We start from the raw sequence: 105,148 nt of genomic DNA on the forward strand, positions 1-105,148 counted from the left end.
GGGCGCATACATGTGTGGGGAGAGAGAAGAATAGATGGATCTACCCTGACTAAGAAAGTACATAGCGTAAACTCTCATAAGAGTTTATTGGTGCCTGGCAATTTTGTGGGTTTTAGCACTGGTTCCAAGCACAGCAAGATGTTTCTAGCACTTGCTATGAAATAAACATTCATTTCAAGTACACTTTTTAAATATAGTGGAAAAATGGAAACAGGAACCTAGAAATTGTGCCAGGAATAGGAAAGCAGGAACCAGGAATGGAAACCCAGGGACTTTATGGTGTAGGAGGCTGTGCTGGGTCTGGCTGGGATGGAATTAATTTTTTATAGCAGCCCATATGGTGGTGTATTTTAAATTTGTGACTTAGAACAGTGCTCATAACACACCAATATTTTGGCTATCGCTAAACAGCATCAAGGCCTTCTCTGTTTCTCACTCTGTCCCCTCTCCGGTGAACATGCTCGTATGGGGGTGGGGAGAGATTGGGAGGGGACACAGCCAGGACAGCTGGCCCCAGCTCACCAAAGGGACCTATGGGATATTCCATACCACAAGACGTTGCGGGCACCAATATAACTGGGGGTAGTCTTTCTAGAGTAGCCATAGCTTGGAGACTGACTAGCCTACTTGTGAGAGCTGTAGAGTGAATGTCTTTGCATCACTTGGTGAGTTTTTACCCCTCTTTCCTTCAATTATTAAGCTGTCTTTATCCCAACCCACACTTTTTTTCTCTCCTTTGCTCTTCTGATGCTCCCTTCCATCCCACTGGGGAGGGGGAGTGAGTGCCTGGTGGGGGCTTCATTGCTGTCTGGGGTCAATCCACCACAGAGACTTCAATCCTGCAAATAACTAACAGAAATATATATATATATATATATTTTAATTTCAGTGGTTTCCAGTTGGAAAGGAACCAACAGAGAGTTCAGTCCACGTGCAGAACTTTCCCTTTGCTAAAAATACTGGTGGCCAAGCTACACTGATACCTCTCTCAGTCCACGACTCTAAACCATGACAGTTGTCACAGCAAAGACAACAAGAAGGTACAGTCACAGTTGTGACAACTCCTTTGCCGATTTAGATTACTACATTTGAAGAAACTATTTCAGCTACATGGCAAGTGATCTTGGTCTAACACAAGCTATGCCTCCACGAGTTACGTCAGCCACCGTAGCCTGACCTATGCATTGACAGGATTAGCCATAAAGTTTATTCTCCATAACCTTTGGGTTATTCTTGAAATACAGTGTAAGCATCCTTAAAATCACAGAATCATAGAATGGTTTAGGTTGGAATGGACCTTAAGGATCGTCTAGTTCCAAACCCCCTGCCATGGGCAGGGACACCTTCCACGCGAAGGTGGAACGCACTTAAGCTGTAAGGCTCAAGAGCTCACAGCTGGAAGGGGCTCTGAAAAGTTGTGCTGAAAGCTCAGCAAGTCAGAAGAATGACTGTAAAGGTCTGCATTTCACAGCTGCTGTGTGGGCTGGTAGCTCGCAGCATTTTCACATCTGACCTAAGTCTCTGAAGGCACAGAGAAAGGGCAAAGGGAATGGACAAATCTTATTTGCCATTTTCTTACTGAGATCAGCATGTTTGGCTATACAGTGAATAGAGGCCATTAACAAAGAAAAAGGTTTCTTGACCCATCTTTCCAAGTTCTAGTGCAACTTATTACGGTTAGCAAAGGCTGAAAGGACACACATCCCTCAGCATTTATGACAGATTTGGGGTTTGCTCAGTTAACCAGGAGAAGATATGATGGCTCTGACTATGCGGTTCTTTCGAAACTTAGTGGTTTTTCTTGGATCATTTCTAACTCTACAGCTCCTCCATGTGGAGATCATTAACAAACAAGAAATTAATAATCCTAAAGACTAGGTAATAGTACTTTTTTTTATGGGTTTACAGAGGACTAGCAGTATTCTAAATATTTAGGATCTTTTTAAAGGTATTCAACCCTGCACACCCAGAAACCCATTTTCTGAAAACGGGTGAAAAGCAGTGCAGTTATTCCGTATATCGGAATGCCGCTGCTAATGCTGCAGCGTTACAATTCCAATTCTAGTTTAAATTGCCCTCTTTCTTCTGTTATCACATGAATTACACAAACTATCTTTTTACCCATGTTTAATTCTATTTGTTCCTGTGTGCCTGTATAGGAATCTCGCATCTATGTCCTACTTCATGCTATCAGGGAATCTGGGGATTTTCTCCTGTTTGTTGGTAAAGAGGACCTAAATCCTGGTTAACTAACCTGCTGGTTGGGACCAGGGCTGAAGGCTATATCTGGTAAAGAACAGCCTTCCCATAACCACTTCCCACACTGCCTGTCCACAGCCTTCAGAAGCTGAGTCCTAGATTATTTAATGCAATCTTTAAAACATTTAATAGATAGTATTATCCACGTGTTGATGATGGACACAGTCCAAATGACTTCATTAAACACTAATAAACACCAGGCTTGGGGTAAACTGAAAAGATAAGAAAAGAGAACGGCCCGATACTCCGCAGGAATTTTGGAGAGTAGGCGCTGGCACTCACCATCCCCTCACACCCCTCCAGGAGGAACAACGGCGGTGCGAAGAGAGACGGGATCTCCCCTGCCCCTTCTCACAGCTGAACTGGAAACGGCCAGTGTTCTCAACGGTTGTTCAGATAGCTTTCAGTCATCGCAAGGGTATCCGATGCATGCCTGTAACTTACAAAAAGTTATCTTTCAACACTTTTGATTGGAGGTTTGAGGTTGAATAGGAAAAGGAAGAAAATACAGAAAGAAGAGAAGACTGCAGGTGCTGCTAGATTTGGCCTGCAAACCACACTTTTGATAAAAGTCCAATGGTCTGAACTCACATTTGCTATTAATTAGTACAAGAGTGCATCTCACACATGGTAAAGCGGTCTTTCCTCATGCTTTTATAAAGTGTTTCCTTAAGCCAGGCCTCAGAATAGGTAGGGACGGTTGTGGGATTCTTTCTGTTAGCTCCGGTCAGGTTTTCACCTCAGATCTTAAAATAAATGGAGCTGGCCCATTCCTTTTGAGAAGAGCATTTTATAGCTTTTTGAAAGACAGTTGAGCTCAGCAAAGGAACCTTAGTCCTTCCTCATTTCAGCACCACTAAAAGCCCAAAGCTGCTCTGAACTAGGATAAGCTGCTGCCTGAAGTGTTCTGTGTAACTACGGTCTACGAAAAAGGCTCGACGGCTGCCCCACCATGATGGTAGGGGGTGAGACGGGGTGCACCAGCCAGGCTTCTTTCTCTCCAGCATTAGATTGAAATCAAGAAGAAAAATAACAACACTTGGACAGTTCCTGCTCTGAAAGAACAAAACAATATTTTTGAAGACGAAAAAAATTTGTGAAATGGTCTCACAAAATCATTTCAAAGCCTTAATTTATTTTAAGGATGGCATAAGACAGAATGACTACAAAGGGCAAAAGTAATGTTTTTTCATTGCCGGGTATACATTTGTAAATTTTAGTTTTGGAATAATCAGTGAAAACTTGGCATTCTTAAGGGCCCTTTCCTGTTAACCCATCAACATGTAGTCTGTTCCTCCAGCTACCCCAGACCAGGTGCTTACTATTTGTACGAAGGTTTGGGTTTTTTATATAAAAAACACAGAGTAGGTTTTAAATATTATTTTTGTTCCTCTCCTTATCAGCTCTTCCTCCCTTCTCTGAATCATTATATTTAAGGTAATGAACAGAAAGTACCAAAGAGTAATGATTTTAATTAAAGTATAAAGATAACAAGACCAGAAAACACTGTTGCATTCAGGTGGAAGATGTACATTAAATTGCATGCTGGCACGCATAGGCAGGTCTGTATTCACCAGACACACTATATATATTAATCTGCATTTTGCAGCGTGACAGATTTATGGTTGGAAGAATTAATATGATGCAGACAAACAGATATGCAAGCAGATGAAATTGTAAGCAGCAAGACCCGAGAAAGAGAGAGAATTTGCCGGGCAGAATTTCATTATTGTATCTATATGCATAGCAAACTGATGACAGCCAAAGTAAAGCCGTGTAACGGCCTGAGTCTGTCTGAGAGCCCTCACTGCATGTTCAGGGTCCAAAGCTGGGCTGTGTGAGGAACAGACATTGTTCTCACGTGTGTATTCATCTAGTAGGATTACAAAAACGCACGTTAAATTTTTGTTTCTGCTTAAATACACACCTAATACCGTGTAACATACTAGCTCCTGTCCAAACATCTGCTGTCAGAGGCCTCCTTACAAGTCTCTGTTTCCTAACCTTTTAAAGGTGGATAATGATATTTGTCTACGTCAGAGGGATGCAAGAAAGTAACCTTTCTATTTCTTTTTTTTTTTTTTTTAAAATATCCTGCAATGCACAAATAGAAGGCAATGTGGAAATAAAATTTATTACAATTTTAAACTATTTCTACGATTGAGGAACCAACTTCAAGCCGAGTTCAGTATTCTGTTATATTCAGTTTTCCTTTCCAGGTCTACAGGCTGAAAAGTGATGCACTTACACAAAGGTGTTGTAGAAAGCACACTAGCAATTCAATAGTTATAAGTCTCTGTAAATAGCAACAATTGTTTTTGTTTTGAATAGCTTTTAGATAACACAGGAGAAAACACAGACACGATGATGACACGGAAAATTAATTACCTGAGGATTTCCTTTTCAGATGAATTTCTTCCTCTCAGGTAGTTACAATGTGTCTTTCTTCTCACAGATGCTGAAGGCAGTCAGTTTTCTACACTGCTTTCTAATCCTCAACAGTATATTTTCTTGGCTCATGTAAATTATGCTGAAGCTGCAAAGTAGTCATATATTGCTCTTTGCTATTCAAGTTCAACTAATATGTAGATGTTTAAAAAGAGCCATGATATACTCTGGTAGTAAGGATTTAAGGTAATGTTTAATTTTGAATCCTTGGTTCTTTCCGAGTCAGAAACACCTATGACACAATCCTCCACAAAAAAAAACCCTGATTAATAGTGAGTAAGAAAAAAAAATAAATTTGCCCATTCCATCAAATCACTATGCTTCATCTATTGTACTGCAAATGGAGTGCGTTCCTGCCAAAGGACACTGCTTCTGCTGAGGTGAAATATATAGGCTTTATAAAAAAATCTTACAGTTTCCTAAACTGAAGGAAAGCAGGGTTTCTGATTTCTTTCAGTTGTTGACTCACCCTGAGCCAAGAAGACGTCCAGGCGCCATACGATCAGTATGAAGCAAAACCAAAGGAATTGAATTGATTCCAACTATGTAAAAGATTTCATGCTCAAGAAAGCAGGGGAAGCAGATGGCTACAGATGATGTTCCTTGTTGGTGCTACTCAATGGCTCTTACCTTTTCTTGTTTGCTATATTGTGAAAAATATCTCCTGTCATCCTGGCATAGCTTACCTTCATGGCAGATGCAACACGGATTTCTATAAACAGGTTTTAACAACAGGTCTTGGAATGTCTTTCTGACAAGAGAAGATGGCGCATGATGGGTGATGGGTGACAGTAGTATCTGAAGCAAGTCTTAGGGAAAGGCAGAGATCTTGTCCTGAAGAACCACGTCTCCACAACTTGCTCCGGCATCCGCCCTTGGGGCAAACCCACCACCCCATGGCCCAAGTTCATCATTGTGACTTGAAAGACATTGGTGTCTCTCCCGCTGTAGCCTCCAGCCCCTGGCAAGGGTCCTGCCAGCCACACCTCCCCTGAGCACTGCTGCTCCCAGCCGGACCCTGCAGAACAGCCAAAAGGCTGACATCTGCCAGCAAACGACCCTCCTCAGCACCCCTCAGGGCTCCAGAGCCACAACCCAACCCCAACATGGCCCCGCAACACAACAGCATCTAGTGCCCCAGGGCCTGCACAACCTGTTCACACCTGGGCCATGGGCACCTCACTCAGGAGAAAACTCTCATGGAGGCCATGCGACTTTTTCCCCCATGCAAAAACCATTGCTGCTCAAACACTTGAGCTTCAGCTTCTTTTGGGCCATCTGCCACCATTTTGGCACTATTAAGGCCCCATCTTGAATACTGTGTTCAGTTTTGGGCCCCTCACTACAAGAAAGACACTGAGGTGCTGGAGTGTGTCCACAGAATGGCAATGAAGCTGGTGAGGGGTCTGGAGCACGTCTTATGAAGAGACGCTGAGGGAACTGGGGTTGTTTAGCCTGGAGAAAAGGAGGCTGAGGGAAGATCTTCTTGCTCTCCACAACTACGTCAGAGGTTGTAGAGAGGTGAGGGTAGATCTTTTCTCCCAAGTAACAAGTGATAGGACAAGATGAAATGGCTTCAAGTTACACCAGGGTAGGTTTAAATTGGATAGTAGGAAAAATTTCTTCACAGAAAGGGTTGTCAAGTACTGCAATGGGCTGCCCAGGGAAGTGGTGGAATCGCTATCTCTGGAGGTATTTAAAAGACAGGCAGACGTGGTGCTTAGGGACATGGTTTAGTGGTGGGTTTGGCAGTGTTAGATTGATGGTTGGACTCAATGATCTTAAAGGTCCCTTCTATCTGAGGCACCAAAGAACCATGATGGTCTCTCCAGTAATGTTTTCTGCACACGGATATGGAAATCCTACTCCACTTTTCGCTCCTGCCACCTTCCCACACTTACCAGCTCTGCCGTGCTATGGCGAAGGCGTCAGATAACCTTCCCCAGCTGCAAACACAAATCTGTGGATTCCCACACTAAATTCGTGGAACATAGAAAAGGGGGGAGCACCTCAGTACATTGGTGACAGCACCCACATGGCCTGCGCCTGCCTTGAAGGGGGAAGGAGAAGTTGGAAGGGTGGGCAGCACTCCTGCCTGCCCGTGGGGCTGTGTGGATAGAGGAAGCAGCGATGCCCCTCTGTCAGAGTCCAGAGCCTGAGTTTTTGCTCACCGTTTCCTTCGGCGGGAAGTTTCCAGCCCTCCTCTTAATTTTATTACCGCCACGTTTGTGGGGAGGGCTCCCCCTCACACACCACGTTACCCTGGCAAGGCAATTAAAGGGGCAACCAATTTCACCATTTGCATGTTAGTTTTTATGGGTGGCTGCGACAGAGTAATGCATTTTTTTTTTTTTTTTTTTTTTTTTTTTTTTTTTTTTTTTTTTTTTTTTTTTTTTTTTAACTCTGCAGCCACCTCTGTTTTCCCTCCTGACTGCAGTCATTGTATGGCCGGAGGCGGTGGGAGCGCACCGTGGGCCAGATGCCTACGGCGAGCAGCTGGTTACGCAAACAGGTTTATAACCGGCTGCGGAGAGGGAGGCCAGGGGGGAAACATGAACTTCCACTCCGAGTCAGACATCGGCTTCATTTTTTTTCTTGCTCTGTACATACTGTAATATAGGTACTCTGGAAATTCAGCACCTGGCTTCATGCCCTTAACTTTGTATACAAGACGTGAAAGTGAAATAAATTGATTCTCGGTAGGTCTGAGATGATGAGCCCACGAGATAACACCAATGTCTTGTCAGTGTACCGACTGCATCTCTTCCGCTTTGTTTTCTTATCCCTGTTTTTGTATACGTATCACATACTTTTTGTCATCGTAGAATGATCTGTGAAGTCTGATGCGAGCGATTCTCTTGTTTGTAAGGGGAAAAGCAGAGAGACAAAAGAAATCTCCTGTGCTGCATGTGACTCCTCTTTACAGACGAAAGCAGAGATGGGGAAAAGTAACAGCAAGAGAGACAGAAAAAAAGAAATTGACAATCATAAAGCTCCTAAAGAAGCAGGAATGGTGACGGGCAACTTTGGGAAATTTTAGTTTTTTCCTTGTCTTCATATTTTTATGGAAGATCCCTGTCTCTAAAACCCATGCCATATCAGCTATGACACCTACTGAAGAAGTTGAAGAAGCAAGAATGTAAGCCATAAGGCTGCAAACCATGCCAGAATGACCAGAAAACATACCTAAACTATTCTCTCAGAAAACACCAGAGCGCACTACTGCATAGTTGAGATGATTTCCAGACAAAACACCATTATTACTGAGGCGTGGATTTGGTCTACTTTAGCACAAATAACCTACACACTGCAAATGACAATTTTTTTTTTAATTTTGGCTACTTGATTTTAAGGTAAATAGACCTGATGTTCGGTGCTCCTTAACACCTGAATTTCTTGTTGATTTTCTCTGCTGTCAAAATCAGGCTAAATAAAAATATGTGCCTTCAGACAGAGGCACTGAACATGAAGTTATCCAAGACAATGCATTTGACTTAATGACGGTATCTGTCATCAGAACATACTTAAGAAAATCATCTCTCTTGTTCAGTTCGATATAGTTAGAATGATGGATCCAAAAGCATTTTTTACACTTTAAGGAGACATGAATGCTAACAGAGGTGTTTATTATTAAATAACCAGAACCTTTAAACTTTCTTCTGTATTTCTATTGTAAATCATAGAATCATTCAGGCCAGAAGTTTGCAGTCCAACCTGCTGCTCAAAGCAGGGGTGCAATGAATTCAGACCACGCTGCTTAAGCTTTGTCCAGTTGGTCTTGAGAAGCTCCACAGATGGAGATCCCAGAGCCACTCTGGGGACCCACACCTGTGTTTATCCTCCTTACAGTGAATGTTCTTCCTTACACCAAGTCAGAACCTCACCTGTATCAATTTGTGACCATGATCTCTTTTTCTCCTGTCACACAAGTCAGTGAAGAGCCTAGCTCCATACTCGCTACAGCCTCCTCCTATGTATTGGGGGGCAGCTATCAGGTCCCCCCTAAAGCCTTCCTCAGGCTGAACAAGACCCATTCCCTTGGTCTTTCCTCACAGGAGCGTGCTCCAGTCCCAACCATCTTGGTGGCTCTCCGTTAGACTTGCTCCAGTCTTTCTTGAATCTTAACTATGTGTGTTAAATACACATCCTTTTATACACAGGTTCTCTAAATGCATCATTTTGCTTTTCTTGGAGGCTTACCTTGTCAAAGGAGCAAATACTTACGATGCTTCTGTGAGAATCTAAATGTGAGGATCTTGAGGCAGATGGACTACCTCACATCGCACCAAAGTAGCGTCAGAAGCAGCAGGCCTGGATGTCAGGGGTCTCCCCGGCTGCAGGAATCCAGACATTTTTGCTTGCTGTTCCTCTGTCAAGAAAATAAAGACTAATTCCGTCTCTACTTGAGCGGATTTCCTGAGGTACTTACGTATATGGGGACTAACAGGTTAACCTCGAATGAAACAGCAGGTTTCATTCATTCACGAGGTACTTGAGGACTGCATTAAACTCACCATAAACACTTCTGAATTCATCCTTTCATTAATGAATAGCACCTTCATACCAAAAAGGTAACTGAAATGTCACGACTGTACATTTCTAATGCTAAACACAATTAAAGAGTAATGTAGCTGATACAATCATGGCACTGTTACACTAAGGTGGAGTATCCAAACCATGCATCACCTTGGTACCAAAATCTTCACCTTTTTGTAAAATTTAGTGCTTTTACAAAAAGCGTTTCATGAAAGAGGGGCCTTTGGTGCACGACTATTTGATTTCTAGTTTCCACTTGAACAATGCAGTGCCAAGCCCAGAGCCCTCTGCCCAGAGAGGTTGTGGAGTCTCCCACTCTGGAGACATTCAAAACCCACCTGGACACCATCCCGTGCAACCTGCTGTAGGTGACCCTGCCCCAGCAGGGGGGTTGGACTCCAGAGGTCCCTTCCAGCCCCGACCATTCTGTGATTCTGTAACAGAGCTCTGCTCTACTTAAATGAGATACGAAATCCCCAGGAACTAGTCCACTAGCAAGTACTTGTGATATTTGTCCCCTAATAAGCAGGATCAGTGATGGCCATGTATTTTAGACTGTATCATCAGGAGTTCTACAAAGTGTCACACAACTTTACTGCCTCCTGTGTTCAGTGTGTATATGTAGAAGAGGGCATAAAGGGGAAAATTTTCTTTTGGTGAACTGACGAAACCTTCTCTTTTCTCCTGCTACCAGTATGGCGGGTGACTGATTCCCCCAGACTTCTCTCAATGCAAGACATTGTCTCATTTTTGAGGTCATTACTGTTGTAGTGGATACTACTGCAAAATATTCACTCTGCAGTGTGGATTTTGCATCACACAAGAGGAGTTTTAAAACATTTAAAAAAAAAAAACCAAAACCACACCTCAAGAAAACCCTCAGCCTCCCCTTAACATTTCCAAATAGTTCCCAAATATCACCTTGATGCATTTTACATGTTTGCAAATCAAACAATTATATTCATTTCTATGACAGAAATAAGTGAATACGTGTACTACTACATTTTTTTTTTTACTCGCAGCACAAGAGCCTGGCAAGGGTAATTGAAGTTACAAATGAAGATTAACCACATTACATTTATGGCTGACAAAACTACAGACTTGCTTGAGCTTGCATTTTATCAGCATTCAAGCTATATTTCTGCCTTGTACATACAACCTTCTGCACGGATCCCGTGTTCATTACTTGTTGTTCTTTCCCATATATTTCAAGAGGTTTGGGGACAGAAAACTAATCCTAGGTTTTGTTGTTTTTTTTTTTTTTTTTTTTTTTTCCATACAAGGCACAAAATATAGTGACTGGACAGTCACAATCTGGAATTATGAAGTGAGAATTACAAACCTGTGAGTAAAGCTGGAGAAGCACAACACCACCTTGCAGAAACTGGTTAACAGCAAATATAGAGCGCTACTCATTTCTGCGGTACAAAGTTTTTGGAAGTATATCCCTGCTGCAAAGCTCACTTGGGAACCAAAGGGATCATTGTTATAAAATAATCTGAATATAAATGTGTTGTGATCTCTGACAACAGACTACCAGGTTTTGCTTTGTGTTTTGAGGAGATTTATGCAAGTGCCCAAGTGCATGGATATGAGTTACCTTTCAGAATATTTACCGAACCCAAACATTAATATTACCCCCAACAGATCCTAATAACACTGAACTCCGCAGACGCATCACAGATGAACACTTCTAATCTGCTACGTTTAGAAAAGTATTCTTATATTACTCTTATTTCTCCAATCTTTTTTCCCCTGCTGGCTGAAACTTATCATTATAAATGTAATAACAATGAAAATATTAATATTAAAACATGTTCATAGGGGGAAAGTAACGACTCAGACCTGTAACTGCTCTTACACATTCTACCAACAATCTCTTAAGAAACAAGTATCAAATACCATGACTTTATACAAGTAGCACCATTTAGAATTTTAAGAAAGCACACCAAATATGTTTTCAGAAACCTTATTTTTATTGTTTGCACTAACTGTAGCATCATTTACAGCTTTCATCTCTAGCAAATCAAAGCGAATCAGCACGCACAAAAACCTATTCAAGGGCAGCACTCTTAAAGTGGAACCTTGGTTACATAAATGTAGTGTGCCGTGGTGTGTAACAGACCTACAAACAGTTCACCCTAACACTTTAAGTACAGTCACTCCGGTTCCATGCGTTTTTCAGGGCTATTAAAAAGTTTCACTTCAGGGGAGCAAAGAGAAAACAGCTACAAGGTTTATAGAGATGACTCATTTTTAAACTACAATTCTTATGTCTAAATTATTGAACTACAGCAAGGACCCTTCTTCAGCTGTAAAAATTTTGCTCTGCAAAACAAAAAAGGAAAAAAAATTAGTCACTTTGCCATCTTAAGCACAAGTAAGATCATTAGCAGCCTAAACACTTGTGGCTCATGCTGTATACATTCCCATTTCTACCAAAAGTTTGCCAGGTTTAGTCACCAACTCCGGGCTTTCTCTCTGAGCCAAAATGGAAGTGGGTATAAAACCGATCACTCCTGCAATGGCTTCGTCTTTTCAAATCCTGGTCAAAAAGCACCTGCACGTGATCCCCTATCACCTCTACAGAAACTGACCCACAAACCAAGACAGTCTGGTTTTCCTCATTTCTGCGAGTTGTTCTTGAACTAGTTTTTAAAATTAAAATGGTTAACCATTAACTGGCAGTTCTGATGAACAAGCTTTATCCTATCAATTTCTGAATGTAGTTTTAAATTGTTCCAGCTGATGCATTTGTTATTGGAACTGATGCATTTGTTATTGATCTTACTTCACTGGCTTAAATCCAAGTCAGCACAAGAAGGAAGGAATGACAGAAGGCAGAAAACAAGCCCAATTCAAACAGAACTGAAATACCATAGGATTGATAATGGATAGGACAAACATCTTTAGCACATGCTAAAGACCTCACAGGAGGCTGTCAGGGGGTCCTGAACTAGCAGCTATCACTAGGAGTTTAAGCTGTCCAGCCCCTCAGAAGACGTAGTACAGGCTTTGCCACATTAGATTTTAGTAAGCGAGCCTAGAACCTGCCTGTCCACACCCCTGAGACACCCCCCAAGATCAAACTAAAACAAAACTACAACAGCATTACTCTTCGGTATATTCTGCTGTGCTTCAAGATGGGCATTTTACCTTAAGCAAATCCTTAACCTCTAAAGATGCCAATGATGTAGGAGCAGAAACCATGCAGGGATTCCCAGCAATGTTCCCGTGCCAGTTTCATTGCTTCTGTTTCATTTTCAGACCCTTGACCATGTTGGGTTGGTTTTATAAGAGGCAGTATTGGAAGTTTCCCTATTTTCTTAACAGAGCTTTTCCCTTCTCCCCTCATAGAAGTGGAAGTTTTCTGGACTGATTTGTCCTGGTTTGCTAGATCTTCTGGCTCCATACCAGCAGCTATTTGCTTCATGAGAGCCTCTGTGGGAGCCTTTTGGCACATGGTGATCTTTAACACTTCTGTGGATTCGCAAGCGTGCGGGAGCTTTCTAAGTCCACCGGCGATCTGATTCCAGTAAATCTTTGGATTGTTTCTGAAAGCACGACAGACTGACGGCTTGCCAGTGAATTCACACCAGTAGGACATGCCTTGGCTTTTGCATTCAATTCTAAGTTTCATCTCCTCATCCCCACTCACACTCATTGTGCAAACATCTTTGGTTTTAGTCCGAAAATTGATTTCTTCACCATTGCTTCTTTTCTTTGGCTTCAGCTTCTGTCCCAATCCTCCCACACCACAGATCACTACTAGGAAAAGAAGAGCAAAACTCTTCATGGTAAGAGGAGTTAACCGAGATCCTTGAGCAACACGATCCAAAAAAGTGAAAGCAGTAAGTAAGTGGCTGCTCACAATTTAAAGGCTTGGTGCACAAAGAAGCCTCTTTCAAGCGAAATGTGGGGCATAAGTTGTTTTTTTTTTTTTTTTTTAAATAAAAATAATAGATCACACTTCAGTAGGCATGTGCACATAATTTATAGCCCAAGGGAGTGTCGAATAACCTGTGAACTCCTAAGAAGGTAACAAGACAAATCTTGTAAATGAAGTTAAGTACAGAACGATAGTTGTATAACCAAGAAGTACATTCCTATCTGGGATGAACATGTCATATTTGATTTTTAACAGATACTTTCCATTCTCCAGCTGCTATATAGCTATCTTCATGCCAGAGCTTGTAAGACCATACTGAAGTCAAAATAGTGCCAAAGCAATCTATGCAGCTACATCTGGATGATTATAAATGTGTCCTACTAATAAAGGCTGATTTGTGGAACGGGTTTTCTGTGGATTTGCACAGTAAGAATGCAGCTTTAGTACTTCATTTTGTCAGCACACAACATGCAGTGGGGACTCATGGAAGAATCAACTGCACATTCTTTGAGCCATGGAAGATTTTTGGACTTGCGATATTTAACAAGATAAACAATAAAGCTTTAGCAAAATAAGGTATTACAGGCCTAAACATAAACCAAACATCTGGAAGTCTAATCATCGTTGTCACACCATGGGTTATTATCAGCCAGCAGAGCAAGACAACAGAACTAGCTTATCATAGGTCTCAGCAGCAGGGAATAGACCCCAGAGCATGTCAGACAGATATTTGCGCTTCATCACCTTTCATTTTTCTTTTTTTTTTAATAGACATTATTCTGTTCATAATAAATGAGCTGTAAAAATACCATAAAACAAAGGCAAGAGAATAGAAATATTTTAGTGCAGAATCCTGTACTAGCAGTTTCTGCTGCAGTAACTAAAAGCAGAGGTAAGGAAAATCATAGTTACTCCCTTGGCATTCAGGTCATGAGGAAAAATCCCTCCCACGCCGTTGCCCACAGTACTTTTCTGGCTAGCTTAAGACCCCACTAGGCACTTCTTTTGAAGACACATGTGCTACACCCAGCCTGACCCAAACAGCTTCTGGAAGGGGTATCGTATTATTTAGGTATGCTTGAATAGCTGTGGTGTGCTAGAAACCCTGGGCTTAAGAATGGCCATACATAATGGAACAGAATACCATTTTATATATCTAGCCACTCAATGGATATCACTAAAGAAAATACCAAGGCAAAAACATTAATTTAACACACACAGTGAGGCAGAACAACAACAACAACAAGAAAATCAAATCACAGAAAAATGCTTCTCATACTTGACTCCCTAGGTGCTGCGGCAGCCCAGCTAGTCTGAGAGCTACCTGGAACGGCCACTCTGGATAGCCTGAACTTGTTCTTCCAGTGAACGTGTCATCACATTGACAATGACTAAATACCATTTGACAGAGAGACAGTGTTTTCTCTTCACTGCCTCTCTTAGGCTATTTTAATAACGTTCTTAGTAGAGGTCTTATTTCTAGCTTCTTGCCAGTTGTTCCTCCTGACCGTCTCTTTCAAAGCACAGTGGTGTGGCTCTCCAATCAAGTCTTAGGAGAAACTGCAATGGCACAACTCTACTTGAGATTTACAGTTCACTCTTCTGTTGTCTTCTGGACAGTTTTCTCACTCATCATCCAGCCAGCCAGAAGAATCTTGCTGTCCACCTCACTCTTCATTTCAAGGATTTCAAATCCCTACTGCAAGCACTCACAGACCTCCTAATATTTGACAAACAAATGTATTATTTACACTTTGTTATGCACAACAGCACTGGCAGTTCCTAGGTTAGAAACTGAAGGCATTTGTCTCTCCTGTTCTAATAATGGCTGAAGAGTCTGAAACTACTTAAAAGTTACTTTATACCCGTTTCAGATCTCTTGTTCTGAAAGTTTTTAAAGTGTAATCATGAAAACAAATCAGACTACAAGGACACAGACAAATACTGAAGCTTGGACTCAAGAGCTCTGGTATATTTATGTATTACAGTTAATATGTTACTGCCAAGTGTTTGTCTCACTCCCATCTGACATTTGTGTCCTCTGTGCTTCAGATGAAACAGCTCATGGTCTGTTATATCAGTGGAAAACAATTGTCCTTTTACAAAGTAAGCGAGGATGCCAGCAGTGAACGATGGGAACTGAAAACTGGCACATGTTTAATTCTGCTGTCAGTGCTACAGAAACAACAGAGGCAAGCGGTAATACCTTGAGCACTTGCAGGGTATGTGGATATCCTCCACAACTCACTAGCTCAAATCCTACCATCTTTGCATAAATCACATCCTTTGCGGAAGCTGGAAGCTCCCTCATCCAGAGTTAATGTTCTTTCAGTCCTTTCTGCTCCAATTCTTGGTCTCTTACCTTGTTTAAGCTGAAGTCATCAATAAAAGTCAAATAAAGAACACATTTTTAATCAGGGTAAAAAAAATTCATTTTCTTAAGATTTTTAATGCAATGCAACTTTTTTGAGACAGGTCTACACAACAGAATGATTGAGAATCAAACATCAGGTAGTTAAGCAACTTTTTTATTTAAATGAACTGGGAACATTTTCTCAAATTAAAAATAGAAACTTTTAAAAATCTGCAGTTCTGAACATTACATATACACATATGCTACATACTGTCAATTAGAAATGTTTCCATTTATAGACCTAAAAATGAAGGTTATTCCCGATTAAAGACTGGTATCACTTTTCAGCATTTCTTTAAAATTATTTGAATTATTTACAGGATTATCCCTACTGCAAGCAAGTGAACCTCATTGGAAACAAAGTTAACAATACTGATATATGAAGAGACACTATTTTAGATCAACATACCCAATTATTTATTTCACTTGTTGAAATGTTTTACACTAGGAACATAGATACTTTTGGCCTTGTTGATGAATTCTGCCATTAACTAATTCAGCAATGCAACTGTATGCCTAAGTTCAAGGCAATAACTCTAGTAGTACAAATGTTAACTCCAATTGCTAAACACATTTGAATTTCAATATTGGAAGTCTTATTATGAAATTATTTAGCTAAAATAGTATCACTGCCCCCTGAAAGAGCCAGAGCTTAACAGCGACACTAGTAAGGACATTACAGAAGTGAGCGTGAATGAAGAAAAGGGAGACAAAGAAAGTAAAGCATTCTAAAAGTAACCAACATGACATGTTTCATGCTCTTTTTGAGTACTACTGAACTCTAGAAAGCTTAGCTTTTTTGCTATATTACGCATCACGCACACTCCCAACCCTCCCACCCACAGAGTTTCAAAACAAACTTCTCCAACAAGTTCCTTTTAGGTCTCTACTGCAAAGATCACTAAATATTAAATAATTTTTTAAAAAGCGGGAGAAAGCAAAACTGCAACAGAACTTCTCAGAGACATAAGGAGACATCGTTGATCTCATTACACTTCAAATTTAGTCTAAAGTGGTCATTCAAGAGCACCAAATAGCAACACTGATCATGCTGGTAAAACTCATTTGTGAAGAGTATTATACAATATTAAAATCGTAACTAAACACAAGTTTTAAGAAAAATGTATATACAAAAGTTTCTGTATACAAAATGTATTTTTATGTAAACGTGTATGTACTGTATTTAACACGAATCAACAATTTAAGATAAGAACTTGACCAATTGTCAGAGGATTGCTAGGCAAAGGCTATTAATCTAATTAATTTATATACTGTGATGTAAGGTAGAAAGCCCAGTGTAAAAAAGTAAAAAACAAAAAGCATTTTAATTCAAGCCTTGAACAGTGGTATTTGAGAGGCAATGCCCTGATCGCAAAATATTCTGTACAGTAGTTTATGGCATAACATTCAATAGTACATTTGGGATTTACAGTACAGGTGACATAAAACAGGTGGCTCAGGATTTGGAAGATGAATGCAAATGTCAATACACTTGGAAGAATAATGATATTTTCCCATAGAAGAATCTTGAGCCTCATTTATATAGCCTGGAAATAATCACAAAAACAATTCAGGAAAATTGAATGAAGACAGAATTATAATGTAATTTAAGCAGAATGAAGCCATAGATTTTCATATGAGCATCAATATGGTGCAAAATTCTTTTTATTTTTAAACCTTACAGCATTCATGTTACACAAAGAATTGACTTTAAAAGCTTATTACTTACCCCTTAACGTTTCCAGTATGTGTTACCACTGTTCCACAGAGCTATATAAAAAAAAAAAAAAGAAGAAAAACACACACAAACCAAGCCATCATTTTTTTTTTGCCCACAAATGGAACAGAAATACTGTGTCTAACTAAAGTAAGACAAGCTCAGCTGGCACAAACCATTCTCAAACTTTTACCCAATTAATTAAGAATTTTTCAAACAAGAGGAAATAGATTCATGGTTTTCTCCACCAGCTTCTCTGGTTATCTTTGTTTCATGACAGGAAGAAATGCTTGGATTACCTATTCAACACCACTCCTTTGAAAACTTAATCCAGTCTCCAATTTTGCTCTCACAAAAATGGTGGCTGCATTTGAGGTTATTTGTATCTTCCACATGTATAAAAACACCTGTGTGAGGTATCTATACAAATATTCCTCATGTAGATCTCATACTTGTATTTAATTATCTTATAAAGAAAGATATTTTCTTCTCCTTCCAGCAAAAGAATGCAGCTGATTTTGAAGAAAAACTTATGGGATTCTTTACACCTGCAAAAGTACAGGTATACAGAATTCTATTCAAAGTAATACCTCTCAAAGTATCTCTCAAAATAATTTGTAGGAAATGAGAAAAAGCAAGGATAGCATAGAAGAGAAGAGTTTGCTAAAACAAAAATAAAAAACAAGACTCTCTTGCTATGGGAATCCCAGACTGAGAAATTCAAAGCATGACTCTCATATAATTAGCAGTTTTTCAAATTACCTCAGTCAGTACATCAGAAGGCAGCATTGCTTCAAATCGAATCCTTACATTTTATTATGGAAGCCCATTTTGAGTAACTTAAAATTAGGAAAAGGAAGTCAGGATTGAACTAGTGGGCCTTTGTTTAAAAGTCTATTTTATGTTAGTAATTTTTAGCTTATTCAGGAACACTGTATTAAACTATTCATCAATCACTGAAATATCACAGAAAACATGCGTTGAACCTCAAGAGTATTAACATTCATATTAAAGATTCAAAGATGAGAAAGGGACTTCTAAGGCCTGAGAAATTATTAGTTTCCTCTGATGTAAAATACTGAAAGTCCTTAAAACAGAGTCCTTAGATATGCCAGTGGAGAGCACTTTTGAATTAGCTTTGTATGTTAATTTAGGGAGTGCCCTTAAGTTACAGAACAGACCAAGACAATTGTAATCATAAATATCACTAAAAAATTGTTATATATAAATATTTCATTCAGAAGGAAATTTGGAATCAAGATTTGGTCACTGAATTATTGTAAAATACAGTTCTAATAAATAATAATAATATACAACTGATACAGCCATAAAACCTGGCAAGACTTCCAAACTTTGAGCTCTCTTGGTATTTACCCATTATTGAAAGAATGGTGACATCTTACTTCTCTGCCAATACTCAATCTATACTTTCAGTCATGAAGGTGCAAGGTAAGGCACAGTGAGCTACAGATTTCAATCATAAATCAGATTCTTCCTTAAGGAACTTAGATATTTTGGAAACCCAAATACCGAAGTTGTGAGACATCCTATGTTATCCCTATAGAAACTGAAAGTCTCACAACTAGCTAAGGCTTTACAGCACAAAAGTTGTAGAGACAGAAAAGAACACAAATCTCCTTTTTAAACATAAATGGAACTTCTTGTTTTGTGATGATACACTAGTTCTACCCATGCAGAAACACCTGTTTTCTCTGTTTATGTTTTCTGCATATCCTGGATCACCTGCCTTTTGCACAGGAAAAGCTCTTCTCACTATCTAAAAACTAAAACAACTTAAGAGTAAGAATGCATCCCATCCTATCAATTTCAACTGCTATCAGAGTATTTTAATATGTTTATTAATTTAGGACCACCCACTGCGCTAGATAAATACCTAATTAACTGGATTTTAAGATCAGATTTAGGCAATTGCTTTAAGTTGCTGGAAATTACTACACTACCTGCTGTTATGTAAAGAATATTTGAGAAATTTAAATCATACAGCGTTTGCTATAGTAAGTCATGCAAAAAACAGAATTAAGTGATTCACTATAAAACATGCAGAAAATTGGATAGGTGATTAATATAGTAGATTAACTAAGGACACATGAAGGCATGCAGTTTCAGACTTGGTTTACCTTGTAAAAACAGGATTGTGTATACCATATAAATGCTCTTTATGATAACCATTATTACCATTTTCTGTACTGTAATAAAATAAATACACCAAGAAAGACCATGTTAACTATAAGATGCGCTATGTACAGTATGGCTTCTAAGACATGTACATGGATGATTGTATTATATGCAAAGATAAACTTTGTCTGTACAATAGAAGACAACTTTTCCTTTGTAACATTCAAGAGTTATGGCATAATTATGATTTTATATTTTTAATATTTTTCTGTTCTCCAAAAATTAATTAATTATTTTACTATTCTTGTTGAGTTGGATACTCTAATATAAACTATAAATTCTGTTGAAACAGAACATGTTACCTCTTTTGAAGTAACAAGTTACATTAAAAATATAAACCCTCCCACCTGAATAAAATAATTTTAACAAATACCAGAAAATATGTCTTACGTTTTCATGGGTATAGTTTCGAAACTATAAAACACAGAAAAGGAGGAGTAATTAAATAGACACCAATAAGTGAGTAATTTTAGCTGTACATGCCTGTTTCTGCTCTCCTGACTTGTGAATGTGTAATGAAAAATGACCAGTGTGAAATTTGAGAAATGCAGTGCACAGGCTAGCTGAACAATGAGCAAAACAGAGTAGAAAAGAAAACAGCAAAACCAAAACTGATGGGAAAATATGTAAGAACAGTTATCATAAAGTAAAATGCCAAGTCCCTGAGACAGAGGAACTGCAATTGAAAAAGGAAAGACTGGTTAGGAATAACTAAGACAGTAAGAAAGCAAATAATTAATTCAAGGAGATTACAAAGCAGGCATAATTCACCTTAACAGGTTACTTATCAAAGCTAATCACTTGCACATTTGGAAGATATTTATATAAGTGCTATACACAAAGCTCTGAAGACCTCATTCTGAAATAAGTTTCTCAAAGTCAGAGCTGGCAATATCTGTACAGAGTCAAGGCAACAAAACCCCACCTACACGAAGCACTTTGCAGGCACCAACCCAAACCCACGGTATTTCACAACAATATGCAGTTCTAATCTGACAGCACAGAAGGTTTAAGGATTACAGGGCCTTCACGTGAGACACTAGCAAAACCATTTCAATCCATTTGCCATTTAGCTTACTTAGGAGTATATACTTACTCATCATATACATCCTCTGTATCCATTCTACGGTAGTATTTGGAGAGTTTTACAGCAAAAATTATGGCAGGAATTAAAAATATTGAAGAGCCTCCCAAACCAAACCAGAAGGCATTCTGAAACAAAGCAAAATCCAGGGGAAAAAAGATCACAGAGAAAATTTATCAGAGAACTACTGAATCCTTGATTGATATTCTAAGCACTGTTACCGGAAGAACTCAGTAGAAATTAGTGGCACTGGCCTTACAGACTACCTGAGGCTCCGTATACTAGTGTGGAACAGGGCATGTTAAGCATTCTCCACTGTCAATGTGAACTAAAGTAAGAACACCATCATCTTACAAATGTAACCAAGCGGGAATATGTCCAAAGTTGCTCAAAGGTACATAGCCACAGTGCCCTAAGAAGTTATTTCAACATAGTGAGCCTTGGGCTAGAAAGAAATTTTGTGTCTCAGCATTAATATACTAGCCACATTATTTCTTTTTCCCTTCTTGACGTTTTAAAGCAGTTGTCTTATGGTTCTTGTCAAAATCTGTCAAAATTTCCAGCACTTTCTCGAGGTAATTTTTAACTTGCTAACTGCAGCCTGTTTGTGTAACTAATTTCATTATCATACAGTTGAACTGAGTTATCACCAGATGTTAAAATGATGGTTTTTCAAATTTGATTTGTATTGGCTGGAGGCATTTTGACTTATAAGTGACTCGGCTAAGTTCTATCATCAGGAAAACCATGGTCTATCTACCACCAGATGGTTAGTGGCTACACAAAAGAGAAGAGAAGCTCTGTTACTTATGAGATAGTCAATGAGCATAACATGATTCTGGCAGCTTAGGAGATTTCATGGTTAAGCATTATCAAGGTTAGAGTGCTTTGGCTTTGATTAATTGCATGCATTTACTGTTGGTATGAGTAGGACCTGGCTAAAAGTGCCACAAAGCTAAACAATAGCTAGGAGATGGTTTAGGTGGTTTCCAGGCATATGTTTTTTTATTCTATTTTTAATACATGCTGTCCTCTTTCCATGCTCTTTTGCAAGATGAAAAAGCCAATATTACCCTCATATACTGCTACCAGTCAGGCTCAAATTCCCCAGTGTACAGGAATGAATCAAGATCTGTCTGCTACAGGCCAAGCGGCAAAAGGTCCCTTTACCTCATTGAGGTTTTCTGGATTCCAGGAAAGATACTTGATAAAGTTTTCCCTTGTTATTTCTCACTCACTTCCTGCCCCCAGCCTATCCCCTTAAATTAAAAATAATTACAGTTGAAACTTCAGATCTTTATGATTTTCCATTTCAAGGTGATTCAGAATCAAGCAACCAAACTGAAATCCACCTTTTCCAGAATTTTAATTCCAAACCAGTATTACTTTGCAAGTCAAGTTGGAAGAAATTTAGTAAGAACAGCTAATTTTACAGAATTCTTGCTAATAGAAGCCTAAGTTTAATGGGAACCTAAACCAAGTCCAGCATTGGTTTGGCTTTGGACTTGATCCAGATTGGAACATTTTTTCCTTCTATAACTTTTGATGTGATACTTCATTATCATACTTCAGAACAGTCTAGCCAGAATAATTAAATGCAGATTTATGTTCAAAGAATTTCCCACTTGATGCCCCAATTTTGAGTAACAGAAAATATTTCTTACCACAGAATCAGTTATATAGCTGCATAAAAAAATATCTACTGCTGTATCTATCACATTGGCAATAGGCTTGCATGCTGCTACCTCCATGGCAATCTGAAAGAGAAATGAAAAAACACAGTTTGAAGTATCTAACAGAACAAAATAAGAATCTCAAAACTTTCTTACAATTACAGACAGATACTGTTTACTAAATTGTTCTCTCTCACCCTATCCAAATTCAAAGTAAATTCCAGTGGGATATGCTATCAACTGAACATACACATCTTTAAAACATCAGCTTACTTTCTCAAAGGCTGCAGCTGAAGAAAGAAAAATAAAACAAGATGCTAACGACATTAATTTGAACTAAGCAAGGTCATGCTCAGTGCAATATTAGCACAAATGGTAGATTTCAGGCTAGCCCTGGAAAAATGATACTATGTTAAATTTGCATTTGATTCTAATCAACATAACCCATCATTTCTATTTGACTTCAAACACAACAAAACCATTTATAGAAGACAAGTTTTCCCCTTCATAAGTACATACATCTTAAATTAGAAGACATACTAACAACATAACATTATTATTATTTAGCTGCTTTACTTTTTTAAAAAAATGCAGTTTCTCTCACTGAAGTAAATGCATCTTACCGACTCCTTGACCCACTCAATGTATTGCTCAAAGTAGCCAACTATGGTATCCATGTACTTTTTTGTCTCCTAGGAACAGACAAAAGTAAGTGAGCCTCTACCTCCACGACATCATAAATTAATGTACTTTAATCAAATAAAGCTTACCTGGACAATAACTAGAGAAGCGTTGTTATTTATGAGAAGCTGGGCAGCATTAACAGCGCCAATGACATTTTTCACCTTAACCTGGAGAGGAAGAGACAGCGTTTAGTGTAAATAAATCCTTTTCAGGCTGTTACAATGGCTCTGCAGCCATTGTCAGTAACCTATTGTCTTGATAAACCAGCATCACTGTCCTGTCAAAACTTGACAAAACGTGAAATTCCAGGCAGAATACAAGCCTACCTAAGGATTCATGATCATCCAACAAATTTCTCTCACTATTGAAAAAGGAAGGTATCAGTGGTTACAAACAGTATCTTTTCCTGGAACCCATGTAAGTGATTTATATACTAGATCAGCTTTCTCTTCCATTCTCTTTGCTTTCCTTAAGTGTAGAGACACTTTCATCAATGTATGTATATATACTACAGACACATACAGTGCACAGGAAGAAAACAGTGGGCCATATACTATCACAACTCTTGATTACCAGCTTGAATATGCTGGTAATTAATATCTAAAAGGATTGAGACACTTCTTCAATACATGTACAACCCCATAAATTCTCTCAAAGAACACACACAAGGAATAATGCACACACAGCCTGAAACTGTAGAGATGTTTCTTAAATATACTTGAGGGTCAGACATCACGCTTTTTTTAATCAACACCTCATTTCTTGGCTTCTTAACAGAAGCCACGAACATCCAGGTTCAAACAACAGATTCTAAAAGAAATCTAGCTGGTCTGCTGCTGTGGACAGGTGAAAAGCTTAATGGGAAGTACTGAGGTAAATATGGCCCAATAAGCTTTTGTGATTATGACTCTTAAGTGCCAGCTAGTGTGGCTGGATCCTTGCTACCAGAGTCACGGCAGGCTGGTGGTGACCAAAAGCTTTGCTGCCAGAAAAGTAACCACCCTGTTGTTTATTCTCCTGATTCTGGCAGAGCGTGAAGGCAGCTGGTCTTATTGTGGTGCAGGCACTAGCTGCTACTTAAGAGGGGAAACGTGAGCTGCCCTGGGGAAACCTCTATCCAGACCCCACAGTGGGGCTGACGCTGCAGAAGCAGGAAGGTAACGAGTACAATGCTAAAGATACAGGCCCCAGTGGGAAATGAACATTGGACAAGAGGTGGTTAACGATGCGAATTGCAAAGTTCTCTTTTCTCAGTTGTATTTTTACATTTTGTTTCTTGGTTGTCCTCCCCAGGTTTTGCATTCAATCATTCTAGAAAAAACAACTACATTTTTAGGAACATGAATAACACAATATACGGAAATGTACTGAAGTCTATTTTATTATGTGAAAATTATGTTTACAATTCATACTTCAAAAATATCCCAAACATTCTTTGGGTTTTTTTTTTTTCTTTTTTTTTTTCCTCCTCTATAAGGAAGGAAATGCCAGGTAGAAAAAGCTGTGCAGAAAAGATATTTAAATCCCCGTTACTACCTCAGTGCATTACAAACTCTTCCAATAACAGAACAGCTAGAAATAGAAAAAAGTGTACTGAAAATATATGCCCTGCATATACAGTGGATGGATTTAAAACATAAAAATATTCCTGTTGCCAGAAAGAAAAGCTTACTGTAAGTTCAGATGATGTCCTCTTCAGTAACCTAATGCTCTGATTTAAAGTGCTCTATTAGAAAGGAGGGGGGAAAAAAAAAAAAGATTAAAGTCATTACTACAGGTAAGAGCCCACTTATTTTAACACTGTATGCATGCTTTAAACTTCTATAGATTATTTTATTTCTAATACAACATAACACACTATATATAGTAACAACAGTTGTATTAAAATATTGTGGTTTTAACTGTTGAATCAGTATTTCACTGACAGCACTAAGTAGTTATGAATTCTATACTGGAAGACTTCAGATTTACCTAAAGTTAGTAGCAATAAACTGAGTAAAATTTATTTTCAGGGAAGAGAGAATAGTTAAAATCAGAACCAAATGTTTAGAGAATTCTATAATTGTGTGATTTCAGAAGGGAAAAAGCACTTACCCTAGCTTTAACATATTTCTTGACAGTCAGTTTTGTAAAAGGAAAAAGAGATGAGAATAATTAGGAGTTAATTAGGAAAGAACAGCATAGAATCAGAGTGAAACAGAAGACCTAATGCTTTTCTACAAGAGGGCTTTGATAGGGGCAGAAATACTGTATCTGATGCTAGGATAAACTAAAAGTGTTCACATTACGTAGAGGAAAAAAGCAACACCTAGCATGTATGAGATTCACAGCCTGATACTATACAAATCAGTGCCTGGCAAAATCAGGCAGAAGAAGCCCTTTCACATCTTTTACAGCATCAATAAAAGAGACTTTTCTTTGCCTCTAAATACCACTGTCAGGAGTTTCCAACTCCAATACTGTTAGGAGATTGCTAACTACAAGAAATAAAGTGTGAAAGTGATAACTGCTTTTATTACTGAAGACAAATGGTAACGAAAAAAGAAAATGAGTGATGTAGGGTTAGAATTTTGTAAAGTTCTCTCCTGCTCCCTCTTGCATTCGTGTATAATCACAAATAGATACAGAAAAAAATGGGGAAGAAAAAGGTCATGATTTTAGTACTAAGAAGTAGTAGTACTACAAGTAGGAAAACTATTTATTAAACACATAATTAATCAGATTACTCTTCAGTGACACAATGCAAATGCCATCTGTGCTTATATAGTAGCAAAAATTCCAGGTTTCTAAACTGTATTTAAGAGATTTAGAGATTCATATTTTCTACAAATACGTTTTAATATTACTTTAATATTTTACCATAGCTTGCTCTAGTGGAACGACTTGCTGGTTATGAATCATTCGAATGTTGTTTGCATGTCCTTTTAAGGCATTTTCCAGTGCTCCTTTTGGCTGCAAAAAATGCAATTATGCAGTATTGTTCAGTAGGCTCAAAGCTTTATAACAAAGCAAAAAACAATGAAAGTTGCAAATTATACTCATCCACCGCAGAACAGCTGATGCTAACAACGGGATATGGCAAATTGAATTCGTCAACACAAGGAGGGGAAAAAAATCACCATATTAATAATTTAAGCCTCAGCAACCAAAACAGACATATCACACCGATTTTCTGGCTATAACATTATCAGCACAGATTTAATGGAAGAGAATTTTCACATGGTGCACTAAGTCATTTTAAATACAGAAGAGTGAGCACACAAGCCAGACTTCATCACAAGAACCCTGCAGCATAGTGCCCCGACTGGGAAAAGCATTTCCCAGTCATGGGAAATTCTGGATTCTCAAGTCCAGATGCCTGCCTAGAGTTCCCACCTGTGAAATACTGTAAAATCTCATTTTACTCTCAGAAATACATTTCCATTTCCTTTTGGAGGCAAAATCACTTGGCTCCCTGCATACACACTGCTAGCTCCCTTTTGGAAGTGTAATAATGGCAGACTTCAATGCTCAGAGATGTGTTTGCTTCCTGTGAAGTGTTCACATAAGCGGTCAGCTGCTGTCACTGAGCAGCCTCAGGATACTTCCTCTGCTGTACTGACAAGCTGAATCCACTTAGCTAATAACACCCGGGGGTGGTAACACTCCCTCATTCATACCCTGATCCCTTGGTTTGATGCAAGTTTTATTCCATTTGCTCCTTCCAGTGTAAAAACATACGTTCAATTTTGTGTAAGGTGCCAGAAAATGCAAGCTATACACCCAAAGTTAATTAATTCCAAAAGTTTTTAGTTTATTTAATTGATTGTTCTTGTAAACTTTAAGAGCTATCACTAATAACTAAGTTGGATTATAAAATACCCTTGGAAACCAGTATCAATTTTGAAACAATCTAACTTTTGTGATATGTTGTATAGTTGTGGGGGTTTTTTGTTTGTTTTGGGTTTTTTTTGTTGTTGGGTTTTTTTTAGACATTTAAGAGATTACACTAAATAGCATCACAAGGAAGAAAAAAAATAGTACAGTGACAGTGAATACATTTAATACTGTATTTTTCTTTGTCTTTTATATGAAGAAAATACTCTGCCTGATCTATTCTCAATTGTAATGATTCCTTTAGATTCTAATACAAAAATAATGAAAAAACAATCTACCAGCACAATATATTTTCCTTTATGGAGCTAGATAGAATATACCTTTAAAGAGACGCCTCAGAGGCAATTCTATGTAAGATATAATATGTTTGAAGAACCTCAACTTTCACTTAGAAGACAGCCCCAAAACAATAGCAGAAACTCCCTGTCTGTATAACCTTTAGAATAGCAGAGTAAAAATTGAAAATGGAAGTGAAGTATGGTCAAAGCTACCAGTACCTGCCCAAGTTAGCAGGCAACCTACATAAGTAAAGAGACATCGTGGAGCTGGCTCAGAGTGCTTGGAGAGGATGCTAATTACAATACAAAAAAAAAACAGGAACAGCCTAACCTTGACATGACTCTGTGCAGCAGAAAAATATAATAATGCAACAGCTGTGATAAGTTACACAAAAAGCTGGAATAAACACACCGGGAACCTTTACTAGTGCCCTCCCCTCCCTGGAGTAGGTATGGATATTTGATAAATTCCAAACAATACAGTCTCACACTGCTGTCTGTGTCCCTTGGTGATCCAAGACTGTATGCAGCATAAAACTCTCCTGAATTGCAATGTGGGAATCTGTCTTGGGCCAGTGTCCAATCTGGTGTCCAAACTATGACTCTCATTTTGAAAAGTAAACAGAAAGTAACCTTGACATGCATACAAATGTACCAATTGAATATTCACTACCTGTTAACACAGCCGTATCATTCTGCAGATTCAGTTACAGGCAATGTTGTAGCTATACCCTCTGACCACTGTCTGTGTGCCTGCCTTCAAAAAGCCCTTCAGAGCAGACAGAATGTCTTTTCTGCATTCTCCCTCCACAATGGAGCCTCAGTTTTCATTAGAGCCTTTACAAGCTGCCAGAGTATTAATTTTATTACTAATTGCAAAAATCTTCTGCTCACTAACTGAAAGAAAATTAATTCAAATCATCTTCTGCATCATGATTTAACCAATTTTAATTCCAAATGGGACCCTAAAACATATACAGCATCACAGCAAATACTCAGAGTATTCCCCTCATTTCTCAGGCAAACAGTGGAATTTAAGAAATTACTCTTCCAAAGCAGAAATTGTACAAGCAAGCATATAAAAATCAATAATCAGCAATATTTAAATACAGCTCACATGCAACATTGTTCTTGAAAGTTTTTCCTTATGTATACATGATGCATCGTCACAAGTCTCTGAAGGACAAGAATTCTCCCACAGGAAGTCTAAATATTTGGCTACGTTTTTATACTTATGTAAATAGTACATTTTATATATTATTGTATTAGCGAATTAAACTTACCAGCTGGTCTGCTCTTGCTTCTAAGTCATTAGCAAATGACAGAAGATCAACCTTGGTAACACTTTTATTGATCTGAAACAAGATGTAAACAGTAGGGAAAATACGTTGTTATTGCATATACAGACTGCTTGCGCTTAACCACACCTACTTTGTCTACCCTTTATTTCTTTAAATGTTTATTGACCTTAACTTCTAAAGTGCTTTTGCTCCAATTTTCACGGTTTTTCAAAGCACACCCTCTCACACAAAAGCAGATTTTTCTGTTTTGTCCATTGTTAAAGAAACATTTCATTTTATGCTTTGTCCCAGTCATGTCTCTAGTTTACTAGTCTCACCTCTGTCAAATATGCTGCAAAGTTTATCCCTTCTATTCCTGAAGAGCTGAAATTCAGAAGATTCTCCTTCCCGATTTCATCCAGCAGAATGATTTTGCTGAGGTTTATCTGAATATGTTCAATTTTAAGTGCTACGTCTTCTGTATACTGAAGGAAACAAAATAAAGCACAAAAGTAGTTTGCACCCAGTCCATATTCCTGTATAGCCACCCCCTACCTAAAAACCATCTTGCTTTTGCTGACTCATCACTCCCATGAAGAAGCACACATTGATTTTTACTTACACCAGTTTAATTCAATTAGCTTTGATAGAATCCACCAGGTAACATTCTTCCCTTATCTGCATTATCCACACAGTCTAGCCATGCCACGTTCTAACCTACCTATGCATCTTTCATACCAATGAATTACCTGCCTTCCATTACATTTTAAACAGGCTTCTCTGAATAGATGTTAGATCCTTCTAAGAGGAGATGGAGACAGATTCTGTTTACAGACTCCTTTTTCCCCTCCAGGAAATGTTATCTTTAAAAAAAATTAAGTTATAACCCTGTCCCTAATGAAGGAAACCCAGAGAATTCAGTATCTCACCTGTGGCCAGGACAGACGCTGTCTGCTGTATTAGCCAGAGGACTGGATGAGACTCCTCTAAATAAGTTTAATGATGACTACAGATGACTTGCTTATTGTTACCTGAAGTCTTCTTGCATTACACTCAAATCTAAAACATTACCTGTCCTGCACAGGCAGCAGAGCAATAGATGAGGAATCTGGAAACCTGACTTCTCTCCCAGCCTCCACCATTAGTCTGTTGTGGAAACTAAAAATAATTTTCCCTCTTAGTGAATCTTCCCTGTTCCTTTTAATTGTATATTATTTGGGGCAAGGACTGTATCTATTAAGTGTGGGTACAGTGCCTGGCAGAATGGAACACAGATCCCCTAGGGGTGGCTGTAGTGAAGATCAGTATTACAGACAACCCCAAAATTAGCAGAGTCACATAATGACAGTGTAGTCACGTATTATTAAAGTTTAACTGAAAAGTTTTTATTTTATCTCAACCCCTTTCCCACTGAAATTGGAGCCATTCTTAGGAGCACAGCTTATCGCATCCTGGACCAACATAAATCTGACTAGAATCAGAAAAGAATACACCAAGAAAGGCATTTATATAAAGAACAAAACTCTCATTAAACACTGTAAGCAGCCTTTGGAAAATGCTAGACTTGAACCTGCTATGGAAGTTTCAAAATTAAAAACATTATTATCAGCAGCCATAGAAAAAACACATCAGAAAACCTTCCACAGCCCACTGAGACTGGTAAAAATATATCTTATTTGTAAATAGATTTCTTTTTTTCAAATTAGTTGGACAGTTCTTGCCTCCTTGTAGGATGTATTGTATATAAAACCAAAATCCCATAAAACCTAGACATGCTATACTGTGTTTAAGAGCAAACACCTCTCCAGCCTTCAAAAATAATCATGAACTCACTCATATTTTCTTTACTTACCATACTAACATTTAGAAATTCATTGATATTGAACAGGTGTTCTAGGTGAAGAGAAGTATAAATTCCTTTGTTTTCCTTGCAATCACTATAAAAATAAAAGTACATACATCAGCCTAAAAGCCACCTTGAGCATCATGCGTTAATAGAATGATCAACAATGTTTTCATATTCTAAGAAAATCAGTCCTTTACAAAAAAAGTTCTGGCTATATTTTTTTGAAGCTCAGTCTATAAGAAGCAAGTCATTAACCACTTCTGCTGCTCTCAAATATGCAATATGTTTCTTCTAAGAGCTCAACTAGTATCATCATACAATATTACTCTAAGACTACCTCTAATAACCCACATATAGGAGAAAATTGCTTTTGTTAGTGATTCACTAGAAAATCAGGACGTCTTCAGGAACATGTGCGATTTCTGCATGTGCTTGAAATATGAAGCATGGAAGAAAGCACAAAACCAATATGTATAAATTGAATTAAATCTTAAGCGTAACTAATACCTGTACACTTTCTCAAAAGTCAAGTTAATATTCGGATTTTTAAACAGGAGGCCAGAAAGATAGTTTTTCCAGTGTTGATTTAGTAAGTAAGGAGTATCCAAAACCTACAAGAAAAAAAAAATAATCAGTAATGTTACTATAATTTTGAATTTTCAATTAATTAATTTATTCATATATGATCTTTTGACACATACCCACATCTAAGCTTATCACCCAATAATGGAAATACAAGCAAAACAGCAAATTCAACGTCTCTCGTGCAGAAAGTGAATATTAAAGCTCCATGTCACCAAGGAGTGCTGAATCACAGAAAGAATTATTTTCAAAGGAATCCAGGCATGTAGGATTTACTCCGCAAAGCAAATTAAACTAAGAAAGGATTGATGTCTCTATTCGATGCGTAAGGGGAAAGCAAAACTAGATGCAAACTTATTTGAAGTGTCCTGTAAAAAATATGCTATACATAACTGACAAGACCATTGGGACTCATGGGGATTCTATTCATTGTTTAATAACTTGAATAACTTCACCTTGAATAAAGTTTTATCTTCAAAGGGCTCACAGACCAGTTTTTCTACATTTCCACCTGTGACAAAAGTGAGCACCACTACAATCATCAGCACCCAGGAGAAAAGAAAACTGAATCCAACACCACTGAAAAAGAAATAAGCTGAGTAAGTTTTTGCTTTTTAAGAACAAAATAAATACACTTCAGGCAACAGCAAAGCCAACAGTTAGCAGCTATAACAGAGATAAAAATTGGTAGATGGTTGCAATACCTGCTTTCCAAATATGTTCTTGCCCTCTAAAATATCTTACACATTTCAGCCCTGTAAAGTCTTCAGCTAAAGTGGATCTAAAATGCTCACACTTGCATTAGGCATGCAAACTCTTTCAAGAGTTAAGTTTAAGAGCCACAAAAGCATGTAATTTTCTTTTTTTAAATTCAATTCTCTAGACTTGTACTATCAAAAGAGTTTTAGGCAGATTTCAGATGTTTTACACCCAACAGAAACGACATTAAGCCACTACAGGGAACTTCCAAGAACAACCTCAAACCACCTAAAGTTCTCTGAGAAAGTAAAATGCTTCTTGTCTCCTTGTGTGGCTTTTTATGCTTTTGAGCAAGTGGTCAAGTGTACTAAAAAAATAAAAGTTTCCTTTATATTTTCAACTATCTCTTTCCAGTTTCTGCAATTTCCAAATGGGCTTACACAGAAATTCATCAGCTACAGCACTCACCTTAAAACAGGAGATTCAGAGGTTTTATCCTACAGCTATGATCCTCAATGAAAGAGCAACCCAAAATCCCAAAGTCCCTCAATGGTAGTACATGACATTAATATTTATTTTTGCTCTATTTTTTTCAGCACATATACACAGGTAACGAAACATTCCTTTCATACATATGTACTTCAAAATGATTAAAACCAACCTTCTACGGGTATCTTTATTTTATTTTTCAGCAAAAAGTGAAACTTACGCCATAAGAAAATTTCCTCCTGTGTTGGAGATGCAGCCTCTGGTTGTTGGAGAAGAATGTTTATCATAACCACAGGTGCCACATAGCAGGCCAAGATAGAAAAAGACCAGAATCAGGACCACCATGCAGCACAGAATGAGACAACCAAGCCACCTACAGAATAAAAGCCAAAGTGCTTGGTTATTAGCATGCAAAGAACACACTGGAGACCTGCAGAATACTGTATTCCCACTGGCCCGTTCTTGGTTCTGTTTGAGCAAATGTTAGCAATAAAAAAAAAAAAATGCTTTTCCTACATTAACATGCATTTTGGGCCAGAAGATAATTGCTGTTGGATTATAGACAGCTGCTACTGAAGGGTTGAAGAACAAACATCACAGGAACAAGGTGTTCCCAACCCCAGTTACTGCAGGTGGACTGTACTGAAGTGTCAAAGTACTCCAAGTGGAGCAAACAGTGACTCAGAGGAGGCAGATGCTCAAACAGTAATTTATTCAAGCGGCAAAGAAGAAATTTATGTATGTGGACTGGCCATTGGTCATGAAGTACGTAACTGCTCTTACTGTAAGGCTTACTACTTTTTGCACACAGTATGTTAGGCTTGTAATTGTAAATAACTGTATTTAAGGCTATTAAAACCTAGGCTTTGTGTGTCTGTGCTGGAACGCTTTCAATGTATGGAGCAGCTAATGGAATTCGATCAGGAGAAAGATCTCGTATAGGAATTGAACTTTCATTTTTATTAATTAAATTGCATAACAGTTATATCTGTCTACATATTTGGAGCACATCCATTTATTCACACGTTCTATATCTCATTCTAGCCTTTCACCCTCTCCCAATTCCCTCTGCTCTTCCTTTTCCTTTTTGTCACTTCTCCCATCTTATATTTCTCAAGTTCCCTTTTCTCTTCCCTGTAGCTTTGCAGAGAGAAAGCAAGAACCAGAAAAATCAGAGAAAGGAACATCAATAATGAATATGCACAGCCAATAAAGAGCAAGAAAAACATTAATAAGTATTCTTTTATGAATGTGCCTGTCAGCATCAAGAACCACAAATAATGCATATGTAATTAATAAAGGGATGGAGAGAAAATAATTTGGACAACTACAGGCTTGTTGGTTTTATTTGTACTTCAAGTACGATGTTAGATTTGATGAGAACAGGTATTGAAGTGCCATGTAGATGAGCTGTATTTCTCCACTTTTTTGAATCTAAATACAAGAGTAACAAAGGCATACTGTAGCAGAATGAAGCAATATACTTATTTGGTCAAATGCAATCTAAGCTTCAAAGAAAATATTGATAAATTTGTCAAATTAAGGCTCACCACAAAAACTGCCAGGTAAAGAATAGGCTAAAGGTAAGGTTATAAGTAAGGTTCTTAAAGTTCAGTCTTACGCACACTTTTATTTAACATTGCATTAAAGCCAGTAGCACACTAATTCTGTAACAGTGAAACTGATTATGATACAATCATAGAAGCAATTATCTATATAGGATCGACCAAGTGTCAAACTGTAGGAAGAACTTGATGAGCTTGAAGACTGAAATGACTAAAACTGGACAAAGCTAAATGGTATGAAATGAAAAGCTTTAAGCTTCAAAATATGAGATTATTACTCAAATATGGGAGTCACGCGAGTCCCAAATAGGAAGAATATGTTTTTCTCTATGTGAAATCAACCCATGCATTCACAAGGACAAGTACTACATCAGTAGAAACAAGCATGGGCAAGCCAAGATTTACAAGGTGTGAAGCAGAATCTGTGCTACTCCTCCTCTGTGGTGGAAAGGGTGCAATAAAAAGGGATTGGCTTCAAGGCCTCTCGGTACTATGCTCTCGCAACTTACCTGCAGCTCAACAAAAACAAGCCCTAAATAAGAAGTCGCCCTGGCATTGTGAAACAATCCATTCCTTTATGCATTACATCTTTGTCATCTACCTACATCTGTCCTTCCTGAAAAAAGCCTGAAGGCAGACAGAGTAGAAACTACCCCTTGCTCTGTAGTGGAACAGCACCCAGTTGTTGATCAGCTGCAGCTTTGGCTTTTACAAAAATGCCAGTAACAAACAATTGACTTCTAGCATCTTCGTTTCACCGTGTTCACCATTAATAGTTCAATTGCCTTTACAGAACATCAAAATATTACAACGTATTAACAAGAGGTAGCACTTCACTCCTACCTTATTTCCTGTACATACCTGTAGAAATCATACTGCTCCACTACTGGAAAATAATCTTGAACATATGCTTCACTCTGTGTAAGATATATCGTCAAATCTGCTAAAATCTTCTGAACAGGGAGTGTTTTTGTGAAGGTAGTGATATTTGAACCAATGGATTCCAGCACATTTTTGATATCTAAAAGAATAAACATATTGCACCATTACAGATTCATAGAAGAAACTTACATTCCATATATGCATTATAAAATGCTATTAAGCCATTTGCCACATGTAACAAGCAAGCCATGAAGACAAGCATGAGGAAGAGATAAGCAGGCAACAAAAACATTGAACTTTAAAGTAACACAATGGCATTTTAAAATGCACATTTTATTTTTAGCATTCAGTTTAATGATAAAAGATGTAGATGTCGAGCCAGAGTTCTCTCTTTCCTTTTGTTACAATGGATGTGTCGCTTTTTATTTAGCCAGCTTAAATCTTGCTTTTCATGCAATATTGCAAATGGTAACACCGAGCAAGACAATTAGCCACTAAGTTTATGAAGGAGAAGATCAAAATCTATTTAAACTCCATCCCTTGGGAATACAACACTGTGAAAGAAATTAGACTGCTTATATTGAGAATCTATACTAGTTATTTTCAATCTTTTTTAATAAGATTACTTAAATAAATTCATTCCAATTAGTTAGCAACACTCTTGAGATAATGATCAGTTAAGACTTTTTTCCCCCTCAAATTATGAACATGCTACCCTATATGTGCAGTTTAGATACTATTTAGATAGACAAAGACGTGATTAATTCACTTATTATACATATTGTCTATTTGTAAAATGCAGTTTCTGTTTACTCTTCCCTGTCTTTCAACCTGGAACATACTTGAAATAGCAAGTATATAGGATGTATAGTATAGGTTGCTATTTGCTAGTAGCCAATACCTTCCCTCCTTCTCAAACAACAAATGGACAGGTTTTTGGCTGTTTGTCTTGATGTTTACTCTGCTGAATTCAACCAGATATCAAACTAGTAAAACTATTTTTTTATTTGATTTGTAACCCAAACTCAGTTTTTATAAAAACAAAACCCCAACAATTTATAAATAGATAAATTAAGACAGCCTGTGTTTATACATATCAGCAGATAACAAAAATGAGCAAATCTGCACTAGATTTCCTAATGAAAACCATAATATCAGTTTTTAGAAAACTGGCTCATTTTAGGCAAGTTCACACAGTATACTATGCTTACTATGCTTGTATACATACTGTGTTTCATTTGCCCAGAGGAAAAAAAAAAAAAAAAAGAAAAACTTACAAGGAACAGCTGTTTATATATGCAGAACAGGTCCACAATGCAAGAACAAAAATTAAAACAGATTAGTATACATACACTATTACTACATTTTATTCAAACGTCAAGTGTCCAGGTACTGTCAAAAAGTAACAGTTTAAAGCCCAAGTAACAAAACAATTAAGACAGACATTTAAATTATCCTTAAGGCATATTTTTACCTCCCCTTCACCATCCACTACATTTTAATACAGCAGAGGGCTGGTTTAGGGTTTTTTTTATCATCACACTCCTAAATGCATCATAGACACATCAGTCAAGGAAAATTACCTTTTCAACCAAATAAAGACAAAACATCGGTATACAGTTAGGATCCTAGGATTTCTCATTACTCGAGCAGCAAAAAGTCTAACAAATAAAACTCCTCCATAAAATACCATATGGTCTATTTTTAGATTTAGTTTTGGTTCCTTGTTAAGACATAGTTGTTTTCTATGGGTTTTTTTTTGTGGCACCGAATTTAAAAAAAAAAAAAATAAAAAAATTAAGTTTTACATTTCCATTTTTAATGATCTTCAGCCCAGAAAATATATTATCAATAAAAGAAAACAAAAACGTCGGTAAGTGACATAAAAACATCAACATTAAACAAAGTGAAAAGATAGTTTATCCTCACCTGATAAAATGTTCCTGGTTTGATTCACCACTAAGTCTGGAGTATCATTAAATGCTGCATAACCCTAAGAATAAAAGTTGGAAAAACTATAATAAGTTTCACATTGCCAAAAGTCTTGCAATTTTCTTCTGTTTATACAAGGATTAGAGGTATACACATGCTAAAATGTACATGGTAATACTATGAAAAATACATTTTTATCACTGCACATTAGAAAAGGTCAAAGCAAAACAGGAAGTCAAATATATTTCAGATTGTTTGCTCTCCAGGATATTCCTTGAAAAAAAAAAAAATCTACATGCAAGCACCAGTCACAATCATCTCAAACTTTATAGCATTGTTGCCCGTTAGATCTATCTCATACAAAACAGAAAACGCACATACAAAGACTCATTAAGTGAAAGGAGTTACTACGTACCAGTCAAATACCTCTTCTTTGCCTTCTTAACATGAAACACGTGTTACAAACAATGAAATCCAACTGCCTCTAAAGACACTGCAATGCTTTCTTTAGTGAGAAGGGGAAAGGGTCTAAACCGTGGCAAGCAAACTCAAGTAGCTCATCTGGACAGAAAGGAGAAGCCACTGCAGTGGATCCTGAAGTCTCTCACCTCCTGCAGGCCTGATCACTTCAGAAGCAGGCAGGGGTTTCAGAAAATGCCTTCTATTCCTCGCAAACATTTCCAGATTGCTAGATTTTTAAACTGCTCAAACTAAGCCATTTTTCCTATCGTGAAAATCATGGTGTTTTGTGGATAGTCTTGCAAAAATACTAACAATAACTACATTAGGTCCATTGCACCAGATTCAAATTCAAATGTGCACATAAAAGAATTTGAAAGATGTATTTAAAAATAGCTGGAATACAATACAACTAATTAGGAGAGTGTGGATTTTTTTTTTCTTTAGTTTCAATCAAAAAATATAGACCATGGGAGTAAATCCATGTTTCTGCCTTTTTGTTTTTTAAGGATTGTTCTTTCAGGCAGACAATTAGCAATACATTTTTGATCTCTAGTATCCTGGGGCTATAAAGCACCACATTCATACTTTCAAACATTACATCTTGGCCAAACAATGGAATAATAAGGAGAGATACCCACCGTGAGGCAGGATAAGGAGGGAACAAGACAACTATGCTTGAGAAATCCAAGGGAAAACAAGTGATACACAAGTATCCCAGTTTACTAATTAACAATTTACAAGCCTGTCAAGAAACATACCTTTTGAACCAGACTAGAAAGGTCTATTTTAAGGACATCATTGACCTTGGCAAGCTGTGAGCTCACTCCCGGCAACTAGGAAGCAAAAAGCATTCTTGAGTCACATCAAAGTAGTAGTCTTGCTAATTTACTAAATATTTCAAAGACAGGAGAGGGGTAAAGAAACTAGAAAGATGATTTGTAGTAAAATCTTTCTAGCACACTCCTGAAACCTTTGCTGTACAAAAGTAAAGCTTAACCTCAGTATTTTTGGGAGGGTGGACTATTTCACTGCCCAGAGCAGCACTTTAATGTAGCTGCTTGACACACACTTTATCCTCTTCTATACAGAAGATGAAAACAGTGACTGGAATTACCCAGAAATACAGAATAAGGGAAGGTCACTTATCTCACAAGTGACAGCACACACCGAGCCATTTAGTTGCAGAGATCCTACTATTCAAGGCAATAACACTGTAAGAGTCTGAAAAATATTCTCTTACCCCACTAAAATTGGCGTTGATGTTCAGTTGATTTAATGAATTCCTGATGATATTGCAAGTTGAGGCAGCCTGAGCCACAGAGCATGCAGAATCATTGAGCGTATTGCTTAGATGCATTTTAACATTTGTCAAGTTTGCATGAAGCCTCTCTGTTCCCTCCTGCAAAACCTCTACAGAGACACTCACATTTTCCAATGCTTCCTTTGTTTCTCTGATGGCTGCAACGATGTAAAGTTTTTTTAAAAAAAACTTTAGTGAGAAACCGGTCTATAGATACAGATATGGAGAGAAAGTACACATTTATAAATGCTGTGATATTCTTAGCAATTCTGATTTAAACAACCCTGCCTCCCTCCCCTCCAAAAAAACCCTAACACAGAATATGTATTTATTGCACATAAAAATACATCACTTACCTTTTCTTACAAACGAATGAGTGTGCCCAGGTTACTTTTATTGAGATTCTGTCCACTTCCCAGATGACACTTTTCCACCCTTTCCCTGCCTCTCCTTACCCAGTGATTTCAGTAAAAAACTTGAATGCTTGGCCATTACAAATTAAAAGAAAGCCCATATTCACAAAATAGTATTTTCAGTATTTTGGTTATAATCTAACTCACAAACTACGTAGCTGCAACATTAAAGGGAAAAAGATAATGTCGCATTGACAAGCATTAATGAGTATTCAACACTGTCTGGCTTTAGATTTCACCCCAACCACACCAAACCAAAAAACCAACCACTGAACAGGTATTTAGTAGACAAAAAACCACACAGATACAACTAAAAATACACATGTTACAAAAATAAAGTGCACTTCACACAACACAAGGTTTTATTGTATTTTTTACCTTTGATAGCCCTTTCCACTTTGACTTCAAGACAAATAAGAGAAATAAAGCAAAAAAGGAGAATGATGACGAGTGAATAAGAAATAATTCATGGGTAAAAAAAACCAAAGTGACTAAAGTTCATGGATGCCTTTCCCTTTGCTCTATAAGATGTACCTGATTCCTGGAAAAAAACCTTAAATAGAAAAAATAATAGAAGACTATTTTCTTTAAAGGGAGACAGACCTAAGCATGAGCAAAGACACGATGAAGAAATGATGGTTAGCACTCTCACAATAGGCTTGGCAGTGTACAGGACGGGGCCATTCTACGTTCATTCCCTGACCTGTTGAAGACTAACCTGCAAAGGCCTAAGGACAGCTCTTAAAGCAAAGTTTTCCTAGTCTCCCTAATATTCAATGAAAAGTGACAGCAACCTGCAGCAGGGAATTGGGATTTCATCTCTCTTCAATGACTGCTGAAACTAGGTATTGACAATGACACATAAATCTTGATTCGGTTTTTAAATATATTTATAAACATCAAAGTATCTGAAATCCTCAGTTTAAAAGAAACATCAAGGCACGTAGAAAAATGGTAAGTTAAATCATGGTACTGCATAAAGCCATCCCATGCTGTGCACTAGAAAGGTGATGCCTGTCTTACCTTGGCAACAAAACATTAATACAACAATATGCACATCTTTACCTCCTGCCATTGTCAGAGCCGCATCAAGTGCGGGACGCACTTCTTTTCCCAGCTGTTCTTGAACTCTACTTCCAAGCAATGGTCCAACATCTGTAGTACAGAGACAAAAAACCCATTACACATCAGTTCTATTTAAACTACCTCTTAGCACAGGTGGTGTCAGATTCTTAGGTAACAAAGTATACATATATTATTAAAATTTCTCTAAGGCCTGACAGAACTTAGTGACAGAGAGTAACACAGGAACACAGTTCCCCTTTAGCTAGCTACAGGCCTATAAATGAAAAAAGTAAATCAAAATATGGCAGAGAACATTCACTAGCACTTGACCATATAGGTTAAGACACATAACATTTCAACAAACTCCAAAACATGTATTTCATTGTATTTCCCACTTCTTTGGAATCACATATTTATTTTTCACACAATCTATCTTAAGGAGGTCCAACACCTGGACATGAAATTTGTGGCATACTCTTTCACTACATGCTACATTTTCATAGTGCAAGAGAAAAAAGAAAATGAATTCTTTTCTTTTCTCCTGTTCCTTATGTATCCAGCAATGTCAAGGTCACCCGCAACCCAGACCTGCCAGCCATCTCTGCTGAAATCCCTTAAGCGTGTTAAGCACATGTCTGCCAGTCCCTCCCCCTCTCACAATGCGTTCAGCACTGATGCTCTTAGCACTGATGCTCACAGCGCTGGCTTCATGCTCACCCACTGCTATTCCCTCCTCTAAACCCTCCTGCCTCACTGCCCACAAGCAGAAATGAAGCTTAGTTCAGCAAGATGACAGACAAACGCCAAGCAGACTTTGGTGAAGCATCTTGATGTACCACATCCTTTAAGTAGTTGCTGGGTCCTCTCCATTTTCAGATCACAGTGAACAGCTTTAAGGGTTTTTGTGCTCTTGACAAGACAGGAATACCACATGGTACAGAAGCATCCATTACTGTCAGCACTGTCATGTCTGGCTTGGGATGAAAATTTTTATCAAGCAAAAAACACTTTTCAGCATCTCCTTAGGGTGGGCAAACTGAACTCATCTACATTTCTCTTGAGGTTTATGCTACTGTTGATTCCCTTAGAATTAAATCCTTTTGTCCCCAGGTGTCACACACTTAATTCTGGTATTTCAAGAAAATAAAAGATATCTTTATTTATTGATGAGCACTCTCATCCAGCTAGGTTCCTGTTAATTAACATATTAAACTGGCATTGAGAACAAACAAATATTTAATCTGAAATTTCATTTGGAGTGCCTGGGAAGTGACAAGCTAGTACCTGTACTGCAAATGTCAATTTATTATTATCATAGACTTAAAGATGCCACAAATTTTTCTAGACCAGAGTGTTCCTGCCTAGAATTACTTAAGACGACTACTACTACTACTACTTCTTTTGCAACCACGTTCAATATGTCTATATAAGGCTACTAAAACAAGACACATTGACCTCAGGGTATGCCAAGCTGGTTGCATTGAAAACTACCTTTAAATATATTTTAAACCTAGACAGAAGCACTGATTCTGAGCATGATAAGCCAATTCATGGTAAGTGGCATGCTGCCACAGTTGCATAGTCTGATCCCAGCAACAATCCTGTTTAAAAATCAGTTTTGGTATTTCTGTATTTCACTTCAGTCTCAAATGCAGACCTGTACACATTTATTAACACCTGCTAACAGCGCATCTTGAATTCTAATCTGCACTCAATACGGTCAGCCCTTTCTATTATTATGAGTTTTGGAAAGTGATGCTTAAATTAAAAAAAAAAAAACAAAAACAAAAACCCACAAACAAAATCCCAAAACACATCAGTGATTTGGTTCTTTCTGTTTACTGAAAGCTTTAACAGGTGATGCCTTGTATTGTAACTGTGCTGAAGGGGAAAGTCCAGCAGTTGTATTTCAAGTTTTATCTCCTGCTCTTCAGCTGCTCGTTCTGAAATGGCAAATACATTAAGCAGCTTTAGAAAGAAGATAAGCTTATACCTCAACTTCTAGCTGAGTAGAGGACAAGGGTATCACAACAAAAATAAACAAATACAGATATCTCTCGCTCACTGGAACCATCAAAACAGCTAGTAGCTCTGTTCCTTGACATTTGGCTCCACCGATAAAAAAAAAAGAGGAATAATATTCTAAAAAAGCATGAAGCATTAGTGGTTGCTGAACTATAAAAATAATATAAAATATTAGCCTGACTTATTGTATAAGCAATTTAATAAAAGATTTTTATTTCAGGAAATAATTACACGTGCTCTGAGACATTTTACATGAAGAGAATTTTAGGTTTTAGTCTCATTTACCACTAAGAACAGCACTTCTGCTTGAAAACCATATTCTTATAAATAAAATTTCACTTTGCATTATGATCTAATTATATCATCTTACTGAAGTCTTTAAATACACATTGCTGACTCCTTTTAAATCAAAGTACTTACTATTTAGGTCAGAGAGTGCTTTATCCTTAGTTGTGTTGTACTGGCTCACCAAGTAGTCTATTTGCTGAAAAGAAGATGATAAAAAAAACTATTAAAATAATTGGGAAAATGTAATGCTTTTAAATAATGAGTCAAACTGCCACTTTGAAACAATCAAATACTTGCGCAAATCCCCCAAATCCTGTTGCTCTACTGTTTTCAGTTAACTCAGTATTTTAAAACCTTGTTTGTCAGAACTGTACATATAACTATATATATAACTGGATATACAACAGTATGTATACATAACAGTATATATATTATGTTCTGTTATATATACAGTTATATGTGTTTAATTGCGAAATCTACTTAATTGGAACATCTCCGGGGTAAACGATTCAGCTTAAAAGTGTTAAGTAGCAGGAACTGTGGCCTTATGAAGGCCTCAAGTCAGTGAGGCCAATAACATTTTGCATGTTTTCATCTCTGTTATTTGATTTTCTAGTGGCATTACCTCTTCCTTCATGGAGAGACAATTGGCAAGTTGATGGGATGGTAATTTTGAAGCAATTCTCCAACCAGACTGGCTTGTATCGGGGCTGCCCCTTAGAGCTCCTCTTGCGGAAAGGAGCTGGCTGCTCATTACTAATGCAAATAGATTTCCTTACTGCCCTGGTGGATTTGGCCCAGTCACAACTTGGGCTCTACCAAGTCACCACAACAATGAGAAACAGCAACTTAGTTATCATCAGATGCTGGGTTTGGACAAAATGCTGTCAAGGAAGCATCCCCAGCAGAAATCTTGTTATACCAATTTTGAAAAGATGTTAACCTTCACTGATTTCTGCATGTTTAAAATAATGCATTACAAATCCTACTCCAATTGAGTTACAGTAATGTAAAGGTTAATACACTTGACAAATGGGGTTCCAATTTTAAACGTGACCCAAATGTGTACCAAAGCGTATATAACTTATAGTCTCAAACTTTCTGTGGAGTAAAGAAAAAAACAACTGACAAAAAAACCCACCCTCAAACCAACCTATCAATCATACAGCAGTGGATGTAATTAAATGACAAAGTATAAAGCAGAACTCCTTCTTCTAAAAAAGGAAAAAAAAAAAAAGTGAGTTTCTTACCAAGAAGGCCGTAGGTATATTTTTGTTTGTTTGTTTGTTTTGTCTTCCCAGGCTAACCTGAGGACTAAAAGTTGCAAGGCTACAGGTTTTGCATTGTGTCCAGCAATGTCACATACAAAAGGTGATTCTGTACAACTAATAGTGTTATCACTCAATACTCATAGTCTGCAAATCTTTTATGACATGAACTCTTAACGTGACTTCTTTTTACAAATCCTCTTACATGTTGTACACGTCATACTGATGAGTCAAGGACATCGGTTTGGATTTCAGAGCTTTATAGCCAATTAGTTGGGTTCTACAGCTTTATCGAGAAGCTGAAGTCCTTATCCTAGCCTTAAAAAATTCTTACAAATGGGTGTATATGTGAAACCCATGTATCTTGTCTGTCAAAATGACTTAGAAGATACATCTGAGGACTGCATCATTAAAGTATCATTAAGTCTAAAAAAGAAAAATTAATAATCCTGCAGAGAAACTAAAATCCTACTACCTAACCAAGACTTTGAAGAATCAATCCCTGGCACAAATGTTCAAGTCCTGACAATAATTCAGGTATTTTTATTAACTATTTGGCTAGTGTCTATTTTTTTTTTTCCTCTATTAAGATAGTTACTTCTACGTAACAGATTTTTTACTCTGTCATTTCCAGTTGTTGGCACTCAGCGTGCTGTGAAGGGGAGTCTAGTTTCTGGTGCAACTGGATTACATCCTTCTGTGCCCCGAGTCAGCTGCAGGCTGACAAAAGGCACTCTGTTTCAAGAGAGATTGTTGGCCTGCCTTCCACTTCCTGCCATATACCTCCATCACTGGACTGTCACAACACCATGCACAAACAAATAAATGTATAGGGAACAACTCTAGATACAGAAACGTTTAATGGCATTCCCCAGATGTCTCCTATTCTCACACTGTTCTGTCGGCAGAAAAACAGTTCATGGGTTAGGGGAGCCCAGAGTAACTGTGACTGGGATGCTACCACGCTCGTGGATCCCACGTAATTGTGTGAATTCCACCTATTTCTAATTTATCAGTCACATGCAAGTAAAACAGATTAAACTTAATTAAAATTAATGAAAGCCAAAATAACAGGACTGTTGGACATTTTTTCCTCCTAATCCATAAAGAACTGAAATTTGTACGTGGGAAATTTTATAAGTCTTCCCTACTAGCATTTCTTTTTTTCTTTCAATGCAAAAAAGATACAGAGGACTGCTTTTGGTACTTTAAGGAAAGTTTGAAAGTAGAAAGAAAAAACTGAACTTTCCTGTTCAGTATGGCACAGTATGACACTGGTTTAAAGAAAAAAAAGTGAAAAATACTTCTGGAAAATAAGTTATGGTAGCTCACTCCCAGAGCACATACAACTTAAGTTCAAAATACAAGAAAACAGGATAGAGCAACATGGAATCCAAGTATTCTTTTTTTTCTAGGTATATATTTCTTTTTTTTTTAATATGTATTCCTTTTAAAACCACATTTTTTTTTCAAAATGATTCATCTTCTGCTAGTGTTCTACACCATTTTAGTAGCAGGAAAAGGGCCTACAAGCATCGTCGCAGCATAGTTCAGAGTACAACTCAAAGGTCGCTCAAAGAATGCTGATCCATCAGGATAACCCCTAAACATGTACTGCTATATGAAAAATATCTTACCTTGCATCTTTAATTCTACTTCATGAGACTGACACAGAAAGAGTAAACAAAATACTGCAGGTGTGATTTATACCAAATAGAAAAACAATTATTTTCTGCAATACTTCTTACTTACACCTCATCCCTCCCACCCCCATTCCCCATAAACAAACAAACAAAAAAATCTTTACCGCTGGAGTGTCGTTAAGGAAAGTTTTCATATCTTTAAAATTACTGTTAACCAGTTTCTTTGCTCCTCGGACTTGGTTAGTTAAATGCTGGTTGGCAGCATATGCACAGAGGACTCCAACACTACAAAAAATACAGATAATAGATAGTTCTTTATTACTGTAAATGCCCATTCTGACATAAAACAGAACCAAAAAGTTACAGAAAAAAAAGTCAACATTATCAAAATGAAGGTCTCCATAAATTTAGCCACTCTCTTTCTTACTACAAGTTCTCACATGCACCACGAGGCGGAGTAGAGGAATTAGCCAAAAGGGCAGATATTGTACTACTACCTCAAAAAAGGGAAAAAGAATGTTAACCTGAAGTCTCCAGAAGTTAACATACAGCTACCTATCCATCTGCATTGATACTGTCAGAAAATGCATATAGCCTAGGTAAATTGTACAAGACTTAGAAATGTTAGGGTCCTTGACACAGCTACAAGTAAATGTTCGTAATGTTGTTGTGTGTAATTCTTGACACAGCTACAAGTAAATGTTCGTATCTTTAAAAAGAAACATTTGACATTTGAAAACTTCAGCAACATGCACTCACAATGGCCCAATTTATTTACAAAATTCCATAGGTCTTTTAAAAGCACGGAATAGTCCCTATTAATGCGAAAATAATATATAAGCATTTCCTGACAGTAAAACAAAAGGTGGAAAGTGAGCTAGGCTTCCAGTCATCACTGTTGCTGATTATTTTCTAGTTTATCATTCCCCACTGTAAAATTCTAATTACAGCATGGCAGATCTGCACAAACGGTAAGTAAAAAGGCAATTAAAAGTCCCTTGAAAGGCTTCAAAAGCTCCCTCATGATCCTTGGTTTAGTTTGGTGTAAAATAGACTTAAACAGAAGGAAGACTTTTTGTTCTTAAACATCTCACGTTCACAACAGCTAACCTTTCAGACAAACACCATAAAACTCAAGAGTAACCACCGGAGTGGCAATAGCCTCAAAACCAGGCTGACTACAAACCCACTTGATGGGTTAACTTTACACAGATTTAACCAGTAGACAGTACAGATCCACTCAACACAGGCACGAGATGTCTCCAAAGGACAAACACTGCCTAGGGGCTGCAGTCAAGTCCATTACAGGGAATTCCTGGATGGCACATTTGTTCAGTCTCTTACTTTGCATTGTAGTACTCCAACAGCTCAATACTAGAGAGGCAGCACCCTGAAAGGCCATTACAACATCCAACTGAGAGGAGAAGGGAGTCACTAACACAAATGATACTGTACTACTCCCAGACTGTCAAACTTCCTGAGTTGGGGTGTCAAGACGACCTAAACACTACTATTTTTAAATAAGACTTAGGGAAAACCCATACTAGGCTCCCCACTGGGTAAAAGTATTTATGGTAAGTATAATTCTTGCTCCAAAGAATGTATGTTCCATGGAAGCCATAACACAGCCACATAAATGAGAAATTAGATGGTGGAGAGCAAACGGATACCCAGAATAACATGATTTGCATATCCTAGCAAGACAGGAGCAAACACTACGATGATGCTCATCTCCTATCAACGATTCAATAGCAAACCTTCATCTTTATTTTGATTTTCCTGTTTTGACTTTCCCAAACAAAGTAAATGTTTGTTCTTCTGGCAAAACTAGTCTCAAGTACAGGAATTTTTGCTGCTCTGACAAATACTCTCAGTAGGAAAATTCTGATTTCTGAGCATGATGCAGGGAGAGATGGCAAAACAGGTGCTCGTTTATTAGGATTGCTTCAATAACATTTTTCTCAATATCCAAAAAAATTCAGAACAGGATGACAGATTTGACACAAAGAGGTTGCCTCTCTATCCATAATTTCAAAACTGGCTATTAACTACCTTCCCAGAAGTCACTAATGAACAAAGAGACATCAGCATTTCTTACTACTTACTTAACTAACACCAAATGCCAGAATTTTATTTCCACTATGACCAACACTTGATCAGCCATTACCATCAGCTACCACTCACGGAATAAGAACTCAGAATGCATAAAATGCCAAGAAACTGAGTACTTCTGCTTATGTTGAAAGTTAAAGAAGTAAGCAGTTTCATTTTGGACGTGCAATATATTATTTCTTTTCCCTCTACAGTGATGGCAATTTTTTTTGTTGTTTGTTTTGGTTTTGTTGTTTGGGGTTTTTTTGGTTTTGGGTTTGTTGTTGGTTTTTTTTTTTTGTTTGTTTTTTTTTTTTTTTTAAATCAGAATGCAAACTATCTATCAAGCTATCAGGAAAAGTAAACACTTGTGTATCACTCTGAGGTTTAGAGTTTATAACAACATCCTTGTTCTTTGGACAGCCAGCAGTTTTATGTCTTTTCCATGTTATGCTCACAGAGTGGAAAGGTCAATTGGAAGCTAACAAAACAGTACTTTGTAAGACTTGAGCACGATCATTTTCCTCTTCAGTCTCCTAAATGGAAGGAGTGGGAGGAAACAAGATAGCAGAGATGCTTTAAGCAGACAAGGCACATGGAACAATTGCAACTACATTCTGAATGTAACTAAACAAATACACAACAAGAGTAAGGAAGAAATCTGTTTATTACGTAACTAAGCTTTGAGTCAACATTCAATAAGCAGCTACAAGGAGAGAGGGATAAAGCTGGAATAAAAAGGACAAGCCTTTTCTCTAACAGATTAGACAACTGTCTCTTTGGGAGTCAGATATTCCACACTCAATTTCTTGTCTGGTTTCACAGACTGATATAAATGCTAATAATCAAGTTGCGGGGGAGGGGGATACCCAAGCTTTTCCTTCAGCTGTGCTTGCAAGAAACTTCAAGTCACAGAACAGAAACCCTGAACAGATTTACATACAGGGGAAATGACACCTTCCTCACTACTAGCTAATGAATTTAAGAAAATAATGGACCAGAGATTTCTGTATCAACTTTTTCACCAATTCTTTCAGATAATGTTGAATCCCAGGTTCTGAACAACATGCATTACCAATCTCGCCAAGCCAAGAGGCCTTCTACAAAGGCTGCATGAGGTACCCGCCAAGATACCAAGTATCATTCCCTTCCTTCAGACTTGGCTTTCCCTAGCTTCATACATAACACTAAGTTCTTCCTTGAAGTTGTGGATAACACAAGCTCTCTTGGAAGGACAGAAAACCAACTATGTGTTTTCCTATCTAATAGCCAGAACACTTTCTACTACCAGTATTACATCTAGAATTGCAATGTACGCTTTCTTAAATATCCAGTGTCCCTTCCTTGTCTTTACAATGTAAAGGAATTAATGAAATTACGTTTCTCTCACAGAGAAAATGTGTTTGCCTAAGCTTACAGAGGACTAGGAAATAAAATGAAATAGCAGCTCTCTGTCCCTAAACTCTCAGTTAACCTTTGAAGAAAAGCACCTCATTGTTTAATGATAAATTTGGAATGTCAAACCTGCTCAGCTACTTATTTGACAAACTATTTCTACACCCTGTGGTGTCTTTAGCAATAGAATCCTAGACTCCTATTTTGTATGACAACATTTTTGTATAAAACCTGTGAATTAGCAAAATACTACATGTATTTCTGATTCAATCTACCAAAAGAAATATACCAAACACAGAATGCATCTACTGGAAATGCCACACTTAAGGCCTATTCCTTTTAAGATAACAATTGTGTATGTAGTCACAAGACTTCTGACTTGCTTCTTATACCTCTCCTGGAGGAAAGCATACTTCCCATGTATGCCTCACCTTCAGAAAGCACATCTAGGTACAACTTTTTTTTTAATAAAAAAAGAGTCATATTTGTGTTTCCTTTACATATTATTCCAGTAAACTTAGTATTAAAACTTCACCCTAATTACCAGAGCACTGTATGAGTGGAAAAGTGAGAAGAAATAATGTTCCTCATGAGTAAAATCTACTAGCTGAAATCTTCCGAAATCTACATTACCAGCATACATATGTCAGTGTGAACTTGCAGGCTGACACACAGAAAAGTCGTCCCCATGTTACTAGAGTTTTCAAGAATTGTTGCCTATATACACACATTCTACTGCAAGCTCTATGTTCAGTGTCTTTCCCCTACTAATACTCTACCATGCATGTGACCTGTCTTTCCCAGCCAAGGAAAGATAGATTGGACCTGTCTTTCCATACCAAAGACTAAAAATATTAAAAATAAAAATAAATTAAAAAAGAAAGAGAGGCTCATGTTTCCTGCTCTTCAAAGTTCTGGTCCATTTACTAAGAGAATCCCAGAGCAGCTGGCACCGCAAAAGAGATGGAGAAAAGATGCAGAATATACACTTAGATGGTAACTCCGTCCACCCCCTAGAAATCCTTCCTGTTCCCTCCAGCAGCTGTCCACACATACATTCTGCTGGAGGGCCTTTAAAGCAAAGCTCCACAGGCAGAGATGTGGGTTCGGGGTACTCTGATGGATGTGTGCCTTGATAAATGCATCTTCTGAAGCAGCACAGGACCTGCTGAAGGAGTCTATGGTGTTCCAGTCACCTGGTAGGGGGTTTGAGACATATACTCCCAAGGGCGGCCCTCAGTGCTGCATTAACTTTAAACTATATGCAAACAATGAGAGGACCTACCTTAGTGATTTCATGGCACATCTTGATGTAACCCTGTATTAGCAGGGATCATTCAAGTTTTTGTTCTTTTGGCTCTGTCTGCAAGTAGCCATAAGCATTTTACTTGCACAGGAATAAATTCTGTTGATTATTGTTGCAGCTTACATTTGCAGCTGTGGCACAGTCCTTGAGATGTGTGGGTTTGGGAAGAACAACTACAGGTAAATGGTACACCTGAGATGAAACTGTATGGTAACTTGGGGGGAAAGCAGAGAATAAATCCACAAGGAGACTTAGTCTGAGTACAGTATAAGAAACAGATCAACAGTTGTAAGTCTTAGGCTTTCTCCAGTTTTTGTGTTGAGGCAATGGCTACCAACAAGAGTGTCCTTTTGTGTTTCAGCGCAGCAGTAAACAAACTGACATGGGCTTATATAGATCCAGCATGGCATCTTGTCTTCCCTTGTGAAAGACAATCCAGGAAGGGCAGCAGAATCCTGCTTCGTACGGAGGCGTACTGGAGACCTGAGCACTGAGTCAGGCAGAGGTCAGTAATATTAGCCCTGTAAAGTCCTATCTTGCCTTGCACAGCACCCACAGCATTAGAGACTTAGCTGGGGAGTCATATGAGATTATCTCCACCTGTGGAAACCTGCAGACAGCTCAGGCCAACTCCTTCCTTAGGGTAAGCATCTGATATTCCTCATGTTTTATACAAAAGGAAAAAAAATGTTAAGTTAAAGAGGCAGTTTCCCTAGTCCTGGAAAGCATGTTACTAGGGTCCACTGATCTCCCAGTCATGACCTGGGAAGAAGCATTTTCCAATGCTGGGTATGCTTAATACCACAAGAACAGCCGGCAAAAAAAGGACAAGTTAAAGAGACCAACAAGGGGGACAATCTCTTAACTTCTCTGCTGACAGGCAACATTCCTCAGCCATTATAACCAGAACATAGCGTCCTGCAATACAGCATCCTGCAACATGGTGCAAAGATAGCTGGCAAGATCTGTGAGCAACCTTCAGTTTTGGCATGCTGAGCGGTAATTTAGTAACTTACTTTCTTTGAGGCACCATTGTACTATAAAGAACCTCTGTCCTGTCATCGTGGCAGTGATGCACCTATTACCTACAATACCATTCAGCTTTCTGGTCTCCAAAATAGTTAAGTGTCATGTTTGTTCATGATGCGTGGGAGAGTAGAGCATGTTCCCATACCTGGTATTAACATGGTGTACATTTGAGAATAGACAAGGTCTTAATTTGTCATGACAAACAGTAGTAAAAAGAAAAAAAATCTAGATTACAATGAAGTGACAAAGTAAGTTCCCCCTAACTGAACAGTCACACATTATAGTCTGATGTGTTTTTTTTAAATATAATCACAAAATAAGGATAGCAGGCAGGTGAAAATATGAAGAAGTTGAAGGAAAATAAAAATCCTGAAAGCAAATGTCTTTTGAAAGCACCTTCAGGGAAAAGAAAAGTCTGGATTGTAGTCCCTCATCACCTGTTACACACCTAGCACAGAACAGGAGTTTGGAGACGTTTTTGAGCCATTAGTGTTAGGAGCAAACTCCAGGATTGTACTGTGAGTGCATGCATGGTTTAAACAACTCAGTGCCTAAAAGAAAACCCGTTATTTTGAACTAGTAAGACAATCTGGAAGACAGAAAACACTGAAGGAGGTCACACAATTGCTTTTCTCACCATTACTACACTATCAAGAGCAAAGCAGTATGTTGTACCTCAACTTCTGTATAGCATGGTAATTGAACATAGGACACAGTATCTTACATTCATAAGTTTAACGTAACATTCTGCATTTACCACTTTGAGACTAGCAAAAACTTCAGTTTCCAAATTCAAGTTTAATTTTTTTTGTTTCACACCTACATTATTCTCAAATGAGTACATAATGACCTGTGGATAGCAATGGTAGCAGCATTTTTATAATGCAGTCACATTTTCTTTAATAAGCAATAATATTACTTAGTCTAATAAAATAATTTCTGCACCTGTAGGCTAATACAGTAACATTATTTGTCTTATGACACTCCAAAATTAGTGCTATACCAAGCTTCATATTGTTCTCTTTATTACACTTGCCTTATTATTAAAGAAGCAACAAAAAGAAATGTTGCAAAACAGCTCCTCTGACAGTCAGCATTTTTCTTCTGTCTTTGATGCATTTCCCCACCACAGTTGTCACAGCAACGACACATACAGAAGCAAAGTCCCACAAGAGGCAGTAACAAAATAAATAGCAATCCCAAGGCTGCGGAGACTATAAAACCGATTTCATAGTAGATGGCCTGTAATTCAGACAAAAATAGTGGTAATAGCAGATATCACACAGTAACTGCAATCAATATAGAGCAAATAATTAAAAATCAGACTACAGACTAAACCATCTACTAAGTTACTGAGGTTACGGACTTGGTGCATTTTGTCATAATTGACAACTTTTCTAACAACAAGATACATAACATTGTAGATGCTGATAGCTAATAATTTAGCTAGAATATTAGCTAGGTAAACTACAGGAGTGAGTGCTAAGAGAGAAATATGCTCACAAGAAACAAATGTGAATCGATGCCATTGAAATAGGTTAAAAATGAACATGTTTGATTTCCCGGACCACAAATTTACTGTTCCTCACATCTGTTTCCAAAAAGGCTCCACAAATGTCAGCAAGGCTGACTAGATCAACGCTTCATCTAGGAGGGGGGAGGGAGGCTTAGCTTGTTCTCCTTTTTAATCAGTAATGAGCATAAAGATTCATATAAACCGCAAAGGGAAGTACTTTACTGGATGATCGATTGCAATGGCAGAGGTTTCTCCAAACTGCTGAAGTAAAAACTGCTTAGGGACTAAAAAAAGACTAAGGAGTAGATTTTAAGCTCTCTCAGGTAAAGACATTTATTCTGCTGCCAAACAGCAGAGCAGCAGCAACTAAAAGGACGCTTTCAAAAGCTGGAAGGAGTGAAAGGGAACAATGCAACGGAATACCCTAACTAGCTTGTACGCTAGAAGTGCTGCAAGTGCCCCAGGACCGAGAAGCTGGGACAGGCAGCCTTGGCACAGCCCCACGCAAGGCAACGTGGCTTCCAGGGGACAAGCTGCGAGCTGGCCATGCTGTTTCCCTCTGCTGCAAACACAAGCCAAAACATCCAGAACTGGATCGGGCAGGTGTCTGAACACAGAGGTGGACAGCACTGTGTGGCATGTCCCAGTGGTCTTTCTTCCCTGATAAATCTCCTCTCCCCTTTCCCTTCCCAATTTTAGGAGAACTAATTCTCACACTAGTACTTTGAGTCTTCTTCTGTTTCACTAATCCGCCAGCACACAGGCAACTTGGCAGTAAAAGGATGAAATTGAGGCTGTGTATTGTCCTGCAAAATAACTTAGAATTTCTCACAAGCTATCAATCATGCTCCAGTTCCAGCTTCCCTGATGCCCTTCCTCACAATCCCTAATTACCAACTGATCCAAATACAGCAACCATCACCATTAGCAGAGTTGCAAATTTCTGACCTAATTACCAATTCTAGGATGAAACCTATTTTATTATTATTATTGTTATTAACTGCTGGTTACAAGCTGTTATCCCTTCTGAAGAATACAAACTAGATGCTTGGAAGAAGCCCTTAGCTAGATTTTGCAAAAGAATTACCATTTTCCAATTAGCTGAACACTTCAGAAATGGTCTGATAACATACATTTTGAAATAGGTTAGATGGCAAAAACACATTTTAAATAACATTAAAAATACTTATGGATGTTTTAATAGAAAGAGTGCATACAGACATGGTTAGTTGCTTCTCAAAGCTGTACTTCTACCATAAGACATTACCTGAAGAGTCAGGACAACATTTTCTGGCTGTGGAAGTCAAAACAAATGGAGAATGTGTATGATGCACAGGCAGCATGCACAAAAACAAATCACGTGAACAATGAATAATTAACCATGACCAAAACAATTAACACAGAAACAATAATAAAAAGCCACTAAAGTAAAATAATGCATAGAAGCAACATTGAATAATTATGGAAAATTATTTACAGTAAAATACATAGCAGATAATTTCCAGTTTCCTTGGTAAGTGAAAGGAATCTAGGATTTGTCCAAAAAATATTTCCATTTTAAATCAACAACAGACCAGTTATTTCTACACTGAGCATCTGTTTCATGTAATTCCCAACACATCTCACAGAAAAGAAGGCCAGGGATTGCACTACTTTGTGGTTTAGCAAATTATTCACGGATTCCACCTGTCATAACTGACCTATGATGTTCCTGGCTAACTTTTTCTTTTTCAACGCTTATTCTACTTTGGCATAAAAGCAGCAGTTTTGGGACCTTAACACATTACACATAAAATTCACTCTCACTTCTAAGTAATTATGTAGAGGTTTGTTTTAAATTATTCAAAAGTAAAAGAGAAAAGGCATTCAAGAAAGACTGAAAGTCTATTTATCAGGTTCTTAACTGATTTCTTATCTGTAATTTCAGAAAAAACACTAAATATTCAATGACAGGAATTTCAGAAGAACTCAATTTGCCCTTTGTTTCCGCAGTGGAAATAGAATTTCTTGGTTCATCTCTGTATGATAAGTTCATAGCTGATAACGTTTTCCCCTCTCTCATAAGCAGAAAAGGGAAGCAGACAAGCTAAAGGCAGCAAGACCCCTCAACCCAAAGTCTGACGTGCGAGAATCAGAAATGTTCAAGTTTTAGGAGTTTTTTTTCCAGCATCACATACCTCTTTATGAAACTTCTACTGTATGATATGCTTAAAACGTTCCAAACCATATTTGGAACAGGAGGAAAACAAATGCTTACCCTCCCTTAAAAATCTGGTACCAGGTATGATTTTGAACATATTATGCTAGCACATCTCCCCGCAAAGGTAAATTAATGGCAGCAGCAGCAAGCTGGCTCCCCCTGAGCAGACACGGCAGCTGTCCTCAGCTGCTGGGCTGCATCCTGGCAGATTGCTGTCCCCGACACGGAACGGGGAGACGTCAATAGTAAGAGTCCAACTGGGAACACAAGGACACACAGCACAGAAGTGGGAAGGGCCTCCTGGGTCACTAAAACATTCTACAAATAGGTTAAAAACAAAAAAAGATACAGAGGAGCAACAGTAGAAATTTAACAGGATAAATATCAGAACCAGATTTCCTGTTCTCGCTACTGAAGGACTGTTCCCAAAGCTCAGTGAACTAGTAAGCCTTACAAGGATGTACATGTGGCCCATTTCTGCCCCTTTGCTTCTGTGATAGCACCATCTTTTTCCCAAATAGCAGTTTTTTCTTCCTGGTGTTTCCTCTCCATATACATTTATAAGGAGTAATCAATTATCAATCATTTTGCTAAGCTAAGCAAACTCTTCCAGTCTCCTCTGAAGACCTGTGTGTTTCCCAGATCATCCTATTCCAAGTTCATTCTCCCTGAATTTGAGTGATCAAAACCACAGGCAACATTTTTAACTATTTACCTGCACCCTTCAGTGACATTCACACTGCCCTGTCCCCACTGGAAATCCCTCAAGAGGCACACCTATAGCCATGCTGGCCTCTTCACAGCTACCCCTCATTGATGCTTCTGTCTTCTGAGGGACTCATCTTGACAGACTTTCCTTTTCCAAATTTGTTTTCAAGTTCTGCATTGCATTCAGGTCAAAATTAGGACCCCTAAATGGCCTATATTTGTTTTACTTCCTAAGCACACCTAATGTTGCATTTGCCACCCTATAACCAAACAGTATTTTAACAAGTGTCTCCACTATGCAGGATTATAGCTCTTATTAATCTCAAATTTCTCATGCCTTACATAGCAGTTACTAAATACTATACTCACACTCATGTATACCACCTATAGTCTACTGGTTTTGTTCCAAAGACTCTGCCAAGCAAGTCCACCCTACGTTCCTCCGTAGGTGTGCACCATGTTCACACAGCCCCACCGAACAAGCACATGGGATCAGCAAGTATCACTCAATGCACCACAATGGCAATAATCACGCACTCGAACATCATGTAGAGGTTACCAAGCTACTGCAACACATGAAAGCACAAGGCTTTCCCCCTTCAAATCCCAAGATCTTTCATGTCATCCTGATTCAAGGCAATAGCCCGGTGCCTGTATGCCAAGTTCCATACTCATCTTCCTCACAGGTACACCATTCGGCAAGGACTACAAGCAAGTAGCTCACACAAAGTAACATATCCATTACGTGGCCCTGGTTAAGGCTCCTATTACAGGCACTTAACTTGTGACATTACTACAAAGATGGGGTACTGTGCTTGAGAACAGCCTAAAATCAGATCCATGCTACATTCTATCTTCTCTTGCTACCAAGTACCCTACAAATTTCAACTGGTACAGGATAATCACAAACCTAAAGACAGAATGGAAAATGTCCTTGATGTATTTTAGTTTATGTATTGTGCTAATCACACTTTATAAGTAGGCTATGGAAACTTTGCTTTACAAAGGCACCAGACCAAGCATATAGGTTTAGCTATTGTCCTCAAAAAGCTGAATCTAACATGAGAGCTGAGCAGTAATGGTTCTCTCTAATACTGCTTTTATTTAAAAACACTTTTTCAATAAAAAGAAAGTTTTTGGTCCCAAATTTTGTATGAAACCATCATACACATCATTCACAAATTTAATTCTTGCACCCTGTTGTTATAGCTTTAAAAAACTACTTCTTATTTTAGAAACAAAACTGAATTTCAAAGTCATTGTTTTCAATATTTTAGGCAGATACACATAGACAATTTTACCTTCTGATAATCGCTCTGTGTATTTCCAAACTTCTGCTGTGCTAGTTTTCTGATGAGATCTGAAAATAAGCAAGAATATTCCAGAGTTTAAAACAAAGAATAAAAACGGGGGGGAAAGAGGATGGTATGAATTCTACTGCTAGGTAGGCAAGACAAAATTAAGGATAGACATCAACAGGACAGGCAAGCACATTGTTTCCATAAACCTGCCTAGTAACAACATTTTTACCCAACTACGTATTTTATGAGCCCACAGGAAGATAACCAGCTTATCTAACAATTTCTGCTGAAATACAGCGAAGGTTTTTCCAAGGTCATCCTCTGTACCATAGCATCATTATTAAAAGTGAATCCCAAACTTACCGATTACTTGGACAAAGCTCAGGTATCAGCTTTGCTTCATGTTTATGACAAGTACATACATGCATGCATATATATGCACACATATACATAATAGGTAGATAATGTGCAAAACAAGCATGTTAACGATGACTTCTTGACTGAATGGTACAAGGAAGTAGGCCCTTATTCTTGCCAACATTATACCAATCTTTTTTTTCATCCCTGGACTAACAGACTTTGCATGAGTATGCAACACCGCCAAAACAAATCAGAAAGCCTAACACATGCCAACTTACAAAGCATGCAGCTCCATCTAACACGCTCATTTCTAACTTATTCACAAGATAGCCAAATATGGCAACCACCCAAAAAACAAAGTAGGAATTTAACACAAATCATGCCACTTAACGTTATAAATATAATTTCACCACACTGGTTTCTTTCAGTAAAGACGAGCAGCTGCAATGAATGGATCCCCTCTTTGGGACATCACCAGTCTACCACCCTTATCGAGGTTTTGCCAACCCTATGGGAACTATGCTGAGAACCGTTGCTCTTGGCTACTTCTGTGACACTGTGTGCACTTGAAGAGGGGCACCCCTAGCTCTGCAGACCCTCTGCCTCAGAGACAGCTCTGGATATGCTCCATGTTAAGTCATGTAAAAGCAGCAGCGTTTGCATGTTTGGGAGAAATGACTGACTGAACTCTTGGTCTCCTCAGACGAAGAGGAAAGATATTAGGAAGGCTACAGCTCAAGGAGGAGCACTCTGCCCCACCTGTTCATACAGAGCTGCACTTCATGGTACTATTGCCCCATCATTAGTCTCCCCATGTGCAACCGAATATACTTGAGAAAAACCTCCAGCAAGTTACCTATCCTGAGGATCAATAAAAGACCTGTAGGTTCAAAACTGACCATTCACCTCCCAAAAATCCAAACCCTCTCAGAATTAATTGTAGCACTTGTGAAATATGTTCACAGGGGCTGTGATCTCACTCCCCTCTAATCCTGCACGTGGTGCGGGAAAACAGACCCCTAAGCTAACAGCGCCCATAGTCCTCCATCCCCAGCACCCTGCAGAGAAAGCATGAACCCGACTGATTTGCCAGCTGAAGAGATCCTGAAGAGTTCCTTGCACAAAATTGTGCCCAAGGAAAGAAAACACACAACAGCGAGGCAACAACTGCTGGTTCAAGGAAGGTACTCCCTGCAAGGAAGCTGCAGCGAGCAAGACTGCCAAGTAAAAAATAAAAAAAACCCAACATATCACAAGAGTGTCAAGCTGCAAATCATCCACAGACAATAAGTATATTCTAAAACACAGAAAGAGTGCTAGCAGTAGATGATCAAGGACTCTCTGCAGTAAGGCAACCTCATTTTGGAAAGACCATACATAGATAAGGCTGAATCCCATAGTAACAGAATTAAACCCAAAACATGCGTAGAATAAGCACCCAGGAAGAATAAGAGAGTTACGATCTCTGCAAATCCTTTCAAAGCTCTGCACCCTGAGAGCCAGGAGGCTGCTGAGAAAGGGCACACACCACCGCATGGGCAACACACAACTGATCCACTGCTGCAGCTCTGAGACATCTTGCCCACTGGGACCAGCAGAGGAGTCCTCCCTGTACTGAGCCCATCCCCAGGCAGCATCCGTGTTTCTTGTGGAGTTTCAGAGGCAAGGAGGTATACAGCCAAGTGAGGCAAAACTGCACAAACCCCAAAAATGTAATTCATACTGGCTGTTAGACTTTTTTTTCTTCTTCATCAGAGGCAACGTTTCTTTCTTTTCTATCTATATACCTAGAAAGTAAGTAAATGTAAGAAACAGTGGTGCATAAAATACATAATGCAATGAATTTTCTCTACAGATAAATGCCTTTTAGCAAGCAGGAGAAGAAAAGGGCTAAAATAACCCTCTTGTTTATGTATTTCTTCAACCATTTAGCATTGTGTGACAACACATAGCAGAACTGACACTAAAGAGAAATTCCTAACAAGCTCAATCAGAATGGAATGAGAAGGAAGAAAAAAGAATAGCTTCTGTGGTCCTCAGTGGCATGAAGCGGTACAGACCATCTGTGCGCAGGCAAACGCAGGAGCCAACTGAGTATGACCCTATGGCATTGCCCTCCTTGCTGCCACTCCAAAGCCGAGCAGGAGAGCCCCCAGCAACCTGCCCTCGCTTCCAGGCCACTCCTAAACTCAGAGATTTATCTTGCTTTGGAAAAGGATTGGACCCAATGACCTCTGGAGGTCCCTTCTGATCTAAATTATTCCAAAGTTATCCTAAAATCATACCGACTTTTTATTATAAATTATTTAATGGAGGAGTGAAAGCACTGCCAGGAAGCACGTAAGAAAACTAAATTTTATTATTGACAAAAGCTTCCTTTGATACATTTCCTACTGTTGGGAATCAGTACAAAACAAAATTTTAAAAGCGTTAGCCTTTCCTGTTAAATAGAAGTTGAAAATTTTTACCCATTCTTCCAGTTGAGTGTCTGTCCCCATTATAAATTAAAATGAAAATTAAACAAAAAACATTTTACATCAAGTTTTACATACATCTATACACACATATATATTTATGGACATCTGTATGCATGTGTATACATATGTAAAACTACTCAAGAGAAACAGAGGACAGCTGAGGCTGAAAGGAACCCCCCTCCCCCCCCCGAGATCATCCAGTCTGACATCTCAACTCAGCGCAGAGTCACCCACCGCAGGTTACTCAGGGCTATGTCCAGTCAGTTTTGGAGTACGTCCAAGGACAACATCCAATACTTCAAGAAAGCAAAACAAACAAACAAAAAATCCAAACTGCTCCGATTACTTGCTCAGTATGTTCCCAATTCACAGTTTTTATTTATACTGTTCCCATAATTTATAGCCTGCCAGTCAAAAAAATGACACAAATCAACCTGAATACACTATGACAAACCGATGCAGAAAACAGCATTTTCGATGTGGTTTTGAAATTTAGAGGCTCTAAAGCCTGTTCATCAGAAACTAAAACACCTTTATGTTTATAAAACCAAGAAAGCCTGAAAACAGATACAAGAAGTTCCCATATGGACTGAATAAGTTAAACAGTAAGAATAACACAGGTTTCATGCATAGCACATTAGTCGGTATTACACAGCCCGTTTTTCCCCTTAGTTTTCCAGAACATGAGATTTCCCTGCTGAATAAAGGTTTACTACTTATATTACTTTCCAATGATTTTTTTAGAAGCAATGTGAAGCTTCAGGGTGTTTTTCTCACCAGGCATCACACAGTGATTGACCAGTCTTTGCCATGAATTTACTATTTCAACAGCCTTTAGAATCAACTGGATGAGACATATTCCCAGTTAATTCATTTCAAATGAAATGTGGAAGTCATATATATTCCCATGAAAAAAAATTCAGCTGTAACTGAATGCAAGATTACCTGCAGTTACTCACCCACATACCTGTAAGCACAAATTTGCCTTAGTGGTTTTGCAGAATCAAGAATCTCCCTGTTAGGTTTTATGCATATTGATAGTAATCACGGTTACTACTGCAGCACTTAAGGGTTAGGCAGGGGGACATCCTGCGCCAGGTACTGTGTAAACACAAGCATCATCTTTTCAGGTATGGCTACACTGCTCACTGTAGCACAGTGAAGAGACACTTCAGCTCACATTTAATTCAGCCTGTGATTTTGGTTTGCTTTTCTGAAGCACCTTTCCTCCCTAGCTAGAGCATCTCATCTCTAGCATTCAAATAAGTTTTCATTTAAAACTGAACTAAGGTAACTTGACATGACTCCCTCCCGCATTATTGGTAGAGTACCACCTTGAGGCTGTTTCAAAAATAGAAGTACTAGGAAAGTGTGATAAAAAGCAGCATCTTCTATTTTCAAATTAATGGGATTACTTCTGAAATCTCAGCTTGACCAGCTGCACACATTGTTTCACAGGACCAGTAATCCAAGGCTTTAGCACAGAACACATTTTATCACTGAGGTTAAAGAGATTAACTTGTGAGGCTCATCTACACAGCTAATTACATTACTACTTTGCTCTGTCTCCTTCCTGCTCTCATCACACATGTGAAATACCATCTGCCCTGGTATATCTAACTAGCCAGATGAACTGTTAATTTACCAATGCAATTTGTGATGAAATATTACACACCTCTAAGGAGCCCCAGTTAAGAAAACATAATCACCAACTTCTGCATTGCATGTGTATTGTGTACATACGCTCAGTATCTCATTACCCAAACAAGAAAACAAGGTTAGCACTAGGCTTGCTTCTTAAAACTGCTCTACAGAAAGGGAGAGCAAAAAAAACCCAACAAATAGATTTAAAAATAAGCCGTCTGGCTATTAAGTACCAACATAAATTAGTTACAAATTCTTCTGCCAAGGAAGCTTTTCAAATCTAGGTGACAGGAAAACAGTTGGAGTAAAACCTTTGGGAATGCTATGCTTCATCTTCACTCAAACAATTCCATTGAGCCCATTCAGTTATACTGCAACTCCAGCATTAATCAAATTATGCCAGAAATTAATTTCTCTTTTTATGCATAATATGACCTATTAGGCTTCTATTCTGCAAAGGACTTCAAGCGAACCAATAAGAACCATGACTGAAGCATTCATGTCACGCTGAATGGAGATTTTTCAGAACAGGGGAGAATTGCATAGATAATATACATGATAAATTAATAACTGCTTTAATGCTACCTCATTCTAATGCATATCATAGTATTTCATCCCATTCCCTTCATCTATAATAGACTCAACAGACTACTCACACACTGAACAGTTCAGCATCTCTCTGAATATGAGTCAGTTTGACCACATTTAGTGTCATAAATAAGTAGCAATAATTAGTCTGAAATTAATGAATTAAAATGACTTCAAGCTTGGTTTTTTTCCACTCTAATTATGACTCAGACTAATGAATAACTCTTACAAGTCCAAGAAAAGCAGGAAAACTGTATTAGCCTTTCAGACTTAGAGACAAATATCTTCTAGGTATCTTATAGCAAGTTTTACTGCAAGTTCACTTTATAGACAATACCTGCTTTGACTTGAGTGGGGCTTTGGTTGCTTCCCCGAAGTTAGAAAGCCTCTAGCCATTAGCCTTTACTATGGTCAGATTAAACTCCCATTGAAAAGGTCTCCTTTGGCAGGTAACCCAGTCTCCTCCCCTTTACTGCCACATAACAACCCAACAGCTCTGCTCACTCTTAATGTCCCTAATTGCACTGCGAACATAGAATGGTTTAGGTTGGAAGGGACCTTACAGATCATCTAGTTCCAACCCCCCTGCCACGGGCAGGGACACCTCCCACTAGACCAGGTTGCTCAAAGCCCCATCCAGCCTGGCCTTAAACACTTCCAGGGATGGGGCATCCACAACTTCCCTGGGCAACCTGTTCCAGTGCCTCACCACCCTCAGAGTGAAAAATTTCTTCCTAATATCTATTTTAAATCTACCTTCTTCCAGTTTGAAGCCATTACCCCTCGTCCTATCACTACATGCCCTTGTAAATTTTCCCTCTCCACAGCCTTCTTGTAGGCACCTTTCAGATATTGGAAACCTGCTATAAGGTCTCCCCGGAGTCTTTTCTTCTCCAGGTTGGACAACCCCAACTCTCTCAGCCTGTCTTCACAGGAGAGGTGCTCCAGCCTTCTGATCATCTTCATGGCCCTCCTCTGGATCTGCTCCAACAGGTCCATGTCCTTCTTATGTTTAGGGCTCCACAGCTGGATGCAATTTCCAGGTGGGGTCAATTGGCTCTGGTTCTACTGCAGAGCGAGGTGGGAGCTCAGTAACATTGATGGACAAAGAATCCACCATGTATGTTGATGCAGAGAGGGTCCTGCTACACTGCTCACTGTGTGCAGTCTGTCCTCTTTCCATAGAGCAAAAAGAAAACTCACTCTGTAGGCCAACTGGGAAGTCTCAGAGCTGAGGAGATCTTCCCACTTCCCACACAGTAAGAGACCACTTTAGTCCACAGATGAGGGGTCTAATCCGTGCATTCACTCAGATAGTCTAGACTGTTCCTTTCCAACTCCAGATTCAGAAGGTTCACTCCCCTCCCTCTTCACAACACCTCCTTCAGACAGACTTGGCCCTTGTCCCCAAACTAAGAAAAAAAACCAGCCTTGTCAGATAAATTCGCCCCACAACTTTTAGGCAAGCTATCTTTATACAATTCCTAGGTTTTTTTTACATTGAGTTACTGGGAACATCAGGCTGGTTCAGCTTCCACCCTCCTGCTCTTCGCAAGAGGCCATTCTGGCCTTCTTCCCTTCGACCACAACTCCAGAGTGACACCTACCTTCCATTGCTTTTGAAGCCCCCATACAAAACCACCTACAGAGATGGTGAAAGGAAATTCTTTGTTCAATCACCTGTTTATTCACCTGCATTATAGAAATAATGTGCAAAAACTATCACCGTAAACCACCAGCCATGCCTTTGGACGAGAAAAAAAGGCAAGTAAGAAAAGAACCTTGCATGTCAGTGGTGAGGTATAGCAGCAAAATGATGCCCTAGAACCTGTTATTCTACAGTGGCTGGAAGAACTTGTTTGAATAGAGGTAAAAAAAAAAAACCACAACAACAAATACATACTAAATTGCTTAAGTATTTTAATTCTCATCTCATCTGCTAATACAGTCTGCCTTTTTACCCTTTTCTGCCTCCAGTACGCTGTTTCCTCTCATCAACATGATCTTCATCCGTTCCCATTCTCTGACTCTGCATTCTTTAATTACATGTTGATGAAAAGCAAGAGCAATACACTTATCCTACAGTACTCTGGCTCGGTCTCAAAATCCAGCAAAGACATATTAAATGCATTTTTAAGGTCTTGGCAAACTTGTAAAGCACATGCTGCTTTATTCATGGTTGAAAGGACAAGCTACTAGACCACCTAGAGATGAGTCTTAGCTTATATGTGATGCAGTGAGGGACAATGCAAGAGGGGGTAGAGCTGCAATATGAAAAGATGAACAACTTCGAGCAGGATTGAAACTGGAGGAGTGGTCTAAATAGGGTGAGCTTTAACCAGAGCACAAGCAGGACTAAGCACTGTGCAATTGCTGAAGAGGAACTGCAAAGCAGCAACAGCTACTGAATGAGCAAGCTGCAGCAACCAGAACATGAAATTAAGGAGACCCCCTTTCCAACTTTCCTGACAGAAGATACCATTGATCAACTGAAGAAATTATACAGCAGTGGATCGGATAATAGTAACAGTCAATTAACTTAATTCATGCACACAAAAAGTTCCTCAATTCCCCAAAAATATGGATGAAACAATGGAAGTTTTATAAATTTAGTTTCCTCAAGGTTGTTATTAGTCAGGAAGACCAAACGGGTAATTTAAGTCTTGCACAGAAAATCCTCACACCTTACAGCTTATTCCTTCACTGCAGTCCCATTTTCTGTTTAGGCACATTCTGCTTTTTATCAACGTGCACAGGCAACATTAAAGAGCCTGATCAGGAAAAGGCTTAAAGAAAAAAAGAAATTGCCACAATATTTACTGTTACAGGACACCTAGAATGAAAGAATTCTCCTTTGAAAGTAACCTTTGCAGGGACTTTCTAGTTGTTCTTTGCTACAAAGAAAGTTCTGTTCTTGCTGAAGTTTTGGAAAAAGAACAAAAGGAGAGTAGCCTTTAGAAAAATCTGCTTAGGAGGCTGCAATAAATTTGCATATATCACGCAGACACAAAGTCAAGTAGAAAGCTTTGAAGAAGTATTCCACATAGAAACCATTCTCTCACTTTCTGAAGGCAACAAAACTTCTGTAGCACATCGTTTGTGCCATGGCAGCTATTTTTTGCCACTTACTTTGTTTGCAGAGCTACCTAAAGTTCTCTCTAGGCCACCATCTGGTAAGGATTTACAACAGATTACGAACAAAGATTCAGCTCGGTGCACTGTATATGCTTGTCTGTTTTAGCACACTGCAGAGACTGAACAACTTCTTGATAGTGTGGGTTGTGTAGACATATTGGACTCGTAACTTTGATCAAAGTAGTAAATATTTAGACTGTATGAACAACAGGATTTTTCCTACTCCTTTCTCTCCTCAGAAGTTGCTGTAAACTGAGGAAAGCACAGAAAATGCTCTCTCATATTGCATAACTTGGATTATTGGAAATATGAACACAGATAATTGGGAATGACACACTGGAGCCCTGCTGGTACTAGCTTTTAATTATCTCAGTGACTGGTGTTCTGGCACCCTCACTGAGATTCCTCAGAATTCCCTCTCCATTTTCCCATTTCTGCAAGGGACACAGTTTTCCACATATGTTTGATAACTGCAGCATGCACATTAGTTCAAAGTACTACAGAGATCACTATTTTACTCAAAAAAAAAAAAAAAAATCAAAGCAAAAGTAAAGGTTGCTACTCTGAGGGAAGTTAATTAGGCTTCAAGTTTGTATTTGTTCTGTACAGGTACACCCAGGCATTTTTCAGCTGAATTAAACAGCCAAGGCAATACTTTACTAAGTAATATTCACATTCACAACTGTAATCACTGTTTAATGTTTACAAAAATAAAATAATTTTTATATTTTCAGAGAAAAGAAAGATCTTGCCTATGTTACAATGCAATACAGGTCAGAATTTAATCACAGAACTGTTTTTAGATGAGAAGAAATCTATCTGCATATTGCAAAAAAGTGTCAAAGCAGGTTTGTGGTTTGGTTTTTTTTTTGTAACTGATAGCCTTACACTAAGATGTATATATTGATAGATTAGTCAGCTTAAACTACAATAGCTGACATTCACGGCAGCTGTTTTCCCTTCTAACAAGATAATTTGCTCGTGGAAAAGGAAGAAGTATACTCAACAGCTTTAATACCAGTCTGGAAAGATTTAATACTGTTAAAAGGATGACAAACCGTACTAAAACTACTAAAACTAATACTTATACATTTTTTTTTTTCTCCAGCAACTTTTGAATAGTGCATATTAACTTAAAAAAAAAAATAAGCATCACCTTTAAGATCTGAAAGTTACACAAAGCATCTTCAGAAGCAAAAAAGACATTGAGAAAAAGGCAGAGGAAAAAAACATCTAATTCTTGTAATTTTCAATGTAATTAAACAGTGAATATAAGGACTGTGGAAAGAAGACTTGTTGCAAAGATCTATCAAATTCTTATTACGTTGGCTGACATCATTCAAGAAAAAGCCATCGTTGAACAAGACCTAGGAGTTTTTTGCTCCATAAACAACCAAAGCACATTGTCAGACAAAAAAAAAAAAAAAAAAAAAAAGAGTACTAAGCTAATATGATCTAATTTTTATGATGGCCTATAACAAAGAAAAGAGAAAGTCAAATGGCTGCTTTACCAAAACCAGTCAGTATCTGTACAGTATCTCACATGATTAACTCAAAATGCTTCATAACGGCCAAGATGATGAAGGTCCCTTAGAGGCTTATGAAATTATACCAGTAAGTTCAGTGACAATTCCCCCTCTCTCTCCCCAGCAGTTCTATGAACTACAGTTTAGAAAAGAGAATGGTGTTCAACACTATGTGGATAAATAAACTTGTAAAAATTAAATGGATGGGGAGGATAGACAGCAGAGTAGTTGCCATTGTTAAGTTAGGAAAATCATGGAGCCTCAGCAGAGTGGCCTGAAAACCCATAAGAATTCTGCAGTGAGATAATTTTCTGAGGGTCACACGCGATACACATTACCAGAGAATGTGGCTCAGCCAAAACCTATTCCATCCCACTTCTCACCATGCAAGATGTTACGGGTATGCTCTGGAAGTCTCAAATAAGCTTTCATCCTTTTAGAGGTTTAGATTTCCTGTTAACAGCAGGAGGGACACAAAGAATTGCCTTCTTCACATGGTGTACTCTGACTGTGAATATGCCCTGGCACCTCAAAGGCAAAACTTAAGCTTTGACCAAGTTGACGCCCAAGTTGCTTATCACTTTGCTATGAGACACTAAATGGGATGGCCTATCTTTTAGAGACGTTAAAAAAAATGAATGCACACAGAGCTTAATTCAGTGTTTTGCTGTAATTGCTAGTACACAGAGATGATGCTACAGTCAATGTACCTAACATTACCACCCCCATCACCAATACGTACACCACACAATAGTACTAATTATCTAGATACATGCATTTCTAGGACACAGTACCTTTGCTTTTTTCTTTAAAAACATACAAACCCTATCAATGGAGCTTCTTTAACCTAGAAAGATAAAAAAATGACAAGGCCATCTTCTGTCACAATGCCATCCTATACCTTTCACCCTTCCATTCCTTGTAGTCAGCACCCCTGGATTTAGCTGCACTCCAAACTAATCCCCTGTGCAGAGAGGCAGGGAACACTGCTGATCAGCTCTTTGGTTATACCTTGTGTCTCCCATTAATGTCCACAGACAAAGAGAACAGGCTTGGGACAGGTTCAAGTACTCGCCCGGCATTGCCCATGCTGTAACTGTTAGCAGGTTTCCTGAGCCAACTCAGTACCTTGCCCAGAAAATGCCCAACCCACTTGCCAGGAAACCTCCCCAACAGACAGAAAGGACATAGCTGTCTAATTTGGAAAGGGCAGAAGGCAGTTTAGGTTTGGGAAATATAAGCTGAGTCTCAATACCACACAACTGTAGGCCCATTTTATTTATTATTATAATCTAGCCTCCACGAGGTGCTACAGCTTGAGGTGCCCTCCAGCCTGTTACCCCAGCCATCTGTGGTAATGCCACCTCTGAACACCCTCCCCACAGAAAGCAACCCAGCTCCCTCAAACTCTGCTTGAGGTTTATTTTCACTAGTTTCTCCCTTCTGTCCTAATAGTGTCGGAATTGTGAAGCTGCATTGTCATTTTCCAATTGCTGTAAGGGCATGTTTTTTCTCCCAGGCACAGCTGGCAGGCAGTATTAAACCAGATCAGGCCAAGCACTGAGGATACTGTAGAGAAAGGATACCAGATGTGTGTACAGTGCAAGATTTTCAGATGATCAGCTATGCTACACTGATTAAAAAATAAGTTGTATATTTTCCACATTAAGACCTGCCTGCAAAAGAAATCCCTTGTTGACGTAATCCAAAAGAAGTGGGCAGGAAGACATCAGAGAATTGTTAAAGTCTGCAACTGTAGTTTTCTGTGGTAGCCTCTAGTAGATAATCTGTATAAGCAGCCTCTCCCTAAAACCTCTGTCTCCTCCCTGTCCACAAAAAGTCCTTTTGACAAGCAATCTGTTAGACAGTCTGCCATTTGGAATAGTTCAGGGGAAAAGGAGTTACTCTTCTGACACCTAAGAAAATAAAAAAGCAGGCCTTAAATCTGCTTCAGAAACATTCTCAGTGTTCCTTGTTTACACGGGTGTGTCATCAAGTAGAGCATCTCTTCACTTCCCAACATGAAATGAGCAATGATTTTTTAAATACTATTTCCTTAAATGTATACGAGTAGGCAGAGAAAAGAAGAGGCTAATTTATCTTGTATATTCCTGCTGCTTCATCTTCCCCAACATATTGCCAACATCAGACACGGGACATTTCTCTCAAAGTATACACCATATTACCAAATAAGGAGCACTATAAGTCCCCCTTCTTATCCCAGTTCTACCCAAAAGACACCACCACTGCTTGCTATATATAACCCTCTGTCATTGAAACTTGCATTTTTGATATACACACCTGAGCTACTACTCTAAATTCACATCACAGCTCTAGCCACAGTGCTGGAAAAACAGTTACAGCGATGCAGTGAAGGCAATGACTCTACAGCTTACTGAAATTGTCATTTCACAATACAGCTTAGCCAATCTAACAGCTAACTTAAAGAGCAGGTCTTGCTCTTCTTCCCTTCCTCTCAGTTCCTGCACCAGCAATTGCATCTGTGCTCCCAACCCAGCTCCAGGACATAAGCTTCAAGAAAACCAACCCATATGCACAGGGGCTGTCAAACACTAGCTCAAAAAAAAGCAGTCTATCACATCAGTGCAGTTTCACACACAAACTAAAACTGAGACTCCACACAACTGGAAAAAGGATATTGTCATTTAAGTTTTTAAAAAAGGGCATAATTGCTTGGGGTACCTGAGCAGTATCTTATGCTGCAGAACTGTAGCATCTTCATGTAAGTCAGGGCCCAAGTGAGAGCCAGAGTGCAGCCCGTTCACCACATGCTGGTGTGGACATGGCCAGCATTCCTGGGAAAGTCTCAGGTTTAAAAACAAGGAACCATTACCAGCTACACGTAGCTGAGTTTAGCTCCAATGCTACAACATCCAGACACATGCATTCTTTTTGTAGGGCAGCTGTGGAAGATTTATTACTAACAGGAAGCAAAACTAAAGCAGAAACGGACAACCAAGAACTAAACAATTACAAAAGGCAACGAAGTTAGTTTTACACAAAAAAAAAATTATTCTGACTTCATGAGTTTTTAACAGAGGGAGTGATAAAGTGTTTTGATTATTTTCTTTGGAACCTCACATCCAACACAGCTAATGTATTAAAAAAAAAAATAAAAAAATCGATATCCCAGGAGCTCAAACCTACCTACAATAACAGGGGTTTGCATATGCATATTCTATTACAGCTAAACTAGCTGTTTATTTTCACATCAAGTTATGTGGGTTTGTTGGGTTTTTTTTGTGTGTGTGTGTTTTTTTTTTTAATGTTAAAATGTTTTAATTGCTGAATACACTCATGTGGGAGATGAATTGCAGAGATAGGGAAGAGAAGCCTAACTTGCTGAACTCCACAAGTTGCAGCTGCTTTAAAGGCTGACCAGGTGAGGAAAAAGGAAGACCAGAAGGGGTCAGAGGCAGGACTTCACGTTAAAATAGTCGAGTTCTTATCGCCAGTCTTATGTGCAAACTGCTCAACAAGCGAGACTCCACAAACAGAAAGAATTGAGAGGTGTAGTCCAGGTCTAAAAACCAGTTTGTTCTTGTTCCCACCAGGCAAACAGTACGTTTAACTCTTCATACTATGTTTTGCCCAGGAAATACCTGCATTCAACAGTGGATTTTGATGCTAAAGTTTTATTCCTGCTTCAGCAGAATGAGGGTGATCCAGAATAAAAAGCAGAACCTGGAACAAAGCAGTTGTAATTTAATCTAAGTGGCACAGTTGTCCTGCAATATGTTCAGGTAAAGTGACGTAAGAAGCCTGTAAGTTTTTGTCTTATTTCACGTAAAAATAGGAGCAGGAGATTTACTCCCAGCTTGGTTCCTTGGTGAACTCTTCACATTTTCGTTACAAGACACAAGCTGTGAAGCCTAAGATTTGTTGTGCACATCCTGCTGGCAAGTGGAATCTCAGATTAACATTGTCTTACCGCAACTAACAACTGGTTTCCATGGGAACAAAGACAAAGCCATGATAAGATATTCATAGCAGCCAAAGGATCATACTGACCATGCCCTGTCTACACCAAGTTCACATCTGAAGGTCTCCAGCGCAACAGGTGACATGCACCATGTCACAACCATGAACTGACTTAACTTGATTAATAAATTAACACTTTGGTTTATGACAAATTCTAAGAGAAAAACTGGCAATTTGTTTTGTTAGATGTCCTCTTAGCTGAGTGATAGAAGCAACTTGTAATTTTCCTATTATCTATTTATTGTAAATGGTGCTGTTAACAGGAAAGAATAACAATGCTCTATCCTACAGTCTCCATTTTACAAATGGAGAAATCAAGGCACAGTAAGATTAAAGAGACCTACTAAGCTCCAAGTAGCAAACCAGTGACCAAACAGTCTCTTCCACTCCAGTGTATCATTAACCCAAAGTGGAGGCTGCTTCCCTGCATAACAGTTTATGCTTGGGAGTAAATTCACTCCCATTTGCACCAGCACATCATCTAGTGAGAACAAAAGTATTTGACTGGTGGACCTGAAAGCAGAATCTATTTACACTTACTGAAGCATTGCAATCAGATATCATAGTTCAGTTTTTTAAACTGGTTTGCTGCCATATCCAAAGAGCACAGTGCTGATCTTAAAGATTCCACAATTTAAAAAAGCTTAAGGAGTTACAGTTCCCTTCCCTGGTTCTGTTACTGTGCTTTACATAAGCACTATATTTAATCCCATTAATAACTTACCTATTAAATCTAAACTTAGATGAAGTTGTACGTCCACAAACCGGATGGCACGAACAAATCTAGAAGCGAGTAAGTAATTACTCACTTAGATTTAACTAAAAAAAGGAAACCTTAGAAAATATTTCTTGACCAGTATTTTTTCTTTGAATGAAGTGATCCCTTTCAAGTAACATATAAGAACATTTAAATAAATGTTAAGTCTTAGCAGCATGCAAATACTTTAAGAATGTTTCCAAAAGACTCTGATGTACTTCCTATTTTGTTTTATCATACTAACTTTCCTCCTGTCCTGGTTTCATAGAATGGTTTAGGTTGGAAGGGACCTTGAAGATCATCAAGTTCCAAACCCCCTGCCATAGGCAGGGACACCTCCCACTAGACCAGGTTTTAGCTGGGATAGAGTTAATTTTATTTCTAGTAGCTGTTGTGTTTTGGATTTAGTATGATAATAATGTTGAGAAAGCAGATTGGTTTAGCTGTTGCTAAGTGATGTTTATATTAAGCTGAGGACTTTTTCAGCTTCCTACAGAAGGGAGCACAGGCAGGACAAGCTGGCCAAAGGAATATTCCACACCATAGACATCTCATGCTCAATATATAAATGGGGGTTGGCCCAGGGAGGGGGGGATAGGACAAGATGGGGAAATCCACCATCGCTGCTCAGGACAGGCTGGGCAATCGATCATTGGGTAGTGAGAGAAATTCTACTGCATCACTTATTTTTTATATTCTTTTACCATTGTTATTATTTTCTCTTCCATTGTTTTTTCATTAAACTGTCTTTATCCAGGGATTGGTGCTGGGGCCCGTTCTCTTTAATATCTTTATCAACGATCTGGATGAGGGGATCGAATGCACCCTCAGTAAGTTCGCAGACGACACTAAACTAGGGGGGCGTGTTGATCTGCTTGAGGGTAGACTGGCTCTGCAGAGGGATCTGGACAGGCTGGACAGATGGGCTGAGGCCAATGGTATGAGGTTCAACAAGGCCAAGTGTCAGGTCCTGCACTTGGGTCACAACAACCCCATGCAGCGCTACAGACTGGGGGCGGAGTGGCTCGAAAGCTGCCTGGCAGAAAAGGACCTGGGGGTGTTGGTGGACAGCCGGCTGAATATGAGCCGGCAGTGTGCCCAGGCAGCCAAGAAGGCCAACACCATCCTGGCCTGCATCAGGAATAGTGTGGTGAGCCGGACTAGGGAAGTAATCATCCCCCTGTACTCGGCACTGGTGAGGCCTCACCTCGAGTACTGTGTTCAGTTTTGGGCCCCTCACTACAAGAAGGACATTGAGGTGTTGGAGCGTGTCCAGAGAAGGGCTACAAAGCTGGTGAAGGGTCTGGAGGACAAACCTTATGAGGAACGACTGAGGGATCTGGGGTTGTTTAGCCTGGAGAAGAGGAGGCTGAGGGGAGACCTTATCACCCTCTACAACTACCTGAAAGGAGGTTTTAGAGAGATGGGAGCTGACCTCTTCTCCCTGGCGACAAGTGATAGGACAAGAGGAAATGGGTTCAAGTTATGTCAGGGCAGGTTTAGATTGGATATTAGGAAGCATTTTTTCACTGAAAGGGTTATTAAACATTGGAATAAGCTGCCCAGAGAGGTGGTGGATTCACCATCCCTGGAGGTGTTTAAGAAAAGGGTAGATGAGGTGCTTAGGGACATGGTTTAGGAGTGGTGGTGTTTTTATCAGGGTAGGTTAATGGTTGGACTTGATGATCTTAAAGGTCCCTTCCAACCTCACTGATTCTATCTCAACCCATGAGGTTTCCTTCCCCCCCTCCCCCTGATTCTCCTCCCCTACCCCACTGGGAGGGGAACGGCTGCATGGTCCTGGTTGCTGGTTAGGGTTAATCATAAGGCATACTTGGGACTGAAGGAGTATGAATGCTAATACTGTAACATTCAGCTCCATCCGAGCACTACTGCAAGCACAAAAATGATTTGCAAAGGCAGGAATATCCACATGCAATTAGACAATCCTGTCACTTTTTTCCCCTGCCAGCTAAGAGTACTAACAGTAGACTAGAAAACCAAACATCAAGTACTTCCAAGCATTAGGGGGGGAAAAAAAAAAAAAAATAAAACTACTAAGGTCAAAGGTCTAAGTGACTGACGCCAAGTCCTGCATACGAATCACACTTCTCTATGTTATGGTTATATGCAATACCTGGCACTAACTCTTCTGAAGCACCAGCCCAATCAGAATGATTAAGTTTTGAGCTAGAAACATCAAAAGGCTTGCCTTCTGTGCCCATTAGTGATTATGTTTATTTTCATCTCGGAATCAGAATTAATTCTATTTCAAGTTTGAAGTTTTAAAAATAAATAAATAAAGCATTTCAAATATGTAACTACACCATTAATACACTGAATGTGAAAATAGAACAGCATATGGCAAAAAAGATTATAGGGATTAACCAATTAAACGGTATGACTCAAACCAACATGATCCATCAAATCTGTATTTTACAGTGAGGTATGTGGGGGCATGGGAAAAGGGCTTCACCTAATGCAAATAACAAACGCCCAACTTCTAAAAATGACTGATTTGGCAAAAAGTATCTGCAAGGAAGGAGGAAGAGGTATGAGACGTTCAAAGCTTACATGCTAAGAACAAGTGATTAACTTCTTGAAGTCTCCTTTCTCTTTAATGCTGGATTTCATAACACCTACTTGATGCAAAACTTACTACAAGCAGTCCCACAGGACTATAATCTTGATCATAAATGCTATACTCAATTATTTATATGCTTAGGACACTTAATATTAAATTTGACATATAAGGTTACACACCAAATTCCTGTTAACGTAAAGACACAGCAAACATCTCCCTGAAATCAAGCTTCCTCAATTTTAAGAGAATCAAATATTCAAGCAGGGCTTTAGGCAGAAGGAAGCCCTGTTTCTAAGAGTTGAATGCAGATGACAATCCTAACATATCAGGTCTCACAGAGAGGCAAACAGCTGATCTGCAAATTTAATAGAAGGAAAGAGGTCACAAAAGCAGAGATGTCTGGAAACACTTCCTCCAAAAGGTGACATTACTCTCAGCTTCATGCAATTGCCCTCATTACACCTTGTGTAAGACCTGCTCAGAAGACAGATACTGCAAGGAACATACCAGGTTTTTGCTGTACAGGTTAACACCTGGGACTCCAGGCACTGGTCTAAATAGAATTCATTGATTCAAGTTCATTTGAGTTCATTCTTTTACAGCTATTGAAGAGATGTCAAAAATACAAGCAAATAATAGTTTACAGGTATTGTACAGATACATGATCAAAGAATCAAATATTTAAGACTTTAAATTACTAAAGGTTTTTATACATAAATTGAAAGATGTACTACAAAATAATATAAATGTTTTTTATATACAGTTACAGCTAAACCACCAACAGGAATCAATAACTAACCAAAGCCATTCTTAGATTTTATTAAAGCTTCACCTCAATATAATTTTAAATGTGAACCTTAAAAGAAAATACTAATGTGTTTGTATAAGAGCTAAATGAAACAAAAAGCATGTCGGAAAGTTAAGTTGATACAACTGCCACTACTACACACAGCGTTCCCAAGAACACCTTTTAATCAATGCAACCTCAATAAGGTATCAGAGAAGTGTGTGCTTAACTTTTCCTTTAGAAGAAGGGACAACTTAGTAGGAAAGGAATGGAAAAAAAAATGCCTCAGAAAAACAAATGCAGTCTCAAATCTTAACTTCAGCTTACAACGGAACGAGAAGTTACATGTGGCTGTGTAATGCAACTGCCCTTACATAAAACTTGACTGTGGATACACAAATGTGGAAATGAATGAAATTTGTTTCAAGTTGTTACATTTCCATTTCCTAGGCTAAATCTTATACTATTATAATCATCTGATTGTTTATCATAATATGCAAATCTTAGAGCTCTTATGGATGTAATACTAAATAAAGAAGTTTATGCTTTATTCCTGTATTCCATCCTTCTGAGCATACATAAGAAAAAGTTTCGGTTAAGAAAAAGAAAAAGCCTCAAATGCAACAGTGACAGCTTTGAGATATGCAAGCAGAGTCCTGTGAGATTTCATCAACAATTCAATTTCATTAACAACCACACACAGACAATGCTTAGCAGAAAAATGTTAGTTCATATGAAACTGTATGCATTTCTAGGCCATAACATGTGTTACTAACAAAGCCCTTCACATCATTTAGTTCTGGATGGTGGTCTTGGAATCTACAATAGGATGAATGCATCAATAACAAATCTTTATAAAGAAAAAGTTTATCTACTTACCTTGAGGAAAAGAATTTGGCTGCACTAAGTACAGAAATGCATGTACTATTTTAAACAAAATTCCTATTGGCCCAGGTTCATGGTATGCACCTGTATCATACGTCTTGGCTGGTACAAATCCAAAATCCAAAGTCCCAGGAGGTGGCTTGTATATAGGCTGTACCTCTGAAATAGTACTTCCACAGAACAGCAGCAGCAGCAAACAGAGTTCCACAGCCATAGCTAGCAGTATTCATAAAACTTGAGGTAGAGATATTTGTGCCACCAAGTCTAGAAATCTTCAATACATTCACTTGGGGGTTAGCTTTCCAGCCAGGAACACACTGGTGCACACTCACACCTTTTATTCTTTAATGTATTCCTGCTTCACAGTGTTACAGAAGCCTCTTGTGGAACTGATTCAGCGCACCATCTCTGGCAAAAACAAGAAAGAGCTCGTTAAGGTGTGTGCAAGCAAACAGGAAAGAGCAAGATAAACTGCAATCTTGTGTGGATATTGAACATATCAATAGTTGTACAAGCAAGCCAGATAGGATAGAAAAGAAATTGATGTTTGTGAATAATACGGTCTACTACATACACTGTGCTTGAAAGAGGGGGAAAACACAATTATGCATAGTTCCAGGTCAGTGAGTTTTCAAAAACAAAGCAGAGCATTGGGACAGCTCCAGGGGAAACAAAACTAAAGGAACAATGTACAAATTGCACTTCTGACTAAGTACAATATGTCATGTCACAACAGTTACACAACGCATTTAATCAGCTACCTGATGTTACCATAGTTGACGGCAATTATTACAAGTCATATCCTGTAACTTCTTTAATCTCGACCTTTCAGTAAAACCTTCCCAATGCCAGCTACTCCTAATTGTCCTCCAAGACTGAGGAAATAAATTATTCATCACTGAAAAGTTAACAAAAAAAAACCCAAAACCGACAACAACAAAACTTCACCCTCCTGGCAGGTGACTATGGATGTGAGTAATTACTTTCTATTAACTAAAACTATCTCAAGGCTCTCCTTAGGAACTGGAGAAGTCAACTCACCAAATTTTATTCACAGCTTGCTAAAACTGAGTGACATTAAAATGACTCTGGATGCTTAAGAACATTTTAAATCTACAAAATCACAGCAGTGTAATCAACCACCACTTACGAAATGTAAACAGAACCCCCTCCAGGTTTCCAACAAAACAACTGACCACACCTTCATCTACCTAGGGCTAGGTAAGACTCACTTCACTTCAACAACTGACCAAAAATAACAAATAAAAGGCAACAGAAAAGCTTCTGCCCCTTTCTGACTCTGTAAATCTCACATACACTTGTGCCGGCGATCATCACACTGGCTTTACCACCCAGACTGGCTTATCTTTGAAATGCCTTTGGTGATCTACCAGAGTGCCACTGGTGGGGATGCCTGGGAACACACTGCTCATGACAAGCCACCCACTTCAAACTGGGAAGCACCCAGCACAAACTGCCTTTGCTTAGCATAGCTACCCTTCTGCTCCCTTTTTCAGCAGCAGTACCTATACAGAAATGTTTTTAATCGCCACCTTGGCGTTCAGACTATTCACTTGCAAGAATGACAGCAAAATAACACAAACACCTCATGGCCTCAGTCAGCCCAATCCTACACCAATACCTTGACTTCCAAGGTGCTTCCAAGTCAAAGAGATGATGAAGGCAAAAGACTGAAAAATGGTACCAAGGTGAGACTTACGTGTCTCCCATGCTTTACAGTATCTGGTGAGATACAGGCTACCTTTCTGAAAACCAGTATTGACTTGCAAGAAACCACATTTCAGTCTTTTTTAGTAGTCAATGCTGAATTCAAAGCATACATCAAGATCAAGAAAAATACGAAACAATGGAATACAAGACTAGATCAAAGAACTAGAGACAGTAGCGTTTCCCTGAAGTCCAATCACGTTCAGAAGAAAACCTCAAATCTATCTTCCCCCTCAAGGCTAGTGAAAACCAAGATGAACAGTAATAATGCTATGAATAGCAGAATTACCCAAGCCTTATTCAAAAAGGCAATGTTAGCAACCACTCTGAAATACAACACTCAACACAGGAACATAAGTACTTAGAACACATCAAACCATGGGTACTTGCCTATCTGGAAAAGAATGTTTTGTTAAAGAATAATGAAAAGAAAGAAAAAAGTCCAGCTCAAAAAAATATTATTTTTCCTCCTTTAATTTTTTCTCGAAGTGGAATTTTCTTTTATGCACCTATTACTCCAGGGCTGAACGTAGAAATGGTCAGAAACTGAAAATTGCTTAGGCTGCAGTTTATTAACAAATCTACAGAAAATATATAGGACAAAATATCACAAGAGCACAACTAAGAAAAAACAAAACAAATCAAAAGTATTTTGCCTTAATGACACAACAGTTAAGATTGTGCAAGTTTGATACAATACAGTTCAATTTGTTTTTTCTTAAAAAAAAAAAAAAGGTTTGAACACTTCTAAGTAAAGTTTAGTTTTTCTCGAGATTTCTCAAGTACAGTTGCAACATTTCAACGAGTCATGAGAAAAAGCTCACAAACGGTGACTGAGCCTTGATTCCAAGAGTTAAGGAAACAGATACAAAAGCATACAATATAGGTAAATATTAGCTGTGTTTGTAAAAGATGAAGTTGAGAGGAAGATCACGTCCCTAACTGATGTCCTGCAAAGCTAGAAGACAGGGCATGTTCTCTGTAGTGCTTTCTGTTATACTACAGAGAAAAGAAGAAGAGAAAGTACATACAACTCTTTTTGTCAGATTTTAGATAAGGACAATTTAAAGTATATCTAATTGTACAAATAGGCAAATACAGCACTATCAAAATATCCTCCCATTACAGGAAAATAATCACTACACCTGCTAGAAAGGTGAAGTCATGTATTAACCAAGACAGAAAGTTGGCAGTTTTAAGACAAGGACACTACCTGTACTGCAGATACAAACAATACCCTGCAAAGTGCAGACGCATCACCACCTTTCAATTCCAAAGACGGAAGTCTCCAACTCCACATAATTTTCAGTTAAGCTTTTATAAAGTTCAGAATTTTTCAGCAAAGCAGGTGGGTTTCTTGCAAATCAAAGAATCTGCAGAATTCTGACCATACTCTCTTCCTCTCTCTTTGTTGGCAACTATATCACAATAAACATGGTATAAATAATCTTACTGGGCAACTCCTCCAGGCTGACACCAAATCTTCTCTATACTGCATAAAACACAAATATATTTCCAAGGTTATATTAACAAGGATCAGGAACTTGCAGAAACACTATTAAACCTATAACTCAGGATACCTCTAAGCATTCAATATGTATTCAACCTCTCTAAAAATAACTCAGACGTTAAAAGGTCCCAGCAGTTATCTTTATCTTGACACCTAACAAACTTAGCTGGGAGTATATTAGTAGTTAAATATGCTAGAAAAACAGTATTAAAAAGAAAAAAATCTATCCATGAAATTTGTATTTGTGAGAACTGCAAGAATGACATACGCATGAGTGGCACACAAAGAGAATTACACAGCATGGTATTCTTCATTGCAGGATGTGGCCATCTCATTTCCTCAGAAACAGCATGGCATCACTGCAGTCAATGAGCTACAGTAACTGCCAGTACAACTCTCCCCAAGTTCAAGTAAATAGTGAATGAAAAGAAGCTGTGTAAACCTTTGAAGTGCTTCCATCAATTATCAAATAAGTTATCAATTTCATTACTATATTTTGATTAAAAAAACACAACACAAACCCTGTTACGTACTTAGTAATATATGATAGAATCATAGAATAATTTGGGTTGGAAGGCACCTTTAAAGGTCATATAGTCCAACACCCCCTGCAATAAACAGGGACATCTTCCACTAGATCAGGTTGCTCAGAGCCCTGTCCAACCTGACCTTGGATGTTTCCAAGGATGGGGCATCCACCACCTCTCTGGGCAATCTGTTCCAGTGCTTCATCACCCTCAGCATAAAAAAAAAAGTCTTCCTTATATCTACTCTAAATCTTCCCTCTTTTAGTTTAAAACCATCACCCCTTGTACTATCACAACAGGCCCTGCTAAAAAGTTTGTCCTCATCTTTCCTTTAAGACCTGAAAGGCTGCAATAAGGTCTTCTAGGAGCCTTCTCTCCAGGCTGAACAACGCTAAGTCTCTCAGCCTGTCCTCATCGGAGAAGTGCTCTGTGTCTCTGACCATTTCTGTGGCCCCTCTCTGGACCCGCTCTAACAGGTCCATGTCTTTCCTGTGCTGATGGCTCCAGAGCTGGACACGGTACTCCAGGTGGGGTCCCACCAGAGCAAAGAGGCAGAATCACCTCCCTTGACCTGCTGGCCATGCTTGCTTTGATGCAGCCCAGGATACGGCTGGCTTTCTGGGCTGTGAGCACACACGGTTGGCTCACATCCCGCTTTTCATCCACCAGTACCCCCAAGTCCTTCTCAGCAGGGCTGGTCTCAATCCCTTCATCTCCCAGACTGTATTGATACTGGGGGTCGCCCCAACCCAGTTGCAGCACCCTGCACTTGGCCTTGCTGAACCTCATGAGGTTCCCAGTGGCCCACTTCTCTAGCCTATCCAGGTCCCTCTGGATGGCATCTCCATTCCCTAAGGCATGTCAACTGCATCATTCAGCTCGATGTCATACACAAAGTTAATGAGAGTGCACTCGATCCCACTGTCTATGTCATTGATGAAGATATTAAACAGCAATGGCCCCAATACGGACCCCTGAGGGACACCACTTGTCACTAATCTCCATCTGGACATCGAGCTGTTGACCAGTACCTTCTGGATGTGACTATCCAACCAATTCCTCATCCACCGAACAGTCCACCCATCAAATCCATCTCTCTCCAATTTAGAAAGATGTTGTGGGGGAGCATGTCAAAGGCTTTAGAGAAGTCCAGATAGACGACATCCGTAGCTCTTCCTTTCTCCACTGATGTGGTCACTCCATCACAGAAGGCCACTAGGTTGGTCCGGCAGGACTTGCCCTTAGTGAAACCATGCTGGCTGTCTTGAATCACCTGCCTGTCCTCCATGTGCCTTAGCATATATTCTAGGAGGATCTGTTTCGTGCTCTTCCCAGGCACAGAGGTGAGGCTGACAGGTTGGTAGCTCCCAAGGTCCTCCTTTCTACCCTTTTTAAAGATGGGTGCAATGTCTCCCTTTTTCCAGTCACTGGGAACTTCACCTGACTGTCACGACTGTTTGACTGTTCAAATATCATGGAGAGTGGTTTGGCAACTACATCAGCCAATTCCCACAGGACTTTGGGATGCATCTTGTCAGGTCCCATAGACTTCTGTATGTTCAGGTTCCTCGGGTGGTCACAAACCTGATCTTCTCTTACAGTAGGAGGGCCTTGAGGTCCTTCCATTTAAGAGGTGTGGGGAGAGAGGGTGCCAGTAAAGACTGAAGCAAAAACATTGTTGAGTACCTCAGCCTTCTCCTTGTCCGTTGTTATCAGTTTGCTGGTCTTGCTCATCAGGGCAGGGGGGTGGGGGAGTGTACTCTTTCTTTGACCTTCCTTTTCTGGCTGCCATATATAATAATGAAAGCGTTTAATTTATTTTCTGTGTGGTTTGCAAGTGTCCATCTTTAAAAGACTAGCGCTTTTGCTTTTTATTCTGCAGTTGTCACTAATATTCTACACATACAAGTCACTAAACAGAATTACTAGGGTTTTAACCACTATCTGTGGAGAACACCATCACCCTTTAGCAAGTATGCTGCAGTATTATCGTATCTCTGATATATGTTACTTATTAAAAATATGGTAATATTTTCCAAAAACAATAAAGCTTCAGCAACTCCACTGTAAGTTTAAGAGGGGGAGAGCAGACAGAACGAGAGATGCAGAAATTCAGCAACTGCTTCCATGATACATCAACTCTAAATAGCAGAGCTCAGAAACAGCATGAAGTCCAGCTCTTTGTTTCAATAGGACTGGCCGCCTCCTGTTTAACACTGCAACCCATGCAAATACAACCCTGCAGTGCAGTGATGCAACGATGATTAACCCAATGATTAACCCCGTGAACTGAAATTCAATCAACCAGAGGCTAGATTGCAATAGCTCAATGTAGAAGCCTGCTGGCAGTGAACCACAACGGGATGGTGGAAGATGCAGCTGTCCATAGGAAGCCCATAGGAAGGCTCTGGCTACATTTGTTACAATTTTTAATTAGTCATTTGAAAAATCCACCTCCATAACCCTCTTCATTAAGGTTCCTCCAATAAAAGCAACCACCAGAAGAGTGAAATGCATTAAAACAGCCACAAAACAGGTAGACTACCACTCCTAACTATTTATAAAAAAAACAAACAAAACAACCCACAAACAACTTCCCATTCAAGAGAGACAATACAGCAAGCTAAGCTAGATGCTGACAAGTTGAAAAGGTGCAGTTTTCTGTTACAAAATCTGTTCTAAGCCTACCAACAATTACAACCTGTTGCCACAGGAGGAGTAGGAAGCACTAGGGAATGCAGAATAGAGTCTGGCAGCAGGGACAGAAACCAAATAGAATCTTCCACACAAGGTAGCCCCAGTATCCATCTGACATGCTTGCTAGACGCTCAAAACAAGTAAGTGCTCAAGTCAGGAAAAATGAATATTCAGAACCCAGTTCGCTTCGAACAGCTACTTGATAATTTGAAAATAAATAAATAACAAAGAAGCAATGCCAAAAAATCCGGCGGTTTTGCAAGTTACAGCCATTTGCAAACAACAACAGAAACAGACCTGTAAAAATTTTAAGTGAGATATCTTTCCCAGATGATCAGCAGGTCTGATTTTTAGCTGACTGCCTAAGTGTTTAAAATATATTCTCACTAACTGAGAGGAAAAAAAAGAATATATTTAATTTTAAGTGGTGCATTTACCCTAGTATTCATAGAGCATTCCCTGCGAGAGCACTTTTCAGCACCACACAGAAAATTCTGAAACACAGTAAAGCCAGCCCATAAACAGCTAGGGATTTTTTTGGCAGATGTGAACAGATAAGGGCTGAGTACGTGACCTATTACCAAGGTACTGGGACGACAGACCCTATGCAATCCCCCTGGCAGCTGAGACCAAGTCTTTCCTTCATCTGCCAAAACTGTGGAGACCTTCTCCCCTACCACGCTGCTTAGTCCTTGATCTGCAAACTGCACAGCAGCACGGGCACCGCAGCTCTGCCTCTGCTGGAATACCGACCCATTTGGTAGTTTCTTTAGCTGCTCCCCTGCCTGTGTGCGCAGAGGAGGACACAGCCCATGTTTACCACCATCAGCCCCTTCACCCCCCACCCCGCTTTCGGATGAGGTCCCCAGCCCACAGCTGGGGGACGCGGTCCTCACCCCCGCCGAGAAAAGAAGGTTTGTCCCTGGGGGGTGGGCTGGGGTTGTGTGCCCAGGTGCACGCTGAGCAGCAGCCCACCACCACCGCCGCCTCCATTCACTCCTGCCGGGCGGCGTTCGCCGCAGCGCGCTGCCGTGCCCAGCGGGGACCCCCGGCGGGAGCGGACGGGATCCTCTCCCCGCTCACATCCAGGGTTCCACCGCAGACCCGAGGCAGGGCTTTGCCTTCCTGCCGCTGCTGCCTCCTCTGCCCCTGACGAGCCTGTTTCGAGGCCAACACGGTGTCCCCCGACCCCCTCAGCCTCCCCGGCGCCGCTCAGGCCCCATCACCCGCTCCCCCCCGCCCTTTCCCGCCCCGGGCAGGTGCCCTCAGCGGGCGCCCTCCTCCCCGCAAAGCGGCTCCCCGGGGTTCTCCTCGCCCCGCTCCCTCCACTCCTCACTCTTCAGCGGCTAGGGACGCACAGCCTGCCTCCCCCCCACCTCCGACCCCCTCCTCAGCCGTCCCCGCCACACACGGCCCTGCGGGGAGGAAACCCGCTTCGCTGGCAACGGCCGCGCCCGCCGCCCCGCTCTCCTCAGCGGGCGGATCCGCCCTCGCTCCCCGCGGACCAGCACACACCGCCCCGCCGTGCCGCAGCCCCTTCCCCCCGGCCAAACCCGCAGAGCCCCCTGCCCGCTCCTCCGGCTCCCCTCAGCACACACCGGTCCCTCTGCCCCCGCCTCACCCCGCGCTTTCAGGGCTGGGGCTCCCTCCCTCCCTCCCTCAGCGTCTCCATCCCGCGGGTCGCTCTCCCAGCCCTGGGGATCCCCACCGACCCCCTTCCCGCAGGCAGCCCCGCTCCCTCGGGCACCCGCCTCCCTCGACGGCCACCCCACCCCCCACCGGCTTCCCACAGCAGCCCCCCGCCCGCCGACCCCTCTCCTCCCGGGGGGGAAGGGGCCAGGACCTTCTGCCGCCCGCGGCGGGAGCGCCCGGGGAAGGCGGAGGAGCTTCACCCGCACCTGCTGCCTCGCCCAGCCCCGCCGCGGGCGCAGCGCTGCCCCGGGACCCCCCGCCCGGCAGCACTCACCGGCCAAGCGAGGAAAGCGAGAGGGAGGCGCCGGGGCACGGCACGGCCCGCTCCGCCTGCCGCCTCAGAGCGCCGCGGTGGTGGTGGTGGTGGTGGTGGTGGCGGTGCCGCCCGCGCATGGATTATGGAGGGCGGGCTCTGCCCCGTGCCGGGGCTGCGGGACCACCCCGGCGGGCTGGGGAGGGGGGAAGGGAGGAAGAGGAGGAGCGTGAGGGGTTTAACGCCGGAGGGACCCGCCGGACGAGCCGCAGCTGGGGGTGGGGGGGTGAACAGCTTCGCGCCGCCGCTATTTAAAGGCGGCCGAGGCGGGTCAGGCTGAACCCGCAGTCCTGTGGCGAGGCGGGTAGGCAGTGATGGGCGACCTGTTGCTTCCCCGGGCCGGGCCGGCTCTGAGGCGGGACCTGGTTGTCCCCCTGCCCGCAGGGAAGGTGTCCCGGGACCGAGGTCCGGCCCTTCAGTCCCGCTCGGGCTCCTGTTCCGCCTAGGGCTTAGCTTTGGGTTCAGGCGGGTTTGCTTTTCCTACCAAGGTGACTTCCCCATTAGCTCTTGGGGAGAAACCAAAACAAAACATCTTGTTTTACCTTTCTTCCCAGTGGGGTGTCTTATTTCCTGATGGGGTTATGATTTCTGTTAGGGCTGGTATCCGTGTTCCCAAGTGGGTTTTGTTTCTGGGGGTCAGCGAGTTACTGGTAAGACAAGAAGCACTTTTCCTACAGGTTGCAAATACAGTAACATACCCTTTCAGCGGCCTCTGCACTTCCCTCCTGTGATTCTTATTTGCAGCTTTGGTATTTTAATACGGTTCCCCCATTGCAATATTAAAACATAAACATGGTTCTTGCCTCTCTTACTAGACCTTCCATTACTCAGCGTCACAGATCAAGGCAAAGCAAGAATTTGCGCTGGAGATCCGAAGTCATGCTAGTTCCTTGGAGGTCCTTGAATCACTGATGGAGAGGGTGGTTAGTCTCCCTTTTGGCTTTACACATTGTCAGGTAGAAAGAAATCAAGGCTACGGCAGCGGTCTGCATTACTAATGCAAGTTTGGCCAAACATCGAACGGTTTTCCCACAAATGGCGTTTGGTGTTGATGAAATTTGCCTGTATTTCAGCCCAGGGCATTTGCCAGCAATGCACATCAAAGAACAAGCTGCCATGTTGGCTGCACATAGAAAGAACTACTGTTCTGACCAGGGCTGATCCTGGACTTGTTCAGCAGGAGGATACGTAGTGATACAACCCAAAATGGAGTGGCACAGAGCTCAAAGAAAGCTCTTGGCCTAGTTCTTGTTACAGTTCTCATATGCCCCCTAAGCCAAAGAGAGGCAATGCCGTAGCCCTGGGGAAAACACAGAACGTCTTGACAAAAGGACAAGTGTATTTAAATTAGCCAGATAGTCGTCAAATTCAGAAATACAGCTCCTCTCTTAAGCTTTGGACGAAAATAGTTCTAAATACAAGAGGATATTCCTTCCAAATAGTGTGCTGTGAGTGCTCAGCGCTATTAATCAGATGATCTGGTGGATTTGATTCTCTTGCTTCCATACAGGGTTCAAACAGAAAGGCCAAATCTCACTGGCCTCATTGACTCATAGACTGATTTCAAACTGTGGAGTGAGGACATATGGCTACAGTGATAAATAACTGCAAGGGTGGAATAGTCTGTAGAAACTTGAAGAGAATGTGGAAATGTGGAAGAGAACAGGATGGAATAAACTTTTAGGAAATTTAGCCTCGCTGGAGCCAAAAACACAAAGATTTTCTTCTGGATTACTAATGAATAGAAGTTACAGGTTTACCACCATTTATGATAGGCTGCCACAGGATTTTTCGGTGAGAAATGTCTGTAGTTTGCATAAACAAGGACACACAACTGGAGTTACATGAAAAAGATATTAGCTTTCAGAGAAGCATTGAAACTAAATCAAATCCAACACTATTAATGGAGACTTTTCTTCAGTAGACTAAGCCAACACCCATTTTCTGATTAGTATTATGCATGTGTAACAGCTTTCCTGCTTTTTTGTGGATGATGTCGTCGATACAAGAAAGCTTTCCAGTCACATCTGAGTTTCTTTGTACTATTGGTACCCAGCCTGAGACAAGGAGTTCGCCTAAGGTCTCTGGAAGTGACTGAGTCAAGATAATTTATATTGTATTAGGTACTGAAAATATGTTCTCTGAGTAGCACCTAGTTAAACTGTCAGAGCTTGTCACTGTGAGATGGTAAATGGAAGCATGACCTCTTCAGCTGCCTCCCATTACATTCCTGGCAACCCCAAGTATACGTCTGACCTGAAAGTGCTCTGAGCAGCTGTTGACCTTTCCTTGATGTTTCTTCTCCGCTAACTGCACGTCAGGTAGAGGCGGACGAGTGTAAAGTGGGAAATACCGCACCAGTTTGCAGCCCTTTCCTTCACTCCCTGTCTCCCGGCCATCCAGATCACACTGGTGTCCGGGCTTGCTTCGCTGCACACTTACCTGCTTGACGTTTGGCTGTGGGAGCTGTGAACGATACGCTGGTGTGTGGTTTGCACGCGCAGTGTAATGCAGCCACATTAGAGAAGCGGAACGTGTAAAAAACGGAGTGGAGTCTTAGCAGGCTCAGAGAGCATCAAGAAAACTTGTCCTCCGGGGACTGCACCGTCTTTTTATCTGTGGTCCTTTGTGCCTTAGGGCTATTGGGCTAAAATTAATCAAGATGCCTTCTAGCTTTATTCTTTGTGGCCAAAACTTTTAAATGATCTCAGCACTCAGAGCTGCAGTCAGGTTCCCGAGACAGTGGAAACCCTAATTGCTCGCATAAATGAGGAAGCGGTCTTTCAAACCACAGCGCAGTAGGTGCTAAGGCCTTTGAAAACCTGCTTTATAAGCATCTAAAACAGGAACAGCTGGATGAAAAAACCTGGCCCGCACTCGGTGCTGAGCATTTGAAAATCTGGCTGCGTATCAATCATCTCTGTTATCTCAGAGGAAAATCCTCAGATAACAGGAAGATACATGAGATTTAGAGCTTAACTATAATGGTTGTATCATGTAATTGATTTTTAAGTAGAGCTCATGATTAAAGGTCTATTAGATAAATAGCCCTTTTCATTAGTTGGAGTTAAGCTAGGCATAGTATTGCCTGAAGAGATCTAAAATTATAACTCCAACCTTCCCACCTCCCCCCCAAAAAAGGTCAAGGTACAAAAACTCTGACATTGTGTTTAGTCTTGCTGTGGCTGTTCCCTGAGCGTGTGGTTAGGAAGAGAAGAGAGCGTGGAAGCTGGGGAGAGGAGCAGTGTGCCTTCCCTGCACCGGGGCTATAGAGAAAAGTGATTTACACTCTTTGCCAAGAACAAGCCGAAGAGTGAATTCTGCCAACACTCCATATTCCAACCAGTCTACCTATCCCTCTTGTCAGCTCTACCCCTTAGCCCGACGCCTGCCCACTTTGCCCAGCTTTCTGTGGGTTATAATCTCCAGGTCCTTCCCTGCCCTCTGCCACCGTGCACTCTGCTTAGCTCTGCCCTCCCTCCTGCCGCCCGATGCCACCCTTCTCTCCGGGTCTGGCTTAGCCCTTTGGATTCTGCTAGCCCTCCCAATTAGCTAATGCTGCCCAGCAGCACCCACCAGATACCCGCGTACCCTCGTGCCCTCCTTCTGCTCAGCTCCCCATCGGCAGTTTCTCCTTTCTCCGACAGCCACAGCTGCATCTCTCCTCGTCCTTAATTCTCCTGTGGGATGAGAGGCTTAAGGGATTACGGGCTGTGCGAGTTTGCAGGCCAAACTCCGAGCTGTGAATGCTTCCAGGCTGGAGCCAGGCTAGCCCAGACTCTGCAGGCTCTGGAGAGCAAGGAACCGGGGTTACAGCAGGCTAGAGGAACGTGTTGATCTATTAGACACAAAACCCATAAATTTTGAAAGACTGATTAGGATCCGTAAAAATAGTGGGAAACAGCACAATTGCTGTGTGCTATAGCCTGCCACGTATTTGCTTAATTTCTTACTCCTGAGGGAAAATAAAAAGAGGAAATGGACAATCTTACTCACATTCATTCTCAAACTTAGAAAACAACTTGACATCTCATTGTAGACATTTGATTCATGCCAGTTTAGGATATGATTTCAGTGAGGATTGCCTTCATTTGAATGGAAGATTTATCCTGCTGTATATCACTTCAGGATGCCTTCAGAGAGTTGATGTTTTGTCAGCTACACATGTCTTGCCCTTCCACTCTGTTGTGCCCCCTCCTCGCGACTGTGATAGATTTGCATGACAACTCGTCAAGGAACTTAAAAATTATATTCATCGCTTTTCATCTGAGGAAACCACTAGTAGCTGCTATAACAGATTTCACAGCTAAACAAAGATAGAAAATGACAGGGATTACATGATGCATGTACTCAGAGCTTGTAGTTACTTTTATGAGCTCCCCCCCCCCCTGCCCCGTTTTGCCATCATCTCTGTGTTTTATTCCCGCTTGCAAGCTTTGACACTTGACATCCTGATAAATTACCATGTCAGGAATGCTTGAAATTAAACTGGCAAAGGCACATCTCTTTTTGACACTGAAACAAAAGGAGCACGACTTGGTTCTGATGCTGTTTGATAGCAGATTGGGGAGCAGTGGCCAACTACCACCCCGGATTTTGGTTCCAGCACCTTATGCTTCTCTGGTGACATGAAGGGACTGGACAGCAGCTCCCAGGTTCTCTCTCTGTCAGAACTGAATGTAAGAGCTGCCTGATAGAGGACATGGCCCCGTCAGCAAGGGCATTTTAGTTAGAAAGCAACTTATGCCCCTAAATAAATGCTTTCAAATGAAGTTCTGAAAACTTCCTGCACAAGTGTAATTTCATCTTATAGAAACAGAGGTTTTAAATAAGGGTGCTCCTGTCTACCAAACTTGTACACACTCAGAAATGAGGGTATGGCCGTGGGGCATCTCTGTTCTCAACTACTGGTAATTCCTTGCTTGTGACCAGTTAATCACCAACTACTACCACTACAGCTGTTTCTTGTGGTATACCAGTATCTTGTGGAGACACATACGGGCTTCAACCAGGCCGGGTCCCAAAGGCATAGTCACAAAGTCGAGTCCTGGCTGGCGAAGTCACCTGTGTGTGTGGTGCAAGTGGCCAGCAGCTGCATGTGGTGCAGCCCCGAGCCCAGCCTGCCGCCTCGCCTCGGGCTACAGTCATGGACCAGCTGCCCATGGAGACTAGGACTGAGAGATTCTTCATTCCCTCTTGCGGCTTATTTATTTGATTTGGTTTTGGTTTAACCTATGCCTTTATTCACCTCTTCGGAGAGCTAGGACCTGAGCTGGACTGCTTGGACAGAGACAAGAGAGGCTGTAGGGCTTAAACAAGTTATTAATCTAATAAGAGTATCCGTCTGTATGTCACTAAGAACAAAACACTACAGAAATAATTAATCAGCCAAACCAAGTACACTCGTGAAAGCTAGCACAGAACCAAAGTCGTTAATCTTGGTGGTCATCAGGAAAAAAAAAGATCAGTTTTCATCTCTGTCTGTGACCCTGTGATAAGCAGAAGTCCCCTCAGCGCAGGGTGACTGTCCCGTGCTTCCCACAAAATGTAATCCTACCTTAGGAGCTTAGCTGCCGCAGTGACCTTCTTTTGTCTGCTTGCTCTGGAGTAAATTCTGTCTGACGTGAGTAAAGAAGATTGGAAGAAGGTTATTTTTAATATCAGTATTGAATAATCTGTGGCACAACCAAATACAAGAAAGGAAGGCATCCGTTCATTATGTTTTCAGGGAGAATGACACCACCACCTTCAACATCTTGCGGGGAGCGCATAAACAACACACATCGCAGGATTAACCTGACAGGGCTCCTTCGCTCTAGTTTCTATTATTAACTTTACACCTAGTGCAAGTCTCCTCAAATGAACTATATGAGGTATAACAATTTATCTTACACAGACTGTACCTCAGCTGAAAATTTATAACCAGGATAGTGAGAGGCCTGGGTTTTGTACGCCCTTCACTGAGATGTGCTGAGTATCTGATCCCTAAGTTTCCTATAGAGTGGGTAGAGAACAACTTTTATTGTTACCTTTTCCAGGCTTCTGGTCTAGGTAGTGAACTTTTCCCTCCCTCTCCTCATGTTAAACTGCACACTTAAAAAAAATTCCCATTTCTGTCCCTCCCCATCCCAATCCCCCACTTCCCACTGAACGGTTGGGATGGCAGCCTGCTATCCACAAGCGGTTATCCTGGAAAACAGAAGTGCAGCTTCTCCCCTTTGCCACCTCAGAGTTCCAGCTCCCTCCTTGGTCTTCTCAGTTTTGGCACAAAAATGTTCTTTACAGCTGAGCAAAAGACTGCAGCCCTGATGATAACATGCTCAAGCAAAATGCCATTTTTACCTTTGTAATATAATGGATTTTTTTTTTTTTTTTTGTCAATGAAGGTGTTTTCAGAATTTGATGGAGGAGATTGGCTTTTTCCCCCCTAATGTGTCATTAATTTATTATTTCCTGTATTCTACCTCCCTGCTGATTAAAGCATGAGAGAAAAAGAAGGGGAAAAGTATTTCCGCTGTGGAAGCATGCAAGACATAAAAAAGAGAAGCTGACCTTTAACTCTGCTCCTTTTCCTTTTTGCACATCAGAAAGTCAAATGATTTTCCATATTCTAAGTATTTCGTCACCTCACTCTAAGCATCTGAGAACAGGGAAACATTTATACTGTCGGAAGGCACCCGAGGTTTGTTGCTGTAAAATTAAACCGGAGTCTTAAAATCTAGGCTGAGTAAGAGGTAGCCCGTTTGTGTGGGGAGCAGAGCAAGAATCAGCCTCACGCTCCGAGAGCCGCCGTGTGCCCCTTGGTTCTGCCCTGCTGCAGGCTACAGCTTCCCTCCCTCTCTGCTTGAGTTCACAGTCATGCTGACGGGTACAGCAGGGGCACATCCATGTCGCCATGCTGGCTGGCTCTTTGCTCAGGTTTCCAGTCTCCGGCTGCGTATGTATTAGTTCACCTGTAGTCTCCAGGCTGGCACGGTTCAAGGGATAGTGCAGCCTGGAGTGCAGGTCGTTCGCTTGAGCACGTCCCACAGCCCGCACCCTTCGGCCAGGGGATGGACACCCACGCAGGCACAGAAAACAGGCACATTGCACGCGTAACCTGGGCAAAACACAGACCAACGTTCATCATTGTACTTACTCATCACCTCCTTTCATAAAAGGGACTGCAGCAAGTCATGCACTCTCTGGTCTGCACTGCGTCTGGTGAAGACATGAATAATCAAGTGTTGTTTCATAAGCTCCTTGATTCACAGGGGCTTTCTTTTAAGTTAGAGAGGACAGTTGTGATCACTTTGCATGTGATTCATATGCACAACATACATGAAGCCATGAAGACTCACATGCTAGTTTTAACATCAAGCTTATCAGGTTTGGCAGACTTCTGGAGAGAGGTACCTAGGCTTCAGATGGCAGTAGATCTTGGTTGGATTGTGAACTGTCTGAATGGCCATCTTCTCTCATTATTAAAGATTAAAATTTTAGCCTTTCCCTGAGCTGTCTAGTTTCAGCTTCCAATTTCTTTTCTACTCTTTTGAACAGCCTTGTGATAGTGATGAACATTGTAGTGGTTCCACATACCAAGCAATACCGAGAATGAGGTGTGGTATCACTCAGTGGGGATAGTAATTTTCAAGTCTAACCTCTACATCTTGGCGCAACACTGTTTGGTGCCATTTGACCTTTATAAGAGTCTTTTAGTCTTTTCCTTTGACAAACTAAAGCTGTTTCAATAGCGTAGCATCATTCTTGAAGACAATCATGCTAAGTAGAACTTTGATGCTTTTGTCTCCTTTTCTGAACTAAATATTGGAAAGAACCATGTTTAATGATATATTTTACCACCCACCAGCGCTAGTATTGCCTGCTCACTTGACTGAAATGGTGCCTGCGATCGAATGTTCTTGGCTTTCCCTACCATCAAGTATGGTACAAGCTATACGGTGTAGAACAAGAGGGTCTGTGGGTGGAAAAGGCAGTGGTCCAAAGTGGACATGACAGATAAAAGATTGGGATTTCCAAGTAGAAGGCAGCAGTATTCTCTTCAGCATAGAAAGCCTGCAAATCCTACACAGCTGCTAAGGTAGAAAAGGTCTTTTGACAAATCTGGAAGCCATTGTTTGTTACTCTAATGCTTTATCTATAAATCTGAACCTAACTCATAGCGTGGCAGTCTTTCTGCTCTTTAGTTCCCTGAACATTGAATTGCAGACATTTGAAGAGCTGGAGGTCTAATAGACTGAGCTCAGATTGCAAACTCCCCTTCCCACCCCTCTCGCTAAATGGACGCTTCGTTTAACTCCCCCGCGTTCCACCCTGCCTGTCTGAAGAGGCACTCACAGAAAGGCCTTACAGGACAATCGAGGGCAGCTGCCTGTCAGGCAGATTATTCCCACGAACTTGGGGACTTTGCGTTTAGTTGTTGTATTTAACTTTACAAGTCCAAAAGAAAGTAATTTTCACCGTATTTTGGTAGGGCTTTCTCAAGGCTACCGGGTTGCAGTTTCTGTTGCACCTTGCTCCTCCGAGCGTTTGCCTCTGCACAGACTTAAATGTTTGCCATTGCAGATTTGTAGTATTTCCCCTCTACTATTTGTAGTAAGGAAAATAAATAAATTCCCAAAACATGCTTCAGTTGTAGAAGCGATCACTGTGTAAAAAGTAATCCACAATAAACTGCAGTAAAACATTAGTTTATGTACTCTCTATGAGCTATCTGAGAGCTGATACAATACAGGCATGCAATTAAAAATTGCACATTAGATGTATTTTAAGCTTTCTTTAGCAGCTGTTTCTTATTACCAAACACGCACATTGCGGTGGTTTTGTAATTGGATTTAAGTAGCTTGCAGAATATCTCAATACACAGAGCAAAACCCAGCAAAACATTATAAAAAAGTGTGCATAGAAATTCCACCCAAGAGTTGCCAAAGCAAGAGCAGAGAGATCACATGAAAAATATTTCCTGCCTGTGTGAAATCTGTGAAAATTCCCAGAAAGACTGGGAAACAAAGTCAGCCCTGGGATGGGAATACAGTTTACACTGAACCCAACAAGAGGAGATATATATGTGCGTGTAGCTGTCAGCCAAATCTGAATTCTGGGATGCATCAAAGGTTATTAGTTTGTACTTAGTGGCACACCATACCATACACTTGAAAAATCCTTCCAGTTGAATTTCCAGCCTAAGTTTGTGTATTTTATAACCATTCTGATATTTATTTTCTGCAGTCACTTCGCAACGTCTAAAAGACAGTAAATTAAATATCTTGTCTTTTGATTTTGACTCAGAAGCCCAATTTATTTTTTAATATTGAAGTTCTTCTGCGATGGAGGAGGGAGGGATAGTATTTTTATAATTGGATGCTTAAAGATTTTAAGTATACCTTTTCTCACCATTTTTTGAGAGGGGAAAAAAAAAATCTTCTAAGCCATTTTTGCTGCTGAAGCAGGATTTGCAATACTACCAGGGACTGCTGTTCTATTTGTGAACTACGATTACTCTCAGTGAAATGGCTCAGCTCCCCGAGGTTCTCAAAATTCCCATTATGCCTTTGCCAGAGTCACGATAGTCTTGCATTTGTTATTTCACTAAAAAGAAATAAAAAGGAGAAGCATGTGCATGGCCGAAAAGCTTCAAAAGCATCTCCACAGAGCACCTATGTGCTGAAGAGGGTAGAGGATCATTTACCGTTTAACCAGGAGCTGCGTATCCCAAGGCTGGGAAAAAAAGATGGACACTGTGAAGCTAAAACCTCTCTCTATGAATCTGTCTGTCCCCCTCTCTCTCACCTTGGGAAAAACACTGTACTTGCTGCAGTTCACTTTACCGGTTGGAAAAATGGTTATAATAAAACTTGCCTTTTTCACAGGTTTCTGTCAGCATATATTCGGCAGTGCCTCTGGAGCCCTGTTTGAAGAGCACTGTACAGTACTGTATAGCGTCTTGGGAAATCAGACAGATGTATGCCATGTTTAGAAATGGTTTGTCTGTTAAATGAGATCATAATTGGTTAAATTGCTGGGTAATTAAGGAATTTTTGCTCTTCTTATTAGGTAAACAGGCTTTTTATTGCAAACAGTTCTCGTCTTTCTAAATCAGTTCCAGGAAACCCTATAATGTCAGTCACTATTAGCATTTGGAATAGCATTAAGAGCTTTATGCGAGCTCATATTAATCTGTCTAGGTTAACCTTTGTATCCAGGCTGCCTCAGTTGCTGTATTTCAAATCTGCAGAATGTCAGTTCTTCTCGGTGGGCAGGAAGAGGTTTAGCACAGATTTAGCAGTGCTTTGATCGTAGCATGAAGTCATTTTGAACTTATTTGTGATCAAAATAATTTCTCTGGAGCACTTTTATTCAGTCTTATCAATTGAGTTGCTTAACCAGTTGGAGCAAACTTTTAACTTCTGTCTTTTGCTCTAGAAGCTGCTGTGAAGGCCAGATGAATGTTAAGAGAGATAGTAGTATCAGGAATATTAAAATTCGTTTGGGCACTGGATCTCAGAACTTCAGGAATGCCACACAGGCATAGAAACAGTTCCCTCTCCCAGCTGTAAAGTCTGCCCAGAGCATCCCAAGGCACTCGCCCAACCTTCATTTTTTCCCTCCTCTTCACTTTGCTTTCTTTAATGTCATATATTTGGTTTAGGACTTTCTCAGTTTGTAAAGATAATTTTGAATAATCCCATCTCCAAAATGCTTGCTGTATCTCTCAAATTAATATCAGTTGCATATTTTATAAGGACACCCTCCACTCCCCTATCTGTATTGTTGAGGACAGTGTTGGAAGGTGCAGAGCTGGGTCCCAAAAGACCCACTTGAAATGCCTTCAGAGGTTGTCACTGAACCATAGATACCTAACTGCCCTGTTGTGTACAATGAAAAGATTGACACGCCATCAGTTTTCTCGGTTGCACGTGAAGCAGGGTTAAGCATGGTTTTGTGGTAATAGCCCAGAACTAGGAGGCCAGAGTTTTGATTTTTTTTTTGTTCATTTTGTCCCCAACTTTTAATAGATACGGTAGAAAGTTATTATGACCCCTCTTTTCCTTGATTTCCTTGTCTGTAAAATGGAAACAAAGATGCTTGTGAGGTGCATGGCTCCTCAGGGGGAAGATGCTATTGAAGTGCAGAACATAAATGGTTGTGTATCTGACGCTGTCATCACTTGTGATAGCTGAAACTAACCTTGCTGAACCCAGTGAACCTGTAGGACTTACTTACACCCTTGGTATCAGAACCCAGATCTGTAGCGTGCTGTCCTCTTGTCAGGACCCTTGGCTTTGATTTCCTCTCCTGGCGTTCAGCAGCAGGACGCGTGTTTGTGCTTGGCTGGCAACAGCGTTGTGTGAAACCCGGCTGGAAGCAAATTCTAATTACGATTCTCTGTGTGCACCTGGCACAAACTTCCGCATCGTTAAAATGCACCGAAGTCACCAGTGGAAATGGGGTGTGGGACGAGTCTGTGTTAATGATTGTTGCTACGAGTTTATAATGCATATTAAAATAGTTGACTTCTTTCCTCTCTGCTTTTAAGCTTCCTGGCAATGGTGCAAACCAGTTTTTTAAAGCTTATTTGCAGCAAAAAAGGTTATAATAATACAACAGCTTGAAGCCACAGCGAGATTTGGAACGGTGGGGGTAAACAAAACTTATTCCAAATAAAAATGTGCCGAAATGCCTGCTCAGTGCCGCGAACAGCAGCGGGTGACTGACGGAGGCGGCTGCGCCGAGAGCCAGCCCCGCAGCCTGGGGGAAGGGGAGCCGCCGCTGTGCCAGGGACCTGGGTTTCGGCTCCCAGGGGGGTCCCGGGCTCCGTCCCAGCCTCCCGGAGTGCTGCCGCCGCGCAGCCTGCCGGACCCTGCCCGGCTTCTCCCCGCTCGGTGACACCGGGGTGATCGCGATGCTGAGGCTCTGAGGAGAAAAGAATAAATGTATATGACCCTGGAGGGATGGTGGGAAAAAAAATAATTGATGTTTATGACTGGCTGCCTGCTTGCTATTTAAACACGCAGGGAGACATCTGATAAATATTTAAGTAGCACCAATTTATTTAGTGCTGCACATGTTTAACAAGATGAATACTAAAGAGGCTAAATAGATTAAGATTTCTAAAATGATTGTGCCACATGTGTCTTTTTACTTCAGGCCTCTGCGTAGCAAGGATGTTTCCACCAGTGTAACTATCTCTTAATATATTAATAAATCTTGTGCTTTGAAGCCCCGACAAACATATCCTGCACCAAGGTAGCCACGCTGAAGTACGCAGTATTTTATGCCACTGCAATACATCCATGGTGGATCTGCACCAACAGTAACACCTTCAGGTCAGACCAGGCTGGGGATTTTGCGCCTCTGCTCTGGCTGTCACCTTGAACATCCTTATCCTCACCTTGAAAGGCTTTGCTTTTGCGTGAAGATGGTTTTAATGCTTAACATTGCCCTCGCACACATGCACACTAGTGTCACCAAATTCACCAGGAAAGATAAGTGTATATACACGAAGACTGTGCCCCCCGTGTATTCCTGCGTCAGTCACACGTGGTGGGAAGTATGGAAGATTAGCTTGAGTATTTTGTACAACACGTAAAGCCTCGCTGAATCTCACTTGATTAGTTCTCCTGTCCTGACCCTAATACAGAGGTAAAAATATTTAATGGCCTGTACTAAATTAAGTAACACCAAGCTGTGACTCAAATATGCATGACTAAATCTAGTTTAGTGATTCTTATGCTTGAAGTGTGTCACCAAGCTACCCCCAGAAGAGAATGGCTTAGGTAAACACACTCTGGGATCAGCTTGCAAAGGAAGAATCGTTTTTGAATACTGGTTTATATTAGTCACAACCATGCAAGAGCCCTCTGGCAGTGCTGAGCTTTTGTTTCAGATAGTAGAATACCCATTAGAAATTAAATTACAGCATTGGCATCATTGAGAGCTTTTTCCTTTTGTTGTATTTTGATTGAGAGAAAGCCTGCCTAAAGCGTGACACCGTGCAGCTATCGCGGCCATTGACATGGGGGCAGAAGACTCCAAATAAACATCAGCCACCATTTCGTGCTTTTATTTGCTCCCCCTGCAACACCAGAGAAGCTCAGCTGAGATCAGAGCATTGTGGTTAAAAACGCACGTCAACTTCACACGGGTCAGGATGGGACAAGGGTAATGCAAGTCTTCTTAACGGAGTAGACGAGGCTGAACTTCTGTTTCTTAACTATGAACATGTCTCCAATACAGCTTCCACTGAAGAACGGGGGCAGAGCTGCCTCTGCTCCTTCACTGGAGCAGTCCCTGCCCTACACAGCCGAAACCCTCACCACCAGCAGCAATTCCCCTTCTCGTAGGCAAAGGAGGCAGTTGCTGCCTCTTGTAGGGTTTTTCCTGTCCCTGCCAGGCTTCTGTCTTCGGTAACTGCCTGCTTTGCCCATGTATTAAGCCACTACAGGAGGGGGAGAGTTTCCACGCAGTCTGGTGAATTCTCTTTTGAACAGAACTGGAGCTATAAAAACCTCTAAAATGCTTTAGAAATTACACTATCGTGTAAGAGAAATGCAGCCTCTGCATCCATATATATAACAAGATTTCATATTAAATGCATTTATCCTCATTCTGTCACCCACACAAAGTTATTTTCACCATTAAAGTTATGCGGGACAACTTGCTTATCCATTCTGAATGCACTGGACAGGAGCTAGTTTTCCATATCCAGAGCAGAACATGCATCACCTCCAAACATGAGTATCGCATCTATTTGAGATGCTTGCAGGAAGATTTAATTCCTTTATCAATTTTGTTAGACGGTGTTTCAGGCAGGGACGGATCTCTGGGTTCCGTACTGCGGGAAAATCTTCCATCGGTCTTACTAACACACAGCAAGAGAAAGGCTGCTGAAGCTCTCTCAACAAACAACAATGAACACTCTGCCAGCGAGGCAATAAAAACCCTAATGGGAGGCTACCAAAGCCCCAGCATGATTTCATTTGGGAGAGGTTTGCCAGGACGGCAGGATTCCTGGTGCCTCGGAGGCTGGAGGCTGAAATGAAGACCAGAACACTGCTGTCAACTGGAGGAAGACCCAGGCCTTCAGCTGTCTCTCCAGTTAATCTGTGGAGATCAAAGACAAGGCAAATGGGGGTTTTGTCCTCTGTAATTGGAAAAATATGCAGAGGGGTTATTTTCTCTGGATTTCACAAGACTTGGTGACTTTTGCTTACCAAAAACATTGGGGGGGTGGGGGGGTGGGGTGTCTGCCTGAAGAAAGACTCCCCAGCGTGTGGCCCCGCTTTGAGTAGGCACAGGTCTTCATGCTCCTGCTGGGCAGGGTTACCTGAGGCTTTCTCACTGCCAAGACCACTGCAGTTACCAGAGCAGAAAGGCAGTAGATAAGACATCAGGGTACAGAAAAACTAGTTACCTATTGCCTTCTGTATTTGCAATCATTTTGCACCAAACACAATCCCTGTGATCTATGGCAAAGAGCCATTTAGGGATGTGGAAGCAGGGGAAGAGCTCAGGGTAAATTTGTGCTGCTTTTGAGTGAAGGTTTCAGTAGCATACAAATACTTGCAATGCTTGGTCTCTTGCTGGGAATATCTTTCCCCCCCCCCCCCCTAGTCCTGGGGTGAATTGCAGTATGAGATAGAGCCTTTAGAAAAACAGTAATTAGTATTTCCAATCTGCGGCATCTAGCTTGAGCCAGCTGTTCCTTTAGATTCATCTACAGTACATGTCCGTCTCTGAGATTTTATACACAAATTAGACCGCATATGAACTCGTTTTCAGTAGCGCACAAAGAGGACGCACATTTTATGTGAATTTACCCTCTAGCAACTGTAAAGTTCAGTATTTGAACGAGTGATGCACTGGAAGTCCCCCTCTATACAGTCACAAAAAACCCCTCGTGATAAGTGAGGGCAGGAGGGGAGCGGGGATCAGCAAAACACAATTCCCAAATTGTCAGTCTGCCTTTGTAATGGCTGCTGGGAGCTATGCCTGCTGGTGTGGCTTAGAGACTTATTTTGAGCATTCTTGTCAGCCTCTTCCTGGTACATTCACCTCTGTTTCAGAAGCAACGGGTCAGAGGTACTAAGTCTATGTGCATTATTTACACATCAGTGCTGCGTAATTTCCATCATCCACCTACAGAAAATATCCAAATTCAGCAACTCGCTTACCTATTCATTATGCGTAACATCCCAAATCTCAGATAAACACTTCAGGCCATGCTTTCCTACATAAAATTCCCTTTTTTTCTTTTTTTCTTCCTATTTACTAATTTACTCCTCCTTTGCCCTACAAATATATATAATTCATTTTGAATATTTTATGCAAAATGCAATACTAATGGGATTTGAGTCTTGCTGATAAGGATTCAGGTTCAGTAACTGGTATTCATACAACACTTAGTCTCTAGGTTTCAAAATAGACGCAATTCACAGTGCAAAGCTGCTTAAAGGCACAGAAATAACAATGCTTAAAAGGAAAAAAAAAAAAAAGAAAAAAAGAATAAGTGTCACTCATGCAATTCCCCAAGAATTCTTCCTGAGCAGAAAGAACAACTTCTTCCCCAAGAAAATGACAATGCTGAAACCTCTTTCATTACCTGCTTGGAAGAATACAAAAAATGAAACTGTCCCTCCTCGAGCTGGTAGCTGGGTCATGCTGCAACAGAGTCTTCTTAAAGGGGGAAGATGACATCCTCCCTCCTGTGGTTTGGCGCAACAGGCACCCTGAAGGCATACAAAAAAACCAGTTCTTTTAACTTCTAGTTGCAGAGAAATAGAGATTTTTTTTTTCAACCTGGAGCATTCTCTCAGTATTTTCTGGGTGCACCCAGTCATACTCATGCCATGAGAAAAAAAAAAAAGTTTGAACTATTTGGTATCTCATCCTCTGTGGCTGTTTCTTTCTCTCTACCTGCAATATGCTGACTGGAAATATTTGATTTTTATTTGCACTCGTTTGATGCTTCCACTCAATGCGATAGTCCATAGCATACCGTGCCCTCATCACTCAACATCCCTCTATTACCCATAAAGGGTGAATACTGCCTTCCTTACGGCATTCATTGGTGAGGGAGAGCTCCTTCATGCTCTTAAAATCGAAGGAACTCTTTCTTTTTAGAAAATTGCATTCTACACATTTTTTTCATGCAATGGGACCAGACCTGCCAAGCCTAGTCATGCTAATAGTCATGTTAATAGCCAAAGCAAAAGTAAGGACAGCTTTAAGCGAGATCGTTGAATGAAGCAGTGTCAACACCACTGTTAGGCTGCCACATTGGGCTACCTCTTCTTCGCCAGCACTCGTCATAAAGAAGATCCATTAGAAGAGATGTCTGACGTCCAAAAATCATCAGCCTAGTGCTCCATTAGCACCTTTGTCAAGCATTGCATCTAGGAGATGGCCAGAGCTTGTGCAGCCTTCAGCAGAGCAAGACTATGGCCCCTGTTACTTGAAGGAGTCCAAGACTCATTCAGACAGTTGTGGCTGTGCCGAGTTGCACTGACATCACCTGTAGGGCAACTGTAGCTTGAAAACAGAGAAGCTACCTGGCAGAAAATTATACATCCCAGATGAAAAGAGTCTGAATTTTTCAGGACAGAAGATGTAGAAAACCATTGGGAATTGACTGGGCTTCTTGTCAAAATAAGAGGTTTACTTTGTTTTCTGAATAACTTGCCTTTGTGTGTGTGTGTGTGTGTGTGTGTGTGTGTGTGTGTTAATAGAAACCTCAGAGGAAATGATGATTCTGCTAGAAATAACTCTCAGATATTCATCAAAAGAATTTCTGGTGACAATAGTGTTTTATATTTCTGAGTTGGACATCAAACAACAACTGGGCAGAGCAGCACATAAACCTGGAAAATTCCTCCCTGGAGTCCTTCACAGAGATCAGATTCCAACTCAGTCTCAATTGTCGAAAATCTGTGGGGGTTATATGAACTACCTCTTGCTTGTGTGTGTGCAAGTGTTTTCCCTGATCATTAGAGCTATCAGGAATATTACAGGGTGTGGGAAACAGACAGAGACAAATCCAGCAGGATGGGTCCAAAGCAACCTCCCCTGGCAGAACTCCAGCAGCTCCCTTCAAACACCGCAACAGCTTGTGCGGCGCTGACTGAGTCTCCCTGCAGAGTTCAGGTTTCCAACATATGGTGGCCATAAAAGGGCACAAACAACTTGCATTAATTGTGCGAGTGAGAAATACGCAGTAAAAAATTGGGAAGATCAAAGAGGGAGAGATTATTAGTATCAACACCAGATGTTCTGGAAAAAGCTGTCCTAAGTGACTGGAAATGAGAAATTCTTGATGACCCTGTTTGTGCACTAATTCACAGCTGCATTTATCTCCATTTCTTCATTACTGCCAGTGAAACAGGGGCTTCTTTGGAAATGCAGCTGCTGTTTGCTATGCTCGGGCACTGTCCTTTTCTCTGATGATCATTGCTTTCCGCCGTGGTTGGTTCTCATGTAAACCCGCAGTGGGAACCACTGGGTTAAATCAGACACCATTAGGTCAAGTGAGATTATTCAGGGGATAGGAGGGCCTCGTAACAGGAAACAAACCCAGTGAGACAAGAAGCTGGATGTTAAAAATGAGGGCCAGAGTGTAGGAAGGGGAGTGGGTGTGAAGCCCCACAGCAAGCCTCGGCAGTCTAATTTAAACTCATTTCTTTCCATCAGTTACCAGGATTTACCCCATTTAAACCATATCCAACAAGGGAAGAGCACTGCTATAGTCAAGTTGATGTGTTTTGAGAGCTGGTATCTTTTTAAAGAGGAAGCCCTCTACGAATCTTATTAAGGGCAAGGTTAAGCCAGAAAGCTCACTTGGGTATTACTTAAGTAGGCGTAAGTATGAGCGCAAGAGCAGAGAAGCAACCCAGAGGAAGGCAGCGGGGACTGCCCTGGCTACAGCTGCAAAAGCACACGTAGCAGGACCCTAAAAGAAAGTCTGCGAAGGCAGAGCTCTGGGCCGGGGTGCTGGTTGTAAGGCTGATGAGATGCTGGAAAGGAAATGCCATCCTATTTGATCTTTCTCAGGCTCAGCTAAAAAATGCCGGGGTCTTTGTCACCAGGCAGAGCAGGATCGCATTAAAGATGCATCCACGCTCAGTTTCCTCCTGCGGTTAAAACAGTTTGAAAGATCTTTCAGATCTTTCACTCCTTTGGTTCACTTGCACGGCAATCCAGAGTGAAACCTGTGAAGACGTTAAGTAATTCCCATATGAAATTTGCACGCTGACCTTTGCTGCTCTAGGGCTTGTCATGGAGTTACCATGAACAAGACCATGAAGATGAACATTACTTTGCTTTCAGACTCGCTTAAGAAAGTCTCCTAATAAAGCCCTCTGAAATTAATAGAACATTTAGTGTATTTGCTTTGAGGAATATTTGAGAAACAGCATTTGTCTCAAGCAGTAGGTTTAGACCTCAAGCAAAGGTTTAGACCTTTGATCAGTTCTATATGCTAGAACCGTACAGTCATATTACGTTTGGATTTTGAAACAGAAGTGTTAGATTTATATTTCGTGACTTTTCTTGAAAACAAATAAATTTGAACTACAACTTACTCAAAGAGCTCATTGAAAAGAATTGGACTGTCAAAACTCCAACCTAAAGCTGATTTACATAGTTTTGGCTTATTTTTCAACAGAGTAATGAACAGATGAACACTGCCTAGTTTAGTACAAGAGACGTTTCTGTGTTGTTTTATTTTCCTGCTCCCAGTCAACCTCTTAGGTGAATGCTGCTAGAAGCAAATGGTACTCACTCAACTCAAGTTTCCAGGCCATCGGGTACTACTCTCAACTGTCTACACAGTGATGGCCATTGTCAACGTATGTTTGTAGCTCCTCTGGCACAATGTGACCTGAACTGTAGCACAGCGGTTGGCCTCGACTCTATACAGTCATAGTTATCAAATAACAAATACTCCCGCTAGTGAGGGAAATGCATTCAGAGCACATCCTCCACTCATGTGACCAGTGCTGAATTCCATTACACTTCAAAGAACGATTTCTAGGCCAGGACTGGGCAACAGACATACAGATTGATGTGTTTTGGAGGATGTTGCTTGAATGGAATGTCAGTAGAGAAAAGATGCTTTTTCAGTACTTACCCAATCTGAATTCTACTGTTAGCTTTCTACTACAGCCAACACCACTTCTGCCAGATGAACCAAGGAGCTCCAGTAGAGTACTGCTGCCACAGCCAGAACGTAACTAGTAGATATGATTAATGTGTACTTTACCTCACCAAAGCGGTACGATCTTTTTTTAGAACGCCATATTAAATTTGGTCCAATGGTACACCAGATCCGGAGCAGACCTGCTTTCTCACCTCTAATTGTACCATTCAAGGTTGCTGAGAAATCAGGTTGGGAAAGAGGAAGACATATTCTTTAATGCAAAAGACTGAAATTTAAGAATTCTCAGATATACATTATAGGAAAAAGTGTTCGCTGCATTATACGATTATTGATAGCTCTAGAGAGCTGTATGTGACTGTAAACTCAACAACTTGTGGCAACTTTTCAGTCAAAGTAAATTGTTCTGCAAGCGAAATATCAGCTAAGCTTGTTCGTAAGAGTCTGCTCTAATTGCTGCCTTGAAATGAAGCTGCACGCGCAGCCAAGGCAACACTCAGTAGTGTGCTCATGACAGAGGTGAGAATTAGGAGTCGTTCAGTTCTTACTACGATCGTTCTTAATAAGCCTGTATAATTATATGGTAATACAATGCGAAACTTCTTCTATGGGGTCTCTGCAGTAGAGGAGCATTTCACCCTGGGAGAAAATGTTTAGTTAAGGTGGCAAGCCTCATTTTTGCACTGCAGTCCTGCCAGTCTCACAATACTCACAGTTGCTGTATTTCCTAAGGCTGGAACTCCTGGGGTCTGCTGATTGTATGTCAATCTGCAATTTATGTATTTACTTTAGATAAAAAGCCTCCAGCTCTTTAGGGTTACAGACAAAAGCTTCCAAAAAAAATAATATATATATGTCCTGGAGGTCCAAAAAAAGGAAGTGATACGCAAACCTTTTTGGTTTTTAAATCTCATGGTGAGTATCAATCATGGTGCTTCAGAGAGGGGATGAACCCGCTCGGAATTTTATCCGTGCAGAATGGATAGTCCTGAAGCCCAGGCTTGAAATACCTTTGCACATTCCCTTGATGGAGCCCAATACAATGACAGTAAAAGTTTCCTTCGCTTCAGGGAAGTGCTGTTCTTTAGGATGGACCAGTGCTATAGCTCCTTCTGGCCTTGTTCCTTGCTATGAGACAGATTTTGGGTCAGTGAGCTAGATTCCCTATACTTCGTTTCATGAATTTCTTAAGCAGAAATAGTCTATTATGTCCCACTGTGGGAGAATGTGCTGCTGTGAAGCTTAATTGAGATTTATTGTTTTTGAGATTATTGGCTGAAATGTGAAAGCATGGTATTATATTTGCACAGGGATTTACTGCACATTTCAAAAAGCAGAAAGGATTGTGGCCTAAGTGAAAGCTATTATAGAATTTGGGGTATACATTTTATATATGTATATCACTTTCAAGCAGACAGAAGCTTTTAAGTAGTGCCAGTTGTTTGCTAGGGGAGTTGCCTGGGGGGAACTATAGTATATTTCCTAATTAATTACTTCAGATTAAAGGTATCTTTAAATGTTACTGCATTGAAGGGCAACCTATATTGGTGCTTTCAACTTACAACCTAGGAATTACTAATTGAATTTGTTTTAATTAGGAAAAGTCAGCTAGAACTGAGGAGCTGCCCCACATCATTTTTAAGATTTTTGTAGTGCCCTGGAAATCGCTATCATTTGCCTTAAAAAGACAGTGTCGGGTGGGTTTTGTGGGGATGTTTTGGTTTGTTTTGTTTTCTTAAACAAGTATTTGACTTTAGGTTGGTTTTTTTTTTTTTTTCCATTAGATGTTATAGACAAGAGTGGGGTCTTTACACTAAATTAACACTGTAAAAATACATTCATGGCTCAGGAAACCTGTCAGGGTGAAGAATGTCTCTGATTCTTTGTGGTCTGCTGCTATTCCACTAAGAGCACAGGCTCAGAGACTTAACTTCTTGCCTGAAGTATTTTATTTCGATTCTCATCCAAAAATACAACATCCATATCTTTGACACCTCACTGGAAGTGTAAATGTAAAGATTATTGAAGCGCAAAGGAAATCAGGCGAAGCTGGCACCTTTCATCTCTCCTTCACAGCGCCACATCTAGGATTTCATGGCAAGAGAGTGACATTGTAAATGGAGCCGATATTGCCTCTTAATTGCCTGCTTCGGGTCTTGAAAAAAAATGGCTTTTGATTCTCATCTATAATCAAGGCATCAGTGTCCCAAAGCAAAACCCTTAAGCCATATTTATGACTATTACGCCTTAATAAAGAAAAGTGACAATCTCTGCAGAATGCGCAAGAGATCAGTTTCCTAAAATTATTCAGGTGCCTACATAAAATTCCGTAGCATCTAAATCCTTCTTAAAGCCTAGCCTAGACTTGGTGCAGTTGGCCGTGCCACTACCTGGGAAATGTCCAAAGTTTATGCTGACAGAGACAACTTAATTAAAGATTAGCTTTAT

At 40.2% G+C, this 105,148-nt stretch overlaps 2 protein-coding genes across 2 annotated transcripts; both read right to left on the reverse strand.

Annotated features, from left to right (window-relative positions):
- Positions 1–12,412: 12,412 nt before the first annotated feature.
- FGFBP2 (fibroblast growth factor binding protein 2) lies at positions 12,413–13,039 on the reverse strand (the record flags this gene model as incomplete). Its single annotated transcript, XM_082483147.1, has 1 exon — positions 12,413–13,039. The coding sequence occupies one exon, from the start codon at positions 13,037–13,039 to the stop codon at positions 12,413–12,415; it is 627 nt and encodes a 208-aa protein (XP_082339273.1).
- Positions 13,040–17,037: 3,998 nt separating this feature from the next.
- Positions 17,038–75,297, reverse strand: PROM1 (prominin 1; the record flags this gene model as incomplete). Its single annotated transcript, XM_082482891.1, has 25 exons — positions 17,038–17,092; positions 17,275–17,315; positions 20,555–20,670; positions 22,207–22,299; positions 22,839–22,907; positions 22,986–23,066; positions 24,572–24,625; positions 25,759–25,851; positions 28,337–28,408; positions 28,672–28,818; positions 30,186–30,270; positions 30,687–30,790; positions 31,217–31,340; positions 32,170–32,322; positions 34,376–34,535; positions 36,326–36,389; positions 37,549–37,623; positions 38,031–38,248; positions 39,569–39,658; positions 42,014–42,077; positions 44,957–45,077; positions 51,644–51,855; positions 53,397–53,423; positions 56,339–56,397; positions 75,078–75,297. 24 exons carry the CDS (start codon positions 75,295–75,297, stop codon positions 17,297–17,299), a joined length of 2,520 nt encoding a protein of 839 aa, XP_082339017.1. The 3' UTR covers positions 17,038–17,092; positions 17,275–17,296.
- Positions 75,298–105,148: the final 29,851 nt, after the last annotated feature.

This window comes from Vanellus vanellus (assembly GCF_965231255.1).
Source record: "Vanellus vanellus genome assembly, chromosome: 4".
Classification (NCBI taxonomy): Eukaryota; Metazoa; Chordata; class Aves; order Charadriiformes; family Charadriidae; genus Vanellus; species Vanellus vanellus.